Below are 102,230 nucleotides of genomic sequence, written 5' to 3' on the forward strand. Positions count from 1 at the left end.
TGGGGATAAGTCATCAAACCGTTATTAACCATTTGGAGAAGCTTGGATTCACAAAGAAGCTCGATGTATGGGTGCCACACACGTTGACGCAAAAAAACATCTTTGACCGGATCGACGCATGTGAATCGCTGCTGAATCGCAACAAAATCGACCCGTTTCTGAAGCGGATGGTGACTGGTGATGAAAAGTGGGTCACTTACGACAACGTGAAGCGCAAACGGTCGTGGTCAAAGCCCGCTGAAGCGGCTCAGACGGTGGCCAAGCCCTCATTAACGGCCAGGAAGGTTCTACTGTGTGTTTGGTGGGATTGTCAAGGAATAATCTATTATGAGCTGCTTCCCTATGGCCAAACGCTCAATTCGGACCTGTACTGCCAACAACTGGACCGCTTGAAGGTAGCACTCATGAAGAAGACACACGAATTTGGGACATTTTTTCGAGTTCCGTAAAAATGAAACTAAGAATATTTCTACTATCCATTATATCATTATTTGTTCATCTAGCTTTAAACAATAAAACAATTGAACGAAGGAAAAATATTCATAACTAGAATATGTAAGAGCTGATGAAATGAGAGGGTTCAAAAATAAGTTGTGCCATGGAGTACACGATTCCAGCCTTTCTGATTATCTGAAACAAAAAAAATCAAACATATTCTGAATCAGTAAAGATGCCGCTATCGCATGAACCTCGGATAAGTTAAAGACATCCTTTTTTGACAACATAACGGCCGTTTGAAAAACAAAATGCGGCTCAAAACGTTTTTGACGTAGGACTACGTCTTTCAGTTCTATACTGGGGTGTAAGTTCAAAGTTTCAAAAACGAAAGCGTTACGCCGTAGAACAAGATTTTGAGCGTTAATAGCTCCTAAACAACTGAACGAAATGGTATAACATTTCATTCGAAACATAAAATGTCTACGCATTATATGCTTGTTACTTTTTGATTCAAAAACTTGTTTCAATAGCCTTAAAATTGTTTTCAAAACAGGCTATTAAAATCACACTAATCGGTATAAAAGCGAGTGTCGCTCGGAAATCCACTCAGTTATGATTGCGCAACGATTGAGGTACCATCGCTGGAATGAATGGATGTCTCCCTAACACAGACTACAAAATCATGGAGCCTGAAGAAATCAGCATTGCAAAATAGATTCAAGCAGCGGGTACTTTTGTACTCGTTTGCGTTTCTGCAAATCGGAATGTTTCCCTAACACAGACTTCAAAATCGAGAAGCCTGGGGAAATCGGCATTGCGAAATAGATACAAGCAGCGGGTACTTTTGTACTCGCTTGCGTTTCTGCAGATCGGAATGTTTCCCTAACACAGACTCCAAAACCATGGAGCCTGAGGAAACTGGTATTGCAAATTAGATGCAAGCAGCGGGTACTTTTGTACTCGTTTGCGTTTTTGCTAATCGAAATGTTTCCTGAACACAAAATCTAAAACCATGAAGCCTGGGGATATCGGCATTGCAAAATAGATGCAAGTTGTGGGTACTTACGTTTCTGCAAATCGGAATGCATCCCTAACATAGATTTCAAAACCATGGTGCGTGGGGAAATTGGCATTGCAAATGAGATACAAGCTGCGAGTACTTTTGTACTCGCTTGCATTTTTGCAAACCGGAATGTGTTTTCCCAACACAGATTTCGAAACCAATAAGTTGGGTAAATCGGCATTGCAGATCTCGGCAGTACTTTTATACCTTCATGCATTTTTACACTCCGGAATTCGTTTTGCTAACACGGTCTACAAAAGCGGGTGCAAATGCAACGCTTTGTTCGGTTATACTAGACTGCATTTTTTTTTCTTAAAGAGATTTTCAGCCGAGGCTGGTTCATCTCTGCTACTGCATATCCCTTCATGTCGCCAGCTCACGACGCTCACTACGCATATCGTTTGATGATTAGGCAAAATGTTGATAACTATTTGTTGCGATAACTACTACCATAATGCATGAATTGATCTAAATTGGGATTTGTTTTTAATTGAATTCGTAAATTGTTTCACTCATTCACTATTTTGATCAATAATTTAATCAATACATACAAAAGATAGCTCTGCGCAGCGGCGATATCGTACCCAATGAGGAACATTCGAGTTACGATTATTGCTAGTTGAAAAAACACAAATGATTGCTAAGCCAACGGCAGTCCTACGTCAACCTTGCGGTTATATCATAGGTATAACCCATCCATAGTTTTTTCTTACGGGTCCCGATTAATTCCCGATTTCCGATTAAAATAATAAAATTTGAAAAATATCATTTTTTAGAGGTTCGTGCGATAGAGAGATGCCTGCAGATTATATCCATATACCATTCTGTATCATATTTCGGACAAAATCATATTTCGGACACTTTGTTCTAATATCTTGAAATGCTTGATGCACTGATGATATAACTATAAAATTAATATCACAATCACTTCTTTAGAGTAATTCCTTGGTTTCACTATCACTTCATTAGAGAATTGCTTTTGAATTATCACATAGGCGGAAAAAAACCATCCAAAATCCAAAATCCACTCATCATCGTTTGTGTTTGACGTTTGCTTAGCGTGAGCACGTAGAATTTACCCCTTCAACAATATTTAAATTTCTCTCGTGTTTCATCAGTTCTCATCATCGTTATCAGGTTACTGTGATTGCTTTGTAAGTGTTTCGCAGTTGATTATAAAATATAATCAAGTGTAATGAAATTTTCGTTCAAAAAATCACAAAATAAAGTGTCCGAAATTTGATTATTTTATAAATGGTGTCCGAAGTTTGATTTTTACTCGCTTGATTTGAGAAGCATTTTATTCGATGATTTTTTTGTGTTTTCAATCATTTGAGGTACCAAAGTAGAAAGCTTAAAAGCATATTGAACTAATTTTTCATATATATCAACCAAATAATACCTGTGCATAAAGTTGAGATCTGTTTTCTGCATCATATGCCTTAAACGTCCGAAATATGATTCAGAACAATAAATTCTACACTGATCAGATCAGTAGAACTTGAGATATCGTGTACGCCAGTTTGAAAAAACTAGTTTCGAGAAAAACGCGCTTAAAGTTCATTGTTATGGCCGTACCAGGTAAGATACCGCATCACTAAAATGGCACAAACTCGGTAAATAATAGGATTAAGTTAAAGAAAGATTAAGTTTAGCGTTAATAATCTGCGATGACGAATGTACAATGTATGTACGTCTGGTGGTAATATCCATTTAGGGAGGCAAATTCATCTGTATCAAATTTTTAGAGTACATATTCGATAAGGAAAAGTTAATTGTCATTCATAATTTTTTATTTTAAAAATGTGTTTATTCCACCCGAAAATCTATGAAAATCTATGTTCCCTTCCCAAATGGAACATACGAAGCTCAATGCCGTGAACCCGAATACACAATCTAGCCATGTGTCGTTTTTGTCAATGCATCCTTCATTCTTTATACACTATCAGCTGGGCTTACGTTGCAATATTTTTCTTGCAATTCGAACGCGTTCCCATGGCAACCCAGCACTTGCGAGCAAAATTGTCAAATGTTGAAAGTAACACTTCTTCTTCTTCTTCTTCTTCTTCAATGTCACTAACGTTCCTAGAGGAACTTCGCCGTCTCAACGTAGTATTACTTGCGTCATTTTTATTAGTACTTAGTTGAGATTTCTATGCCAAATAACACGCCTTGAATGCATTCTGAGTGGCAAGCTCTAGAATACGCGTGATCACAGTGCAAGTCGGAGGAAATTTCTTTGACGAAAAATTCCCCCGACCAGAACGGGAATTGAACCCGAACCCCCGGCATGTTAGTTATGACGCTAACCACTCGGCCACGGGAGCACAACACAGTAACACTGAAACAGTGAAATCGCGGAGAACGGCTTTCTTACTTGCTGCTTGACACAGTTAATCCCCGTATTGAATGAGACACTGTGAAAGCACAGATTGCTTGTACCAACCGACCAATTAGAACACGGGATTTCCATTTAGATAATGCTTGACATTTTGCAATTTTTCGATAGTTAGTTTTGAAAAATTTATAATTTTCGTCTTTGAAATAAATTGTTAGGGGAGTGCCTAAATTAATTCATGCAAATTTCTAAATATAAACGCTCAAAATCGAACATTATCTATAAAATCTGGTGTCCATTCGTGCTTACGCAAAATTGAGTCATGCAGTTACTTTTTGAGAGCTGTGTTCAGAGGAAAATCTAGATTTCTTGAGTGTTTCTATAGAGATATGTTACTGAATATTTCCAGCAATCATGGACCGTACGCGCACCAATTTTACTGTACACAATAACTCGCATCGTCTGAGACATCGCACAGTGCGTGACGACGCTCAGTGCGTTTTATGGGCCGGTAGAATCATTGGTTCGTTCTTCTTCAAAAATGATAACGGACAGAGCGTAACGGTGAATGATGACCAGGGTCATGATCACCAATTTTTGTAAACCATAATTAAGTTCCCTTATTGTGGAGGAGCCTTGATGCCACAGTTGACTTATTGAAAGAAACGTTCGGCAAACGAATAAAGTGCGATTCACATACAACATCCACGTCACGTTCACGTCACGTCGCGCCACGTTACGTCAATTATTCTTCCATGCAATTCTTATGGAAGCATTCACATACACCAGCAACGGCAGGTCGAAGTTTCTGTTGCCAGTGTATGTGAATGCTTTCATAAGAATTGCATGGGAGAATAATTCACGCAACGTGACGTGACGGAACGTGAACGTGTCGTGGATGTTGTATGTGAATCGCACTTAATTTCGCGCAACGGACCCATAGGACTATTTTTCTGAGGTACAGTCTCTGGTTTACGCCCGCAACCACAGATGATTGACATCTTAACACAGAAACTTTGTTTCGTTATTATTGAATAAAGGACTTCATTGCGCCAAATTGTCTTCGTTAATTGGATTACCCGATTCGACTTTCTCATGGAAAAAGATGATCATATTCTTTTCACCCTTCTGAACCTTATTTGGTCGAGTCTGCCCACTCAAAAAAAAATTTATGCGAAAACAAACTTCTATTCAAAACAACCAACGAGTCACAACATACTTCTTTTACTGCGGCTGTCAACGGATTCAAATGTACCGGCTGGATCAGACAAAATGGGCATACATAGCGCTGCACCCGATTCACCGGAGCATAACAGAAAAAAAGCTCTAACCCTAACGAGAGCACCACCAAGAGAGAGCCTTTCTATCACCCAACTCAATGCCGTCGAAAACAATATGCTACGTACACACAGCTTTCGATGCGGACCACAACTCTTCACCGGGTTAGTAGCGAACCGCCATCCGCGGAGTTTGGATCGATGTCTGTGGATGATCTGGACACTTCTGTCTGTTTTGTTCGTATGTTGGCGCAAATTTAGTTCCGGAACAGATCGCGTGTGCGCATTAATAGCGGTGTGTAGCTGGGAGTTAGTGGTACTTATCGAAGATCTACTGTTAGCAGACGATAAGCAGGATCTGCGCCATGAACTGATAGTGCAGTGGTAAAAGCCTACCGCCACAATGGTAGAGTGGATAAAGTGAGAAACATATTCCTCGTTGCTCTCGAAGCATATCGAATCGAACGGTTGGATCGGTGATCGTGAAGTGGCTAGGTGTTATCTTAGCAACGAACATACAATAGTGTTATAAAGGAGCAGAATAGTGATGGCTTTAATAAGTGAAAGGCCGAGAGTGCAGTCAATAATTATAAAATCACCGTGAAATTGGCCACAAACAAAATGTGCAATTTTAACACACGCCCCAATGATCATGCGGAAGCCGCGTAGTTGCTTTTGATTAATGCAGAGGTTTTCTCATTTTCGGACTGTAAAACAAAAACTTTTGGATAGTTTCAGCTCACTTACGAATAAAGACGAAACTTAAGTTTATGATGAAGTTGTTGAAATATGTGACATCTTTGTGAGATTGTGGTAAAATTTACATTCAAGCAACGTTTTAAAGACATTCAGATGATCTGAATTTTCGTTTTTCACAGTTTGTTTACCCTTTTTATCCTTTGATATAACTGGAATTATGGAATCGCATATGGTGTCCCAAAACGTGTTATCAGCCAACTCCATCTGCTCAATCACTCATGTTGATCTCTCGTTGTATTTCTATGCTCCACGCTGTCAGGTTATCAGGTATCTGACACGACTTGCGGTTTATGGCCTTCTCTATATTACGTCTTGCTGCTGGGATTTGCAAATATTTTTGTATGAATACTTTTGTTCGAGCTCTGCTGCCTGTTTTTCGATAGCTTCTTCCGAACGATTTGATCACCGGAGGTTTTGGTTCAATGGAAATGTTTTTCGTTCTTCAAAATAATCGAAAACCGTTTTCGGTTACGTTAACGCTCATCTTGAACTGTTTGCGTAGTATTCTTGGCTAGATTGAATACTTGAACTTTTACTATCGGTCTGAATATCATCGTTTCTAAGATTTGTTTGAAATGGTATGCCGTAGATATCAGAGTTTATAAAGAAAGGAACGATCAATATTTGATCGAAGAAAAATGGGTGTAGTCTTGTTCAATTTTTACTTAAGCAATCAGTTTCTTTTTCGTTTAGTAGTTCAAATCAATATAATACAAATAAAAAATATTCATTAAAGCCATTGTGTTTTGTACAATGGTTTCGTCGACTTTATTCGATACAGAACGTCAGTATATTTTCCTTTTCCACCGTTTTTTGTGTCTTCTTCAAGTTCCGCTTGACGATGACTCAATATATCCTTACGGGGTGAAGCTGATGTTGGAATGATTGTGATCTTCAACCACGTTATTCTCGGCATACCATTTCATCGGCTTCATTCTATAATTGCAGGATGTCAAACCCTGCCAAAACAAAACGGGTGTGTGTCGTGTTTGTTGAGGAAAGGCAGCAGACTAATGGTGATGCAATTAGTCTTTTTCCAGTCGCATGGGCAGATAGCCGCATTGGCTCTCTGTATTTTTCTAGAAACTTGTGCATGATCCTGAGGATGTTTGCCACCCTTCCATTCCCGTCGCCGCGTAAAACTCCTGTCCCGGAAGCGCTTGAAGTTTTGTCAACTTTGCGTGCGTTTGTTCGTCAGTTCCCTAAAATGCGTCCAAGAAAGAGGAGCAGAGCTTGAAAATTTTGTCCACACAATATGAAAATCCAAGCTTCTCGCACGCAAAGTTGACAGAATCAAATTCAAAATAGTAAAATTATTCTGCATCCATACACCTACAAAATAAGAGGTGTTCAGGTTTTTGTATTGCACGCTCAAAAGAAACATGTCAAATTTACCTTGACCAAATTTCGACCGTTCCACCCTTTACCTTTTACATTTTTTCCCCCGATGATTCCAGTCAATTGAAACCCTTTCATATCACCGCAGCAGAGTGCCGTTTCATCCTTGCTTCATAACAGCTCCAAACGTTTACTCTCAATCGTCGATGCATAGATGATTGTGATTGACTGTTGCTTATGATTTTAGAGTCAGCACTTCCTAACTGTTGGAGAATGGATGATCAGTTTGGAGCGGAACAATATAACTTAGGGGAAGTGGGGGCATAGTGGTCACCCTAAGGAATATGCCCATTTCTAGCGTCCACATACCGCTTCAATTCCCGTTTTTCGTAGAATATTATAGTTAAACTCATTGTTGCTCATGATACCAAACGGATTTTACTATAAAAATTCAAAATAGTACGGTTTTCATCATTAGAAAAAAAGTTGAAAAATCGACCTTTTTGTTTGCTTGGAGGTAAAGTGGTCACTCGCAAATATCAAGCTAAATGGGATAGAGTTATGCGATTTTTTCGTCCAAAATTGAAAAAAAACATATTTGATATAGTAGATACATGTATGAAATAAGCCTGGTCTATTCACCTAAAGTCTCAATTGAAATTTTCTAATGTATACAAAAACTTAGTAAGTAACACATAACGTTCCACATAATGGGGCTTGGTTTAGTTGGAGTGGCATATTTTTCCAGGGTCAAAGCCACAAAAGGAACCTCTTCATGAGCAGAATGTGATGAGGTATATCAGCTTTAGTAAACAGAACATTGTAAGTTATTATTCACCTATGACCACTTTGCCCCCAAACATCAAAATAATTTCTATGCTAATTAATCGCTGAGAATAAAAAAATAATCTGTTCACCTCTCGTAGAGCATGTGAACATCCAAACTGATGATTTGTCCAACATATCAGGTTGAATAAACTAAATTTTACGAGAAATTCCTTAGAAAACATGCGCACAGAACTACGGCCGAATGGGTATCTGGAGAGCAATTTCTGTTTTTATTTATATTTTGACATGCGACAGCTCTACTGAAGTACAGGGTGACTCAAAAGGCATTAAATTCTTCAAACATAAGGTGACTATCGATTCGGAATCTATAGTCAATAGCTATACGACCAAACATACAGGTGACCACTTTGCCACGCATGACCAATTTGCCCCCACTACCCCTATCCGAATTGACTGGCTGTAGAATCACACAGGGGTTTGGCTTGCGGCGTAATGTTTCGCTTCTTCTTAGGCTTCCATTGTATTGAGCAAAACCGTTGTAGGTGACAGCACAACTAGGATAGAGAAGAATATCAAATAAAAGCTCGCTATCTTGTGGGTATGTTGGCTTCGTTGTCTTATTTTTCATATTCCCCTTGGGTAGAATGATAGTTACGAAGAAGTATTGATATATTCAAATTGTTATTATTATTATTTATTATATTATAGAGGCTTTGAACTTTCACATTCACCTCAGTCGAATTGTTACTCTAGTTATTATAGTTGCCCTTTCTGGCCCGTACAATTCGTGGAACACAAATTGGGCCAATCAAAACGTGAGAATATAACGTTTAGGCAATGCTTCAAGTTTCACAAATATTCAATTGTTAATCTCAAAAAAAAAATCACATCCCTGTTAGACGGATTCCTAATCAACATTAAGTACAGGTTCGTATCAGTACAATTTAATGTTTCGTAAATTAGATTAACTTGAATTGATTTTTAGATTAACTAGAGTTGATTTCGGTAAAATCAAAATAATTAGATGGTCAGGGGGATTTTTCTTCATAGAAAAATTTTTCCAACTTACACTAGTACACTCGCTTTCTCGAACGTGTCACTAAGAATACAGGGAAGGCGTATTACTTGGTAAATATATCCCAATCCAAGTGCTTATCAAACAACGCAAGTAATACTACGTTGGGACGGCTCGGTTTCTATAGGACGATAGAGCTATCGAAAAAGAACTGCATGACATTGTCCAACCAGCAAAACTTTGGTGGGAAGCCCAGTATTGAAATAAAAACTCTTTGGTTTGGATATTTGGAACGTCTCGTCAAAAAGTCTTGAAAAATCCTGAAAAATCGGGAAGGCGGGCATCACTGGACAAGAATTTTGTTACTCATTGAGATCGAACTTCATTAGTATGGAGTTCAAAGAAACACACTTGTTCATTAATGTGATGTTATATTTCGTATTGGAGTTCACATTGCAGGGTTATTATGGCTCATAACGAGAATTTCTCAACAGAACGCGAACTGGATTAAGCCGTTAAGTCCTTTGCAAAGCCAATTTTGCATTACGAAGTATTGTTTCAAGAAAATTACGACAGCCAAACGGACTTCTTTGTCTGGAGCATTTCAGAGATCAGGACCTACGCTGAATAAAGGGTGTCCCACATCAAATTGCATCACGGAAGAAAACGCTGTAGAAAATTACCCATTGGGAATTTTCTCTTGAAAATTTGAGTAAAAATAGTTTAGTGTATATTGTTCACACTGTACTTTTAACGCTGTTGGTTTTTCGAAAATTGGAAAAAAATGGCATCACCCGGAAAGCAACGTCGCGAATTGATTTTGCGCAAATACCTGGAAAATCATTAACTCTCTCATCGGCTCATCGGAAAACAACTCGTAATCGTGCAGTCAACGGTGAGTCATGTGATTAAACGTTACTGCGAAACTCTGAGCATCAAACGGAAGAAGAAACGCGGTCAAAATGGATGTTCTATTAGCGATCAGGGTAACAAGCGTGTTGCGGAAGCGTTGAGGCGGAATCCCAGAAAGCCAAGGACCGGGATAAACTTCATACGTACAAAGTTCAGAAAGCTTCAAATCGTGACGAACGGCAAAATACGGTGGGAAAGTCACGGGCTCGGAAACTGTACACCCAGATGCTGACGAAGCCGCATTGTCTCATCATGGATGAAGGAACTTACGTGAAGGCAAATTTCCGGCAGCATCCGGGCCTACTGTTCTTCACCACCCAGCACAAGTTTGATGTTCTGGAGGAAGTAAGGAAGCAGAAACTTTCAAAGTTTGTCAGGAAATACATGATTTGGCAGGCGATCTACTCATATGCCAAACGGAGTACGCCGTTCGTGAGTATCGGGATTGTAAACGGGAAAATCTACCGTAAGGCGTGTCTACAGAAGCATCTGCTTCCTCTGTTTAAGCAACACGAGGGCCCTACGGTTTTCTGGCCGAATATAGCTTCGTGTCACTATTCAAAGGATGTCCTGAAGTGGTACGAAGCCCACGTGGTCAATTTCGTACCCAAGGACATGAGGAAAGTTTGAAAAGGATCGATCAATTAAATAATTTTCTACAGCGCGTTTTTGCGTGATGCAATTTAATGTGGGACACCCTTTAGATGGGCGTATGAAGTATGTTGGAGTGCGCTACAATAGATCAAACTAATGGTCGCAGCAGTTCAAGACTCCTACAGAAAAAGAAATTCTGTCGAATAAAAATGCGTGTAAATCGATTGTTTTTGTTTGCTAAAAACCCTTTCTTCTCGAAGTTCAATTAGTATAAAACACAGAAAAAAAATGTTCAACTACGCTTCTGGTTGACTGAATCCAGTTTTTCGGCCTTGTTCATGTTCCGTTTTACGATGGCACAATTTTTCTCGTTTGTTCCGAGCTCTGGCGTGTTCGGAGGGTTTGTGTCCATGAGTACCATTTAAACGATATTATATTACACGATCTCTTCATGTCTGCGGTATCCCGATTTCTTCATCTTTGACACCCTTCATCAATTTCTACTTGAAAATTGCCCAACATTTTTCGATTGGGCGGAATTGGGGACCATTGTGGAGGATTGAGTTCAATGTATCACGGTATCACCGAAGCACCTCTTGACTGCAGTGGCAGCTTGCCAAATCTGGCCAAGACTTCACCTGAACGCAGCTGCAAATCCTGTGCCAAATCAAAATCTTCCTGCACATTTATCAGCGATAACGAACTTAAATTCGCTGGTGACATCTTCTCTGGCAGTGACCTTATAAAATTTCAGACCTGGGCGCTGTCCAATATCGATCTTCACGTACGTTTCGTCATCCATCAGCATACATCCTTCGTGCTTCGTCAGAACCATGTTGTACAACTTTCGAACGCCACTAGATTTTGCTCCAGCGTCCTGTTTGGTTGCTTGCAGGCACAGAAATTACGAGAACCTTCTCGCATACGGATTCTCCGGGTGGTACTTTGGTTAGAGTTGTGTGTTTTAGCGATGTCGTAGTCCGAAAGTCTTCAGTCTTGCCTCAACTGTTCTCAATATCTTCAACCTCAGCTTCCGATCATAAATTCCACTTCGACGCGCAACGCGGACAGCACATCATACACGGTCGACATAGTCACATTCAGCGATTTCTCGATTTTATTACCTGACCACGCCAAGTTTTTAATGTGGGTGTCCATAATCAATATTCTTCTCTCGGGTTCCATCCTGCACAACTTTTTCGAAATAAAACGGATCAACGTAAAATTTTAACCGTCGAAAGATGCATATTTTTTTAATACAATATGCTGTCAAAAGATTCCAGATACACGACCGCTGCTATAAAATGAGCAGTGATTCTAACTGAATCAGACTGCTCGTTTGATGCGCGAGCATTTTGAGGCTTTTGGAGGCCATTTTGATAACTGAATGGAAAAGTCGAAATCAGAATAGAGACATCATGCCAGTAGCTTTAAAAAACCGTGTTCGGTACACATTTTGAAAAAAAACTTTTTTTGTGCGGTAGATAGGGACCGCATAAAAAAGTTTTTCTCAAGAAAATAACTCAAATCCACGCCGTTCACCGTTCAATTTCCTTTTGTTTCTCTGCTTTGCGATGGGACTCTGCCTTTTTGGATGCGCGTGGCTGTTTTGTGCTTTTAGTTGCATGTCGAAACGTGTGGCTGTTAGGAATCATGTCATGCAAACACTTAGAACAACTTAGAGCATTTGATTGGAGGAAGGGAATGATTTCAGAAGTGGATAATTGAGACGCAAATATGCTTTTTTCGCACTGAAATGCATATAAACCATCGAAAAAATCTAAATGGACGTTAACTTCGTCAAATATGCTTCTTTTCATATAACGCACAAAAAAAAACGCATAAGAACAAAAAACCGCACAAAAAAAATCACACAAAAAAATTCGCACAAAAAAAACCGCACAAAAACAGGTTTTCCCGTACTTTCAAATTTAGAGTTTTTTTGGGTTATTAAATGCACGATTGAAAGAAATACCTTCACCAAAAGTTTTTCTAACATAAAGTCTTCAAACAACTAGTTTTTAATTATGGAGCATCTTTTCAAAATTCATTTGCAGCTAGGATTCGTCGCAACTCAATGGATTTCTCTGTCTAGATCATTTTAGAGGCCATGTAGTAAAGTTGTTTAGATACAGGAGATAGAAAAAGATTGAATCTAGGAAAATTTTGTCGTAACTGTTTTTCACCTAATAAGAATTTTCTGTACGCCTCTACATTAAGTTCGGAGCATAGAATTGATTACCAGTTTAGTGCCATAGCCGGAATCAAAATCCATCTAGATATATTGAACCCGTCAGAACGTCATTTTTCGTTTATTTCACGCCATCCTCAAAAGTTTCTTACTACAGTGTATCAAGAAAAATTATCAAAAAAAAAAATTTAATCAAAAATGTAAGTACTAAAAAAAATATTGAAATTTTGATTTTTTTTTATTTAGAGACTCAGCACTACTCTAATTCATATTTAAATGTGTTCCTACGGCTTTTCTAGATACACTCATACCTTGCTATACGGCCGCTCTTTATACGGCATTTCGTTATAACGGCCCTCTTCAATTAGAGCATGTTTTCGATTTACGGTCTAAAATGTTCCGCTATAACGGCAAAAAAACTATTTTCGACGTCGATGTACAACTGATTCTTTATGCGGCTTTTCGCTTTGCGGCCAAGTTGCTTGGAACGTATCTAGGCCGTAAAGCGAGGTATGGGTGTATGTGTGATGTTTTTAAGATTTTTTTCAGTGTTGCACGGTACAAAAAATATTTTTTTATATTTCTAAAGGGATCTGGCAGGGTAAGGGAGTAAAATGTGCCCTTAAACCAAATCATCAGCTGTATGGAAAATATTGTATAGAGTCCTAAATAAAACATTTTGGCAGTAGTACCATATAGTTGAGTCATTATATGGTACACCATATGATGTATGGTGAAAAATGCACCTTCTGGTTTTTTTCACGCCATTCTCAATAGCTTTGAGACAAAAATATGGAAAAAAATACTGAATGTACAACTTACTAAGGTGTATCGATAAATATCTTCAAACTGTTTTTTCATCCAAAAAATTCAATATATCTTGAAAATAATTCTTTTTTTTTGAAAAAAATCTAACTTTGAGACCCGCTTCTGTTCTAATTTTTATTTAAATGCGTTCGTATGTGTCTTTTTTTCTACATGTGGTGTAATGTTTTCCTGAATGTTTAAGAGCATTGCGAGACACAAACATAATTTTCTTCATTGTTGTTTTTACACATACGAATGCATTTAAATAAAAATTAGAGCAAAAGTGGTTCTCAAAGTAATATTTCTTTCAAAATTTCGAAATGCCTGAAAATATATATAATTTTTTTGTACCGCGAAAAACACTCTAAAAATTAAAAAAAATTAAATTGAATTTAAAATTAAATAAAAATTAATTTAATTTTTTTTAATATTTGATTTTTTGATGAAGAAATTGTTTGAAAATATTGATCGATACACCTTAGTAAGATGTACTTTCAGTATTTTTTTTTCCATATTTTTGTCTCAAAGCTATTGAAAATGGCGTGAAAAAAACCAGAAAGTGAATTTTTCACCATAGATCCTATGGTGTACCATATAAGGACTCAAATATATGGTACTACTGCAAAATTGTTTTATTTAGTACTCTATACAATATTTTCCATACAGCTGGTGATTTGGTTTGAGGCCTCTTTTTACTCCCTTACCCAGCCAGACCCTTTGGAAATATAAAAAATATTTTTTGTACCGCGCAACACTGAAAAAAATCTGAAAAAAATCAAACATATCTAGAAAAGTCGTAGAAAAACATTTAAATATGAATTAGAGTAGTACTGAATCTCTAAATTCCAAAAAACAAAATTTTCAAAATTTCAATATTTTTTTAGTACTTCAATTTCTGATAATTTTTTTTTTCATAATTTTCCTTGATACACCCTAGTAAGATGCACATTCAGTATTTTTTTAAAATTTTTATCTCGAAGCTTTTGAGGATGGCGTGAAATAAACGAAAAAGTACGATTTACACTATAGATCCTACGTCAAACCACATAGGGGTTCAAATAAACCGCCAAAATTTCTTATTTAATACTAGCTGACCCGGTAAACTTCGTCCCGCCCATAATTTGTTTTTTGTTATCAATACCTTCAAACATTCACGTTTTCTTACTATGTGTCTAACCATCATAAAAACATTTATTGCACCCTAAAACCTCAATATGCCCAATTTGGTTTCATTTGCTTGGTCAATTCTCGAGTAATGCAGAAATTTGAGTTTCATTTGTATGGCAGCCCCCTCCTTAGAGAGGGGGTGAAGAGACAAACCATCATAGAAACATTTATTGCATCCTCAAACCTCAATATGCCTAATTTGGTTTCATTTGATTGATTAATTCTCGAGTAATGCAGAAATTTGTGTTTCATTTGTATGACATTTGTCTAACCACCATAGAAACATTTATTGCATCCTAAAAGCCCTCAATATGCCTAATTTGGTTTCATTTAATTGATTAATTCCCGAGTAATGTAGACATTTGTGTTTAGTTTGTATGGCTTCCCCCCTTAGAGAGGAGGGAGGGGTCTCAAACTATCACGAAAACATTCCCCGGCCCCAAAAACCTAAACACCAATTTTCAAGTTGATCGGTTCAGTAGTTTCAGACAGACAGACAGAAATCCATATATATAGAATCCAGACATATATATATATATATATATATATATATATATATATATATATATATATATATATATATATATATATATATATATATATATATATATATATAGATAGAAGATAGGTGGTGATTTGGTTTGGGGGCACTTTTTACTCCCTTACCCGGCCAGGCCCTTTAGAGTTTGGCTAATTTGTTATTATTCTAAAATCAAGAATATCTTTGTTATATTATGTTACATTTGTGTTATCGAAAAGCCATGAATCTTTCTATCGTTCTCTAGTGCTGGTATTTTCTCTGCCTTTAAATGTTAGATAATAATCTGTTTCCTCGAGTACAGGGTTATCTCATTCGTTGTTTTGTAAAGTTAATACACACAATATCAATATCAAAGATCAATCAATGGAGGATCTTAGGATTGATCTCACAATCGTTCACTTAATAAGAAAACCCGCAACTATTTATATACACTTTCCGACATGATATTCAGCCTCGAGATCCCCTGAAAAACAGGGAAAATAGAGATTTTCGGATACTTGTTATGCTTTTGTTATGCTGGGTTGTTGTGCGGGTCGTGATAGTTTGTCAAATTCATATAGATCCATAGTGAAAAAAGGCAAACTTGAAACTGAAGAAATCACAAGTTGGATGGAATTCATCTTAACAAACCAATCAGTGATAAATACCACATCCAAACCGTCGATTTATATTTGAACCCCTTTTATTGTGGAATCGTTACGTTTTATTAGAGCATACATATGCGATACCGTCATAAAAGTTTTGTCCCCAACCAAGGTTTGGGATAAAATGGAACACACTTCCGTACGTGCCCAGAAAATCGGAAATTGAACGATCTGTTGCAGTCAAACGTTTGACTAAAACTGTGAGAGCAAATCATCGATGGTGTGGGATGAACAAAGTTGAGAAGAAAACTAGAAACTAGAAGTGCATCAATATCAAAACACCCACGGTTAGTGAACGTTGCTGCACGGCGCATCGCGTGCGGAGAAAAATCAAACCGCAGAGGTGAACAGACGCGTGCCGGAGGTTGACTGTAAAAGTTGTCCGTCGTCGCGGGTTGCTGCTTACAGCATGAACGGGATCAAGATCAAGTCTGCTTCTGCTCTCTTCACGAAGTGTTAATTAAATGAAAGGGAAAATTGTGTACATGATCATACGCTTGTGATAGAAAAAGTTGAGCTCCTGTGAAGAACAAAATGTTGATTTTTGAATCTTGATGTAGTTTTTTTTCAAAATATCATTCGATAGTTCACTCCAGTACAACGTGATCAAATATGTGAATAGTGGGAGAGTGTCAAATAAGAAGGAAACCATCTATAATTAGTAATTAGTAATTACTCGGCCGATCAAACCAAACAGTGTCAGATTGGAGCCAAATGAAACGATTAAACCGTGAGAGGCTGGTTTCACGACGAAAAAAGAAAACCGAGGAAAACTAATCGATCAACAAATTTATTCGACAACTCCCAAGATACAGAGAGAGAGAGGAGATAGAAAAACCTGTTGAGCCGACCGCAGCGAAGAAACGCAAACTGACCAATTGAGAGGAAGGAAAGCGACGAAAAAATATGATAGCCGGAATGAATCTATTAATACTATTCGCTGCGCCCGCGCTGTTGACTTTCACTGGAAGCGGTACGTATTTACAGCTGAATGCACTTTGAATATATTTGCAAATTCTGAACGCTTATTAAGAGATATTAATAATTGAACAGTGATACACGGAAGTTATTGAATGATTGTTTTTTGGTTGCTTCCGTAAAAATTTAAAACCAAGATCATTTTCTACATATTATAGTTTTCTTTTGAACAAAAAATCGTTTCAATTAAACACAAACACAAAAACAACAATTTTTCGGAAAGTAATAAAAATATTTAAAAAATTTGATTTTTCAGAATTTAAGAAAACCTCTAATTCCTGTGTGTCCCAACCTTTGTTGTACGGTAGCATTCGTAGCATAAGAATTGTGTGTTGGGCACGGTTGTATCATATGACATCAGATAAGCTATCTAATGTTATGTTTTTTAATATTTCTCTTGTATTGTGAACTTTAAGTTACCGCGACAGCACTGCGTATCAAACCTATTTTGAACTTGTTTTTGTTTCTCATTTGTGAAGCCCTTTTGGGAACAGGTTTAATTGTCATTCTTTCATTTTAGTTGGCTTTCTAAACCAGTTCCCAATTTAAGAAGATAATTTTCACCTTTGTACTTCTTGATTCATTCGGTATGACGCACACCCAAAACAGTATCAGATTCTTCAGGTCGATTCTGGACCACTTTTCTGTCTGACTAATTCGGATCAACTGACTGATTGATTGATTCGGGCAAACATCAACACAGAGAAGTGGGGAAAGGGCGGTAAAGGCGGACATCTTAACACGTTGAGTAACGCGTCGGTCCCTGGGGACTGACACTATATTTTCTGTCTTTTTTGCGCCGATCTCACCGGACCGACAGTAGACTTTCCGTTCGCCTAGTGTCAGCATTGGGAACGACAACAACAAAGTTACAACAAGATATTTCGAGAAGTCCACTTTCAATTCGCTGGGACCGACGCGGGCCAGACGAAAAGTTTATTGTCAATCCCCTAGTTCGGTCGGGGCTCAACGTGTTAAGCAAAATTTGATTTTTTCGTGAATTTCGCAAAAAATATATAGCTATCTCACCACGAATTGATAGTCTAAATTTGTTTTCATAATAAAAATTGTTTTTGAGGCAGAATTTTTGCAAAATAAATGTGTCCGGCATCTTTGAGAAAAATATGACAGAATCGAGAAAGATGGACACTTGAAGGGAAAGATGTACACTAAATGAAAACTTATATTTTGAAATTCAAGTTGATGTACTCAATAATTATTTGTAAAAAATTAAGAATTACAACTTAAAAACCACTAACTTTGAAGTTTTTCACTTCTAAGATGTTACTTAAATTCACTTATTTGGAAGTTTAACAACTACATTCTATATTAAATTTTCTTATCTTTCAAGTGGAAGCGAGGCAATTGTCCTACGTAGCGTAATTTTTGAATTTTTTTTTTTTTTCTTAAATATAATTCCTTTTATCAGCTTTTACCCCTCTATTTTTTTTCTTATCAATAGCACTTTATTTAAGACTGAGACGAACCAGCCCAGGAGGCTGAAAGTCTCAAAAATAAAGAAAAAAAAACTTTATTTAAGATAGATTACAACAAATTATACGCTTCCAGTGAGAACAAATCTCTTTAAAGGAAGCACACTATCCTATTTCATAGTTAATTCAAAAACTAATTCATAACACAAATTCAACTGTTTCCAATATTTATGTTTAAAATGACAAACTATGAGACTATGGTCGGTCAAAAAGATGATAATGAGGGAGGATGACTTGGCGTATCGGTTGACAGCTACGGATGTGCGGTTTTCATAAGCAGGAAGTGATTGCAGTTGAGATGTTTCCTGGCAAAAATGGGAGTTCCGCTTGGCCTTCGCGCCAGGAAGCAGTACAACCGACAGATGTCCACGGCGTATAGAGGACGGGATTGTATCACGAAGATGCATCAGCAGATGACCTAGTTGCAGGTTGGGCGGTGTCAGCGGCACAGAAGAGGCATGGTCAAGGATGGAAGTCTTCAATCTGTTTTCCGCTTGGTGTCGGGATGCTGCTCCAGGGACCGTTAAGTTTCCCGCTTGATCGCTGCGTCAGGATACTACATCACATATTGTTGTTCACGGGAAGAATTACTCGAGTAGAACAAAAGCATTTCACATCGAGAAAACGATGTCGAATGCCTTAAAATACAACCATTGAAGTTCACAAGACCAGGAGCGTCAAATATATCTCAGAACGTTCTGTTTCAGCTTGGTGCGAACGACGGCTTTGAAAGTTTTAATACGGCGAATACTTTTTATCTGTTCCGTAAGGTTGTTGTACAACTTGGTTCCTAGATAGGTAAACCTTTTCTTCCCTAGTTCCGTGTTTGATCTCATTACAGCAAAATTTCCGGCTTGTCTGGTTACTCGTGTCAAATTACCTCTTCGTAAAACTGTATTATGATGTAATGAAGGGTCACTGATGATTTTTTGCATTTGTTCCAAGATTTGCAATTCATGAAGTGCCTTTATTGGAAGCAGCGAATCATTTATGTTTGAGTACAAGTTAGCGGTGGGATACAAGAACGGTTTCCGCAGAACAACTTTTAAGCATCGGTTTTGTAGAACTTGCAACTCTCGTATATTTGATTTGCTAGCAGAACCCCAGTTTGCCACGAGATACTGCAGTCGGGAATGAACTAATCCAAAATACATGTTTTTTAGGCATAATTGTGGCATAAACGGTGAAATTTTCCGTAACAAACCGCACAAGGAGCCAACTTTCCTTTTCAAAGAATTGATATGTGCAGTCCATCGCATAGTGCAATCTAAGATTAGTCCTAAGAACTCGTACTGAGAGACTTCTTCCAAATCATGGCCATGAATCGTGATCGGAGTATGATCAGGAATACTTCTCCTAGGATTTAGGGACAATACATTTTCGTTGAAGAACTCCAACAATGTTTCCAGGTCTTCATTGATATGATTACGGATAGTTCCAGTATCTGTACCGGGATAAAAGACAGCGGTGTCATCGGCAAAGAGTCGCAATTTACCATGAAGCTTCAGTTTTGCTATGTCGTTAATGAAGAGCAAAAATAATATAGGGCCCAAATTGCTTCCTTGCGGTACTCCAGTTGAGAAGTGTCGTAACGTGCTACAGCAATCTCCAATTGTTACAAATTGACAACGGTTTGTAAGATAGCTTTCCAATAAATTCCCGACATTCCCTCTCATACCATATGCTTCCATCTTCTAAATAAGTAGCTGACGATCCATCGTATCGAAAGCTTTTTTTAAATCGATGAATAAGGCTCCAACATGTTTTTTTATTATCTAAAGCCTCATAAATCTCTTCAACTAGTTCATTACACGCTGTCAACGTACTAGAACCTTGCCTAAACCCATATCGGTGGTTGTATAATATACGATTATGAGTGATGAATTCCACAATCCTGAACACAATAAGTTTTTCTAGTATTTTATCCATTATAGATAATGTGGATATAGGTCTGTAATTATTCATGTTCTTCGGATCACCTGACTTATAGATGGGCACTACACGAGCAATTTTAAGGCAGCCCGGGAATTGGCCAATATATGACCAGCCCGGGAATTGGTATATAATCTAGTCCGCCCTGTAATCTGTAAAATATATTGGTAATCCGTTTCAGTATTAGTCTGTTTACTAAAATTTTGGGAAAAATCATCGTAGATAATTTTTTTCAAGGTTGTAACGCTCGATATTATATGAGGGGCTTAGAATGAAAGGGGTGTAAATGATTTGATCGATTTCTCTACATCGACTCTCTCTTTGGGTCATAACTTAGCTGCAAATACATTCCCAGCTGTATGTACCAACGTGGAAAATAGGTCAGAACCTAATCTATTCTATGGCAAACTTAAATTGGAAAGTTTTTGCAGTTGAGTTATTAACTAAATAAAAAGTTGATGAAGGGAAAGTGATCAAGTCACTTACACCCCTTGCATTCTGAGCCCCTCATATAATATATCATCGATATATTAGGCTGTCAAAAAAGTCCTGCGGTTTTTTTTTGAATTTTCATTTGTTCATAAAATTAGTTACAATCATCTGTTTTAAGTCAAATATGCGTCGTTTTGTTCGATGACTTGTTCCCAAAGAGATGCCAACTTCATAATACCCCTGTTATAGAAGTTTGCTTCCTTATTGGCAAAAAACTTGGATAGCCAATTTTCACAGGCCTCTTTTGTGGCTAATTTCTGACTACCTAGCTCGTTCGCCATGGACAAAAACAGGTGGTAGTCACTTGGTGCAAGGTCCGGACTATACGGCGGATGCAAAAGAACCTCCCATCCGAGCTCCCGGAGCTTCTGGCGCGTCACCAAAGAAGTGTGTGGCCTGGCGTTGTCCTGATAGAAGACAATGCGGCCTCTGTTTATCAATGATGGCCTCTTCTTCATGAGTGCTACCTTCAAGCGGTCCAGTTGTTGGCAGTACAGGTCCGAATTGAGCGTTTGGCCATAGGGAAGCAGCTCATAATAGATTATTCCTTGACAATCCCACCAAACACACAGCAGAACCTTCCTGGCCGTTAATGAGGGCTTGGCCACCGTCTGAGCCGCTCCAGCGGGCTTCGACCACGACCGTTTGCGCTTCACGTTGTCGTAAGTGACCCACTTTTCATCGCCAGTCACCATCCGCTTCAGAAACGGGTCGATTTTGTTGCGATTCAGCAGCGATTCACATACGTCGATACGGTTAAAGATGTTTTTTGCGTCAACGTGTGTGGCACCCATACATCGAGCTTCTTTGTGAATCCAAGCTTCTTCAAATGGTTAATAACGGTTTGATGACTTATCCCCAGCTCTTGGCGATGCTACGGCTGCTACTATGCCGGTCTTTCTCGGCTAATTCAGCGATTTTGTCGTAATTTTCGACGACAGGCCTTCCGGAGCGTGGCGCATCTTCGACGACCTCTACACCAGAACGAAAACGTTGAAACCATCGTTGTGCGGTGGAAATGGAAACTGTATCGGGTCCATAAACTGCACAAATTTTATTGCCAGCTTGAGATGCATTTTTGCCTTTGTCATAGTAGTACTGTAAAATATGTCGGATTTTCTCTTTATTTTGCTCCATATTTGCGACACTATAACTCACGAACGACTTAACCAAACAAAATACTGTCAATTAGTCAATAACGACGCCGGGTACGTTCTTACAGTCACCAGAGGAAGAGGAAGGGAAAGAACGTTAGTATGATATTCGTCGCCCGAGAGCCAGAAGGGTCGCCTCTATAGCGTGGTTCCCTAGCGAATGTCATGGAAATGATGGTTGTTAGTGGGGGGAGGTATGAATCAAGATTCACTGTGGTGAGTGATGGGATAATGTAAATAGGCTGAAAATAACGTAACCTGAAAATTGATACGCTCTTTATCGAACTCTCATCACGATTGCGAAAGAATTATCATTCGGAAACCTGAGAAGGTAACCGCGAAAAATCTTCAAAAATCCAACCGACGATATATTTCGTTAATCATCACGCGTACACTTTATCAAACTCCAATTGCGACTGTGATGTTATCTATGCAGTTGTCGGTTGATTTCCTGAGAAGATAATCTTATAGCTTTTTCAATAGCGAGCTGCGGAAGGTATCCAATAGGATATATTCTGTTATTCATTGCACGTACTCTCTATAGGTCTCCAATCGCGACGATGGAAGAATTAGAAAGGGATAAAAAATTCAAGAATTCAATAATTAAAGAAAAAGAATTAAAGAATTCAATAATTAAAGAATCATAGGTTCAAAGAATTAAAGAATGAAATCATCAAAGGATTATAGAATTGAAGAATTAAATTTTTAAATTAAAAACTAACCAAGTTCATGTAATCGCGCTGCGAATGCCTTTAGATAACCGCTACAACTCCTCTAATTCAAACCAAACCAGCGATATAATCCTTAACTTATCGATATATATAAACAGATTTCTGTCTGTCTGTCTGATTCTTATGGACTCGGGAACTACTGAACCGATCGACATAAAAAATGGTATGAAGGGGTTTTTGGGGTAATCTGTCATGGTCAGGAGAGCATTTTGTAAAACTCGTAAAACTCGAACTCTAATTTGTTTCACACGAAATGAATAGTTCTAACTCCATAAAGTTCTTGAAACCGGTATGCTACCAATAATTCACAGATGATGAAGAGCAAAGCTGTTCAATGCTAGCATTCATACCAATACTGAAACGATGACGTGGTTTAGGTCTAAAAAGATTTATGTTATGGAGAACCTATGGGGAATGATGGTTCGACGGAGTTATGCTGATGATCATCAATTTTCAACGGTTGATGAGCTGAAGACTGCTATTCGTCAGTCGTGTTATGATGTTGATCTGGCAACACACAAAACATGATACAAAGTACACCTAATCATATCTTTCAAGTAATCAACCGTTCTGGCGGCATATTTTTTCTCATACAAACAAATTTATTTTACTCTACATATGCTCAATCGAAGCGTCTCAAAACGAAAGCGTCAACCTCTCTTTGCACACCAGCTTTTCATTGCCGTTGATTTGGCCGGTTTGCAAATTCGAGCTATATTTCTATCGCAACTTTCACTGTTTTCCCGAAAGATCTGAATCAACTGCGAACGCCAACAAATAGCTACAGTTGTTATTGTATGCAAATGCATTTATGTGAATGCACCCCGTCACAATTTCCAGTGGAAAGTGAATGGGAAAAGCTGCGGTGGCTTGCTGGAAAATCAGTTCGCTGGGGCAGAAAAAAGTAAAGTTGATCGGAAACTCTAAAACACGTCTAGGTTAGTTCAATGTACAGTGAGGCCCGGGATCAGGAAAAGGCCCATGAACGTATTGGAGTCAACTTATTTTGTTCGGCTCGACGTGTCTTTCGACGCATACAGGAAATCAGTTCAAGTTTTCCGTGTTTTTACCTCTCACAAGTTGTTTTTTTTTCATTCCAAACGTTTACACCTTTCAGTGTCAACACATAATTCACTGTATGGTTACGTGAATTGGAATATTACAAAATATTCAGTTAAACGATTGCAAAACAATAAATCTATAACAGTTTCATGATACTAGCTTTCCTTATTTCTCTCAATTACGTATAAACTCTGTTAATTCTGTTTCATAAATTTCCTGAAATACCAAAACAGTCCTACTGCACTATTTCTACCTTCACACGCTTATGTTTAACTTTTTTTTCCTATTTCAGCGATGTATGGCTGTATCCAATCCCGATTTCAGACAGTGATATTGACTACTGGCTTTCATATAACTTTGTCTGTGGACATTAAATTTGAACCTCACTTTGCTGACCGCACCTGAACGTGTCAATTTTTTAATTTTTATTTCTCTATCTATTCGATCGCATTCACCACGTTAAGTAACCTACGAAAGGCTTTCTCATGTGGTCGGTAGCGAAATGTTGTGGTTTTTGTCATTATGTGGTCACTTCTCTCCCGTTCGTGCGCATTGCTAAATAGTCGATCCTGCAATAAATTTACTATTTCGATTCCAGTCCGATATGATCGTTTAAACATGTTTTACTTTTGAATATAGCTCCGGATTATTTATCCAGATTTTTTTTTATTTATTAAAATAAAATAAACATTCTAGAATGAATGTATTCCCAGATAATCTCTAAATAAATGACCCAAATGGGCAAGTTGCACCATTCGTTCGCTATTTTGATTCTAGCCTTACTTTAGAGAAGGGTCTAAGCAAAGATTGCTTGAAAATTTTCAAAAAAAATAAACCTCTCTGAAACGGTTGGTTCAATTGAATTAGTGACTTCTACAATGTTCTAGGTTATTATTGGGATTATGTGGAGAAAGTATGCACTTATAAAAAATGTTTTATGTTTATTTTATTTTGAAAATAACACTTAAAACTCAATTTTCTCAAAAAAGGTGTTTTTGATTTTTTGATACTTTGCAGCAGACAACTAATGATGTTTTCGTACAGTGTGCCAAAATGGAAAACCAGCAAACCAGCTAAATAGCAAACCCAATTAACCTCATCAACCTGCTCTCATTTGGTTTCTAGAACGTTCCTGTAAGACCTTCTCATACAGAGATATTTCAGTTTGAATTAAAAATTAACACTTCGTCTTTTATATACTATATATATAAAAATGGATTTATGTCTGTCTGTCTGATTCTTATGGACTCGGAAACTACTGAACCGATCGACATGAAAGTTGGTACGTAGGGGGCCGGGGAAGGTTTTCATGATAGTTCGAGACCTCCCCCTCTCTAAGGGGCGGGGTTGCCATACAAATGAAACACAAATGTCTACATTACTCGAGAATTAATCAAGCAAATGCAACCATCTGAATGTTTTAGGGTGCAATAAATGATTCTATGTATCTAACCATATCCTCCCTCCTCTCTTAGGGGGTGCCATACAAATGAAACACGAATTCTGCATTACTCGAGAATTAATCAAGGAAACGAAATTAAGTATATGCAGATTCAGACACTCCACCCCCTCTCTAAGGGGAGGCTGCCATACAAATGAAACACAAATTTCTGCATTACTCGAGAATTAATCAAGCAAACGAAACCAAATTTCAACGGTTTACACGGAGGTTTTAGGGCGCGATAAATGTTTTCATGGTGGTTAGACACTCCACCCCCTTTCTAAGGAGGAGCTGCCATACAAATGAAAGACAAATTTCTGCATGACTCGAAAACTAATCAAGAAAATACAAAATTTGGCATGCGAAGGTTTTAGGGGACACAAAACGTTTCTATGGTGAATAGAGACACCTCCCGTCTCTCTGAGGTGGGGGGGGGGGTGATGTTTGCTGCCATACAAATGAAGCATGCATTTCCGCATAATTCAAGAACTAATAAAGCAAACGGATCTAAATTTGGCATGTGGAGGTTTCATGGGGAAGAAACATTTCTAATGTGGTTCGACACTCCTCCGCCTCTCTAAGGGGGTCTCCCATACCAATGAAACACAAATTTCTGCATAACTCGAGAACTAATCAAGCAAACGAAACCAAATTTGGCATGTGGAGGTGGTTGAGAAATCTTGAACGAGAATTGTGTCTGAAAATAATCTGATATTATAATGATAAGTTTTGATAGAAGTACTAGGATTTTTTTAGTAAAAGGTAAATTCATCGGAGTCGATTACAAGATCTATCAATGAGCAGTTCTGCGATTGGACTCATGAACATGCGCTTAGTACCGTTTTGTCTCATATTCCGAACGGTCTCAAATTCCGAACACTTCATTTTTAATTGTAAATTTACTACAGTTAAATGTTATAAATAATTAAATAATGGAACATTCTTTGAGGTATAAGTCACATTTTATCATCATTTACAGGCATTGATACAGCCTATAATTTATAATATTAAACATTTACAAAAAAGTGACAGTCAAAACCAAAGATAAAATGCTTGCGTTAGCAAATTTCGTAAAAAACAAGCATCTTGAATTTTTCTGCTTTTGTAGTTGTTTCAACTTTTTTGTTTACTTTTGTTTTGTTGTTAACTGCTAGAAAAAGTAAGAATCTACAATAAATAGATGAAAAAAATGATATTTTATGCAGAAATCTTCATTAAAATTGGTATTGAAATAGTGTTCGGAATTTGAATCAAGTTTCTATGCATGATTCAAATTCCGAACACTTTATTTTAAATGTAAATTTACTGGACTTTAATGTAATAAATAATCGAATAATGACAGCCTTGACATTTTTTGGGATATAGGCTTCATTTTAGCATCATTTACAGGTGTCGATACAGTCTATAATTTATAATATCAAGCATTTACAACAGAGTGACAGTCGAATGAATTCGGCTCTGTTACAGCTGAATTGCTAAATGAGCCTAATAAAATAAACTGTTGGGATAAAAAAAAACAAAGTGACAGTCAAAACCAATGAAAAATGTTTGCGTTAGCAAATTCCGTAAAAGACAAGCAACGTTAATTATTAAGTTTTTGTAGTTTTTTCAACTTATTTGTTAGCTGTTTTCATGTTAAGTGCTAGAAAAGTAAGAATCTACAATGAATGGTTAAAAAAATGGTATTTTATGCAGAAATATTTATTAAAATTAGTATTGAAGTAGTGTTCGGAATTTTAATTGAGTTTCGACGTATAATTCAAATTCCGAACACATCATTTTTAAATAAAAATTTACTGAACTTTAATGTTATAAATAATTGCATAATGAAAACCCAGACATTCTTTGGTTTATAGGCTTCATTTAAAAATAGTTTACAGGTTTACATTGATACTGCCTATAATTAATAGTACTAAGCATTTACAAAAAAAAGTGACTATCAAAGCCAGTGATAAAACGTTTGCATTAGCAAATTCCGTAGAAAACAAGGATTGTTAATTTCGCAATTTTTATAGTTGTTTTAACTATTTAGTTTGCTGTTTTCATGTTCGTTCGGTAAGAATCTCGTTACGAATCTACTATAAATTGTTAAAAAAATCTTTTATACTTCTTTCTTTTCTTATCTTTTATACTTTTATCTTTTATTCAAATTCCGGACAGAAAATGTTTAAACACACTATTTTCAGGCAAATACAGCGATGGTTCATAAGTTGCGGTACAAGGACAATCCAATTCTAGGGGAACAATATAAAATACAATTTGTTATAAAATACAAAATTCAAAGCATAAAATACAATTTGTTAACAAATAATTTCAAGCTCTTTTCTTGCCAAACGCAGGTCGCAGGCGCAAACCAACGAGAGTAAAATTAATTTTCTTAGTCAGGTTTTCAACTAAAACCACAATAACAAAACCGGGGTCCTGAAGTAATAGGTCGGACTCGATTATATACTGATTCGATTTGATGATGGTTTTCCGATTTCATTTTTTTTCCTAAAATGACTTTTTTCAAAAAATCATAACTTTTGAACTACTGGACCGATTCAGATGATCGACATATCAACTTAAAGCCAGTTGGGTGGTCTTTTTTGAAAAGATAATACACCTGCAAAAATAACTTGAATTTTTGTTATCACAATACGTATTTGTTTTTTATAGTTTTCATGATCTCGGGGCCAAGGGCACAAAAGGATAAAAAACACATCTCTGATTTTTGTTATGTTTTGTACTAAAACATTCGGCCGACGCAGTTAGTGATGTCTAAATTTTTCATTTATTCGATTATCGATTAATCGTTGGGACATTTTCCAATATTCGATTCATTCGAATAATTGTTTTTCAAAATTCGATTAATCGAGCGAATATTTATTTCTTATAATAATCACGTATCACGTTGTCAGGAACTTCGGAAAAGCAAGAAGACAGTCAAGAACGAGAAGGACATGTTAAGAAAACGGAAAAAACTGAGAAACTGGTACCGGATGACACTGTAAAGACTTTGATGGAGGGCATCAAGCGAAAATGCGTTCAATTTTACACTCAAGGCTCCATCGATTAACTTTTATTTTGATTTTTGAAGTAAATATATGTATAAAACTACCCTAAAATTTGGGTTTGATTCTAAACATTATAAGAAAATTGGCATGACATTTTCGGTGTCGCAAGGCAGGTAGCTCAACGTAAACAATTGCACCCTGGTAAACGTGTAAACTTCCATTACATCAAGTGATATGGTATTTCTCGTCTTGACGATCATAGTGCACTGACCTGCAACATGCTTTGGTCGTCAAAACACTCTGACAAACTATTTAGCATCAAAGAGTGAAGAATTTGTTTTGTCGTTTGTTGCACGTCGTTTGGTGGTAATGTTGCAATAGTCGTCATAGTAACCCAAATATATGCGGTGACGGTGACAAATTGCAGCTCTGGTTGGCTTGTCAGTTCAATAGGGGTTCAGTTTGTACGTCACTTACGTGGTCTGATCAATAGTCTGAGAGTTTTCTAGATAATTTGTATGCAGCAAATCCAGTCCTGTGTTGAACTACAGATGCCATAAATAATTACCCATACAATATAGAATTATTTGCTAACATTGGAATCATAACTTGAGACTAGCCCGATGTAAGGGAATATGGTGATGGGCCTGATTCTCGAATACACTTTACGGTGGAAACGAAATAAACGGCACGCCATTGAACTACGTTTTACGGGTTAGTGAAGTGTCGAAGATAATGATGAGTTTTCAGGCAGAATGAGCACTTTTCAAATAAAAAATTATTAATGAAAATTAACTTCTTCGTATCAAACTGGTATTCAATGTGAGTGGAAAACTTTGTTTTCTTCATGTGATATAATAATCTCATACAAAAATTTCATCTGAAGATAATTTGATATTAGGCTGTCAAAAAAGTCCTGCGGTATTTTTTTTGAATTTTCATTTGTTCATAAAATTAGTTACAATCATCTGTTTTAAGTAAAATATGCGCCGTTTTCTTCGATGACTTGTTCCCAACGAGATGCCAACTTCATAATACTCCTGTTATAGAAGCTCGCTTCCTTATTGGCAAAAAACTCGGATAGCCAATTTTCACAGGCCTCTTTTGTGGCTAACTTCTGACTACCTAGCTCGTTCGCCATGGACAAAAACAGGTGGTAGTCACTTCGTGCAAGGTCCGGACTATACGGCGGATGCAAAAGAACCTCCCATCCGAGCTCTCGGAGCTTCTGGCGCGTCATCAAAGAAGTGTGTGGCCTGGCGTTGTCCTGATGGAAGACAATGCAGCCTCTGTTTATCAAAGATGGCCTCTTCTTCATGAGTGCTACCTTCAAGCGGTCCAGTTGTTGGCAGTACAGGTCCGAATTGAGCGTTTGGCCATAGGGAAGCAGCTCATAATAGATTATTCCTTGACAATCCCACACAGCACACACAGCAGAACCTTCCTGGCCGTTAATGAGGGCTTGGCCACCGTCTGAGCCGCTTCAGCGGGCTTCAACCACGACCGTTTGCGCTTCACGTTGTCGTAAGTGACCCACTTTTCATCGCCAGTCACCATCCGCTTCAGAAACGGGTCGATTTTGTTGCGATTCAGCAACGATTCACATGCGTCGATACGGTCAGAGATGTGTTTTTTTGCGTCAACGTGTGTGGCATCCATACGTCGAGCTTCTTTGTGAATCCAAGCTTCTTCAAATGGTTAATAACGATTTGATGACTTATCCCCAGCTCTTGGCCGATGCTACGGCTGCTACTTTGCCGGTCTTTCTCGGCTAATTCAGCGATTTTGTCGCAATTTTCGACGACAGGCCTTCCGGAGCGTGGCGCATCTTCGACGAGCTCTACACCAGAACGAAAACGTTGAAACCATCGTTGTGCGGTGGAAATGGAAACTGTATCGGATCCATAAACTGCACAAATTTTATTGGCAGCTTGAGATGCATTTTTGCCTTTGTCATAGTAGTACTGTAAAATATGTCGGATTTTCTCTTTTTTTTGCTCCATATTTGCGACACTATAACTCACGAACGACTTAACCAAACAAAACACTGTCAAGGACTATATTATAGCGCGCAAAAATACCTTTTCAACAAGCTATAGTATGACTCGATACAATGAATACAACTAGAACTACGCGCTTATAACGACACCTCGCGGAAATACCGCAGGACTTTTTTGACAGCCTAATATTATAATGATAAGTTTAGTGGGAAACTAATCTCGTATCCAGATGTCGACACCGTACCGTTGCCATCGCGAATACGTTTCATTCCGTTTCCACCGTGAAGTGTATTCGAAGTGTATTCGAGAATCAGGCCCGATATCTCTGATAGCACAGCTAAATCTCTGCAGATTGAATCTCTCCACACACTGGTTCTATTTCACAGTTAATTAGGTGGAAATGCAAACATTGTGCACATCGAATTGGTCAATAAAAATATTAAAACACAAATAGAAATAACACAGCACAGAAAGATAATAAGTAGTTGGCTTGACAATGATAATTTCAGATTTAGGTCTTCATGAAGTGGTTGATTTCCCGTATTTCCCTGTATTAAAACGCACTCGATTCAGTTATTTTCTATTCTTCTACGAATTTATTTGTATTGACAATTGTTTTGTATGGTGCAAATCAACTCTTCCGCACGGGTGCAAAAGCTTCACTCGTTTTAATGTGCCATAATTATTTTTCGAATTGAAATTGTCTAGCAGTCAAAATGACTTGCTTGGGCAATCTAGTGTTGAAAACATCTTAGAAAGCGTAAGATATTGAAAGCTTGAGATATTTATATTTTAGTATCCAATGAATGATGATTTGCATTGCAAATATATATGAGAAAATAAGATGAAATGATTCATCTCTCGAAGAAGTGAAGTGATATTGTATCAAAGCGGTATACCAAACCGTGAAGAAATTCCTGTGAACCATTTACGTTACAATGACACGCTTTCGTTCATCAAAGTTCGTCGCTTGATAAATTGTACGATCAAGCGCAATGGAGACACGGTAACCGGTCAAATGTATTCTTGCTAAACTTTCACCTGTCAACAGCACTATTGAATGACTATTTAACCTCTGTTTCTGGTTTGCCACTTTCGTAAATTACATCATATCCGCGTGGTGATGTTATTATAAGATCATTGCCCAGCAAACGGATGACTAGGTTAACTTAACGCTCAGATTTTATTAGTATCTTGTGTTAGGTCGTGTGTAAACTGAAGGTAATCATGGAGTCGGAAGCTCATCGCTACATTTGATTTTCAATATAAAAATCAATCAAATGTATTTGAAGATAATAGTTCTTTTTAAGAAGAAGAAGTATATGAAACCGGTCGCAGAAAAATTCAAGTCAGCCAAACAAACCTTTCGAATGAGTATTTCAGCATCAATAACAACATATCAATCAAACAGCATCAAGAATAAGCCGAACCTAATTAGTATCAATAACAATTTTCGTTATTTTATCTAATTCACAGTACACGCTAGCAACCTGGTTGAGCGCAGTCTGAAAAACACAGTTCCTTGCTTCGAGGATGGGCGATTTTACAGGTCAGTTATTGGTGTCACATTTTCCCTTCTTTTTTTTTTGCGGTTTCCACACCGGAAACGTGTGCACACATATTTATCTCTTCGTGCGTTTTTTTTTTCTTCTTGCATCCGCGGTGCTCCAAATCGCTAAGTATCGTCGCGCATGAGCTAGGCGCCTATCATGATAATGACTTAAGCGATGATCATGATGTCATGTATCCAACAATGATCGTTATGAAGAGCGGATGTGTATGCGCATGAATACAGTGGATTAGATGTGGCGTAGCGGCAACAATGTTTGATGTTTGAGTTGATTTCGTTTGTTTTGTGTCTTTACAGAAATCCCGAACGACCTGTTCACAAGATGTGGAGCAACACAGAATGCGCCAAGTATTATCTTTGCTTGGATGGGGAAGTGTTCGAATTTAAATGTTCCACGGGTTTGCTGTTCGATGTGAGTCGTCAAATTTGCGATTACAAGCAGAACGTGGAGAACTGTGATGTTACGGCAGGTGAGGAATATCGTATTATTATTGGATTACCCGAAAAGTAGATGACAACAACAAAACAGATTTTGTTTTCGTAATTATTGATTGTAATTTTTTTTCATAGCATGGTTTCGGAACTAAGGTCATCATATTTTTTTCTTGAAAGCTGAGGTTCTTTTTTAATAACATCTCCGAACACCAGAGAGGTGTTTTTTCGTTTTTGAGTCATTTTGCAAAGTTAACATGTTTTCAGTTTTCGTTCAATATTCCTATGCGACTGGACAACATCTATGCGACTACACACAAAATTGATTTTTAGCTCATGTTTTGTCATCCCGTTTTATTACATTAAATTAGACTAAAAATAACAGAAAACGACATGACTCTCAAATACTGGTAATCATTTATATAATATACATGGCACAGCAATATAAGATTAATACGAGCGAGCGAAACAAAAGACAAATGAGCTTTCCGCATACTTTGCCACATACACCACGCCCAGACCGAGATAGATATTGCTGTCCTTCATGCTCTCCTTTTTACTCTTAGAAAACACTTTCCAACTTCATTTCATTATCAGGTTCAATATTATCACGCATTTTCTCAACAGCATCATTAGCTATGTGGATAGCTTGGTCGTGTAAAGCAGCCTTGCAATCCAGGCGGCCTTGGTTCGATCCACGTTGCTGTCGTTTGGACTTTTTTTTTTTGAGTGCAATTCCAAAAAAGACGAAAAAAGAAAAAAAGGAAGAGATGTCTGCTTCCATACATACAAAGTTTTTAAAACGTTGGGGGACAGATGATTTTATTTGCCCATTTGACGCTTCAAGGCACGAAATGGCATGGTTTCTGCCGAAAATGAAATGCTTTCTGACAACGCTAGTTTGGGTGAAGCATCCAATGTTTATGCATAGGTGGTATTTCATGTGGTTTCAAATTGGTATATCGATCATCTGAATCGGCCCGGTAGTTTAAAAGTGATGAATTTAAAAAAAGTCATTTTTGGAAAAAAGGAAAAATAATTATTCGAACCATCGGTTAATTTTGAAAAAAAACAATTCAATAACACAAAATAACGCATCTTTGAATCTTGGATATGTTATCTAAAAAAATCTTAGCTTTGAAGAAAAAAATATAAAAAGTATAGCGCCATTGGTCCCGAGACAATGTAAACTATAAAAAAATGCAATCAATAAATACAAGACTAAAATCTTAAATTTCTGCAAGTATAATATTTTTCTAAAAGAGACTAGCTAATTGGCTTTAATTTGATATGTGGATCATCTGAATCGGTGCAGTAGTTCAAAAGTTATGAGTTTTTAAAAAGGAAATTTTTGGAAAAATGAGAAAAAATTATCTTTCGGACCAACCTCAAATGGAAATGGTCACCTATGAAATTTGATATGTAGTTCATCCGAATCGGTACAGTAGTTCAAAAGTTATGAATTTAAAAATAAGTCATTTTTGAACTACTGGACCGATTTAGATGATCGATATATGAAATCAAAGCCAATGAGCTAGTTTTGTTTGATATAGCACTTGAAAAAAACAGATTTTGTTTTCGTAATTATTGATTGTAATTGTTTTTCATAGCATGGTTTCGGAACTAAGGTTACCATATCTATATATATATATATATATATATATATATATATATATATATATATATAAATGGATTTATATATAAATATATAAATAAATGGATTTCTGCCTATCTTTGCTTGTCCCTCCATCTTCGTTGGAGCGTCATCAACATTTTTGTTATTGCACGATTCACTACATTCCACGTACTTTCTGTTTCGCACATCTTTTGGACGATGTTCTGAGCATTTCAGTCTGATCTGCTAGCGAGGAACATTTCTTCTCTTTCAGTAGAAAAACGGGGGCAGTCGAAAACCACGTGTTCTGTTGTCTCCTCTATTGTGTTACACTCTGGGCAAAGCGGTGAACTTGCATGGCCGAATCTGTGCAAGTACCATTTTATTCTATTATACAAACATCAACAGGCTTAACATGTTTGCCCTAATGACCGAGAATTAATTATTAAATAATAAAACTATAGAACTAAATATTAAACCTATAACAATTATAACTACTTAACAGAACAGCACCGTCTAAAACAACCATGACCGGATAGGAATTGCGTCAGGTGGAAGCTCACTTCTCCGTGTTTTCTTTCTACCCAAGTAGTGATGTTTGGGATCAAGCTGTGGGTCCATCTACCGTTAGGCGTGTTGCTCCACTCCTGCTGCCACTTTCTCATGGAGCCAGCCCTTGCTCTTACCTGCACTTTTCTGTTACTCTGCATGTTCTCTGTTTGTAACACATGTCGTCTTCGACCAGAGTGATATTCGGCATCGCTTCGGCAATAGCTTTCCAACTGGCGCTGTTGAATGCATTTTTCACGTCAATCGTTATTGTAGCGCAGTATCGATTGCCGCGCCTATTCTGCTTTAAGGCTTTTCTGGCTGCTTCGGCAACTAACAGGATGGCATCCACCGTGGATTTATATTTCCGGAACCCGAACTGCGTCTTCGAGAGTCCGTTGTCACTTTCTGTGCACTTCGTCAACCTGTTCAGAATTATCTTCTCCGGCAGCTTTCCGAGGGTATCCAGTAGACAGATGGGCCTATAGGAAGAGGGTTCCCCTGGCGGTTTTCCTGGCTTCGGCAACAGTACCAGTTTCTGCTTCTTCCAAATATCTGGGAAGCATTCTTCATCTTTTGCATCTTTTGCAACTTTTGCATCGTTGCTCTGAAAAGGTCAGTTCACTTCAACCGTGGCTTTGAGGGCCACATTTGGGATTTCATCGAGGCCAGGTTTATTCACTTTCAGTTCTTTTGCCGCCGCCAACAGCTCTTCTGTGGACACTCTCTCGACGTGTTCTTCATTTCCACTATATGGTGTTGCTGGCCAGCTCGTCGGATCATGCTGCGGGAAGAGCCCTTCTACAATAGGGATTTTTGGGGCCGGGGAAGGTTTTCATGATAGTTTGAGACTCCTCCCCCCTCTCTAAGGGGGGGCTTCCATACAAATGAAACACAAATTTCTACATTACTCAAGAATTAATCAAGCAAATGAAACCAAATTTGGCATATGGAGGTTTTAGGATGCAATAAATGTGTTTACTGTGGTTAGATACTCCTGCCCTCTCTCTTAGGGGGACTGCCACACAAATGAAACACAAATTTCTGCATTTCTCGAGAATTAATCAAGCAAACGAAACCAAATTAGGTATATGGAGGACGCAATAAATGTTTTCACGGTGGTAAGACACTCCACCCCCATTTCTCCATTTCTGCATAACTCGAAAACTAATCGAGAAAATGCCAAATTTAGCATGCGAAGGTTTTAGGAGACACAAAACGTTTCTATGGTGAATAGACACTCCTCCCGTCTCTCTGAGGGCAGAGGGGGGCTGCAATACAAATGAAGCATACATTTCCGCATAATTCAAGAACTAATGAAGCTAACGGAACTAAATTTGGCATGTGGAGGTTTTATGGGGAAAAACATTTCTAAGGGGATTCGACATTCCTCCCCCTCTCTAAAGGGGGGGGGGGCGTTCCCATACAAATGAAACAAATTTCTACATAACACGAGAACTAATCAAGCAAACGAAACCAAATTTGGCATGTGGAGGTTTTAGGGTTCAATAAATGTTTCTATAGTGGCTCGAGACTCCTCCCCCTCTCTTAGGGTGAGCTGTAATGCAAACGAAAAACAAATTTCTGCATTACTCGAAAACTAATCAAGCAAATGGAGCCAAATTTGGCATGTGAAGATTTTAGGAGACACGAAACGTTTCTGTGGTGAATAAACACTCCTCTCCCCTCTCTAAGGGGAGAAGAGGGGAGGTGTCTGTCTTTATTCTATCATATTTTCTGTATCAAACATTTATTCCATGTAACGGAGAAACATGTTATTTGCAAGTGGTTGAAAAATCCTGAACGAGAATTGTGTCCGAAAATAATCTTATAATATCAGATTATTTTCGGACACAATTCTCGTTTGATGAGTTTTGTAGCAGTACTAGGAATTTTATAGTAAAAGGTAAATTCAACGGGGTCGATTAGAAGATCAATCAATGAACAGTTTTGCGATCGAACTCATGAACTTGCGCTCAGTAAGAAAATGGGAATGTTTGAAGGTATTGATAACAAAAAACAAATTTTGGGCGGGACGAAGTTTGCCGGGTCAGCTTGTTAAATATAGAAATAAAGTGTGATTTTCAAGGCATTCCCGATTTCTATTGAGTATCATTGTTGTAACATCTTTTTAAAATGTTCTCTGTTATATCTCATTTCCAGAGGCTCGTGTCCCCAAGCCGCTGCTGGACGACGCACAGTGTGAAGAACGATCGCAACTAGGGTGCGGCGATGGAACCTGTCTTCCCAACGAATACTTTTGCGATGGTTCTGTCGACTGTGCGGATGGTTCGGACGAAGGCTGGTGCGACGTGGAGAATGACCCCAACGCAGCAGATCCTTGCGATCTCTCGGTATGCATGCTGCCGGATTGTTTCTGCTCCAAGGATGGAACAGCCATTCCATCCCGATTGGAACGAACCCAAACACCCCAGATGATCCTGCTGACGTTCGACGATGCAATAAATTTCGAGAACTGGGAACTCTACACGAAGAAAATTTTTACACCACAGCGAAAAAATCCCAACGGCTGTCCGATTAAGGCAACGTTTTTCATCTCCCATCAGTACACGAACTATCAGCAGGTGCAGAAGATGTGGAATCAAGATCACGAAATTGCAATCCACTCGATCACTCACCGAGGACCGGAGGAGTGGTGGTCCCGGAACGCAACCATCGAGGATTGGTTCGATGAAATGGTTGGTCAGGCGAACATTATAAACCGATTCTCGAATGTACGAATGGAAGAGCTTCGTGGTATGCGGGTACCATTTTTGCGGGTCGGTTGGAACCGACAATTTCTCATGATGAAGGAGTTTGGATTCGTGTACGATTCATCCATGGTTGCACCCTTCTCGAATCCCCCGCTCTGGCCGTATACTTTGGATTACAAAATGCCGCACGCTTGCAGTGGCAGTAATCAATTGTGTCCGTCCAGGAGCTACCCCGGAGTCTGGGAAATGGTCATGAACCAGTTGGAAGCCGGGGAGTATACTTGCGGAATGGTTGACACGTGTCCTCCCAATATGAGCGGCGAGGATGTGTACAAAATGTTTATGCACAATTTCAAGCGGCATTACCATTCGAACCGGGCGCCTTATGGTTTGTATTTCCACTCCACTTGGTTCCGAAAGCAAGAGTACCTGGATGCTTTCCTGGTGAGTATAGTTTTAACTATCGTGACTTCAAAGTAGGATTCAATACTTTTCAACGTTTCAGAAATTCTTGGACGACATGCAAAAACATCCGGATGTTTACTTCGTGACCAACCACCAAGCAATCGAGTGGATCCGCAGCCCAACGCCACTGAATCAACTCGGTCACTTCGAACCGTGGCATTGTGAGCCAAAGCAGTTGGAACCGAATGAAATCGCATGCAGTCTACCCCACACCTGCAAGCTACACAGTCGAGTGCTTCAACAAGATCGTTACCTTTTCACGTGTAACGAGTGTCCCGTTCAGTACCCCTGGATACGGAACGAGTTTGGCTTGGATTAAAGAGGTTGAACAAACAGTTGTATTCTCATGTTGAGCTTGAGTTAATTAGCCGTGATTGTTGTTAACAAATTTGCATTTTTCCATAGAGCAAATTTTCGTTGGTCTCATAAACCCTTTACGTCTGTTATTTGGGGATCCCAATACTGTTATGCTAATGCAGCAACAAAAATGTTTGGTATAGATCTCATAATTGTTATTCAAGAAATAAAATTCTATCGCGTTGAAGCAATGTTTGAAGTTTTGTTAGATGTTTATGAGACTTAGATTGTTTGGTTACATTTATTTGTTACAATTATTAACTTATGCAAAGTAGTATTAGTCGTAGGAATAGTTTGAAATTAAGGTGCCAGAAATCGTCGAAAAGCTGTTAGAAAAAGCAGTTATATTTGGACAATAATAACAAATTGTTATTGAAAATACTTTTCCCATTAGATAAATAGGAAACCATCAAAATAAAGTGATACAATTGATATTGTATTTCATTGGAAAATTTGACTGCAAAATTACAGAGTAATAAATTAGATTCTTTAACAAAATGCATTTTTATTCTAAACTGAAAGTGACCCATATCTCCAATCGCACAATTGCTGAACGCTGCATTAGCCTTCTTGCGTTATGAACGGGTTCTGTATCGACTCCATGCCTTCCTGAGGACATATGAGCACTACGGATGTCCCCCGACATACCACCAGCCCAAGATGCCGCGTTTCTTCCGCCAATTTGTAGTCATCGGGGTCGCGCAAAAATTCTACCGTATTATCGAGCACCAGATTGAGTAACGGATCGTACCCTTTGAGTACACCGGCTGCCTCACGGCCACCGGCAAATTTGACTCGGATAGTTTTCTCCAGATACTTGCTGAGGTCCAGAATTGACTCTTTCCGACGTTTCTCCTTGTTATCGCCGCCTCCGGGTCCCCCTGAACCACCGGCACCGACCTATGGTACAAAATACTCTCAAACGATTCTTTATACCACGTGCATATTACGACATACCTTTTTTTCTGACATTATATTTATGCCTGGTTTAAGACCGTGTTTCTGTACGTGTTAATTTTCTCAAAACCACATAAATATGGTACTAAAAAGAAAAGTATTTCGTTTTGTAAAGAGAAACGTTTTGAATTGTCCACTTTGTTTACAAACGAATTGTGTGCGATTGAATTGTCAAATAAAAAGCCGGGAACGCGCAAGGTCAATACGGAGGTATGGCGATCTTTGCTGCTCGCAAATAGTGTTGTCGTCATTCATTCGTTTATCTCGTGAGCTGTATTACCTTCAGCTGATTCAGGCAATTATAGGCGCAAATTGAGAAGCGTATAGCGCTCGTAAGCGAACACGAGGCTACCAACACTACTCATACGTGCCACAAACGTAGCGTGATGAAGCGCATATTGAGTCGCAGTTTGGTCCCACAACGTGCCACTCGCATACAATGTCTGATTCACACAGAGTTGCGCGATATATTCATTTACTAACACAATCACCTGACTGGTACAACCATACAGTGCAAAACTGACGGCGCTATATGATTGTTCACCAATACAACCACCACAACCGGCACGACCAGCACGAGAAACTGTGGTTCAGCCACAGCTTCACGCAAGTATACTATACTATACTATACTATACTATATATAGTGTCTCACAAGCGCTCCACCATCTCGCGTCATCTGGCGCCATTCTATCTGTTTTCATTAGCCACAAAAACAGGCGTTATATCGCGCCAAGTTACTCGCGCTATACGCATCTCAATTTGCGTCTGGCCTGAAAGAGGTGTAAATGACACCATCGATTTCTCTACATCGACTCTCTTTCGGTAATAACTTAGCTGCAAACACATTCCCAGCTGTATTTGACAATGTGGAAGATTGGTCAAAACCTCATCTATCGGATTCTACAGCAAACTCAAATTGGAACGTTTTTGCAGTTGATGTATCAGCTAAATGGCCTGATTCTACGCGGCTTGTGAGGTGAGATGACAATTGTCACATCACCATCACCTCAGGTGTATGGCACGATTATCGCTATCTCACTCTACCTACCGTCACCGCCTATCTCACTATCCCTCTGCTGTAAAAGTTCATCATCGACTTCACGATATGTCAGATGGTGGTAAATTGGTAATTCGCGATGACAGAAAAATAGTGTCGACATCTGGTGGCGACTTCAAATTAGGGCCATAATTTGGGTCCCAAACTCGTTAGAGTAATCTCTATCAGATTAGAAAACACGAAGCCGGTTTTTGAATTTCAAAATTTGAATGAAAATTTTCACGTCATGTTATTTAATTACTTGAGAAACATATTTCTGACTTTCATTCAACCGTATTGCTATACAATTCCAACATTGTTACTGATTTTTGACGTAGAACTACGTCTTTCAGGAAGGGTGCCAAATCAGAAAACAGGTCACATTTTTATGAAATAAAGTTAACCCTAATAACTATTTTCACTGTGAACGAATTCTCATGATGTGCATACCAATCGAATCGGAAATTCTTTAAGATTTGTTTGATATGCTATACATCACAATTCGCTAATCTCTAAACGGTTTGAATTCATGAAAACTGGAAGAACTTCCTTTTTTCCCATACATTCGTTTTGCCGATTTGTGTGCTAACCCTACCCGTATTTCGAATGCCTATATTTCTTTACAGATCGGAAAGATGTATCCATCAATTGATAGGAAGTATTTCTACGCGTCTATCACAATTAATAAAATGTTATTTTTCATGAGATGAACAATTGAATAACTGTAAAATGTTAAGCGTTATCTAAACGCCCTAACTGCCAAGTTTTGATTGGCCCGATTTACGGTTTCCCCAAACAAAGACTTCAGAATCGGTGTACCTGTGGAAATCCGCATTACAAATATACATGCAAGTCGGGGGTATTTTTGTTCCTACCGAGCTGTGTTTCCCTAACACCGACTTCTAAATCAATATGCCTGGGGGAATCCGCTTTGTCAAAACATGCAAGTCGGGAGTATTTTCCACACTGAGATGTGTTTCTCTAACACGGACTTCAAAAACTAAGGTACCTGAGGGAATCCGCTTTGCAAATACATGCAAATCGGGAGTAATTTTTGGTGTTGAGTATAATTTCAGAGGGAAATGTAAAACACAATGATCGTTTTACAATTTTTCCGTTCAAATATTTTGGTAGTCCTAGGCATCATATCAAACGTAAAAGGACGTTCATCAAATTTATTTGTAACGAAGAACATAATCTATTACAAAAATGTCGATGCATTCTAAAATAATATTCGAAGTGGTAAACATGTGGGTTGCATAATATAATTGCGTAGTTCTGCGTCAAAAATATGCGGTCGTGTCCTAGATACAACCCCTTACAGTTTTTTTTTCATTATAATATAAAATTGTCTTCATAAACAATTTTCGTATGAGACTTTTTCCCCAACTGCAAACAAAAATGTTTTTAATTTAAATAGAATACTAATTTGATTCCCTGTGGAACTTTTGCCTTCTCAACGTATGCATTAACTAGCGTCATTTATTAATACTTAGTTCAGATTTCTTAAGCCAAATAACACGCCTTGAATGTATTCCGAGGGGCAAGCTCTTGAATACGCGTGACCACAGTGCAAGTCGAAGGGATTTTCTTTGACGAAAAATCCCCCGGCCAGAACGGGAATCGAACCCGAACAGCCGGCATGACTATGTAAGACGCTAACCACTCGGCCACTGGTGCACTTTTGTCACAACCTTCTATTCCTGCTGCAGGCTACTTGAAATATTGACAAAACATTATTGGTTCCAAATGATAGACGAAGCTGGCCAGTTTCGCAGACATTAGCACATATTTTCAGATATTTCAGATTTTTATCGCATATGTTCGAGAACAAAACATCTGGCATCTCAGAATTACGCTCAGAGAGGTCAGATTGTGTTTTGCTACAGTCAGTGCCATATCTATAGATCTGAATTTGCTTGGCTTGTTAGCAAACATTTTCGTTGTGTATCGGGACATTCTGCCGAATTTGCAGCCATTTGATTCGAATTTAGTTTGTCCAACAAGCAAAGTGAAACGGTATCCTGTGAAGTTTTAAACTTTCGTTCATTTTGGTAGTAGTTGCAGTTGCTCTCTGCGCTCTCAGTGTTCAATTGTTGCTCCGACTCCGGCGTATACCACGGCTTCAGGAATGGATATGTAGTTAGGTGATGATGACTCGTGGCTAGATAGATGAAACACAAGATCCATGTAATAGATATATTTAAGAGAAAATAAATTGGCTTCATGTTATTGAATTATTTCCGGAGTTATTTCAGATGAACTACCCCATTCATAATAAATTCAAACTATTTGCAATTCGTCACTCGCACTGTGAAAATTGAAGATAAATTGATTTTATTGATTTCATTGACCAAAAACGACTTACCATTTCTCTTCCATTTTTCATTTGTTTTCATGCGCTGTCGACACCTCAATACATATCGACGATTGTCACCTAGAAATCCCAGTTTAGGTGACAGTCGTCACGTAGATTTGAGAGCGGGAATACGGTGAGAGATTTCTCACGGCATACGCTGGTGGATTCCCGTGACATACGTGACAATTGTCATCTCACCTCACACGCTGCGCAGAATCAGGCCGAAAGAAAAAGTTGATGAAGAGATCAAGTCACTTATGTCACGACCGCCAACATACTCATCCGTTTTTTCGATAGGTGAGCGCTCTAAACACGAAGCCACAACCCAGAAGTTGCATCGCTGACTGAAATGAAGAAACTCTTCAAATCTTCTTCTGCGATGGATTAGTACGTGGTTGTTAGGCACGTAATTAATCCGAAGTTAAACTTTATTTTTATTCTTTTATTGATGCCAAGAAAGTGCGTTCTCACTCTTTTAGCAGAGAGGGAGAGCGTTCACGGAACGTTCTGCTCGTGACGTTTGCTGCTACCACTAGTTGTGGACCGATGCGAGACACAGCTCGATTTGTTGGCCTCGATGTTCACCGCTGTTGTTGTTGCCCTTGAAGTTCGTTGCTGCCCTTTTTTGGTGTCGGGAAAGTGCGTTCTCTAACGGAGAGAGCGTACCCGAAACGTTTTACTCGTGATGTTTGCTGCTGCTAATACTGCCACAGAATTTCGATGTGGGGCACAGCTCGCCTGTCCGCCGCTCAGTTTTCATGCTCGCCTTGATGTCCACTGCTTCCACTGCTGCTGCTTTCCAGTTGATGTTGTCCGTTCCACATCCGTTGTAAGAATGCTCGCTGCGCTATTCTATTCTTTGTTTTTAAGAGGCTTTAAACTTTGCAGTTCATTCGTCTCTATGTGCTCGCTGCGCGGAATGGCTCACGCTTTTATAGCTTGGCTATACACTTCCTTTCATCTGATTGGTCTACAGTTTCCATGCTTCTTATGTTTCTTCATTATTATTTGATCACTCTATCCTGTACTCTACAACTTACACCTCTTTCCTTCCAAGCTCCTCACATGGTGCGACACAGTGACGTTGCACTCTTTTTGACGTGGGACTACGTCTAACCGGAATATATGGAGGGTAAAATGAAAACCTAAACACAGAACATGCAGGAAAAAATGAAAGATTTCGAATGCTTATAGCTCGAACATTTCGTACTGGATAGGAGAGATGTCTGCATCACTTGATAGGGAATATTTCTACGCATCTATCGCAACTAACAAAATGTTGTTTTTCATTAGATAAACAATTGAATAACTGTAAAATATTAGGCGTTATCTAAACGCCCTAACTGCATCGTTTTGATTGGCCCGATTTACGGTTTCCCTAACACAGCTATCAAAACCAAGCAGCCTTGGGGAAATTGGCATTGCAAATACTTGAAAGTAGGGGGACTTTTGTTCTCATCGAAAAATGTTCCCTAACACAGACTTTAAAACCAAGCAGTGAAATCGGCATTGCAAACACACGAAAGAGCCTAGAGGCGAGTGAACTGAAAAGTTTAAACCCTCTTGAAGCCAAAAAGAAGAAAAAGAACACACGAAAGTAGGGGGAGCTTTTGTTCCTACCGAAATGTGTTCCCTAATAGAGATTTCTAAACCAAGGTGCCTGGAGAAATCGGTATTTCAAATTCATGCAAGTCGGGGGTATTTTTGTTCCGACTGGAATGTGTTTCCCTAACACAGACTTCAAATCCATGAAGCGTGGGGAAATCGGCATTGCGAATTCATACAAATCGGGGGTATTTTTGTTCCGATTGAAATGTGTTTCCCTAACACAGACTTCAAAACCGAGGTTTCTGGGGAAATCGGCTCTGCAAATAAATGCAAACTGCGAGTACTTTTGTCCTCGCTTGCCTTTGTGCAGAGTGGAATATGTCTGTCCTAACATGATCTTCTAAACTTAGGAACCTGGGAAAATCGTGCAGCCACTAGAAGCGAATGAACTTCCCAATTTCAAGCAAATTCGAGATTCGAGAAGTATGTACACTTTAGGGATGTAAACTTCAGAGGGAAATGTAAAATAAAATAATCGTTTGATAATTTGTTTTGTCTTTATTGGAAAGATTTTCAGCCTTAGGCTGGTTCATCAAACGTTTGATAATTCTTCCGTACATATATTTTGTTCTAGTCATCATACCAAACGTAAAAGGTCCGTCATTAAATTTACTTGTAACAAAGAACAATCAATCACAATAAATGAATTGACTTTACACGGCATTTGTTCATTTTTTTCACTCACAGAGCAAATATATTGAACTCAATTGAATTTGGAAACTGTTTCATTCAATCAAGAATTTAATCAATACAAACGAATGATAAGCTAAGGTAGTTCCACGTGAACCTTGCGGTTATATCATAGATATAACCCACTCATTTTTTTATTGCCAACACAGCTACAGATCATGTTTTCCACCTCCATAGGATACTCAATACTGAGATGAAGAATAGAAGGTGGGAAGATTCACGGGTTTTGGTTGTATTGAACTTTGATTGTGTTAGTAGCCAGGAAGATAGGAAGTTCACATACCAGGCATACCAGTCAGTTACTCAAATGGTACAAAATTGAATGTGTCTACGAATAACGTTGAAAGAGGATATACAGAAGCTAATTACAGATTTCCAAATCATATTTTTCGCATTTTGATAAAAACAAAACGCAAGCGGAAAACTTTTCGTCTCAATCTAAGTCATACGGAGTCAATTCAATTTATTTTCCAACTTCATTTTACATGAAAAAAAACTTGCAACCTTTTTTCCCATGCACTGTCAAATGTTTATCCGACAAAGAAACAAAAGATTGTGTGACTCTGACTTTGTTCGTTTACGTATTTGGTCGACGTAACGAGAAGTAGAATTGAATTGAAATTAAGTAAGAACACTTCAAAAATACTGAAATTTCAGTTTCTGTTAAAATGTCGGGCACTTATGATTTTGAACGCTAGCATTGATTTAGGAAAAAAAACTAGTTAGTTCATTTCATTTGCTTATTTTTTCTTTTAGTAACAACACTTTTCCTATGTAGTGGACTACTGTAAGGGTGCTCATACACTGTTTGACCGAAGCCAAATATTTGACTCTTTTTGACAGATAAAATTTGGTCAACGTGTACTGATCAAATATATTCTACACAAAACACGACAAGCAAATATTCAATTATTGGATGCCTAAAATATTTTTTCAGTCTGTTCTTCGAACCTGTCGGTACATGGTTAGGTTACCTTGAATATTTCAGTTGATTTTTTCCATGTTCGGTGTTTGATATTGTTTACTACTGTTGAAAATTGAAGAGTGGCAAACAAAATAGTGTTTGTACAAATATCAAATCAAACCTTATCTGTCAAAAAATAACAAATATTTGACCTCCGGGCAAACAGTGTACGGCCACCTTAAGAAAAATAATATACATAAACAAAATATGTGACGTCACAGATTTAAAAAATCCTCCCACCTTTCATTTTCCATCTCGACTCAATCCCTTGTTGTACTAAACACTGTAAAATTAAATAGTAGCTTATTGGGTTATAATATCATTAGGACAGAAAGTGTCTGTTGATTTACCAAATAAATAAACGTTGATGTAGTACATGTAAAATGTAACATAATTTTTGATTCAGATTTTGTCTGCTGTCTTATTTTATGAAATTGAAAAATATATTGAAGGTGCAGGTGCAGATACGAGCGCATTGCTGAGTAGGACAACGGAATTCTTCTGTTCAATTCACTCGTTTATCAAATCAGATGTTATTTCCATTTGAATCAAAAACAGAGAAACAATTAGGGGAGGTGGGGGTAATACTTTTCTGTACTTCCGCGGCATCTGGAATTAATTAGACCAAAGAAAAGCTTCCAACCTGTATGACCAATTCACCCCACAGGAACGTGTCCATGTCACCCCACACAACATGCAAAAATTGAAATGCAATTAATTTCATTTGTTGTTATCGAACTCACAGTTTCGCTGCACCGAATTGTTCTTCTTCTGTAGGCGAACAGAGCTTTAATGCACAATACACGAACAGTTTGTTTAATCAGCGGAAAAAACCTTAAAACCACGATCGAAAAACTTACATTTTCTTACAACCAAAGTGCTTGCTTTTTTCATGTTACCTGTTTTATTGGTTAGATTTTACCAATGTTTTTTCACGTTAGATCACGTTAGTTCAACAATAAAAAGAGATGACATTATAAAAAATCCATGTTGAGCCGTAATTTTCGAAATAAAGAGGTGGTCCAAATCACCTCAAATTACCCTACTTAACAGACATTTTTAGTGGCACCAAGAGCTCGTTCGGCGTTTTAAACCACAATCAATAAGACGTAAAGTCAACCTTTGGTATTGTGTGGATTAGATTGAGACGCGAATTATCCACTTTATTCCGCGCGGCGAATGAGGTGAGATGGCTCAAGTCACTGCATTCCAGTAGGCGAATGACGTGACTATAGTTTGTCATTAGGTGAGATTTGGAGTCGTGTCCTCATGTTATCGACTCAGGTATCAAAAAGAAGTTAAAAAGTTAGGTAGCTTCCACAATGAAGCGAGAAACTTTACTATCTCACGTCATTCGCCGTCACTTTCTAACGTGAGCGACGGTATACTGTGTATTCAAGCGTCGTAAAACCTATCCTTATAAAGGGTCAGTTTTGCGTCCTCGTGTGAGCGAACTCTCAAAACATTCTACTGATCTGTCAATGTCAAAACGTTAGTCGAAAACAACATTTCCATCATGGTGAAATACACAAATGAGCACCGCCTAATAATTTTTAAAAATTTCAACTGAAATTTGAAGTCGGTGGTTGTAACTTTAAAAGGGCATACTTCATTTTTCTGTTCCAAGAAATACCAATGCATCCGCAAAAAAAAAATGTTTGGTGTGGTTTCATGCCGGAGAAGTGATTTGGCAGTATTTCTCCGTCGATGAGAACGACCGAGAGAAGAGAGAGAGAGAAAGAGAAAGAGAAAGAAAGAGAGAGAGAGAGAGAGAGAGAGAGCTTCCGCGACATGTTGGAAGACTATTTTTTGGCCAGAGTTGGAAGATCTTAACATATTAATGATGTGTGGTTTCAACAAAACGGTGTAAGTTTAGTAAACGTCTTATTTCGAGAACTGGAGCTGTCGATTGGTCGCCTCGTTCATGCAATTTGACGCCATTGGATTTCTTTTCATGAGGCTATGTCAAGTCACTGGTCCATCCCAACAAACTAGCAGCCTTAGAAGAGCTAAGAGATAATGTCCAACGCGAAATTCGCAACATTCCGGTCGAAATGTGTGACCGAGTAGTGGAAAATTGGGTCCAACGGATCGATTTCTGTAAATGGACCCGTGGTGTCATAAGACCGAAATCGAATTTCATTCTTAAAATGTAAGAGAATTAACTACAACCAGAATAAATTTGAACTCAATATCTCAAAAAACCTGCGTTTTATTAACACTTTGGCGTCCGGCGACACCACAGAGGTTACGCACGCAAACTAACGCCTGACTGTCGGCGACACCACAGTGGTTACGTGCACATAGTATCTAAGTGGCCGGCGATAGCACTTTAGTAACGTTTGCATTCTGTTGGGATTTTATTTAAGCAACAATAACTTACACACACTATCAAGTTTAATGTTTTTATAAGTAGGGGAGGTGGGGAAAAACGGACATATTAAGATGAACTTTTATTATATCATTCAAAACTCATGTTTTACCAAACTTCAATGTGGTTTCTTGCATTTCAATAAATTTTCGGCCGATTGGCCGAATGTTTTTCAATGTTTTTACTAAAAATAAAACAGGCCGAAAAGTAGAACATTTTTATCGATAATTATCCGCATGGACATATAATGGAGGGAATATGGACAGGTTTGTAATATTTACGTATGTATATCTTCGAAATTTCTGATAAACAAAACTATCGTGCTTAGGCTTGGGTAGTCTGTACACTTCGTAGTTGCTCTCCGTGATTGACCTGAACCAGCGAAATTGCACTAAGAAAACACTGAGGTCAAACACGAAAACACGAACGTCACTTCACGATGAAAACGAAATGATTTGTATGCAAGGTTATATACACTTCATTCCGTTTTCACCGAATAACGCTTGGGAGTAGCAAATCATTCATATTGTGCAAGTTTCGATGATTCAAGATTTAAATAGTCAATAACGACGCCGGCCACGTCTTTAAAGTCACCAGGGGAAGGGAAGGAATGTTAGTATGATATTTTCCGTCAGAAGGGTCGCCTATATAGCGTGGCTCCCTAGCGATTATCATGGAAGCAGAGATCGAAATTCTTGCTCGGCTGCGAGATAAGTATTCAGTCAATCAATCTAGTTTTCGATGAGTCGTGTAATGTTCAAATTCTCGTCTCTTCGTATGTTCCTTATTTATTGGCCAAAATTTTTAATAACATCGCCAATATTTGCATTATATGGTTGATTTTGGATCCAGAAAAAGATAGTTGTCCTGAGAAATTCTTATGAGTGAGATTTGATAGAAATGTGGAGAAGACAAAAGTTATTTATTAAAATTATTCAAATAATTGCCCATGTAATAGATAAATTAGCTGCAGGGATTTTGTTTCTTTTCTTGCTCTTTCTCTGGGTTGAACTTTGAACCTTGAACTTTTCATTTATCAGTTTTCTTTTCTCACGGTCAATCTTCTTCTGCGATCGTTGTTGTTCTTGATTCTGTTTTCAGCTTCCAAATTGTGGCAATACTTCTTGTACTCATCACTAGCCACAGCCACTCAGCGGGTGGCTGTGGACGAGTTTTGACTCTGCTTGGTTTTTAAGTTGGCAAGAAGTGCTTCCTGTGTTGAGTGTCGAATGTGTATCGTGCTTAAGTGGACTTGATTTCTCTTGACACAGTACGTTACAAAAAAAAATTTAAAAGGTAATAGAATGATTATAAATGTTTTTATTGGTATAAACTACCTATCATTTATATTTGATTCGGTAAATCCATAGAACGCTTCGGAATCGTCACGATTTGATGTTTGCGATTTGCTGTTTTATCTGTTGCCGTTTATGAAATAGATTTGTATCGCTTACAGGACCGGACCAAGTCGCATTCAGAAAGTTTTCTACGAACGGTTTTAGTTTAACTACTTTGGGAAATCCTTCCAAACCAACCAAAGTTAAGCCAATTGTATTCAGGAATGCCCTCTAAAATGGGTTCTGGAAGCCGCGATTATCCACTGGAAGATGCTTTCTTTCTCTTACTTCCTCAAAACTGAGTGCTTTACATGGCGTTTCACGTCAACATTAAATTTCAGTTGTGAACAGATATTCCTTGATATTTTGCTGCTCGACGTTTTGAAAAACTTTTATTTGTCATCTTCATGACCAGCACGAGCAGCCGATAGCGCATAATCTTATTTCCCTTGCTTCATCCTGCGCGCAGAGTAAGGAACATAAGCATAACATTAAGAGCATAATTCTGCGCGTTCTGAATCAACTTTTTTCTGGAAGTTTATTCATCTTAATCACTTCAAATAAGTTACATCCAGATATAAAAACTTAAAACTTAATTTTGGATCTACAATACTTTTTTCGTTAAATTGGGGAGAAGCGATGTTCAATGATGTCAGATGTGTTTTTAATATACAGTGGAACCCCGATTATCCGCGAGTGGATGAACCGCGGTGCGGATTATCCGCAAAAGCGAGTTCTATAGTAATTCTATAGTTTCCCAAAATTTGCCAGTGAGGCGTAGGCGCTTGCTTTTTTGTTTTGGTCATAGCTTTCATATTATCTGACCACTGGTAAACATGACCTTGCAGATGGATAGTTTAATGTTTTCTGTATTGATAAAACATAGTTTTCAAGCTGAAAAATTTTTATTCTGTGTTGACACCTCATTTTTAGTAGTATATCGGGTTATCCGCTATTTTCGTTATTCGCGGTGACCTAGCCAGACTATTCCGCGGATTATCGGGGTTCTACTGTTTTTTTTGTACAACTCAATTTTTTTCGGTGAATTATCGGGTGATAACAAATACAAAACAACAATCTAACTATTCAACAGTATTAATACGCACTACCAATAGTCAATTAGTGTATTTAATATAAAAAAAAGAAAATGTGCTGAGTGAGATGGAGTTACGGTATTTTTATCAGAAAACCATTACCGTTTATCGAAGGTTCACGTATAGTGGTATTAAAATGAAAATGAGTTCGAAATTCCATCACCCAAGAACTTGTTCGTTTTCTCATTAAGGTGTTCTTAAGCTGTCCAAAGGGTCGAATATCTTGCCCTTGTAAAAAAATTACAAAGGCCTGAACAAGTGATGAACTTGGTAATATAAATTTATGATAAATTTAGTGGATGGGATAGCCTGTCCCAGCCAAACTCCAATCAAATTGTCGGGGTGGTCTGGAACAGGACGCCTATCATATCGTCTAATTCTAGACGTTTGTCCTGGATTGCTGTCTTTGGTTTGTTCAGTTGCGAACAATACTTGTTGGAGTTTATCGACTTGTCGTCTAGTCACCTGTCCAATCCAACCATACACAGAGCATGACCTTTTTTGGTTGAAGACCGGATGTGGAAGTGGCTAATTGTGGACCATTTAGCTTACCTCAAGTTCTGTTTCGCTCTACATTGTTTATCCATTCTTATCACTCGCCACGATTTATACAATAATTATTACGCGTTTATAGATTCGAGTCACAAATAGGGATTAGAGGCGAATGAACTGCTAAGTTTAAAACCTCTTAAAAACAAAGAATTGAATTGAATAAGCATGCAACCCGTGAATTTTTTGTCGAATTGTGTTCCATCGTAGCGATTTACGTAACCGAGCATCACCAGAAGATGCTCGTGGATGGCGATTTTAGATAACTGTTGTGAATCTACCAATTAACGGATTATTCTTGATCAGCTGAGGGGAGAAAGTCTGGTTTGATCATAATCAGTGGTGGCACGAATATTCCGGGCAAGTCATTTTTCGATGCGCTGAAGTCCTAGTCATCTGCTCCAGTCTTCAATCTGATATGCGTATTCGTTATGCATTCAAAGGTTTGGAAGATTAAGAAGAAAGGAGCTTTTCGAGCAAGTTTTGCTCGTAAAGTGCGAAACGTGACCATAGCAGAGAAAGGGTGTCATCAGATAGAGGAGTGCTCAAACAAACAAATTTTGTTACAAAACATTTATTTTCGCTGATATCTCAAACGCTAAGCCTTTTTTTTGTCAACGATCGCAGTTTCCATTGCAAAAAACGAAACTAAACCAAATCCCTGAATTCATTACCTTTTTTACATACTGATAAACGTATACGTCGTCTCAGGGTCAGAAACCCAATCCATAACTTACAGTTCCGTCCAGCGTACAAAATTATATTTCATATCCGTGTAGAGACTCTAGAAAAATGCGTCCAAAATATTTGGCAGTTCGTAGTTCAGTTCCTCTAAGGCACCGAATTGGTTGCGATGGCAATCGGCCACGTTACAGGGCCCTTCAGTACAATATCCGCCAGACTCTGCTTGATCCGAACGAAGCGTCGTTTGAACTCGAGCCCACATCCTTTGGACAACCGGAAATCACAGAGTATTTTTCCATCCATCTCGACAATATTGGCCTTGAATATGAGCTGCAACTTTCGCCGATCGATGGTAGAGATTGTGATAACACCTTCGTCGTTTGACTTCCAACTAAAGCCGAGTTTCTCTAGCGTCGAAGACAGGCGCTTCAGCGTCTCATCGCACTTAGTGGACACGAAGAATCGGGTCATGCGACGTACCAATCGCTGGAACTGGTTGGATTGAGTCGCTCCCAGCGATTGCGTTGGATTCAGTTGGGTACACAGAATAAGATCGTCAAGCATAGTGGGCTGCGAGAAACAGAATCCATTGCGTGCTTCGATGGCTTCCTCCACGCCGTTCACCTCGGTGTGGGTAATAGTGGGAACCGGCTGAGATTGACACATCCGTGAAGTTGAATCATCCAGTGGCGTGGAGAGATCCTGGTTTGAACACAACCGCTTGGCACGAGGCGAAACAACTCCGTCCACAACATCGCATCTGTTTCCGCCCTCGTTGGATAGACCTATTGGGTGGGAACAGTAATACATACATCATTGCTGGTTGTTGCTTTTTTCATATTCTATGGTGCATACGAGAGGAAATTAAAATAAAAACACAGCCAATATAGAGTGTAAAGATAGCGCTTTAAACTAAAGTGAAACTCAAAATCAGCATTCATTAGATTTTTGGTGATAAAGCTATATGCAATCGGAAACTGTCAGCATACAGCTAAAATCACCAAAGACCCAATAAAAGCGTGGCAAGCATCATGCAGGCATAAAAAACTAACTGAAAAAACTCACTCAAAATTATAACTAATTGTTATTGGATAACACAAAACCAGTGATGACAACGATCATACACACTTTTATAGTTAATTTAGAGTATCTGCGTCCCAGTCTTCCATGCTTTGGTAATCTAGCTTTATGAAATATTATATTCTATCATACAGCTAAAGCGCCAAAGCGTGGACGATGGTACTGATCCTTTCTTTTTTTTGTTTCTTTGTTTTATCACCTGTTCTGAAGAACTTCACTAACACACATTGAGGCTCCTGAACGTATTGTCACCAACATTGGCTTAGATACCGGGGTGCTCTCAGGATACAAATTAGCGGGCACAGCTGAGAGTCACTCAGTACCTGAACCAAGATTGGATAAACAGTATCCTCGTCTTTCAGAAGGCGGCACAAACTGGTAATGGTTATATGATGGTTGATTTAGACGTCCACTTCTTGTTTTTACTTTATAATCATGGACCACAATTGGGACACTAAACACTACCTACCTGTTGTTGCTGATGCTTTTTTTTATTAATTCATTATGAGCTCTTGACATTGCACATTTTCGAACAATGATATACCGTAATTTTTCCGTTGTCTCGAAAGATTTCACATTTTCACTTCTTGTGCGAACCTTACTCACTACGAACAAAATTGAACTGATAAAATGCCATACAATACAAGAAAAAAAGGTACACCAAACAATACAAAATGACCGAGTCCATGCCATTGGTTTTCGGTGCACTCTGCGCGCTGCTACTCACCATTGTTATGGTTGAACTGAGTCTGACACCACTTGTGCTCCTGGATCTTATCCAGCGTCAGTCGCTGGGATGGATTCGGTACCAAAATTTTCCGCAACAATGAAAGCGTTAGTGTGTCCAGCTTGCTCCATGGCGTTCCGGTGGTATAGTTGTTCTCCTTCCAGCAGAGATACTCTTGGCAGGCAGACGACGGTTGATCCCAAGGCAGTTCTGAACAGTTGTGAGAAGAAAAAAAAGAAAATATACTGATATCAATATCACGAGAATCGTGTACATGTCGCGTTGCTCTTGCTAATTTATCATTTTTATCAGGCACTTCAAAGTGAGATAAAACATGACTTTCCGTTCCTGGCTGGCTGGTTGCAAAGCAGCCTGTGCAAATCGGTGTTTAATAAAAGACAAACATTGAAATGGTTACATTGATTAAGCAAAAAAAAACCTTCAAAAACAGATACACATGAATGTTGTTCCTGAAGATATCGATGAGTGTCTCAACAGCTTAGCTTAACAGGTAAAACTGCAGCAGTTAATGTCAAAAGCCGACAAGCAAAGCAGAGAAATGAGCAATCCCCGAGCAACAGCAGAACCGGTAATCTTCTCTTCTCTTCTGAGATGAAAACGCTCTTAATGACGAGAAAAAGAACGTGTAACAGAGTATGAAAAGAGGAATTGATTGCTTGTCCTTTTCTGATAATTATGTATGTGTACGTGTTAAGTGTGTTGCACTGGGTATCGAAAACCGATAAACAGAAATGAAATGATGAAGGAGGCAGTGATTTCGATTAGCGCGTAAAATTGTTTCTTTTTATATTCATACTTTTATGTTGTGAAGTGTTCAGAAATTTGAAAAAGTTGGTTTCAAAATTTTTTCCAAGCTTCTAATTGTTGACAATTAACCACCACAACAAGGAATTATATCAATCTATTTAACTTAGGTTTACACTTTTTTGAACGAATCCTATAAAAATCTAGTGAACATGTTCACGAATAAACACGGAGCTTCTATAAATAATAGATAACGGTACGGTATGAACAAAAGATTAGCTCGGATAGTGCGATGCAGGGTCGTGAATCCTTCGTGAATTATCAAGTATCATTTATATACAACACATCACATTAAATCACGTTGTTCAGTAAATGCATATCTAAAGTTCCAAAAAAATAAATAGACCCTGTTTATCTTTCATAATCTTACATTTTATGCATCACTCCTATTTTAAAGGAAATTATTTCCGACCAGTACGACACACATCAAAATCTAGTACGTAAGTATTTTAAAACTACAGTAATCTCTGGTACTCTGGAATACTGAAACATAATTTTGTGTGCTAAATTTTTCTTTTTCAATAGTCGAAGTTTCATCCCGATACGTGCAGTTTCTAAAAAGATTACGTTGGATGGGAGATGGAAGAAGACAGTTGATCTAACTTTTCCGCGTATAGAAATGGACGAGGTCTACACTACGAACCATCTAGAAATTTGGCTAAATTACGGGGCACAATGTGTTTGAAGAAAAATATATATTTCTTGACACAAACTATTGTACAATTGAAAAATTTAGGGGAGTATCTAAAAGAAAATTCGACGTTTTGATTTGGCTGTCCAAAATCAGCAACTAACGTAGAGGCGATACACAATTTTAATACATAAGCGATACACAATTTTAATACATAAACACCGTTGCAAAACAATCGTAGCAAGGCATTGGCGCGTCAACCTATCCAAGCAAATAAGAAGCAGTGTTATTAACCCTCCTGTACTCGCGTGCAAAATCATAACACGTATACTCGCGCACGGTGTCACAGACCGAAAATTGAACTTCTCTGTAATGTTGCCATTGTGTATTTTTCGGGCTTTATTGGCATTTTTTTGAAGAAGAGGGTATGATTGAATGAAAAAAAAATCCAAAAAATATGTTTTCTTCGTCTTTATTATGTTTTAATAGTCATCTAATTCAGCCTCCTCAAATAGAGTAATTTTTGATACTCCAACACAAATAACGAAATTCGAATTTTTCACTGTTATTGATTAATAGTAAGCAACTGAATATAATTCATGGAAGTACAAAGAGCTATAAAATAACATAAAAACGTATTAATTGATTGTGGTTTCATTGGAGTACGAATATAGCATATATACGAATACGAATATAGCAGAACATAGCATAACTGCATGCTCGAAACAAACATATTTTTTACATTTCAAGCAGTTGTTGCGTGTTTTTCGAGTCTTTTATCGAAGAGAAGAATGTATAACGACCTTCTAGATAATTACCGGATGATAAAGGTTCTGGAATATAATGTTTGCATATTTCTAATATTCTTTGTCTCTGTTTTCTTGGTAAAGTAAGAATTAATGCCTTTTTTTAGATGGGCATAAAAAGATGATATAAAAGCATTTCTACGAATTTCCTTTTCTTTTTCTTGTTTTCTTGTCGATATTGTCCATTATAAAAAAAAATATCCCCGAAACTGTAACTGTTAAAAATTACCATAAGCTACCGATTAGTTTATAGTTTACTGTTTACTATTCTTACACAAGTGAAATTCTTTCACAAGTGTGTATATGTATGACCATTATATTTAGCGAATAACTATACGAAAGTCAAACATTTAAATTTTGCTTTTGAATGTATGACTCTAACGACGAATATATCGACGAAAAGTTAAAATATGGATCCGTGCAATCCAGTTACAAAAGGCACTGAAATCAAAAAAGAATAGTCCGGTAATGATCTTATACATTATATTCAATAAATACTCCACGCCACTAACATTAATTTATTCAATTCATTCAATAATATTCTAGAATATGAAAAAAGGCACTTGTCCAAAAAAGTTACTCCTATACTCGCGTCGGTTTGTCAAACAGAAAGTGTTAAAAAAGTGGCACACGTACCCTTTGTACCAACTCATGCGATATGCTAAACGATGACGAACGACGAATAACGAAGCTAGAGAGGATCGCAAAGTCGTAGTGTTGATATCTTCTGAGAAATGAACGAATTATTGATTTCTCGGTCTGACAGACCAATGCGCGAGTATAGGAGTGTTAATATTATCTTTCCTGCGGGAGAAACGTCAGTTTCTGCTTTGCTATCGTGCTGAATAGAGATGGGCAAAACAGTACACTGTGATGAACGGTTCAGTCACTAACCGTTCATCTAAGTGAATCAGTTCTTTTGGACCGTTCTTTCGTTCAGCGTTATTAAGAACAACATAGAATGTTAGCTGGAATCCAACATCAATAGAGAGCTATTCATTGATACCGTTGGATTGGATAGTGTACTTATGGGATTTATATTTTTTGAAATTTAGTGGGGAAAGATAAGGTGCTTCTTCTTTAAAAGTCGCAAACTGTTTGTGAAAATAAGTTGATAGGCCGACAAAAGTATACGTAATAATTTGATACGAACAAAATATGTGCAATTTTTCATATTTACTGTTTGGACAATACACAGGTTTCATGTACAATCATATTTCATTCAGAGAAAAAAATCAGCAGCGATTTTCACTAACAATCAATCATACAAACAATTACGATAACACGTACACGCAATAGGCCAAACAATAGATTGAAAGCAACGAAAAAACTTTTTTCTCAACTTGCCCTCACTATGACATTTTATTTTTACCTAATACATGAATCGCCCCTGCTTCCCCCAGATTTTTTTCTGATAATCAGGAAGTATATGAATATTACGCGGAATTGAAAGAATACATGAAATTGAAAATGTATAGCTTTGCCATTAAAACTACGAACATCTAATTTAATTTGTAACCTAAAATTGAGTATACATTAACAGAATACCCTGCGTTACAGCCATTTTGCTCATAAATGAAAATATTGTTTTATTTTTCTTACAAGCCTTCTCGTTATATTTATCCATTCCGCCCAGCACAAATCAGTTCAGCTGCACTCGTTCGTTCGCAAACAGTTCGTTCCCAAACAGTTCACAAGCAGTTCATTCTCAATCAGTTCTTTCTCACACAGTTCACTCGCAAACAGTTCGTTCTGAACCAGTTCGTTCACAAACAGTTCACTCTCAAACCGTTCTTTCGGAATCAGTTCGTGGGGAGAACTACCGTTCTTTGAGAAAGAATGACCGTTCGTTCACTCTTTCCGGCGAACTAGTTCTTTCGTACCGTTCATGAACGGTTTGCCCATCGCTAGTGCTGAAAGGACGTGCTAAATTGTATGTTTAAGAATGTTAATATTTATCATAGGGTATATTATCATGCAAATCAATTTTTATTGGCACCATAAACTATACTTTCATCTCGTATTCCGTAAGTCCCAGTGTCGATTTTTGACAAAAATAAAAGTTTTCGAGATGACACCAGATCTCAACGTTTCATGCGATTTTCAGACATTTGGCATCAATTTTTTTTTCGAAAACCCCGATTTCCTCCCCCCTTGGGTGATTTTTCGATTTTCAAAAAACACAAACTTTGACCGCTTTGCGCCACTCTCCCTTAAGTCCGATTGAGTTGACATTTGGCATAGGGTGTTTTTTCGAGGTGGTTTTTTATTGGGTAACTTTTTGAAATTCCAGATGACCATTTTTATTGGCACCCTAATGAACACTAGTGCGGGACGTTATTAACCCTTTCACTACGGCAGTGTGCTCCGTCGGAGCGCTATCGTTGAACGGAGCACTGCGCCGAAAAGTATGCATATCGCGCTGGTTTGATCGATGTGTAGTATCACCCTGATGTCGTCTATAGACGACGCTCGTACACACAGATCATCGCGCGGATGTCGTCTATAGACGAAGCTCGTAGCGAAAGGGTTAAACGGTGATTTCTGTATAAATGAATGATGAACTCGTTCCTCAGTATTATAGACAATTCGAATTTGTTAATTTTTCAACTAGGGGTCATTCAAATATTACATAACGCAAATTTTGTACTAAAGGGTGTGTCACATCAAATTGCATCACGGAAAAAACGCTGTAGAAATTTAATTTTTAGGAATTATATCTTCAGCTTTCGCTCATAATCAGATAAGAGTGTATAGATCACGTTGGCCATGCTTCACTGTCAATTTTATCGTAAATTTGGAAAAATGTCGTCGAACGAAAAAGAGCGTCGTGAATTAATCCTGCGCACTCATTTTGAGAATCCGGAGTTGTCACATCGGGACATCGGTAAGATGCTGGGAATCGTCCAATCCACGGTCAGCAGAGTACTAAAACGATACTTCGAGAACCTAACCATCGACCGGAAGGTGAAGAACGGCAAAAATGGATGCTCCGTCAGTGAAAAAAATCACAAGCGCGTAGTTAAGCAGTTTAGACGTGATCCGAGAAGTTCGGTCCGGGATGTCGCCAATAAGCTGAATTTGTCAAGTTCATTCGTCCAGCGGACCAAGCAGCGGAAGGGCCTGCGTACATACAAGGTTCAGAAGGCTCCTAACCGCGACGAAAGGCAAAACATGGTGGGGAAGACGCGAGCCCGGAAGCTGTACACCGAAATGCTGACGAAGCCGCATTGCCTGGTAATGGACGACGAAACCTACGTCAAAGCGGACTTTCGTCAGCTGCCGGGCCTGTTGTTCTTCTCCGCAGAGGACAAATTCAGCGTTCCGGAGGAGATTCGCAAGCAAAAACTATCCAAGTTTGCCAAAAAGTACATGGTGTGGCAAGCGATTTGCTCTTGCGGAAAGCGGAGCGCCCCCTTCGTGATGACCGGCACGATAAACGGGCAGGTTTACCTTAAGGAGTGCCTACAGAAGCGCTTACTACCACTATTGAAGCAGCACGAGGGCCCGACCATCTTCTGGCCGGATCTCGCTTCGTGCCACTATTCAAAGGACGTGTTGGAGTGGTACGAAGCCAACAGGGTCACCTTAGTGCCAAAGGAAATGAACCCGCCCAACGCGCCGGAGCTTCGCCCAATAGAGAAATATTGGGCGATTATGAAGCAGGCCCTCCGGAAGAACCCAAAAGTTGTCAAATCGGAGGCGGACTTCAAGAGAAAATGGATTTCTGTTCAAAAAAAACTACAACCTGACGTTGTACAGAACCTTATGGACGGGGTAAAGAGAAAGGTGCGAGCATACGGGCTTGGGCTCGAAGTATGAATAAAAAGAAAATGCCAAAAGTTGTTAATAGTTTTTATTTTACTGTCTAAAATTTTCAAAAGGATCGGTCTACTGGGCGAATTTCTACAGGGTTTTTTCCGTGATGCAATTTGATGTGACACACCCTTTATGATCTATCCTCTACACACTTCTCTACACCTACTTCTTTTTAGATGGCACTAACGTTCACAGTGGAACTTTTGCCTACTCAACGTAGATATTTCTTGCGTCATTTTCATTAGTAGTACTTAGTTGAGATTCTATACCGGATAACACGCCTTAAATGTATCCTGGAGTGGCAGGCTCTAGAATATTCGTGACCACGGTGCAAGTTATCACAGCTATCATTTTAGATATTATTTTAGAATTAACCCTTCAATTAGATGATTTTGTTTGACAATTTCGAATCTAAAAGCTTAAAAAGATATTTTTACTTCTTCATTTATCTTCAACTATAGTCATTTTCGATTGTGAATATTCTATACGTGTACTGAAACATCGATTTTGTTTTCGTCCTGCTTCTTTTCCTTTGAATTTGAAAGCCGGCGCTTCCAATTCACGATTGAAACTGCTCTATTAATTATCATTTTAATAGGCTATATTTCAGTTTCAATTTCATGTGAAAGGAAGATAACTGCTTTCAATTAAAAGTTTGATTCGATTTCATTTTTCCAAACCGTTTTTTTAAGTGAAATTAAAAGAAGCATATTATGGCCACGAATGAAAGTGGCCAGCGCCACTTTTATTCGTGGTAAAACACTTTCATTTTCATTTGACGAATTAATAACTTCGCTTCAGTATGATAAATGGAACAAGAGAACGTGTTCAGATGTGAAGTGGTATTCTCTCTATATAGCGTGAAGAGAGAGTAGCAATATGTTAAGTCTGCATGAGTTTGCAGCAAATTGAAAGACGATAGGCTCATGAGTGACGATGTATCAATTGAAGTGAAATTTGAAGGTCGTGATTATGACTACTTTAACGCATTTGTGACAACGCAACAACGTTTGCGTGTGACGTAAAAATACACAAACACTTTCCACCAGACGACATGCACACCGAAGTTTTGAATCATTTCATCGAGTTCCACTTGGATTGAACAAAATATTTATTGGTTTATACTCGATGTTGATTGTAACTAATAAATATAATTCGCAATTGACACCTGTTTTCGTGCCCTCATCCGTTACAATGAGGTGCACGCAAAAAGAGATGAATTGAAAAATAACTCGTGTTTTCTACACTTGATGGTTGAATTCTTGGTCTGCTTACCGATGGCTCGCCTTCGTCTCATCCACACTGAGGGAAACGATCACATTAGTGGAATCTGAACAAATGAACCGTACAAGTTTACCCCAAAACGTGCGATCCTTCATGTGTTAACACAAAATACTCGAATTTGTATGCTTTTCGTGTATATTACAAACTCCAGTTTCCGCTTGAAAATAAACCTCCCCCTTTACAGTGCGTTTGGAATGTCTGCCTGGCGAAATTGGCATACATGCAAACCGGGGGTACTTTTGTTTTCACGTGCATATATGCAGAATGGAATGTGTTTCCGTAACATGGACCTCAAAATCAAGAAGCCTGGAAAAATCGGCACAGCAAATGTATGCAAGCTGCGAGTATGGAAAGTATGGAGTATGGTGTTTAAAAAAAAAATGTCGAGGTCAAATGTCTTAAAATTGCATGAAACGTCGAGATCTACTGTTATTTCGATTTTTTTTCAAAAATCAACACTCTGGGACGTTTTTTTACGGAATACGAGGCAAACCGTATGGTTTTGGTTATTTTTAGATTTTCAAAAAACTCAAATTTAAACGTCTGCGACACTAGTAAATAAAGTCCGAATGAGCTAGCATTTTGCATTGTGTATATTATCGTGCAAATCAACATTTCGCAGCAAGTTCCGAATGAAAAACCGAGATAACTATGTTTATTGCCACCCAAACCCATACGTTTTGCCTCTTATTTCGAAAAAAAAAGTCCCAGAGTGTCGAGTATCGAGTGTCGAGTAGATCTCGACGTTTAATGCAATTTTAAGACATTTGACATCAAGAAAAAAATTGTTTCGAAAACACCATTTTTATGTAGCATTTTTTTATAGCAGGTTGAATATTCTGCGTATATTTCGAACCGCGTTTGTTGTGCTGTGATCACAAATCCTCTATTTATTTTGATCTACCCATGAATCAGAAAATCCATGGAGTTTTAGATTACCATCTATCAGAAAGTCCTTCCAACGGGTTTCAATGCCAATCATTGTATTATTTGTAATATGTTCTTCACCTATGGGTTTTCTATGAACGATGAACAGGATTTGTGGCGCTCTACGAGTTTCATTTTTTCAGCATGATAACGCTAGACTACATACTGCGCTACAAACGGACAAGTCTGGGATGTTCTAACCGCCACATATTCACTAAATTTTGCCTTTTCAGATTGTCATTAATTCCGGATAATTCATGTTTACATTGTACGGACCATAAATTCTCTAGTTAAGTGACCCGGAATTGCCTAAAATATGGTACATATTTTGAATAGACAATTCTTTCATCAATGTTTCATCATGTTTCATTTCCTGCTCCTCTTGTATTTCTCACCAGATGTAAAATTGCTCACTGAAGATTATACTGGCAACTATGCTTCTGTGGTGAATATGATTGAACAGTTTGACCTCAGAAATATTTCCAATAAAACATTAGCGTTGAACCTCGTCATGTATATATGGGTTTCCATAGTGTGAATCGTCGAGATGAATCCTCTTCAACATAAATATCAATAAATATGATAATGGTAACTGCAACTGCATATGACAAGTACTTAAACGTCCATACACATGATAACATTCTACATACACCTGGCGGATGTGGGAGAGGAGCATGCGCATTCTAAACATTGAGTGTGACGGAGTGCATGTCGAAAGCTCGCCTCATCTGAGAAGCAACTATTCGCATCAACCCGAGAGAGAGACTACGCTCTCACGGGAAACGGAAGAGTACATCAACCACGAAAGAGCGGAAATGGACATTAAAAACACACAGTCATTTGGGGTTTTTATCCTATCTACACTAATGTGCCACTGCTTATCGCGTCAATGTAGAATAAACGTTTACGCGAAGGGTTCCGTCATTTAATTAATGCGGGTAGGCGATAAATGCTTGTAGAACTCTATATCTGTAGAGTTGATTGTTCGATCGAAAGGTCCCTTAGGGTTTGGGAGATGATGAAATGCTATTTGTTTCCATTTCTCCTGCATGTCAGAAGACATGTTAGTCTGGTTCATCACTCACGTGAATAAAGGTCGCAATCAATGAAATCTCACGATTCTGACGACTATATAAGCTGTAGTAAAAACGAAATCAGATATTTATGTAAGAAAATATGACTATACTTATAATTAGGATGATGACTTCACTGAAACTGATTTAACATAAATAGATATATCTATTCCTTAACGGATTCTTGGCGCTCCAGGTAGCATCAATTTCATGATATCAATAAACAATACGTGGAATATGCGTATCAAAGCATGTATTAACACTATTCAAAATATCATACTTTAAAAAAGAAGCAGTGAAAAAATATTTTTTTAACATACCCGCCGAAAATCCGGAACATATCCTCCAGCCATAGGTTAATAAACCTAAATAATTCTCCCCATCAAATGCATCCAGGTACATTTAAATAAGTGCGTTTCTTAAGGAGTTATGACTATTTGATGATTGATCAAATTTCGCCTGTTCATTTTTTTTGTATACTCCTTTGTATAGATAGATTTTATGTATGCAAATAGTGTTATATTCGTAAAATCAGTGTGACTCCCGTGTCACCGAAGTTGTGATTTGATGAGTTCGTCATAACGAACATGAAATCTGTTCTCATCATATTTAGCAGTCAACAAGCAATTAGTATTAGAAGCGTGCAAACGACATAGTACAATTCAGTATAAGAGCGAATATAGAAAATAATAGCGCGAGACGATTTTGCTTAGCATATTTCATTCATTTTACACAACTTATCTGTTATTTGGTGCACTTTGTTGAAAAAAAAAAACAATACACACTCACACATTCTTCATATTTTCACAGTTTTCATCATCATTGGGTTAGCGTAATAGTTTAATTAGGTGTGATGCATTACACAAGCGAATAATAAGGCTGGAGTTTATCGGGTGAAGGATTGGTTTTGTTTTAATTGCTTTTTATTCAAAACGATAGGTGGATCGAAACTTATGATTGTAACCAGTGCAGCAAGCAATTCCCAGTTGGACCTCTGGTACTAAAGCTTTAGAAGATACTGTAACAAAATCAACATTCTACAGCTAGAATACCAAAGATTCAGCCGGAAATCATACGAAAACGAAAGGAAACAAAAGTACACAACACTCACGAAATAAAGTGAAACAACATTCAATTACAGTGCACAACACAGCCGCGGTTTTGCTTTCTTGCTGATGGAAACTATTTGATTTGCAATTGCTGAGCGAAATAAATCAGGCGTTCGTGAATTATAAATGCGTAGATGATAATTGATTCCACAACATACAGTATACTTGCGAATTAGGCGCGCATTCTTGAGCTGGGCATGGTGCTTTGAGGTCGAGCAAATGGAGGCATACAGCGGTACTGACACATTCCATGATTGCGATGCGATTCATTGCGTTCAAGACATAAGAGGGAAAAAAACATATGTGACGCATAGGGTCCTTCGGAGCATAATAACACACAGCGCAAATCAAACCGGGACATGGGTAAAGTGCAATATGCTTGAGTCACATAAAATAATTGAATTGCTTTCAACACCGAAGAAGCATTGGAACAAAAGGGCAAAAAAGCTTTTTTTCAATATTTGGTAGGTTGTATTGTTAATAAAATGTGCGATTTGATGCAGTAAACGTGATGTGGCTCACTTACCCCCGGCTAGCATTGTGACCAAGATAATTCCACAGGACCAAATGTCCGCGGGCGTCGCTTGATACGGTTTCACTAGCACTTCCGGTGCAACATACGGCAGCGTGCCGCACTTCTTGTCCAGCAAACGCTCGCGTCCTTTCATTCTGTATGAGAAAATAAAAACAATCAACGCTTTCCTTAGGCATTATGCTCAAAAAGTTTGCAAAGTTGTACCTAATACCTAAACATGGTCGCCATTCCGAAGTCTGATATTTTTACGACATCATGCTCGTCTAGTAGCAGGTTTTCCGGCTTGAGATCACGATGGGCTACCCCGCGCATGTGCAGATAGTCCACCCCCGATAGCAGCTGATTGAAGTAACGTTGTGCCTCCGGGATGGGCATCCCGACGTCCGGTTCTAAAAAATAGATAGACAGTAGTTTATTATTTGATATGTTTCTAGCATTTATAAAAATCAGGGAAATATTACAATGAAAAGAATTAATGAGATATATGTTGAGACCACCTTCTTCTTCTTCTTTTCTGGCTTTAAGAGACTTTAAACTTCGCAGTTCATTCGCCTCTATTGAGACCAACATATTCTGCGTCTGGGGTACTTGCAGATTTGTTATTTACTCGTATCGCGTTTGGTTAGTTGATATCCATCTACTCACTACAATATAAATGTTTTCTCGTTATTACCGTTCTAACGTTTCGAATAATTTAGAGGTGAACCTCAACTCAACGCGTTTGAATTATATAATCCACGGTATGTCAAGAAAAATTCAACCCTGGGATTAGAAAAATCGGTAACTGAATCGGTAACTCGGAATACCTACTTTCGTATCAGCCTATATTAACCTAAAACGTACAAAGGAATTTACTATTTTTGTGTTTTGCCGGTAAGGGTCTGTTTATAGATCTTTCTTGAGTCCAGGCAGCTGAGCATAATCGGGGAACAAAAATATACATAAGAGTTCGCAATCAGATATGCTACAACCCAACTCTACAACAACCATCTCTCGAATAAATAAAGTCCAAAAAATATGGTTCAGTTACCTCAGGTTCATCCAATTTTTCACATTAGACCCCATGGAATGATGATAATTTTTTTCGAAGCCCTCACAATCTGGGTTATACATTAGAACTTGCCATCACTCAGAGATTTTTTTTGAACAGCAAAAAATAAGAGTATTCCGATCGAGCTACGTCCAGCATTCAATTTTAGACTATCTAGTGCTTGTGTTCAATCTTGTGTTGTGTAATCTTAGTGTAACAAGTGCAACGACTCGTTTTGAACGATCGTAGAGTGAAGGTAGATGTTAGATGAGGCCGTAGGCATTTTAAAAGAACGAGTGGGATACATTTTGCACAACAATTGGGACATGAAAAAACTATCCGCACGATAAGTGCCGCGTTTGCTGACCGTCGACCATAAACAGCGGCGCGTTGATGATTCAACAGCAAGTTTGACGTTGTTGGAGCGTAATCTAGTGGACTTCTTCCGACGTTTTGTGACAATGGATCTGCAGAATGGCACTGAGACATATTTCGAAGATTTAGACGTTTCGTACTTCAGAAAAGGAAACGAAATGTTGAAAACTGGCTATACCAAGTGTGTGGCCCTCGAAGGAAACTATGTTGAGAAATAAATACAGCTTCGCCTAAAAAACGATTGTTTTCATTAAAAATCCCGGGACTTTTCAGCCCACATAGTAAACATCATTTCGATACTCGATTACCGATTTTTGCCAAATCCTGATCCACCTGATCCAACCACTCCGCTCACTGGGCTCCTCTTTCTTGTCCACACGGGATACGATGTGAGCATCATTTTGGCTGGTGTCCTCTAAACTTGCACCATACCCTGCCCATCGCACTCGCTCAGCCTTGGTGATTTTCTGGATGCTGGGTTCGCCGTAAATTTGCCCCAGTTTGTGGTTTATCCTCCTTCTCTATACTCCGTTTTCTTGTACACCGCCGAACATTTTTCTCAACAATTTGGTGTTCGAAAACATCAAGTGCTTGGGATTACTTCCATGCTGTCAGTTTTCGGGGAAAGCAGTGCTCGCCCACAATTCTCCACAGCTGTACTCGCTCGATGGTATCATATGCGGCTTTAAAGTTGACGAAGATGTGGTGCGTAGAGACTTGATACATGTAGCACTTTTGGTGGATTTGCCGTAGTGTAAAAATCCGATTCGTCGTCAAGCAACCGGACATGGGTCTCTCCTGATAACTTCCTACAAATCTGCATAACTTCCTATATATCTGCATTGGCAATAAATAGCGAAAAACAACCCAAGTTTTTTTCTCACAACCCAAGTTTTTTTTATAGATGGAGCTAATCAACCTTTTTTCCACTGCTCTGGTAGTTGTTCTGTGATCTATATTCTCATGTACACTGCATACACTCACTCGAGCTTTCTCCTGGACTGTTCCGACGATATTCTGATGGCTGTCTTCTTCTTTTATTGTCTAGCGGCTTTGAACATTCAGTTCATTCACCTCTACCCTTGGAAAACGGCAATTTGGGGGGGGGGGGGTTGTTCTAGGATTGAACCCACTATCGTTCGCTCTGTTAGCGGACACGCAACACATTCGGCAACTTAGAGCTCTACTACTGGCTGTCATCCTGTCTGTCGCGCTGGAAAACGTATATGGCAAATCAAGTCTCGTAGATCCAATAATCATGCTAGAGGCAACTGATGACACGTATCTGATTTGAAAAAAAACCGCTGACGGTCTTATCGCCGGAAATGTCTCCGGATGAGTTGAAGAATTTCGTCGACTGGATCGAATGAACCGGGTTGGCGTCTCCAACCGTATTGATTTTTGTCGTCATTTAGTTCTCCAATACATCAAGAGCTTCCACCGGACCAGTTAAAGGAAGGATTCGTAGCGTTCCGGAATTTTACCTACCAACGATTTTTTATTGTTGTTATAATCATCGTTTATGGTTCATCCACAAATTTGAATCACAAGGGAGACGTAATGGATTCAACCATAGCCGAACTACACGAGGCAACAGAAGACATCACCATAATCGTACGGTTTACCCAGAATATAGAACATAGTTCGCGATGGATAGATCAAGAAGAATTCGAGACTGAAGACTCTATCTCCGATGATATCGAAGAGCATATTGCGCATCGGTGGTTGATTACGAAACGCTGCCTTGCTGCACCGCAGCTGTTATTTTTTTTTTTTTATTTAAATCGTTTATTTTTACAGGCTCAGTTACATAGGTTTAAAGGAGCCGAACTCCTTACTGTATTGTTACTAGTATATATACATTTTTCCTTAATTCTAATGTTAATAATATAGGAAACCGATTACTCGCGGTCAACTCGAGTTTAGAAGGGTGACATATTTTCTTCAGGAAAAGGAGGGGATATGAGGATATGTTGACAATGATCACACTCACACTCTCAATCACACTCATCACACTCAATTCTTAAACCTATCGTATATCTAATATGTATTTACATTTCATCTTATTCTTAAGAAGGGATCCGATCTCTCACAAAGGAAAAGGAAAAGGAAAAACTAAGGGTATAAGGACAATCACACACGAAGATCGATAGCTTTAAGGAATACATATATTTGGGACATGTAATCAAGGTCTAACCGAGCCAACACATCTCTCACCGGCTCCCCCCCGCAGCTGTTGACAGCAACAGTTCAGGAACCCGCTCTTGGCGCTTCATATTCGCAATTTTGCACAACGCCTAGTACATTCATGTATCAAATGTTTCCATTGCAAACCAGAGCACATGGAACAGTTTATGGGGAAGTTGCCACCAGAAAGGGTATCATTAACGTTTCCGGGAACAGGACTCGATTACTGTGGACCCTTTTATTACCATTCGATACTACGAGGAGCTCCCGTGAAATGCTAGGGGAACTAGGGGTAATACCGGTACCCCTTGAGTTTTACTAATTAACTATGTTTTTGAACAATGTGCAACAACAACCCACCGTGATTCGTCAAATGTGGAGACGATCTGGCGTAGTGGTAACATCCATGCCTCTCACGCTAAAGGTCACGAGTTCAATTCTCACTCCCGACATTCTTCCAAAAATGGAAGTAAAAGTGACGAACCAGCCAAATGAGTTGAAAGTCACTGTAATACAGATAAAAAAAAAGATTCGTCAAATGTTAAAATATTAATCAAAACAAACGCGAATGCCGATGATGTGCAATCAGATGACATTTTTCGGTAGTGGAATATAAGTTTTTATTCTTGAACGAGGTTTCAAATCCTTTTTCGTTGTTCCACAGTTTGTCCCCTGAATCGTTAACTATCACTGGGATTTGAGTTGAGTTAAGTTAAGCAATAAATTAATAGAAATAGTCCTTTTAAAAAAATGCATGCTGTTGGGGTAAGACCGTCATCCTTCGAGTGGAGTAAGCCCGGCATGATTTCCAGTTAGTTGAAGGTTATTGGGGCATATTTTCCATCTATCTCAGATGCCGCACAGCTCCCAATCGAATTGTGAGAGTGGATTCCAGGAGAACCTCACCCTCGCAGAAGAGACTATCGTTGGTGGAGTTTCTGTCCTTTGCCCAATATCAAATTACAGTGGAACTCCGATTATCCATGCGCGGATTATGCGCGACAGCGGGTTCCATAGTAGATCCATAAGCTTTCCCGGAATCTGTCAGTGGGTGATAGGCTCATGCACTTTTGTTTTGATCATGGGATTCACATTATCTGACCACTGGTGTACACAACCTTCTAGATGGATAGCTTAGTAATTCCTGCACTGATAAAACATAGTTTTCATGATGAAATTTCTTTTTTCATGTTTGGAACTCATTTTTAGTCATTTGTTGCGTTATTCGCGGTGAGCTAACCAGACTATTCCGCGGATAATCGGGGTTCTACTGTACTTTCTTTTCCATATTTCATGTTCACCGGAGCTTGTTCCGTCCATATCTCCGGAATCAGTTGAGCGATTCGAATCATATTTGATAGCGACATCTAGAATTAGAATACCTCCCATTTGGCGATTGCCACATTCAACCTGGTTCAGCTGGTGTCAAGTTTGTTTATTGACAAACTAGCTTACCCGGCGAACTACGTCCCACCAACAATTGATATTTTCATTTAAATAATTTCGAACACTCAAGTCCCCGCAGAAACTATTTTTCTATACGTTATTTATATTCGTGGTATATAAATTCTGTTTAGGCATATAAACCTGACGAAGACTAAGACGCATCGATCCTGATATTGACTGTTTAAATCCGTTGCTCCCTTCTTGAGTTAAATCGTGAGGAACGGACACCAAATCATTTTTGTTTATATAGATCAAGGGTGCCCGCACTGGTTGGTAAACTTTGTTTTTATGTCAGCTTTGAAAATTACTGATAACAGTAATTCAAATTAAACTATTATTTTATGACAAAATTTGACCATTTTTATCAGTTATCAATACTTGAAAAATTGCCGTTTAAAAGCACTGATATATCTTATATCTCATGGAAAATGATCTAGACAATGGTTCTGTGAGGGTAACATAACAATATGTGCCCTCAGATCTCACAAACACAATACTTTCCCTTATGGGGCCGGGCTTAACCCCAGTTCCCCTATATCGTAATATTTGTATGCCTTGTGATAAAGTGTGCTTTCAAGCTACCAAACTATCGAGGTTTGTGGCAATTGGCCATAAAATTTCTTGAGAAATATCTCCCATCCAAGGAAGTCTTTATTCCTCAGTCAGTTTTCAGATAGAATATATAGATGATTGCATGCTTATTTTAGTGCTTATTGGAAGCGATGTGTTATTCATTGTTAAATTCCAACATTCATTCAGCTCATCGCAATCTATTTTTCTTTAGTAAAACTTGTTTTAGTTCCTCTAAAACAAGCAGTGGTTTCAGTAATTGCACACACAACATCTATTTATTTAATTTAGCTTATGAAGTTTACCAAAAAAAATCATATTCAATGTAATGACATGTTTGGAAATTTAATAAAAAAGTAGTAGCATAGTTATTATACAAAAAAAATGAACACTGATATTTTCTACAGTGGAGCTCATATGGGGCCCCTATCCACTCAACTTTATATACACTTATTAAACAACAATAACAACTAAATCAATTCAGTTAAATTCGAAAGGGCTGTATTTACTGTCATCATGTCGTTAGCAAAACTTCTCAAGCTTTTGGTATCACAACCTAGGCTAGCTTCCCGCATCAAACCGATCGATTCCTTTTTGGAAACAGTGTCATGGAAAAAGGTGCGCCAATATCATTTTCTGCTAACCAAGAGTCACGCGGTGTGATCCCACCACCGTATGCAAAATTGCAAAAAGATTGATGCCCGCGTTCAGCAAATATCAATTTTTGGTTAGTTTTCAGCCGAAATCATTGCTGCGACATGAAAACTTAACTGACATTTTTCGCTATGCCACGGGTGCTATGCCACTGTTGTTTTAATCACGAAATTTAGTGAAATTGCGTGTGCTTGAAACGCAGGTAAGCATCATATTGTTTGATTTTTGCAGTAAAAACAGTGTACTGTGTGCACAATTTTTAAAACGACTAACAAATAGGTTCTGCATTCACATTCATCACATTGAAGTATCCACCACTGGGGAAAGAGGAAGAGCTGTCCCCCCTCATCCTGATAAATCACAGCACCAGACAAAAGACAAGTAATCTGCCTGCTACAACATAACTCACCGATTCGGTCGAAAAGTTCTCCTCCGGCAGCATATTCCAGGAAAATGTATTCGATATCGCACTGCGTCCGTTTACCGAAGAACTTCAGTATGTTGGTATGCTGCAGGATCTTCTGGATGCAAACCTCCTTTTTGACGGAACTCTCAGCATCTGGATGTTTTTTCAGATCGACCATCTTCATCGCGACGGCCTCACCCGACTGGCGGTTGATTAGCAGTTTTACTCTGGACACGAGATAGTGTTGTTGGCGGTTTATGTGTGAGTTTTATTATTTCGACCAGATCCCGATGGGTGGGTGGTTGGCAAAAAAAACATGATGAGAGAGCCAGCGATTGAGAGCGCACGTTCCGGCAGAGAAAGAGAGTAACAGAGAAACAAGGATAAGGACAGGATGCACAAATGGTGTGTGATAAGTGGAGTTGTTGCGGTGAGGTAGCTCCATCGCGGATGCCCATCCTTTCCTCTTCTGGTTTATTGGTGAAATATTTCCACATTTCTTCGCTAGAAGGATGGGCATCCACAATAAAAGAAACGAATTACGATAAAACGATTAGAATGCAGCCGTAGCTCAAATGATACTTACTCCCCGTAAGCTCCTTCTCCGAGAGTCTGTGCCAGCGTCCATCCTTCAACAAATTCTCTGTTCGGTTGTGACGATGTCATGGCTGGCTCTGTTAGGTTTTTCCCCCTTAGTCAGAAAGCTGCAACAATCCGCCGGTACTGTCCCAGATTGGATTTTGATTTCGATCCAAATTATTCGCTACCGCACAAAAAACCGGATCACTGTCGATGCTGGTAGTTGTAGAACTTTTTTTGGCCCTTGGTTGGCGTTCAGTGGCAACAGCGGCGGCGGTCGTGTGACCACACACATGTATATCACCCAAACACTGAAGTGTGCCTGGCGGAAATGGTAACACGGTAGGGAAACCCTTTCTGGTTGTGTTTCTTTCGGTTTTAGCTGCAATTCCAAACGTGCACAATTCGACTGGGACAATATCTACGAGAAATTGGCTCTGGTGGATAGTGTGATATTAATAATTTTGGCACCTTGCCAAACTTGCCAAAGAGTTATGAGCACGTCTCAACGTTGCCTTTGTGATATGTTCGTCCGCGCTATCGGTGGTGGAATCCAAAAACAGATCCGTTTTTTCCAGCAGCCAGCAGATGGATAACACTAGGAAATGTGAGGAACACCGGTCGTTTTCCGTATCGATTCAAACAATCGTTTTGAAACGTTACCGGGAACAGTGTTGCCATGCCCTAGTAGGTCGGCCCGAATTCTCCGAACGAGGCACGGTACACACCGATGCAGTCGTGTACTGGAATGGAAGACAAGAAAAAAGGAAATGTTAAATACTTGCATTAAAAAGGTTAAATACAGATTTTGACAGCAAAGAATCTTTCTAACAGAAATGACACTAAACTTCCAAGTCTATCATATTATATACAGTAGATCCCCGATTATTCGGATTATTCGCGACGTCGAGTTCCGTAGTAAATCTATACGACTTCCGGGAATTTGTTTATGAGTGGTAGGCTCATGCTCTTTTTATCGTGGCTTTTACATTATTTGGCCACTGGCGTCCACAATATAAGAAAAGTCTAATGATTTCTGTATTCATAAAACATAGGTTTGATGCTGAAATATTTTTTCCGTGTTTGCATCTCATTTTTAGTCGTTTATTGCGTTATCCTCGATTTTCATTCATTCAATTTTCATTATTCCGCGGATAATCGGGTTCTACTGCATATCTAAAATATCTCTCCTCTATATACACCCAGGTTTTTACGCGATTTTTTTTACGCGGATTTTCCAATTAACGCCCGTATTTTTTTATTTTTTCAGTAGGGTGACCCCTTCATTTTAGGGGTGTCCGAAAAATCAACCTTTTTCTCGTTTTTCCAAAAATGACTTTTTTCAAAAATTTATAACTTTCGAAATACTAGACCGATTCAAATGATCGGCATATCAAATTAAAGCCAAATGACTTAAACGTCATCACAAACGCATGAAACGTCGAGATCTGGTGTCATCTTGAAAAAAAATTTTTGGCCGAAAATCGAGCTTTTGGGAATTAGCCTAAGAGGCAATGAAGGTATGGAAAAAAATAATTATCGAATTTAAGGACCGACCACGTACATTTTGTTTATTGGTCCAAAAAAAATGATCTGTGCAAAGTTTCAGCTTAATCGCACATAATTAATTTGAGGGTGCCTCAAAGCACTCAAGGTTTTGATTTTTTCATGAAAATTTAGAAAATCGAATTTTTTTTCGATGCCAAATGACTTAAAAATGCATAAAACGTCGAGATCTGGTGTTATCTTGATTTTTTTTCTTACTGAATTTCTTCATGTATGAGCTCGGTTTGCAAGGTGACACGCAAAGCGTATGTTGTTGAAGACATTACTGGATTCATGTTAGGCGACTGCACAGCGACGCGAGTAATCGTGATTCGAAGAAGGAACTATAATCTGGAGTTCATCGTTGACACCCACCTTTCGAACGACACTCTCCATCTTTTTCTCCAATGCACAATGGTCCAGGAGATGCATTTAAGTTGAAATTAGCATTTAGAGCTCGACAGTTATTCTCTAGCCAAAAACTGTCTTCGACAAAGTTGTTACAAATGATAGAGCGCTCAATTTTATGTTATCAAAAATAGGGTGACCAAAAATGTCGATGAAATAATGAATAAAATAAAAATAATATATAATATATATAGTATAAAAAATCTAACTTTCTTATCTTTATGGATAGAGGTAAATAGAGACGTCTGTTAATCGTTCGATTAATTGAAATAATCGAATATCTGCAATTTGAAGCGAGTAATTTTGTATCGAATAATGAAAAATTAAAATATGAATACATCGAATAATTATCACATTAATCGCGATTAATGAAAAAGGAAACCATTTTTTCCAAAAATACAGTGCACAATGTGAAATTTGTTTGTCGAAATTCTTCGATTATGCTAAACCATTTACGGTTGAAGCATAAGATAATTCCCTGATAGTGGAGCCGATCTGGCGTAGTGGTAACATCCATGCCTCTCACGCTAAAGGTCACGAGTTCAATTCTCACTCCCGACATTCTTCCAAAAATGGAAGTAAAAGTGATGAATCAGCCAAATGAGTTGAAAGTCACTATAATACAGATAAAAAAAAATTCTTGATGGTGGAGAAGACTGGGGAAAAGAATTCAGCGTCTGCAGGAGTAAAAGACGGAATTAAAGGAGGCGATCTAAGTTCCTGTACTAAAGTGGTAGTAATCAAATTCAGAGTGTCAAGGAAAATACTAGTGGTCAATAATTCTACAAAAATACTTCTTTTGAACTAGTAGTTACTAGTAGACTAGTAAACCAAGTAGAAATTTTCAAATAAATCTGCTATTTCAACAACTTCGAAGAACAGGCAGTTTTGAACACACAAAAATGTATGTTGGTGCAATAAAAATATTTTGCATCATTTGCATGATGTGCTCTTTTTTCAATCGCCCGCAAAAAAAATATGGAATGGGCAATATACTGAAATACCATTCAAAAACTACTTTCCTGCATATTCTGCATAATCTTTTTATTGTAAATGTCTGTTCATTTTGATTACAAGAAATAAATATTCGCTCGATTAATCGAATACTGAAAGACAATTATTCGAATGAATCGATTATTTAAAAATGGCCCCACGATAAATCGATAATCGAATACACTAAAAATTTAGACATCTCTAGAGGTAAACATAGTTCGACAATGTTATAGTCCCAGTTATTTGAGAGTTCTTTGTTGAACAAAGTTTTTTTCTATTTTTGAAATAACCGATATAGCGCTTTTTCTAGGTTGCGCTAGGGTCACCATGGAAAACATATTTTTTGCTCCTACTTGTGTATTTCAGATTCTACATAAAAACTGAAAGATTCGAAAGATTTTTAGAACATACTAATACAAACATTTTGCGATGCATAACTTGTCAATATCTCAACTTCATTCTATGCTAGACAATCAGAAGCTGTGCGAGGAAAAATACACTCACTTGCGAAACGTTATCATGAGCAACGCAGATACAACCTTTGCTATTACCAGGTCTATCTAAACGCCAGCATTGTCACTTTACAGCACGTTTGTTCAAACAAAAAAAAATAACGAAAGATAGAATGACCCTCATTACAACGTTACATGTTTTCGGTTCCACACCTTGCTAGATGTGTTCGGCTGGATGGCAAAAGCGAGGATTACCTCATATGCACATTTTCAATTTGGATAGTTGACAAAATACGCCCTGAGGAAATCGTTAGTGTAATTTCCTCAAAAAATCCAGATGCGTCTATTGATCAACTACTCATCCGTATTCCGAAAACCAATCGAGTCAAAATTACCCGAATCGATTGCAATATCACATTCTGTCATCCGTTCGACATCGGCGGGTTGTGCAAATGTCATTCGCTATAGACGATATGCGATATGGACGTCTCAGACGTCACGTCTGACCATTTCTGTGAAGCGTAAATTGTTATGAATTTTCGAGTAAAATTAACCCACTTTAAAACAAAAAAATTAAGTGATTTCACTCTATTTGACTCTATTGTGTGTTCTGTGCAGTGTTGGAAAAAATCATCTTCGCTAAGATCAAATGCATAGATTTTCGGACTAGGCTGCATCGAAAACCTATATATTCCGAACGAAAATTAAAATGACAGATCCAGGCAACCATTGAATATGAGCAAATGAACTTTTGTCCTTCAATATGTTTTGATGTTTATTTTTTCCACCCAGTGTCATTTTCATCTTGATTATCGGAAACGTCAGAACTGAATTTCATTTCAGCCAAATGAATATCAGTTGTTGTTAACTTCTAACCTGAGGCTGCTGAGTGCGGTTGGGTTTTGCAGTTGCTGGATACCGTAATCGGAAATACCTTATGAAATTCCCGATGTCGCAAATGACTTGACGGTAGCTAAAACCACTCGTTGTATCCATTCTGCATATGCCTTTGCTACCGTCTCGCCAAATAAAATTTATTTTGAACTTAACTTCACTGCCAGAACAAATATCGTTTCGGATGTGATGAATATCAATTCGTTGCTTTTGATATCCAAAGTATAAATAACAGCGAAGTTATGAATCCCACTCAATGTCGCATTCATTCATTATAGCAAATTTGCTCAAGCAACAGCGATATGAACAAAATGAACTCGTTTGTTATTGTCATCAATATAATGAGGGCAGTGTGTTTCAAGCTGAAAAAAAGTCATTTACACTGGAACAAAATCATATTCGTTTCTCGTGAATATTTGTTGATATTCTAAGACACTGGTTCTGTGTAACAGAATAACATATTCTCTGCAGGTAGGGAAAAATCTTGAACGAAAATTGTCTCTGTTAATTATTTGATATTCTGGATAATATTTTGGCTGAAATGCAAAGGGGATTTATAGAAAAATAGTTAAGTTACGTTCAGGATGTCTTCTAAGTATTTCAACAACATCGAATAAAAATTGTCATTCAAATTTAAAAACTTAAATCTGCTGGGTCTGCTTATGACGAAATATGGGTTACTGTTCGATATTCTTACCAGTGTTCTAAAACTTTTATACCCTTGCATGGCAGATGGAAAATGTACACTTCATTTTGTGAAGATTTCACCAACGATAAGACCGCAAGCCTAGGTGTATGTCCAATATGACAACGAAGAAATACTGATAATAACGGACAATGATTCATAAAAATTGACATGGAAGATCGTTCGGCAATGCCATATTCACCTGAGCTGAGCAAAATATTCAATGCTTATATTAATGTTACATTCTGTGGTTCGATGAAGAACAACCCATTTGCAACAACGAAATTTATATTGATTTTCTTTATTTAATTTTTCTACTTTACGACAAAAATATATTCTTTTTTTCATTTTAAATTTAACGTTCACGAGAACTAACATGTCAGATTCGTAAATTAAATACATCGGGAAAGGAATACAAGGAATGGTTTGTTTTTTTTTCATTTTTGTCGGTGGTTCTCGACTTGGCGGTCTATACCTTGGTACGTCAAACACAATTATGAACACAAGAGTCACGAACGTTGCACGTATGCGTAGATCGTTAAAAACATTAAAACATACAGTAGAACCCCCATTTTCTGCGAGCGGATGATCCGCGGTGCGGTTTATCCACGAAAGCGAATTTCATAGTAATTCTATGAATCTACCCTAAATTTGACAATGAGTGGTTGGTTTGAAGCTCGATAATCAAAATTCTATTTCCATGTTATCGAATAGATATCATCGAATCAGATGTCACCGATAACAGAGATAGTGAAATAGCCTCTGCGCTGTCCCCCAATGTCTATATGGTGTCGCAGTCGATCATTGTTTTATCGGGTAGAGAAGGGCGCTGATGCGTTGTTAGAGATAAAAATCAAAGGATGGAAAAACATGATTATTTTCTCTACCCAAATTAATTGTCTATCGAAACTGTGCGAAACTGCGGTGCAATAAAACCCACTGATAAGACAGATAATCAGAGAATATATTATACTGCTTCACAACAAGTAGCAGGAAAACGAGAAAGAAAATCATGCTGGGGCAGGTCGAGAATCGATAACGGAGTTTGGCACGATCCGCGGAATTCCTCCCTACCGTCGAGTGTTGGGATTCGCATCATAAACCCAACTGTGGCAGGCAGCTAAAACACAGCGCACACACATACACACGCACATTCGTCCATCGCCTCGCGCCTTTGAACTCCCGCTTATACGTGCCGCCACCCACTACAGCGCGAACACACAAATACATCAACGGAGGGCAGGTTAAATGTCTCCCTCTTCCTGCTGGGTTTTGCGGATCATTCTCTGCTCTCTTATCTCGCGCTCTCGTAGTTATCCCGATATTTTCTGGTGTATACTTTTTGGAACAGGTTTATTCACTGTACCTCTTCTGCAAACTCTGCTGATTTTTGCTGGCCAAAGTGCCAATAAAACCGCATGCGAGAGGACAACGCACATTACATTGCTAACCCTGCCCAACAACACCACTGATGAAGGCTACATGGGAAAAGTGTGTGCCGGGGGGTTTTTCGCTACCCCGTTGCTCATCTTTACATCTTCAGGTTTCTACAAAATTTAAAGTATGGATTTATTGACACATTTATCAAGTCCGTTCTAAGAGAAGGATTTTCAAGTGGCTCAGGTCAGGTCATCATTGTTCTCTGTACTTTTTTTGTTATCAGATTTATATGCGGTTTTAGAACTCCGATGGCCAATGTTCTCAACGGATTTATAGGGAATGGATTGCTAATTTTGATCGTATTTCGCAAATTGTGCCGTTGTACCGTTTCAAAAAGATTTTCAAGTAGCCATGTGTTTCTCCGTGTTTTTTTTTGATACCAATATTGATTTTTTGTGATTTTTTTACTTTGCACAGGATCATTATTTGAAATATCAAACTTGAACCTGAGAGAGTATGAGGATTAGACAAAGAAATGGACAATAGTTCACACTCTAGCTCGAGACCTTCGATTGAATTCTGCAGACAAGCAATTGAGCCAGCAAATCAAGCTACCAATTCTAAACCTTCTAAAATCAAACGACCAGAGACGTTCATACAGTGATGACGATGATGTCGATTTCACAGGATTCGCGAGCTCTTTAACAATTTGCCACGAGAGACTGGCAGTCTTTTGCCTAACATCTATTTTATGATACTGAATCTTCTTCTTTACAGTCTGGGTTGTTTGCTAACATAAACTGTATAGAATAAACATTATGTTTGCGATGATCTCAGCATAGTGGTACAGATCCATTATCTTCTATAACTCGAAAATTAGATCACCGCCGTATCAGGGGAAACTTCCCCAGAATATTTCCTTTTCCATGTTTGATCGTTTTGTTTGTGTATTGTGGCTTGAAAAATGAATCAATAAGAGGATGAACGTTTCTCGTCGGATCCCTTCAGGTTCACTTTTGTATTGTCTAACAAAAGAATAATATTAAACCAGTTCTTACCATTTTCAGGGCCAACCGCGTTTGGAGATGCTTCCGTGCTTCTCAACAAGGCATCTCTGAACTGTTCTAAAACTAACGGACAAGCTTAGCTCGTCTCTTATTTTAATTGCTGGTTCAAGTGATCAATGTTAAACAGTCGTTTGGTGCGACTATAGTTCTTGGCTTAGCTTCTTAGGCTCGCAGCAATCTCTCGCTAAGTTAATATGTACCCTTCAAACTATGTTCTTTTTTTCAAATTATTCCTGAAATTGAAACATTTCCGAATTATTTGAGTATAATTTCAAAGATCAAATCAATACGGTTCTACAAACGCCATTGCATTTTGGGTTTGCTCAATTTCCATCTGTGTCCACACATCGATAGATCTGTTGACTGTTGTGATCAACTGTGTCTTACTCAGTGAGCTATGTTCACTAGTGAAGAACAAATTGCCAGGCGATGTCGTAGCTATTTACAGCTGAACCAGTGATCCGCTCAAAAGAAGGACAATGAATTGAAGCCTTTCTTTGGAAACTGTCATATTGACGCTGACGAAATGTTTTGATTAAACAAACAAACAAAATTACTGCATGAGGATCGAGGTCAATACCATATTCGACTAGCTGAAACGAAATCTCCAAAATCAAATCGATGATGTCGCTGAGAGCTCCAGTTGTCTGGAAAATCGTTCGTATTGAAGAGCGTTATGCTTCCCACATTGCAAGCGTTTGCGTTCGGGTAGATTATCCGTTGTCTCACACTAATGGAGTTCAATGCAGTTCGTTTGAGAGATGAGCTCTACTCCAAATATCTCATGAAACGAGATCTCAATCTCCAGCACGTCGGGATCGATTCTACTCATTGTATCAACATCAATGAAAACCTAACTGCGGATGCCAAAGCGAAGAAACGGGCAGCTTTGAAAATGCAATAAGAGGGAAAAAACTAGTTGCAATTTCAAAAAAAAAAAACTGGGATCTTACATGCCAAAAAAAACTATTAATGGGCCCCCCATCCCACAGATGTCAATCGAACAGCTGTCCAAGTTGTAGAGTTCTCTATTCTACGTTGTTTTCCCCTTTTTTTGTATTTGCAAATTATTGTCTGAAAATGAAGATTTTTTTTCTTTATGAACACGTTTGTCGCCCCGTCTCCAGATAATCCAAATTGAATAGGGTTTTAAAAGAAATTTTATAGAATAGGTAAATGTAACTATAGGATATGTAAAAAAATCATAATTCATAACCATATTATTATAATGTTTATGCTATATTCTTTATTAATTTATAGTACTAGTGATTTGTACTACGGTTTTTTGCTAAACCCATATAATATGACTTTGGCATGTATTATTTTCGTTAATTCGTTTTCAAAACAAACAAAATATTGTAAGATCATGTAAAAATTGTCTACAAACTAAGTTTGAAGATTTAATAATTTATCCGCAAGTTGGGCCCCGCAAGAAACTCGCATTGGGCGACGAAATTTTCAGTCGTGATTTTGGAGGTCTAGTCATCGACACCTATTGATGAAGTTCTTATTTGAAACTTTCAAGATACTGTATAAGTTGTGTTACGTGAACCAACTTGTTAGAAGAATGACTAATATTTCAGTAAAAAGTGTCCAAATATAAGTTTTCTGAAAATCGAAAAATCACACAAGGGGTAAAAAAAATGTTGATGCCATTAGTGCCAGAGTGTTGATATTTGACAAAAAATATGTCTAGATGACAATATTTCTTGACGTTTCATGCAATTTGGCATCAAAATTTTTTTTTGAAAACCCCGATTTCCTTTACACCTCTCTTGGGTGATTTTTCGGTTTTCAAAAAAGTCAAACTAGCCATGCATATGCGACACTATTAAATGAAGTTCGATTGAGACAAAATTTTGCATAGGGTAGTTTTTCGTGGGAATCAACATTTTTAATAAAGTCCCGTTTGAAAATTCGAAGGTCATTTTTTTCCCATACATCCATACTTCGCTCAACGGCGGTATGTCGGAAAAAATAATTGGAGATAGATTTCTCACATACTTTGATGGATGTACACGTCAATCGGTTGTGGAAAGGACGATTATGATTCGCTGTTCCCACAACCAACTGACCATCGTCAGCAACGTTTGACTGATTTTTTTTCAAAAATTAAGCCGTTGGCAATGTTTTTTCATCAAGTGCACACATTTTGTACAGATCTGGTTTTCCTAGTGTAGGCGCCATATTGAACATTTTTCCTTCTGACGCTTACGTCAAAATGCGAAAACATTGAGGACCAAACATATTTGAAACGGAGAAATACACTCGAAAAAAAAAATAGAGAAACAGAGCGCGATGTCGGAATTTCAAGTGATTTTTGACATACTGTAACTTCGTGAATAATCAACGCATATCAACGCGCATCATTTTGAAGCTACAACTTTCAGATATTATAATATTTTACGTACATATTTTTGTCTTGGTGTGTGTAGGTGTAGTGGGCAACAATATCGGGAAGAAATGGAGAATCAATTTTTATTTGTTTTTCAAGAATATTTTGGACTAATCTAATTGTTTGCCAACCAACTCAATAGCAAATCCAATTAACCTTATCAACCAGCTTTTATTTGATTCCAAGAACATTCCTGTAGGACCTTCCCAAACATGGATATTTCAGTTTAAATGAAATATTACCCCTTCGCCTTTGATGAATAATTCAACAAACAACCATCGCACCACAAATCGAAAGGCGTTAATAATTCTTTTCCGGTTAAACGAAGTTGTATGATAACACATTATTCGAAAGATGTAAATGTCTAATATGTTTGTTAAGCCAACATTAATCCTACGTCCACCTTGCGGTTGTATCAAATATATAACCCACTTCTAGTTTTTTGTTACAATTACCTGCTTAATTTCCGAAATGTTCTATAGTCCGCGTTAATTTATAAATGATTTCTTAGCCTTAAAGGGCAATACGGAAAGAAAACAGACGGCATGTTAATTGTGAATACACTAATTTATAAAAATGACTCAGCGAAATCTTCTCGGAAGTACCCAGCGCAAATAGTACCCCTTCCCCAAGCCCCAACAATTGGAATGGGAGGCGATCTGGCGTAGAGGTAACATCCATACCTCTCACGCTAAGGGTCGCGAGTTCAATTCTCACTTGCGACATTCTTCCTAAAATGGAAGTAAAAGTGACGAACCAGCCAAAATATAATATGTTGAAAGTCAAAAACGAACCAGCCAAAATATGTAGAGAAAAAAAAACAATTGAAATCATCGTTGATCCGGAGCAGGATTATTAACGCTTGGGAAGGAAAGGATTCCTCCTCGAAATCACACAGCAAAAATAAGACCCACTTCCCAACAATTGGAAGCGGTGATCGATTGCGGCATTCGAAAGCAATAATTTTATAACGCAGCTTTCATAAATGTTATTTCTTCGATATAGTGAAATAATATCCATAATATCTATATCAAACATTTCGTATTCTACACTATCAAATCCATAGTCAATTGCACCCATCAGTATCGAATTATCATCGATACCTCGATTTTCGCTAAATGCACCTTTCAGTTCGGCTGCAGAAACGAAATGAGAACAGAATGCATAGGCGTGTGAGCGTGACCTTTCTTATCTCACATCGCCATACGTTTAAATGGATATCCGAGTGTACGCTAGCTTATACACCCTGTCCAACTTCTATGAGACCACCCTGATTATATTTCGTTGCAACACCAAAAGTTAGAATTTCAACAAGATGCATTAGTACATTGTAGCATGCATGCTTAAGTATATTCAACGTCAATTTCGTTCAAAAGAGTTGTTTGTTTATTTAATGTGCTTAAATATGATAATTCCAGCTGTCCAGTTTCTTTAAGATCATTTCAAAATTCATAAATATTATCAGTGAATCGGTTGAATTACATGTCAACAATTGGCAACCATGCCATTTCGGATAATAACTCGAAAAATTCGTGTTGGCATACTATCTACCAAATTCTGCTGAACGTATTTCTCGATATTTTTCCATGTTTCCGAAATTACGATCTTGAGCTCTTCAATCGTGGTTGTACCGTTTCCCTCAGTGTAGATTCTGCGTACAAGGATCTCTCTAGTATTTTCAACAGGATGCAGATCTGGAGAACGAGCTGGCGAGTCCAAAAAATTAAGTTTTTGGTCCTTAATCCATTGCTTAGTTTCCTTTCTGATATTAATAGTAGCATTGTTTTGCTGGAATGTGAATTTTTCGTGACAATATCCACACAAAAACGGTAGGAGAGGATTCCAGAACACGCATGTGATTGAATGATGTGAAAGCTATCTTGAGCTTTCCTGCTGCATAGAATCTCGCCCAAACCAAGCACAACCTTCCTCCGAAATTCCTGGTTGAAAAATACTAGTCCTCTTTCCGTAAATCACGCCAGTACCCGTTAAAACCATCAGGACCATCCAAATTGAACTTTTTTTCGTTAGTGAAGATAATCTATACATTGAAGAACTTTTTGTTATGATATATATCAAAATGTATTCTTTTGGGATCATTGTTTTTCATAATATACCATGCCCCACTGTCAGTTCATTTGAACTTTGGCAAATCTAAGACGTCTTCCGATGTGATATGGTGAAAGATTAGGAGCTCTAACCTTCGCTTATCCCGGTCAGAAAGCTTCAATTTACGCGGAACTCTCTCCTTCTCACCGTATCATTGAGGATTCGCCAAATAATTGAACACTACTTGATGCGATCGTCCAATCCGACGAACAATTTCTCTGATACTAACATTTTCTTGGTGAAATGCATCGCTTTATCTTTCTTCTCTCTCCGTGAGCACTTTTCCCTTCGAAGTTTTCCTGATTTATTGATCAAAACAACTAAAACAACGGAAAATGTAACTGGTCCTATGCATACTTGACACTTGAAAATTACAAAAACATTCGTTTACGCTCAGCACTTGCTCACATCATATGAAAAACATTCAATGTATGGTAGTCACCAATACCTACACACTAGAATATAAATTGAAGCATTGTTACAATGACACAAATCAGCAAGATCATACCCTGGTCTTATAGAAGTTGGACAAAGTGTATTGTTAACCAGCTGGAGGTTTATGAGCACCACACGAAATCATCCAAATGAAAAAAGATTGCTCATCGAGCCGAGAACGAAACAGCATCGTTATTAGTCAAAAAATGAGATGATACCCTCACAACGGTCTCATGCATCACATTTTTTGCCAGAAAGTTGGATAGTATTATTCGGTATAATTGGGCCGTTACAAAACGTTTATGTGAAGAAAATTCCCAAGAGGTATGAACCCCGGGAATTTGCGCCATGATGAAGCATCGTTGCATCAATATTCGAAAATGCTTCCACTTCGAAACAAAATTTTAATTGTACATGCATTTCAGGGACGTTCATCAAGACGGTACTCTATGTATTGATGGCGAATCCCAATGTTTAAGATCTCTCGCCGCCAATATCGTAGTTTTTATTTATGTCGGAAACAAGTTTCACAAGATTATGTTTTCTTCTATAAATAGAAACATTGATCTCAATTTTGGTAACAAGTAAAAATTATTGGTCTTCATTGTTGCATGGGAATATTTCGATTCTAATCTTTAAATAATGTTTTATGTCCCTACTATATGAACTAAACCAATTCAATAATAAAGAAAATTCTCATAATTGTGAGAAAATAATATGAACTTTATGAGAACACTTTTTCTATCGGTTGGGTAGAGTTGATATTTGACTCATATGCAAAAACCTCGACTCTCGTTCACTGTATCAGCAGAAATTTCAGTAAATAAAATCAGAAATAAAATCGTCTTTGTAACAAAGTAAATTAAAACTAAAGGTCGATGATCTTTGTAGTTGAAATGCTTCTACGTATAATAGAAAAAAACAATCAATCCATTTCATACAGTTTACCTTCTAACAAAGATAATATCCGAGACAATGTCAAATCTGTTGACCTCTTATCTATCATTCGATGCCGTACATAATTATATTAATATCTATCATCATGGTACACGGACTCAAACAGTCATTCGAAACTTACACAATCGACCCCGTTGTTACCCTGCACAAAAATCATCGCGGCAATCGATACACAGTACAGCAAATTTGTAGGTAAGTGAACTGGTAACGACGACGGTGCTGTTGAGCAAACGCAGTCTCCGCGATACTGGCCATGATCTTTTCGCTGGGTGCTTCCCCCTTTGCAAGTTGACCAGAGCAAGTATTTGCGCTCAAGCATCACGCAGCCGTTCGTTCAGTTTAAGCCGTGTGGTTGTTTCCCATTGTTTCTTTCTCCACTCGAGCTAAGCATAAACCAAGTTGATTGGTGCTGGAGCTCTTCTACCTACAATTTGCTTCTTTCGCTCTCTCTGGGCAGCAATTTTTGTCCGTTTATTTCATTATTTCATGGTCGATTCCCACATGCTTCTTTCTCTCGCGCATTTCACCGCCAAATAGCAGCTCTCTAGTAGCGGCGATCGTGGTTTTCACGGGGTCAGTAGCGTCCAAATCCAATAGCACCAAAACCATTAACTTCTGCAGGAAATTTCTTGCTGTTCACCTCGACCAAAATAGCAGTATGGGAGATGATAAAATTGGAGAGCCCAATAGTGGTCACGTCTGGCAACAGTGTCTTTTATGGCAGAAACCTGCTGATTTTCTTAGCGTGCTCTTCCGCCCCACAAGAGGAAAAGAAAAAAAAACTCTAAAAAGAGGTGCCGAAAAAAATGAAAAACCGGTACACTTCTTCTGATTCTTGTTGGCTCAAGCAACTGAACTTTTCCCCTTCTTTTTTCGATGTAAGCTGTGATTCTTCTTATTGGAGATGATGATCAGCATTTTTTCTGGCTGCTCTTCGGTCCCAGCCCTGGTCACCGAGTAATTACTATAGTACACACCTGAGACCCCGGAGAGGGAAGCAGGGGGTCCACATTTGGAGAAAGATTCGAGAAGAGGTCGAAAAACTGCATTTAATTAAAAGGCAATTACTTTTTCTCTACCCATGATCATATGGGATGACCGAGGGAAGGTACTCGAAGGTTAGCGAAGTGTTGGACCCACCAAAGTCTTTTGACACACATCGGAGACAAATGAGAAACCGCGAGAAGCGTCAGGAAAAGAATTTCGACAATTATTTACCTACGTTTCAGTCAAACATTACTTAGGGATAGCGCAACAAGTATTAATATTGCCAAATACTTTGTCACTGGAGGACATCACAAAAATGTAGAGAAATAATTGATATCCTGAAACTGCAATTCAACTGATTCTGGAACTTTTCCAAAAGGTAATAAAATATTCGGAACATGGTGTGTTGTATTTCAGTTTTCTTTCCTTTTTACCAGTATATCAGCGCATGTCTGACTCCTTTTTGTTTGTTCTCTCTCCTGCTATATTTGGTTGAGGAGTGCATCAGCGCAGCGGCAGCGGCAGGAAATAACAACGGCAGGAAAGCAGGTTTCACACATTTCCCATGGATCGAAGTTCGCTTAGCAACAACAGAATAAACTTCTGATTGGCAGTGCTGGCAAATTATCTGGACTAACAAAGCGATTGCAATTATTTATAGTCAAAATGTTGTATAATGAAAAAAAAGACTTTCATTATTATCATTTTCTCAAATTTGTAAGGGTCATTCCTGTATTATTGGTACAACTTTTTAAAACATTTGTGGGTTTCATATTATAGCCACTTTAGACATTTCCTGTTCCAGATTCCTGAAAAGGTGTCGGTCTATCGGTCATACAGAGGAAACATAAATTTCTGCATTACTCGAGAATTAATCAAGCAAATGAAACCAAATCTGGCATGTGGAGGTTTTAAGGTGCAATAAATGTTTTTACGGTGGTTAGATACTCCACCCCCCTCTATAACGGGGAGCTGCCATACAACTGAAAGACAAATTTCTGCATAACTCGAAGGAAATGAAGCCGAATTTAGCATGTGAAGATTTTAGGGGACACGAAACGTTTCTGTGGTGAATAGACACTCCTCCCCCCTCTCTAATGGGAGAAGAGGGAGGGGTCTGTCTTCATTCTAGCATATTTTCTGTATCGAACATTTATTCCATGTAACGGAGAAACATGTTATTTGCAAGTGGTTGAAAAATCTTGAACGAGAATTGTCTGAAAATAATCTGATATTATAATGATGAGTTTTGGTAGAAGTACTAGGTTTTTTTTAGTAAAAGGTGAATTCAACGGGGTCGATTAGAAGATCAATCAATGAATAGTTCTGTGATTGGGCTCATGAACTTGTGCTTTGTAAGAAAACGTGAATGTTTGAAGGTATTGATAACAAAAAACAAATTTTGGGCGGGATGAAGTTTGCCGGGTCAGCTAGTACAGAATAAAAATGTAAATTTCAGCTGAATACCCGACCATGCAAACATACTAAAAGTGCGGTGCACAAATTACGTGATGCTAAAAAAAAGAGCTTTGGTTCGTTTCTACCGGATTATCCAGAGCGGAAGTTTTCAATCGCATTGTGGATGATCTCAAACATGTTTGCAGAAAACTACTTCATTTTCTTGGATTGCCTCCGTTCGATACAGGCTCTTGATCGATGAAACCTGGTAGATACCAATCTACGTTACATTTCGCTACTTCCAAAAGGCTCTGGGATTTCCTTAGGTTACGAGCAAACCACTCGGCTCAACATCGTACTAATTCCGCTTCATCGATTTTGAAGTTTGCGAACTCAATATATTCTGCTTTGAGGGAATATCCGTCGATCACTAGATTATTCCACACATCAGCCAACGATTAAAAAAATGTTAAAATGTTTCGTTTCCAGTTGAGATGAACATGATCATGAAGAAGTATTGAACCTTATAACTCCCGGGGAAGAGGAGCCATCCGACGTTCAACGATTGAAAGCACTGCGTTCTGGAGCACTTGTAGTAACGCGTATTAGATCAAGATTAAATTGATTAAACTGATAAATCGAAAATATCTATGACCTTTCTAAAACGGATTCTCGTCTGGTTCTGCATTCAAAATTATTATGATTTCTGGCTTGACTATTCCTTAAAATATAAGATTCCTTTTAAAATCGTGTCCATGAGAAAATGAGTTCAATGCAACGCACATTGGACCACTGTATTAAACTGCTTCAGTATGACCAAGGTGCCCCAGCATCCTGCGATAACACACGGAATAAGCTTTTGTTTAGCATCCATGAATTTTTTCATGGCTGCTAAACTGTGTTTTTGGTCTGAGAAAATCTAAATCACATACACTGTACTAAAAATACATTGCTTTATTGAAATGCAATGGAAATTTATTCAGTTAAAAGGGGATGCTTGTTCACATTGGGTAACGTAAATACCTTCATTATAATATATTTCAGGTACACACAAAAATGTAATAGTAGTAATGAATTAAAGGACAGCATAAAGGGTGTGTCACATCAAAGCCATGCTTCACTGTCAATTTTTCGTAAATTTGGAAAAATGTCGTCGACCGAAAAAGAGCGTCGTGAATTAATCCTGTGCACTCATTTCGAGAATCCGGAGTTGTCACATCGGGACATCGGTAAGATGCTGGGAATCGTCCAATCCACGGTCAGCAGAGTACTAAAACGATACTTCGAGAACCTAACCATCGACCGGAAGGTGAAGAACGGCAAAAATGGATGCTCCGTCAGTGAAAAAGATCACAAGCGCTTAGTTAAGCAGTTTAGACGTGATCCGAGAAGTTCGGTCCGGGATGTCGCCAATAAGCTGAATTTGTCAAGTTCATTCGTCCAGCGGACCAAGCAGCGGGAGGTCCTTCGTACATACAAGGTTCAGAAGGCTCCTAACCGCGACGAAAGGCAAAACATGGTGGGGAAGACGCGAGCCCGGAAGCTGTACACCGAAATGCTGACGAAGCCGCATTGCCTCGTAATGGACGACGAAACCTACATCAAAGCGGACTTTCGTCAGCTGCCGGGCCTGTTGTTCTTCTCTGCAGAGGACAAATTCAGCGTTCCGGAGGAGATTCACAAGCAGAAACTATCCAAGTTTGCCAAAAAGTACATGGTGTGGCAAACGATCTGCTCTTGCGGAAAGCGGAGCGCCCCCTTCGTGATGACCGGCACGGTAAACGGGCAGGTTTACCTTATGGAGTGCCTACAGAAGCGCTTACTACCACTATTGAAGCAGCACGAGGGCCCGACCATCTTCTGGCCGGATCTCGCTTCGTGTCACTATTCAAAGGACGTGTTGGAGTGGTACGAAGCCAACGGGGTCACCTTCGTGCCAAAAGAAATGAACCCGCCCAACGCGCCAGAGCTTCGCCCAATAGAGAAATATTGGGCGATTATGAAGCAGGCCCTCCGGAAGAACCCAAAAGTTGTCAAATCGGAGGCGGACTTCAAGAGAAAATGGATTTATGTTCAAAAAAAACTACAACCTGACGTTGTATAGAACCTTATGGACGGGGTAAAGAGGAAGGTGCGAGCATACGGGCTTGGGCTCGAAGTATGAATAAAAAGAAAATGCCAAAAATTGTTTAATAGTTTTTATTTTACTGTCTAAAATTTTAAGCTCCTGTCCATATCCTAAGCTTATGCTTAGGATATCGACAGGACAGGATTTTTTTCCTTCTAAACAAATTCATCAGGTATGTCTTTTTTTAAGTTTATATTTTTTATACAAACTTTGGTCGTTTAACCATTTGATGGCTCAGCAGATGGTCCTAAAAACTATTGTTCTGTTCTCGCCCAGTACAGTAGCCTCTATTTCTACATCCCCATTTTCAATTCATAAATTTCAAAGGAACTGTATTTTCACGACAGTATTAGTGCACTTTTGGAATTTATATTCTCTGTGCTTTAGTAAAAAAAAAGATAAAATGTTATTTATTTATTATAACGTCATATGAATAAAATAGGTGAGATGGAGCCAAGCCATTCTTGCAACGTTATTGAAAATAATGTAATCTGGTTTAAAAAAAATCTAAAAAAATATTTAGAAATACAGTTTATTATGTAGATATGGTACCCCTGTTTGATATGCATCTATCGGTGCTTGCTAACTGGCTTCTGCTAAACCCGTTAAAACACATGGGAAAACACCTTATTCGGTCCCAGAATCGAAGTTAGCTGCTCAAGCATATAGGGGCCAGTGAATTTATTTAGGAACTAGCTGACCCGGCAAACCTAAAATTTGTTTTTTTGTTATCAATACCTTCAAACATTCACGTTTCCTTATTATGAGCAAGCTCATGGGTCCAATCGCAGAACTGTTCATTGATTGATCTTCTAATCGACTCCGTTGAATTTACCTTTTACTATAAAATTCCTAGTACTTCTACCTTCTTCCACTTGCAAATAACACGTTCCTCCGTTACATGGAATAAATGTTTTATACAGAAAATGTGATAGAATAAAGACAACTCTAAATCGGAAAACTCCTTCCTCGAGTTCTGCTCTTATCAACACATCCGGTGATCCTTTTTTTGGTATGGATAGAAGAAGATACAGGAGAGCGTTTCATCACATTAAAATTCATTTCCAGTTTCGAACAAAGATCAATTTCGCTAGCGCAAACATCAAATGGACTAACAGCACTTGTCACTATGTAATTGTAGAACATATGGGAATTGGGAATGGGAATTTTTCAGAATTTTCCCTTTTTCCTTTAGAGTTTTCCGAAAATTTTCAATTTTCGTGTTTGGTTGAAATATGTGTAATATTTATGTAGGACCCCCTCTCCATTCCAGAGGAGGGAGGGGCGTCATACCATTATAGAAACATTTCTCATACCCAAAAACCCTCACATCCCAAATTGTGCTTGATTAGTTCTCGAGTTATGCAGAAGTTTGTGTTTCGTTTGTATGGCAGCCCATCCTTAGAGAGCGGGAGGAGTGTCTAACCCTCATAGAAACATTTATTGTACCCTAAAACCTCCACATGCCAAATTTGGTTTCATTTTCTTGATTAATCCTCCAGTAATTCAGAAATTTGTCTTCCAGTTGTATGGCACTCAACACAAAAAAATAAAATTATTCCTCTCGCGATCAATACTACGCTTCATGTATTACAAACCTGTCCATATTAACCCTACTATATGTCCATATTACCCGCATCAAAACAATGGTGTACTTTTCGGTCTGTTTTAATTTCAGTAAAAAACATCGAAAAACACTTTTTTGTGAAATATTTGGCCAATTAGATAGAAAAACAGTATATTGAATTGTAAGAAACTAATAAAGTTTTGGGAAACATGAGTTTCCAAAGATATAATTGAAGTCCTTCATAACATGTCCTTTTTACCCCCACCTCCCCTGTAACCATTTTTTGCATCTATAAATCTCTCCGAAAAAGGAAATAGTGACATTCAAATATGAATGGAGAAATGCGGAAAGTGTCGTGACTCATTAAAAATCGAGATGTGAGAGTTTGTACTACTCAATCCTTTTTTCTTAGGGGCCACAAATATGTGTTAATCATGGTGTCGCGGTCCGCCGAAAAAGAATTAAGAAGAGTGGTGTCCAAGACACGATCGCACTGTTAACGTACGACTACCAAATTCTAACCGGCGAATAAACAAAGATAGTAAAAATTCAAGAATGAAACTCTATGGTACAAACATCTGGCTTTTATAAAATGTCAATTTGAACAGATTTAAAAACTTCTTCTTGGATGGCTCTAACGTTCCAATGGAACTTTTGCCTTCTCAACGTAGCATTACTTGCGTCATTTTTATTTGTAATACTTGGTTGATATTTCTATGCCGAATAACACGCCTTAAATGTACTCTGGAGTGGCAAGCTCTAGAATACGCGTGACCACAATGCAAGCCGGAAGAATTTTCTTTGACGAAAAATCCTCCGACCAGAACGGGAATCGAACCCAAACCCCCGGCATGATAGTGTGGGACGCTAACCACTCGGCCACGGGAGTACTTGATTTTAAAACTAACTATAAGAATTAACATGTACTGTTGATTGCTTACTGTCTAGAGTAAAAACTGAACGTCCTGAATATCTAAGTGCGTTGTCAGTATATCTTAGCCAAATTACATCTCTAACGCTCCCAAAAACATTGTTCTAAAGAACACTCAAAACGGCAACAGAAAATCCGAACCATATCGGTTATGTGTTAGGATGGTGGTATCGTGGTGGTACTTTGGAACCAATTTTTACAATCAATTTTCCTCCGAAGAATATGTATTATATATTTTGATTTCAATCGTTCATTTTGAACTACGAAAACAAGTTTTTGGGTCAATAAGTAACGCACATCACTCAAACACTTTTTGTCTTTCGAGAGTGATTTGCATATTGATTTCGTTCGGCAAACAAAGAGATATTTTCGCTCAAATCTATTCACCTTAAATGTAACGCACTCGTTTTCTTAAACTTTTTTTGAACTTACACTCCAGTACAACTGAAAAAAAAAATGGAGAAAATTACACAAAGTGCTATCTATTTTTCATTCTTCCTTCGTATTAAACAAAACATCTGTGTCTAACATCAACAATGAGAAAGATTGGTGTCTAGTAGCTTGAGCGAGACTGTGACTTGAATAATGATGATCGCCATGATGGTTTGAATTATAAAGGAATCATTCGAAATTGGCCTTAAAAGTCAATTTGAAAAAAAAAACTAAACCAAACTCTCGGCCTTCAGAAAGGCCATTTGTAAAACCTCGCTGCCATCTGTTTATTAGCTGGATAATTTATGAATCGTGAATCACGAATAGCTTGTTTATACACAACAAAATTGAAAATGGGCGGAGCGTAATTTGCAATTTCCAATTGGCCGTAGAACGTATGCTGTATTTGCTACTTCTATCTCATAGAAACGTGGCCTATTTTTTGATTTGACACTATTACTGAAAGACGTAGTCCTACGTTTAAAAATGATTTATGAAATTTTAAAAATAATTTCAAGTAAAATAATAAAGTTGAGTATAGCTGCCCTATATGAACACCTCTACCATTTCAAGGAAAAAACGTCAGAATAATTCATCCGTATTCGAGAAGCAAATTTGCAAAAATGTGTTTATATCAGCAACATTATCATTTTCCCTCCACAGAAACGGAAACACGAAACCAATGTCGTCAGCGTGTATTGCGAAATACGTATAATTCTCCGATCGAATTCAGCCCAAGTCAATTCAATCGAATCGCAGAATGGAAAATTGCATTCTTTGGGTATAAATTCGATTTCATCGGATTCTAGAATAAAGGAAGATATCATAAATCTTACATATTTCGTATCATTTAACAAAATATTCGATGTTTTTTCACTGTATGTATTCAACTACGAGATCACATTGGTTCAACAATATTTTGAGCAGCCAGCTTTTAAATGCTTACAATTTCGACATAGTTAACTGTGATTTGGTAATCGCGAATCCATTATAGTAAAAATATTAATACTGACTTTTCTCAAAATACCAAAATGACTTAAGAACGAGATGTTATTGCGGATATTTCGAGGAAACAATTCCGGGCAACTCATATGCGCCTCAAAAAATAAAACTCATTTTAATACTGTCTGTTAAAGCCATGTTGGTTCTCCAGCCAACTAGCAGCACTGTTGCCGGTACTGCTGATGAGTGAAAAAAAAGAAACTAAACGGGAACGCGACCGTCTCGAAAGAACTGAATAAAGAAAAAATGTCTGTTCATCTAGGTTACTTCCTTGTAACCTTGCAATTTTCAGTTTCTACTGTTAGTTGTTCGGCATGAAGCAATAGTAATCAACTGTCTCACATTAAACACAATTCAAGGAAAACAACTTACCCACCAAGTACTTCACTGGCCGGATAACTCAAATTGCAGCAATCATGGACCGGGCTCGAGCTCTTGTACTAGTCACCACAGAAATCTTAAACTATTCCACTCTGAACACAATCTAGCGAAATTTCTGCAAAATCAGTCTTTTTTTTGTCGTTACTTCTTTGTGCGGTATGTGCCGAAAGAATGAAGAAAAATGTGGCTAATGGCAAATGGTAGAACGAACGCACTCACACACACGTATCCACTCCGTTGCGCACTCAGCGGCTCCGAACTAGTCCAGGAGTTGTGTTGCTCTCGCACCAACACAACTCTATCTGCTAGCGCAACAGCACAAAAAGAGCCTTTTCTCACCGTTTTCGCTTCTTTTTATCGTTCCGAGATTATTGCCTGTTCTGTGCGAAAGCTTTCATTTCTCCAGCATGCTCCCGCTGATCTTTCTTGAGTGCGTTATGTCCTCCAATAACGCCCACATCGATTTCGTGTTCACTGTTGAGTTCCAGGCACGCGATTCGCAAACATCATTCTTCCAAAACCACGTTGGCAAAACTCGCTATGTAGAGTAACAAAAAATGCTTTCGCGATCTTGCTTCACCTTCTTCGTTCGCGGAAATGAAATTGGAATCAGGAGGAAAAAAAGGCGCACGAAATCGAGCAAAAAAAGCAACTAAACGTACCTCCACACACGACGATAACTTCCAGCGAACTGTGTGCGGGCCAAGAGAGGAAACATATTTTGCCGGCTTTTGGCTACGCTGACAACGCAAGCTTTGCTTTGACGTTTGAACGGGTTTGTAGCTTTAGTACAACATGGCGTACTAACACAGCCCATTGGTTTGAACCAAGGCGCGTAGAAGTATATCCTAAGGTGGGCCAACTTGCTAAAACCACTCTTCAGCCATATTGGAAGTCTACTGTGTTTTGTTTGTAAACAAAATACAATACGCTTGTGTCCAAGCTCGCTCGTGATCAGTCTGTCTCTTTCACGCTTCAAGGAAATAATTCCCCTTCTGCTTTCTTCCGTACTGTTTTCATATACCGCTCCCCTAACCAACTTAGTGACGAAACGGCCTCACCTAGTACCATAGACCCGTCTTGGTTTGAACCAAGGCGTCTCTGTATGCACCAGGTGAAACAATCATATGAATTGCACTTTCAGCCATATTGGAATTGCTGTCGGTATTGTTTACAAACAGCATCAGAACGCTGCCGGCGGCTCTCTACAAACTGCTACGATGCTTCGAACGATACCTACTATGTTCGGCTTTTGCGAATTTATGTGAAAAAGAAGGGATATTCTGTAGAATTTCATTCTCATTTGCACTAATCTCGCATGTGAAAATGCAAAAATGGTGTATCCTAACAATAACAAAACAAACAACCCCCGCTCCACAAACCGTAATCCCCTTCTTATTGAAGTGATTATGTTGCTTCACCTGTTATACATTGATTTTAAGCGCCTTGGTTTGAACCAAGGCGCGTATACTGAGAGAAATAATTAGTAAATATAACGAATTTTTTGGTAAATACTACCAATCTATAGTCATATTCGACCGTACTAATAAACACATATGTCAAGCAGAACCATGATTTGGAAGCCCAATATCGGCTACATTTTCTCGCCGAAAATGCACGTATCAGAATTATATCCTTATTATACCTCCGTATTGCCTTATGGGAACAATGAAAATGGTTAATACGCGCTTTTCTCACCAATTTTCAGATATGACAATATACAAGCTTACTAATGTTATCGAGTAAAATATACTAATCTCTGGTAGGGATGCGGGTTTGTTGACAATATGTACAAAAAAATTTGTACATTCTACTAATTTTGCATTACCAAATGTATTTAGTAGTTTTCGACCGAGGATTTTTCTAAGGGTAGAAGTATATCCTAAGGTGGGCCAACTTGCTAAAACCACTCTTCAGCCATCTTGGAAGTCTACTGTGTTTTGTTTGTAAACAAAACACAATACGCTAGTGCCGAAGCTCGTTCCTGATCAGTCAGTCTCTTTCACGCTTCAAGCAAATAATTCCCCTTCTGCTTTCTTCCGTACTGTTTTCATATACCGCTCCCCTAACCAACTTAGTGACGAAACGGCCTCACCTAGTACCATAGACCCGTCTTGGTTTGAACCAGGGGTACGACTAAAACGTCAAATCCCTCATATTGCCAGTGTATCCAATATTGCTGCGGTTCACTGACATTTTGGTTCAATCAATTACTGTTCTTTATAACTCGGTCCGGTTATATAGTCGAACAGTGGCTAACTTTAAACTCCATGTTAAATGTGAACACCTCCATGTGAAACCGAAATATGAAAATCGCTCATGCAGTTAGAATAAAGCATTTTTCGATTTCAATCCTCGTAAATGATATGTTGATAAACAAATGACGCCATATTGATTGTGCTTTGGGTAACCTATATTCAATTGATGTCTAACCCCTGGTTTGAACCTCAGACGAGACATGACAATAGGGGGCCGATTCCGGACCACCACTTCTGTCAAACTCGGACCACTTGCAACTCGGCTTCTGATTGGTTGATGAGGAAAATAATTGACAAAGATAAATATACAAAAATGGGATTTCCAACATTTTCACAGTGTTGCCAAATATATTCAAAATTGAATAATAGTTGCATTCACATTTCATTTTAGCGAAAATTTCTATTATGGATTCTTTGTAAGTTTTCGTTTCTATTACGTCCGGTGTTCAGTTCCTGAAGAGGGAAACATTGCATCGGAATTTCCACCCTTCATCTTTTTGTGATTCTCTTGCATTCTAGCATAGTATAATAGCAGCGGCCTAGCAGAGATGAACATTCAATTATTTTCTAACCGTAAAGCATAAATCATGTTGGAACCTGAATAAAGCATACATACCAACAAATAAAAACCTGAATAAACGCTATGTTATATTTTGGGAATGTATTATTTTATCAATATTTCAGTACTGTTAATAAAATTTCTATTATGGATTCTTTGTAAGTTTTCGTTTCTATTACGTCCGGTGTTCAGTTCCTGAAGAGGGAAACATTGCATCGGAATTTCCACCCTTCATCTTTTTGTGATTCTCTTGCATTCTAGCATAGTATAATAGCAGCGGCCTAGCAGAGATGAACATTCAATTATTTTCTAACCGTAAAGCATAAATCATGTTGGAACCTGAATAAAGCATACATACCAACAAATAAAAACCTGAATAAACGCTATGTTATATTTTGGGAATGTATTATTTTATCAATATTTCAGTACTGTTAGTGTTTGAACGATATCAAAGTTCAATTATAAAGCCTTATTCCTGTATACACTTCACGGTGAAAACGAAATGAATTGTATCCGCGATGACAACGATACGGTGTCGACATATGGATACGAAATTGGTTTTTAACAAGTCTAACTACTCGGCCCGAAGGCACTTTTAAATTGTTAAAATCTGAATGAAAATTTTTACTTGGCGTTATTTATTTACTTGAAGCACGTCTTTCTTACCCTTACTTGAGCTATTTTCTATACACTTTCCGAAATTCTCACTAAAACTTATCATTATAATATAAAATTATCTTCAGATACAATTTTTGTACGAGATTATTTTACCAAACGAAGAAAGCAAAATTTTTCATTCACATTGAACACTAATTTGATACGAAAAAGTTAATTTTTATTAATAATTTCTAATTCGAAAATAACCCAGGCGAAACAGCAGTATATGAATCGTTTCTTGGACAGCAGAACGCCGTCGAAAATACTTTGGAAGCGGATTAAGAGTATTGGTGTCGGAAAAGATAAACAGTTTCAGCCTTGTGAGTTCGACCCAGATGATATAAATAGTACATTCTCGTCCAATTTTACAAGAAGTAATCAACCAGAAGTAACACCTTCGATATCAGCACAAGCATCGTCGTACAGCTTTTCTTTTCGACCTGTGTTTCATTGGGAAGTCGTGAACGCCATCTGGGACGTCAAATCGAATGCTCTTGGGATAGACGAGATACCAATTATTTTCATAAAGATTATACTACCCTTAGTTGTGCACCATCTTACACATCTGTTCAATATGTTCATCGAGTGTTCCACCTTTCCTGATTCCTGGAAACATGCAAAGGTTTTACCTTTGAAGAAGAAGGCGCATTTGAATAACATCACTAATCTAAGGCCCATCAGCATACTATGCGCATTGTCGAAGGCTTTTGAGAGACTTCTTAAACAGCAAATGACATCCTATATTGAGGACAACGATTTATTGACCAAATATCAAGCTGGTTTTCGCAGAGGACAAAGCATCAAAACCGCAGTTCTCCGAGTGTATGACGATTTAGCATCCATCGTAGATAAGAAAGGTGTTGGCGTACTCCTACTTCTGGATTTTTCTAAAGCTTTCGATTCTATTCCACATAGCAAGCTATTGAACAAGTTGATTTCCCAGTTCAACTTCTCTTATGCTGCCGTAAGTCTGATGAAATCCTACTTGCAGGGAAGAATGCAGACTGTTTACTGTGGTGATCGCTGTTTAAGCAGTTTAGACGTGCCATCTGGTGTGCCTCAAGGCTCGGTTTTAGGTCCTCTGCTGTTCTGCTGCCATATCAATGACCTACCGACGGCTCTCAAGTACTGCTCTATCCAAATATACGCCGACGATGTGCAACTTTACGTCGGGAGACTCGGTCGAAACAAAATGAACTCCGTGTGAGTCCATCTAAGAATAAAGCTTTATTCATCACCAGTCGACGCCGTAGACCTGAATATTTTCCATCACCAGGGATTGTAATGGACGGTCAGAGCATCGAATTCCTGGATAGTGTCAGCAACCTAGGATTCATCTTCCAAAGTGACATGCAGTGGGACAATTTGATAACACAGCAATGCGGGAAAATCTATGCTGGTCTCCGGACACTTTACCGATCGCCACTAAATTGAAACTTTTCAAATCGCTAATTCTGCCGCATTTCGTGTTTGGCGACGTTCTTCATATCCGTCCAAGCGCAAACTCCTTCGATCGGTTACGTGTCGCACTAAACTGCTGTGTGAGATATGTTTACGAACTGAGCCGCTATGATCACGTGAGTCACTTGCAACAAAACCTTATTGGATGTCCTCTACAAAACTTTTATGCTAATCGATCTTGCGTATTCATGCGGAATCTGCTGAACACACGATCTCCTGGGATACTATACCAGAGGCTTCTTCAAACTCGTGGACGCCGCCTGCAGAATCTAGTGATTCCAACCAACAACACAGCATGTTACGCAAATTCATTGTTCGTTAGGGGTGTGGTCAATTGGAACTCTTTACCACCCGTTGTGAAACGATCCTCGTCAGAAGCAATTTTCAAGAGTGGCGTATCAGTTTTTGGAACCGTGTAAATTAATTTAATTATTTTTAAAATCAATCAACGAATAGGTTAGGCAATAATGTACTCAAACCATTCATAAATCGGAAGAAGTAATTTTTAAAAGATTTGTATCTTACGCTACTGGGCAATAAACAAACAAACAAACAAAAAAACAATTCCACCTGAAAACTCATCATTTTCTTTAACTCGTGAAACGAAATTTAATGGCGTGTCGTTCATTTTGATTTCATCGTGAAGAGTAAACGGTAAGGCCCATAATCTCTTGATAAATAAAATATACTCCAACTATCAAATCTACGTTTTCTATTTAATTTTTCACATTTAATTTTGACGTAGGACTACGTCTTTCATTTCTATACCGGGGTGTAAAATCAAAGTTTCGAAAACGATAGCGTTACGCCGGAGACCGAGATTTTGAGCGTTAATAGCTCCTAAACAACTGAACGAAATGGTATGATAAACACTTCATTCGAAAGATAAAATGTCTACGCGTTCTATACTTGTTACTTTATGATCCAAAAACTTGTTTCAATAGTCTTAAAATTGCTTTCAAAACAGGCTATTGAAATCACCAATCGGTATATAAGCGAGCGCCGCTCGGAAATCCACTCAGTTCTAATTGAACAGCGATTGGCGCATGTTGTCGCTGTTGTAGTGTAGCTCTTCGTTTATCATGAAAGCGCGGATGAACGGTGTCACCAAGAGCCTGTTTGTACACCTTAGGCCAGACATGAATCCATCAGGAGGAGAGTGATGCCACAAACGGTTCCCCGGGAAGATCTCGAAGCAGCCGCTACACACACACACATACACGCGCGGAATTCTTTCCGTTTGGATGCCATTCAGCATCGAGAAAGATCCGGAAAATAATCTGCCAGTTCCTCTGGGAATTTAAAAATACATTCATGTGAAAGAGTTTATTTGAATGTTTTCTAACCATGTCACAGTGTTGACCAAATATGTTTCAATCAAGTGCTACTAACAGATGGTTATCGAGTTAGCATAAACCACTGGTGGGCTTCAGGTATCGAGGAAAATGTGGAAATATCTAATCGTTACTGAAAATAATCTGCCAGTTCCTCTGGGAATTTAAAATTACATTCATGTGAAAGAGTTTATTTGAATGTTTTCTATCCATGTAACACTGTGACCAAATACATTTGGTTTTGTGATTTTTCAATCAATCGCAATTAACAGGATAGCTTCTGAAGATTATTCTTCCCCATCAGTAGGATATTTCCGTATCCAATATTGTATGCGCCCGCAATCGATTATTGCTCAGTCGCCGAAAGTTCCGAGCTCAGAGAGTTCATTCCCCTCTAGTTTGCCTTCCAAATTGCCATCGTAAACCACACCTTCTCTCGATTCAATCACACACAAAAAGCATACTTGAGCGATATTCTGGTGGTGAGACACATTCAATTTTCGTGAGGACATCGACAAGACAACATCGTTGCCTAACGTACTGGAGGAGGTGGACGGCGTAGGATCGACACATACACGCGCAGAATTCTTTCCGTTTGGATGCCATTCAGCATCGAGAAAGTTCCGGAAAGATCTAATCATTGCTGGAAAATAATCTGCCAGTTCCTCTTGGAATTTAAAAATACATTCATGTGAAAGAGTTTATTTGAATGTTTTCTATCCATGTAACACTGTGACCAAATATTTTTCAATCAAGTACTATTAACAGGTGGTTATCGAGTTAGTATTAACCACTGGTGGGCTTCCAGTATCGAGGAAAATGTGGAAATATCTAATCGTTGCTGGAAAATAATCTGCCAGTTCCCCTTGGAATTGAAAATTACTTTCAAGCGAAAGAGTTTATTTTAATGTTTTCTATCCATGTAACACTGTGACCAAATACATTTGGTTTTGTGATTTTTCAATCAATCGCAATTAACAGGATAGCTTCTGAAGATTATTCTTCCCCATCAGTAGGATATTTCCGTATCCAATATTGTATGCGCCCGCAATCGATTATTGCTCAGTCGTCGAAAGTTCCGAGCTCAGAGAGTTCATTCCCCTCTAGTTTGCCTTCCAAATTGCCATCGTAAACCACGCCTTCTCTCGATTCAATCACGCACAAAAAGCATACTTAAGCGATATTCTGGTGGTGAAACGCATTCATTTTTCGTGAGGACATCGACAAGACAATATCATTGCTGAGGATGCTGGACGGCGAAAGATCGAGATCTGCCCTGAAACGCAAATAGTTTGTTTGAAACTGTGAGGGAGCACAGAGAAGCCGATCCTTCAGGAGAAGAGAAGGTGACCATCGAAGCAGCCGCTACAAACACACATACACGCACGGAATTCTTTCCGTTTGGATGCCATTCAGCATCGAGAAAGATCCGAAAAATAATCTGCCAGTTCCTCTGGGAATTTAAAAATACATTCATGTGAAAAAGTGTATTTTGATGTTTTCTATCCATGTAACACTGTGACCAAATATGTTTCAATCAAGTGCTATTAACAGATGGTTATCGAATTAGCATTAACCACTGGTGGGCTTCCAGTATCGAGGAAAATGTGCAAATATCTAATCGTTACTGAAACTGAATCAGCGATAGTCCTAAGTCACCATTGCGGTTATACCATAGATATAACCCACTTTCTGTTTTTTATTCAGCGCTACGATTTACATCGGACTCGCTTGTTTTATTTAGCGCTACGATTTTCATCGGACTCTCTTTTTTTAAACAACACTACGGTTTCTACCGTACTCGCTATATTTCCACCTTAATACATTGTCGAATTCACCTTGGCTTTCCACGAACTTTTCACAAACAAATTGCTACGAATTGTATTAGCTTCTCTTTTCTTCTCAATGGTTTCTAAAAAAATCACGTTTCTTTGTTATAGAACACTCGATTTCAAAACACACGCGCACTCATTTTTTTTGACATCGGCATAAGTGGCCTCTTCATGTGCAAACAAAATGGTATTTTTTTAAATTTCTTTATGCACTCCATGATCCTACCGACTGCACCAAATTGTAGCGTTTGATTATGGGGAGCTTCGCTACAATCAACCGTTCACCACGCTGGTCGAGATCCAAGAGCCCCGACTCGAATATTCGCTTGCTTCTGATACTGTTTTCGTGCTTGTGCTACACACGCACACACATTGATGGAAACAGTATTCATTCCGAGCGGGTTCTGTATGTGAAT

The 102,230-nt window shown here is 38.4% G+C and overlaps 3 protein-coding genes and 1 pseudogene across 7 annotated transcripts; 2 read left to right on the plus strand and 2 right to left on the minus strand.

Annotated features, from left to right (window-relative positions):
* The first annotated feature begins 2,059 nt into the window (after positions 1-2,059).
* LOC129780988 (U4 spliceosomal RNA) lies at positions 2,060-2,136 on the plus strand (annotated as a pseudogene).
* A 3,143-nt stretch (positions 2,137-5,279) lies between these two features.
* Positions 5,280-38,341, plus strand: LOC129776625 (chitin deacetylase 1). 4 transcript variants are annotated; one of them, XM_055782368.1, is made up of 6 exons: positions 5,280-5,432; positions 16,460-16,846; positions 31,629-31,701; positions 32,020-32,192; positions 36,482-37,476; positions 37,538-38,341. In XM_055782368.1, exons 2-6 carry the CDS (start codon positions 16,780-16,782, stop codon positions 37,814-37,816), a joined length of 1,587 nt encoding a protein of 528 aa, XP_055638343.1. In that variant the 5' UTR covers positions 5,280-5,432; positions 16,460-16,779; the 3' UTR covers positions 37,817-38,341. The 4 variants fall into 4 exon arrangements, with proteins under 4 accessions (XP_055638343.1, XP_055638345.1, XP_055638342.1 ...); XM_055782370.1 differs by having other exon boundaries at positions 5,280-5,411; XM_055782367.1 differs by having other exon boundaries at positions 5,304-5,432; positions 15,940-16,846.
* LOC129776636 (U6 snRNA-associated Sm-like protein LSm7) lies at positions 38,221-39,037 on the minus strand. The gene is made up of 2 exons (XM_055782384.1): positions 38,812-39,037; positions 38,221-38,754 (listed from the first exon to the last, which is right to left on the minus strand). Exons 1-2 carry the CDS (start codon positions 38,824-38,826, stop codon positions 38,416-38,418), a joined length of 354 nt encoding a protein of 117 aa, XP_055638359.1. The 5' UTR covers positions 38,827-39,037; the 3' UTR covers positions 38,221-38,415.
* A 12,341-nt stretch (positions 39,038-51,378) lies between these two features.
* On the minus strand, positions 51,379-94,414 carry LOC129776626 (serine/threonine-protein kinase grp). Of its 2 annotated transcripts, none has more exons than XM_055782372.1 (7): positions 93,709-94,414; positions 71,575-72,310; positions 70,992-71,215; positions 64,532-64,709; positions 64,312-64,454; positions 53,312-53,521; positions 51,379-52,289 (listed from the first exon to the last, which is right to left on the minus strand). In XM_055782372.1, exons 2-7 carry the CDS (start codon positions 71,652-71,654, stop codon positions 51,652-51,654), a joined length of 1,473 nt encoding a protein of 490 aa, XP_055638347.1. In that variant the 5' UTR covers positions 71,655-72,310; positions 93,709-94,414; the 3' UTR covers positions 51,379-51,651. The 2 variants fall into 2 exon arrangements, with proteins under 2 accessions (XP_055638347.1, XP_055638346.1); XM_055782371.1 differs by having other exon boundaries at positions 93,705-94,414.
* Positions 94,415-102,230: the final 7,816 nt, after the last annotated feature.

This window comes from Toxorhynchites rutilus, chromosome 3, assembly GCF_029784135.1.
Source record: "Toxorhynchites rutilus septentrionalis strain SRP chromosome 3, ASM2978413v1, whole genome shotgun sequence".
In the NCBI taxonomy this organism is placed as follows: Eukaryota; Metazoa; Arthropoda; class Insecta; order Diptera; family Culicidae; genus Toxorhynchites; species Toxorhynchites rutilus.

Excerpts from the sequence above, each read along its gene's own strand:
- LOC129776625 (XM_055782368.1), top strand. The coding sequence starts at position 16,780 with ATGATAGCCGGAATGAATCTATTAATACTATTCGCTGCGCCCGCGCTG. Across the intron at positions 16,847-31,628 it reads GTTGACTTTCACTGGAAGCG|TACACGCTAGCAACCTGGTT; the intron begins GTACGTATTTAC and ends TCTAATTCACAG. Across the intron at positions 32,193-36,481 it reads GAACTGTGATGTTACGGCAG|AGGCTCGTGTCCCCAAGCCG; the intron begins GTGAGGAATATC and ends TCTCATTTCCAG.
- LOC129776626 (XM_055782372.1), bottom strand. The coding sequence starts at position 71,654 with ATGACATCGTCACAACCGAACAGAGAATTTGTTGAAGGATGGACGCTG. Across the intron at positions 64,710-70,991 it reads AGAACTTTTCGACCGAATCG|AACCGGACGTCGGGATGCCC; the intron begins GTGAGTTATGTT and ends TCTATTTTTTAG. Across the intron at positions 64,455-64,531 it reads GGAATGGCGACCATGTTTAG|AATGAAAGGACGCGAGCGTT; the intron begins GTATTAGGTACA and ends TTTCTCATACAG.